The 132488-nt window shown below is 42.2% G+C and overlaps 2 protein-coding genes and 1 long non-coding RNA gene across 5 annotated transcripts; 2 read left to right on the top strand and 1 right to left on the bottom strand.

The window, feature by feature from the left end:
- The first annotated feature begins 10834 nt into the window (after window positions 1-10834).
- Max (MYC associated factor X) lies at window positions 10835-37374 on the top strand. Of its 3 annotated transcripts, none has more exons than XM_048798514.1 (6): window positions 11210-11232; window positions 19582-19689; window positions 34395-34518; window positions 34973-35057; window positions 35751-36046; window positions 36128-37374. In XM_048798514.1, exons 3-5 carry the CDS (start codon window positions 34480-34482, stop codon window positions 35936-35938), a joined length of 312 nt encoding a protein of 103 aa, XP_048654471.1. In that variant the 5' UTR covers window positions 11210-11232; window positions 19582-19689; window positions 34395-34479; the 3' UTR covers window positions 35939-36046; window positions 36128-37374. The 3 variants fall into 3 exon arrangements, with proteins under 3 accessions (XP_048654470.1, XP_048654471.1, XP_048654472.1); XM_048798515.1 differs by lacking the exon at window positions 11210-11232 and adding an exon at window positions 12134-12152; XM_048798513.1 differs by lacking the exons at window positions 11210-11232; window positions 34973-35057 and adding an exon at window positions 10835-11091.
- Window positions 37375-51503: 14129 nt separating this feature from the next.
- Window positions 51504-126524, bottom strand: Fntb (farnesyltransferase, CAAX box, beta). Its single transcript, XM_015490224.2, has 12 exons — window positions 126150-126524; window positions 101955-102019; window positions 90633-90705; window positions 88151-88242; window positions 79951-80097; window positions 79765-79848; window positions 75272-75358; window positions 68237-68366; window positions 65225-65357; window positions 56969-57080; window positions 55835-55949; window positions 51504-53022 (listed from the first exon to the last, which is right to left on the bottom strand). Exons 1-12 carry the CDS (start codon window positions 126291-126293, stop codon window positions 52891-52893), a joined length of 1314 nt encoding a protein of 437 aa, XP_015345710.1. The 5' UTR covers window positions 126294-126524; the 3' UTR covers window positions 51504-52890.
- LOC125615214 lies at window positions 103504-111070 on the top strand. Its single transcript, XR_007345742.1, has 4 exons — window positions 103504-103915; window positions 105480-105545; window positions 108913-109093; window positions 110674-111070. It is a non-coding gene; the product is annotated as an uncharacterized LOC125615214 (long non-coding RNA).
- Window positions 126525-132488: the final 5964 nt, after the last annotated feature.

Raw genomic sequence — 132488 nt, 5'->3', positions numbered from 1 at the left:
CAAAAAAAAAAAAAAAAGAAAAGAAAAGAAAATCAAGACCAGGAGCAAGAGTGCATGCCTATCAACTCATGAGCTGAGGCAGGAGGATCACAATTTCAAGACCAGCCTCAGCAACTTAGTAAGACCCTGTCTGTAAATAAAAAATAAAAAGGGCTGAGGATGTGGCTCAGTGCTTGAGTGCCCCTGAGTTCAATCCCTGGCACACACACACACACACACACAAAAGTGTGTGTGGGGGAGCTGGGTATGTAGCTTAGTGCTAAAGCACCACTGGGTTCAAATACTAGTAACAAACAAAACAACAAAAGAAAACCAAACCAGAATATTGCTGTACATATGATCACATTTCATTCCCATGTCTCCATTATCCAGGGAAAATTCTCTCCTTTGCAGGGTGGGAGGGTAATTTGTGGAGGGCAGCAGAACTGCAGTGGAATGAAGACCTTTGGACCCTTACCTGGAACTACATCCATGTGTCACTTATAGACAAAAGCACATGGTGAAAACGCACCCTTAGTCAATTTTGCCTTTGTGTGAACATCATGGAGGGCACTTCCACAAACCTAGATGGCCATAAGCCCTCTGTGTAGCCTCTTGATGGGATCCAGAGAATGGTAAACTCGAAATGTAACATGGCATGCTGTTTTATGGTAATTTCTTTTATATAACTACAAGGAGTATCCTCTAAAATAATAATAGAAAGTATAGTACAGTAAATTCATAAACCAGTAACAGTCATTTATTATCATTATCAAAGGTGTACATTATGTGCTGTACTTTTTAAAAATATATATATATGTATTTTTTAGTTGTAGGTGGACATGATATCTTTATTTTATTTTCATGTAATGCTGAGGATCGAACCCAGTGCCTCACGCATGCTAGGTGATCAATCTACCCCTGAGCCACAACCCCAGCCCCTGTGCTGTACTTTTACACTACTGGCAGCACAATAGTTTATTTACACCAGCATCACCACACATGTGAGCAATTGTGCTACTACACTGTGACAGCTGTGGTGTCGTTAGGTGATAGGAATTTTTCAGTTTCATTGTACTCTTATGGGACCATTATTGTACATGTGGCTCGTCATTGATGGGAACGTCACTACGTACAGGTGGCTGTGTTTCTATCCTACTGGGGTGGGATGTTCCAAGACATTAGCCCCTGAAGTCACTTTTCTCTCCCATCTCTTCTTTCCCATAAATGTTTAATGTTTAAGTCATTGGTTTAAATGACACCAAGAAAAAGGATAAAGTCGTTTGTTAACTAAAGATTTGGTGATGGATATTTGAATTCCACAAAACTTCAGAGGGCCCTCTTCCTTCCAGGATGCCATTTTTTTTTTGGTCACAGATTGGAGACAGAATATTTCTTAGGAGAAAGCAAATGCCCCAGGGCATATTCCTCCAAAATAAGAGGAACTTGGGAGACTGGGGGTGTAGCTTGGTGGTAGAGTGTGCGGCCCTGGGTTCAATCTTTAGCACCAAAAGAAAATAAACTAAAGGTTTATAAACAAAAATATTCTTGCTATAGTAAGCAAGAAGCTGGGCAATTTATCACAATTCTTAGCAATGACTTCTAAATCATCTCTTGGAACACATTTTGCCTTTTGGAAAGTGACAGAACAGGGATCCCAATTAATTTATTATTTTAAATAAAAGTTACTATCCATTCAACCTTAAATATCTCTGTTAAAGATCTGTCTTTTGGAGCTGGGGTAGTGGCTCAGTGGTAGAGCACTTGCCTAGCATGTGTGAGGCACTGGGTTCAATTCTCAGCACCACATACACATAAATAAAATAAAGGTCCATCAACAACTAAAAAATATTTTTTAAAAAAGAAGATCTCTGGGCTGGGGATGTGGCTCAACCGGTAGCGCGCTCGCCTGGCATGTGTGCGGCCCGGGTTCGATCCTCAGCACCACATACGAACAAAGATGTTGTGTCCGCTGAAAACTAAAAAATAAATATTAAAATTAAAAAAAAAATCTGTCTTTTGTGTTGTTTGTGTGTGTGTGTTTGTTCTTTTAACTATATGATGGGACATACTATAATATGTGCAATATTATTCCATTATAGTAAATGTCTTCTATATCACATAACGTCTATCACTGACAGTATATCACTGACAGTAGCCAAACCGATCAATGGACAATTTCAAACAACAAACTTTGCATGCATATCATGAAACTAACCCCAGTGTTAATGAACAAAACATACTCTACTGGTTCTTGCTTACCAAAGCTATGAACAAGTGTCTTTGGTTTTCTGACAAAGGAGTTAAATTAATCAAGGACTTGAAGTAAGGTATAGGCTAAACAGATTGGCCCTTGACATTAACCTCCTCCTCTTCACCATGACCTCTAGGTCCTCAGGATTGTTGGAACACATTTTGAAAATAATTCAAAGCTGAGCATTATAAGCAGGGGCTGCCCCGCCAAGCATTCTATATGGAGTAGAACCCAAACAAATAGCTTCTTCATTTTCTATCAACCCCCAGATAGTAAGTCAGATAGGAAGACTTTTCAGTCCCCTGACAAAGGTGTAACAATGTTCTTGACTTAGTCCCAGGTACTTCAAGGAGTGCATTAACATTTATCCATATAGCCTATAAAATAGGACAGAATTGGGGGCTGGGGTTGTGGCTCAGCGGTTTAGTGCTCGCTTAGCATGTGGGAGGCCCTGGGTTCGATCCTCAGCACCACATAAAAATAAATAAAATAAAGGTATTGTGTCCAACTACAAATAAAAAATAATTATTAAAAAATAGGATAGATTCATGGGGAAGTAAAGGCAAAGCTACCCGAAAAAAAAAATAGGATGGAATTGAAATAAATAGTTGCAAGGTTCAGTTTCATAGTATTTGTTGTCTTAGTCCATTCAGCTTACTGGAACAAGGATCTCATATATTGGATGACTTATAACAAGAGACATTTATTTCTCATAGCTCTGAGAAAGTCCATGATCAAGAGTCTGGTGAGGGCCCAGTCCTCACAGATGCTGCCATGTGTTGCATCCTCACATGTTAGAAGGGGCCACAGAGCATCCTGGGCCCTACTTCATAAAGGCACTAATCCCTTCCTGAGGGAAGAGCCTCTTCCCCTCCCCAAAGGCCCACATGCATTCAACACATGTATTCTCGAAGAACACAATCATTCAGACAGCACACTGTGTGCCCACCATGTGCCCAGCTACCGTGCTAAGAGTCAGGGATATGACTAGCAACAAAATAAACAAGGTCCCTGACTTCATAAAGTTCGTGGTCTAGTGGGCAGTAGCCAGTACAAACAAACACTGAATGAAAATAGTGACAATGCTATTCACAGGACAATGATGTTTAAAGTGCTCTCAGCAGGTCACTCCCAGACTCAGGAGACAAGCATCCAGCCAGGGGAACTTCAGGCATAAAGACCCTCACTGGAAGGAGGAGATGGGGGCTAGGGCAGCCTGGGAGTCGTGATGAGAGCAGGTCTGGGTGGGAGCTGAGTCAGAGAAGTGGGCGGAGACCAGATTGCACAGGGCCTCACCAGTTTGGTAAGGAGGTGGGAGTCAGTCAGGTCATTAAAGGCTAAGTGTAGAGGGATATGATCTTTATGAACAATCACTCTGGTTGTTTGAGTGTAGAACAGTTTAGAATGGGGACAAGTCTGCAAGGGGAAAATTATCTTTTTATTAGTTTAAAACCTTTTTATTAAATGCCTTCTGTGTGTCAGACTCTTGACTAAGGTGAGATGGTAGAAAAGGAAGAGAGAGTTAAAAACCTGAGTGACCTCTGTTCTGGAGGTAGAGCCAATAGGACTTGCTGATGGTGAGAAAGAGGGGGTCCCAGCTGAGAGGGAGAAGGAGAATTTAACACCCAGGTTTCTGGCTTTGGCAATTGGGTGAATGGTGGCACCATTTGTGGGGAGAGGGAATACTGGGGGAAGACAAGGGGAGGTGGAGGGGTGAGAGGTCTGGAGGTGAGAGTTTGCCCCCTTCTTCTTCATCACTACTATTCTTCTTCTTCAACTCTTTGTCCTTCTTCCTTCTCCTCTTCTTGTTCTTCTTGTTCTCCTCCTCCTCCTCCTTTCATTTTTGTTTTTTTGCAGTGCTGCAGGTTGAACCTAGGGCCTCATGCATGCTAGACAAGTGCTCTACATTTGAACCACATTCCCAGGCCTTTTAAAGTTTTATTTTGAAACAGAGTCTTGCTAATTTGCTCAGGTTGGCCTTGAACTTGCAATCTGACTGCCTCACCCTCCTGATTAGCTGGGATTACAAGCATGAATTTCCAAACCCAGTTCCTCAAGAGTTGTTTTAAAGAGATGAGCTTTAGATGCCAAAGTGACACCTAAGAGGAGATATCAAATGTGGTAGATGAATGAAGGACTTCAAGGTGGGGGGGTCTGAACTAGAAGGTTTTGACCTATAGATGACCATAAACATAAACAGCTAGGGAGAGAATCAGACTCCAGGGGTCTTCAGCAATCAGTCAAGTGAAGTCAGCAAATCAGGCAGTGAGATGGAGGAATTCCATTCAGTGCCAAGCCTTGAGTACTTGAGTAAAGCCACATGAGACACAGAGAGGCCTGGCCTCAGGCAGCTTACAGTCAATGTAGTAGGGGAGACAGACATGCAAACAGAAGTCAGAAAACAGACCAGGAGCACAGAGAACAAGTGCTATGGGAACAATCAATGGACATTTAATCCAGCCTTGCAGAATCCAGGAGGACTTCCTAGAGGAGGTAAAAGGTGAACCCCAAACAATGAGTAGAAACTGGAGATGAGTAGAAATAGTTTGGGAGAGAGAGCCTTCAGGGAGAAGGAGCCTAGTGTGGGAATCTCTAGAGGCGAAGGAAAACATGGTCCTTTGGGAGAAAGGCAAGAAATTCTGCACAGCTGGTATGCAGAGAACGAGTGAGCAGGAGATGAAAGCTGAGGCTGGAAAAGGAGCCAGATCACCCAGGGCCAAACTACGGAAGCTAGGTCTATCCTGAGGAAATCGGGATTGAAATGTTCAGTCAAGAAAGCAAAGATAGCCAACATGTTGGCCTATGTCTATAATCCCAGCGATTGGAGAGGCTGAGGCAGAAGGATCACAAGTTTGAGGCCAGCCTCAGCAACTTAGCAAGGCCCTAAGCCACTTAAGAAAATCCTGTTTCAAAATTTATTTATTTATTTATTTTTTAAAGAGAGAGAGAGAGAGAGAATTTTTAATATTTATTTTTTTTTAGTTTTCGGTGGACACAACATCTTTGTTTGTATGTGGTGCTGAGGATCGAACCCAGGCCGCACGCATGCCAGGCGAGCATGCTACCACTTGAGCCACATCCCCAGCCCAGTAGCTTCATTTTCAATAAGATTAAATTGGAGAAGGCTTGACCTGTGTGTCCCCCCTGACACTTGTCCAATTACCCTAACACCCCTGCCCAACCCCCCCCCACCCACCAGTCAAAGCAAAGCTGGGTTCAGACTCCCTACAAAAGAGGAGAACAGAAAAAGTCATCCCTTGCGCTCAGAGAGACAAACTGGGTTTCTCCTCCAAAGTCACCAAGCTGACCAAGGAGTTCAGAAATCCAGCTCCCAAATATACCACCTTGATGTGCTGGTGATTTCAACCTGAGGGCACTTAGGGAACAGCCAATTCAGGGAGGGGCTTCTCTGAACTCCCTGTATCTGCCTAAAGACAGATCCTCTAAACGGAGCTCAGTTGCCATCAATCCCTTCCCCCAACTTCGGTCAACCAAAAAGGATTAAACTCCTATCATAGGAAAAGGGACTGGAGGTTGACACCACTCCAGACAGACTCTGCCACAGGCTGACACCTGTTCTTCTGAGAGCCCCTTCCTCTTTCCCAGAAATTGTTTACTCTCCCCTAAATTGTCCATGTCCCCCTTTCCTTATGAAGAAGATTCATAAGCTAGATCTCACTGGGCACTGGGGTGCTTACTTTTCTATCTTGTGACACCCCTGGGTGACACCCTGTATACCTTTTCTCCTCTTGGCCTGCCTACTGTCAGTGTATTTTGTAGACTTAGTTGTCCAACCCTCAGAGAGTAGAGGGAAAGTTCTCCTGTCCTTATACTCTAAGGGTAAATAAAGGAAGGGGCAGATATTTTTGCCTGATTTATCATCCCCATATTTTTCCTTCCCTGCAGAGTGAACTGGACATTTCCTGTCTTCTCCGGAAGCATGAGAAATGGAGGAAAGAGATCTGTCTTTTGGTTTTCCAGATCCAAATACTCTGGATCCCTTGGCCTATGCTCTTGTCCCAGGTCTCTCTCTGCACAGCCCCTCCTTCCCAGTTCTGGTCACCACTCTGTCTCCTCTCCCCTATGGGGTTGGAGGTAGGAACAGAGTCCCAACGGAACTGGGCAATCCCTCCTAGTTTCTTTATACTCTGCCCATACTCTGGTCAACAACCTCTTCATTTTAAAAATTCATTTTAATTAACACATTATTTTGAAGGATTTGGGATTGAACCTTGGCTTTATGTATGCTAGGAAAGTGCTCTACCCCTGAGCAACATCCTCAGCCCCCAATCAATCTCTTTATGAAAAACTCTTCAAATTATCTAATTTGAGTGTGCCAGCTGGTTCCTTTGGAGACCCCAGTGGTTACCCACTCCCCAAGTGAGAGAGCTGGCACAGCTGACAAAGGAAGAGGACTTGCCCGTCTTCCTAAGGGTTATGGCTTGACAATTTTGCTGCATAGGGAAGATAACAGACTTATTGAGATAGTGGTTGTCTTTTAATAGCCTCTATTTTGGCAAGAATGATGCTGCACACTTAAATAAAAAAGTCATTAGAAAGTCCTTCCCAAAGAAATACCACTAACATTTTTGCTGAATATTTTTCTACATATTTCTCTACACACACATACTAATATAGATACGCTCAATTTTACATGAATGGCTCACATTCCAATGCTGTGTCAAAACCTGCTTTTCCTGCTGGGCACAGTGATGCTGGCCTGTAATCCAAGAGACTTGGGGGACTGAGGCAGGAGGATCACAAATTTGAGGCCAACTTCAGCAATTTAGCAAGGCCCTAACCAACTTAGTGAGATTTAAAATAATACATAAAAAGGGCTTGGGATATAGCGCACAGTTGTAATGCCCTCTAGGCTAAATCCCCAGTACCAAAACCCAAAAAATCTACTTTTCTTTATTCATCCATAAGCCTTGAACTTTGAGTTGACAGTGGAATAATCCACATAAGTGGGTCCAGAAATAAGCTGCATGTAACAATATAGTTAGAGACATTTAGTCTTGGATCACCATCAGAGAGATGGTGGGCAAAGACTCAGGAGGTAAAGGATCCTACCAGGCAAAGGGTAGAAGAGTCAAGAGCCAACCACAGAACCCCAGGAACTTAAACAGTAACACGTCAATGGGAACCCGAGTAGGTACAAAGAAGGGGCAACCAAAGAAGTAGGGGTGAGGTGTCACAAACCTGGTCATTTTTTTGCTATTACTCTGCATTAGCTGCTAAGATCACAGTCCTTCAAAACTTGTTAGGATTTGCTTTGTGGCTCACAACTAGGTCAGTTCTTAGAAATGTTCCTTGAGTGCTTGAAAATAAAACATATTATAATTGTTGGAAGTGTTTTTTTCTATTCAGTCAGACTTACTTATCCAGGCTGACAAGTCTTCACGAGATAAGAATTGGGAGAGACTAAAAGAGACACTGACTCTCCAAAGAGAGTACGGAAGAGCCAATTGGAAAGCAGGAAACACCCATGAACCTTTGATATGCAAAACAAGCATGTGTGAACAACTCTGCCCAGTTCTCAGCCCTCACCCTTGGCCTGTGCCCTTGACCTTGCAAAAAGTAACAGGAGAGCAACGCAGGAGTGGCTCAATAGGGTAACTGCCCTGGGTCCACCTCTAATGCAGCCCCTAACTATTGTCCCTCTATAAATATTAACACCCACACCCAAGAGTTGCTATCTCTCCCTCTGGAGATGGTCAGCATTATGTTTATTCCTTGTTTTACCACAAGAGCTTCTTACTCTCAAGATGGCCAGCATTCTCTCTTGAATGTGAATTATTATTTTACTCTAAGAGTCTTTCCCTTGAGATGGCCCACATTCTCCCTTGAATGTGTAACTATTTTCCTAAATAAATCTGTCTCTGACTGGTAAGTGTTGAATCTTTGTGTATACCAAAGAATCCACTTGTCCTGAGCCCAGGTCCCCCTCTTCTGGAACTCCTGGTTACATTCATATTTTATCAATTACTAGAAAGAATGTTAACGTCTCCAGTCTTTCCACCCAGGAAGCCTTTACTCCCTCACTTCAGCATACCAGACTTCCTTCCCACAATGGAAGGTTCATGGTGAGTAAAATCTGGCCTGGTCTCTGCAGACACAGCACTTGCCCTTGTGGAGCTAACAGCCTGATGAACACCTCCTCTCCCCACCTTTGACCTGGCACTTTTCCCCAACCTGTGAGCTCTTAAAGCGTTTGTTGCCTATACATACTATTTGACACATTGTCTGTCTTCACTGCATTGTGTTTACATCTTGTCAAGTTTTAGATTCTGCATGAGCATAGATTATTTTTCTTGTGTAACAACTTTATTGAAATATAATAATTATTGATGTACCATAAAATCTATTCTTTTAATTCAGTGAAAGACTATCCCATTTATTTTTTATTTTTTAGTTGAACATGGACACAATACTTATTTATTTATTTTATGTGGTGCTGAGGACCGAAACCAATGCCTCATGTGTGCAAGGCAAGAAGCACTCTACCACTGAGCTACAACCCCAGCCCTAAGACTATCTTATTTATTTTGGCATCCTCTATAGTTTGTACTTTTCAGTCTTGGGTGCACAGTGAAATCACCTGAAATGGTTTATAAACTAATGCTGATTGGTTCTCACTCCCAGACTGATTGATTAATTGATCTGGGTTGTGGCCTGGGCAAGGGAACACAACTCCATCCCCATCCTCAGTGGGTATTGAACCCAGTGCCTCCCATATGCTAGGCAAATGGTCTACTATTGAACCATGTTCCCAGTCCCCCTTCAAAAATTGTTTAGGGCTGGGGATACAGCTCAGTTGGTAGAGTGCTTGCCTTGCATGCCCAAGGCCCTGGGTTCAATCCCTAGCACAAACACAAAATAAACAAACAAACAAAGACAAAAACTTTTGCCTAAAGTTTGAAGGCAGGCTGCCCTCATATTTGAGAGATTCTCCTGCCTCAGCCTCCTGAGTAATTGGAACTACAGGGTATGCCACCATGCTGGGCAGTGTGGGAATTTTTTAAGCCTCCAGGTAAATTTAACTAGGGATTTGTGCTTTGCACATAGCAGCTATCCAACCAGTGTTTGTTGTAATCATTAGTTAGTCCTGACTTACCCAAAATATGTCATCCCTGTCTCCCTTCTAGCCCAACACCTCTCTCATTACACAATGGTCTTCTTATGACCATCTCCCCAACACTAGCAGACAAAACATTTATTTAGAAAAGATAAATTCATTTGCAAAGACTGCAGACATCAGTAGAGTTGGATCACTAAGCAATAAACAAAACATATTTAAAGGAAAAAAGGAAAGTCTACCACATTTACATTTGTCTCCTTGGCAAGAACTATCTACAGACACAGGGATATATGTCACAAAGGCTTATATGCTAAAACCTCAAATTTCCAATTCAAAAGTGAGAGATAAAATGGTTTTCATTCAGGGAGCAGTAATTCATGGGAAAAAAAAAACTAATTTCATTCATTTTGGAGACCAGATGCAAGAGTAGTTGGTTAGTTTACCTTTGTTATTTTTTTCCTCCCATTACTGGTGATTGAACCCAGAAGCGCTCTAACACTGAACTTCATCCCAAGCGCCCCCGCCACCTTATTTATTTATTTTTTGAAACAAAGTCTCACCAAGTTGCCCAGGCTGGCCTTGAACTTTGTGATCCCCCTGCCTCAGCCTCTTGAGTCGCTTGGATTGCAGGCATGTGCCCATATTGCTGGGCAGTTTATCTGACTTTGGAAAGTGTCTTTGTTATTGTTTTCCCTTCCTGTGGGACTTGATGCACACTCCCAAAAATGGCGGCAGGGCAGTCTCACTTTTTAGTCCACAGCTGTGAGTTTCATGAAAATAGGGGCAATTTCCAGTCTTACATATGATGCCATTCCTATGCTGCCCCATGTTAGTTGCTCAGTAAATACTGGTGGGATGGATGGAATTGCACCTCATGCCATAGTAAATAAATATGATTTTAACTGGATAGGGAGCTGCGCAAGTTTCTCGTTTTGATCTTTTTTGCAACCCTTAATTACGGTTCTCTGAACTGGGGCACTCCCTAAACGGCACGGGCTACAGCAAACTCCGAAAGGGCTTTTATTTCCACGTACACGAGGTCCTGGTAATCTAAGAGCCTCACGTGAGTAACCGAGTAGCTAGGATGGTCACTCGCGGACATATGAAAGCAGACCCACCGCGAGGTCGGTCCTCTACCACGTCCTGCAGCGCCACTTAACACCTCCTATTGACACTCCACAACCAGATGCCGATGGTCCGCTTGGGCATCCCGAGCCGCGCCCCCTAGTCAGCAGCAGCACGGTTCTCTCCCAGGCGGGTTACGCCCCAGGGCGCAAAGCGGAGCGACCCAAGCATCAAAAAGTCAAAGTAAGACCAGTCGCGCCAAGGAGAGACAGCGTTATTTAGGGAGCCGGCTTCTCCCCAAGAGCCTCCACCCAGTCCCCTGGGCCCAGCGCCCAGAACACAGACGGCGGCCGGCTCCAGGAGCCCAGCTCCCTCCACGTGTCCTGTCTTCCCGGCAGCCTCTCTGCTGCCTCGGGAGGAAAACCTCCTGACAACTCGCGGTCTGCGGACTACGTCTCCCAGCAGGCACCGCGCCACTTCCCTCCGCCCCCTCCTGGACGCGCAGGCGCTCTGGGCTTCGTCAACAAGCCGGGCAGGCGGTGACTGGGTGCGGTCCCTTATGGGACTTGTAGTTTTTCTGGCGCTCACCGGGCCGCCAGTCAGAGGGACGAGGACTACAAGTCTCGGCTGCCCAGGCGCGGCGAGCTCGGTCACGTGGCGGGGGGCAGATCGGGCGTGCGTGCCGCCGTTGATCCGGTGCTGCAGTGAGGAGGTGGTTCTCGCCCGTGTTGTGTGTGTGTGTGTGTGTGTGTGTGTGTGTGTGAGTGAGAGAGCGAGTGAGTGAGTGAGAGTGTGTGTGGGGGCATTNGCTCCCCTCCGGGCTCCTGGCCGGAGCGGCCTCCTGGGATTGGAGGTGGGGAGCAGACACGCGGTCTCCGGGACCCCCACCTCCTTCTGTGGAGAAGGGTTTTGCGGCCTCCCCCACTACCCAACCCCGCTCAGGATCCGGGGACAGGGAATGCGGTGTTCCCGGGATCCCATTGTCCGGATCCTGGAGAAGGGGACGGCATTCAGGACCTGCCCCTTGGGTCTGCGACCCCCTCCTACCGTGACCTGCGGATTCTGGGGGTGAGGGCGGACGGTGAGGGGGTGGGGCAGTGCTCAGATGCCGGAGCTGGGTCCGAGGGAGGAGACAGTCTTCCGACCCCTCTGGCCCTGGTCGGATCCCGGAAGGAGGGGCTGCGCTCGGGACCCTCCTAACCTGCTACCGGATCACGCTGGGGGGTTGGGGTGAGGGGGAAGAGAGGGAGGGAGGGGTGTCGGGCTGACTCCCCACCCGCCGCTTCCTCCGCCGCCGGCATTTTCTTTCTTATTATTGAATGCGAAGTGTAAAAATAACTTCTATATTTTCTATTTTTTTTCTCTCTTATTCCAGGAAGAGCAACCGAGGTTTCAATCTGCGGTACGTCTCCTACTCTCCATTTCATTTTCATTTCCGTGCAATTTTAGTCCTTTTTGGGGTCAGAGAGAGAAAGGGGTTGTTTTATTACTTTTCATGTTGTAGTAAACTCTCCTGTTAGCTGCTAAGGTGAGGTGGGGCCTTCTGGGGTTGGGGAGAGGGGTTTGCAAATTCCATGATTCTAGATTCTCAGGTGGTAAATTCTAGTGAGTTGGGTGAGAGGAGCTGTGTGCAAGGAAATGAATTGTTCTGTAGTTTTCAGGTGAGAGATCCAGCTACCACTATATAAGCAAGAAATGAAAAAATAAAGCATTCTGAAGAGAATGGTAGCATTGTTTCACGGCAAAGTGTCCAGAAGATTCATTTAAGAACAAGTAGGTTTTTAAACTCTGTTTGCATAGTTGTGTGAAGCTGAAGCCACATGCAGTAATCTCCTTTAACCAAAAGTCATGTGACTGCTCTAGACCCAAGGAATTTAGCACAGCATGGTATTCTTATGCAAAAATTGTAAATGTAGAGGAGCCTAAGGTCAAATGCTGAAAGTTCCTGTACAGACAGCTTCTTGTGTTCTGACTTTATATATGAGTTGAAGGAGAAATATAAAGAAAAACAAATGTTGAAATGGGGCATTGCAGAGACACCTTTGCAGAAGTGTGATGGATGTAACCATAGAGTGCTAAAATAATTTCTTAGGGTTTTGATATTAATGTTCTCAGTCGATGGGTTTTGTGGATTTATATAGATACTTATCTCATGTCTTTGGAGTCTGAGACAGTAATGTGGGTATAGATAGGAGGAAAAACAGACCCAGTAAAAAGAGAAAAAGGAGAAACAAGTATATCACAGTGTCTAATACTTGAAGTTGGGACCAGTAAGAGTTGGGGGGAGGTCAAGAATTCATCTGCCTGTGGGGACCAGGTAATGAGATTGTCAAGAATTAGATAGGAGGAGTGAGGACTGGGGTACTGGAAAGCATATGTCACTTCTAAAAAGGCAGCCACTACTCAAATCCAGTGGGTTGGTAAGTGGGAGTGAGGACTCAGTGTTGCCAAGATCTTTCTATTCTATTTTTAAAAGAAAAACTAGAAATCCAGATTTTGTTATTTTTCTGATTTTTATTCCTTTTTTTTTTTTTGCACCATGCTGTGGATTGAACCCAGAGCCCTGTTCAAGCTAGACAAACGCTGTACTGGAATTATATTCTCAGTCCCCATTTTTCTTATGTTTAAAATGGTGTACGAAACAGCAGTTTCTCCAAACTGTTAAGAGTTTGCAGGATGCCACTTTCATAATATCTGATGGAAAAATTTAATAATCTCAGGGTAAAGGCAAGTTCTCTTAGTTGTACCTACTCTTCATTAGAGCGACCAAAAGGATTATGTAGGTTGTCAAAGAAGATAGGCATGAAGACAAATTTCATTTGTTCAGAGCTGATATTTCCATAAAAATCTGGTGAAGCAGTTGTTGTGAGGATAATAATTAACTAAAAATAATTTGTTTTATTTTTTGTTGAAATATTGTCACATCCTTAAATTTATAAATATATTTGAGTATATTTTAACATTGAATTGCCTTTTTTTTTTTTTCCAGTTACTATTATTTTATCCTTAATAATGTGTACTTGGAGTTTTGTGTTTGGGACTCACTCGTTTAAAAAAAAATTTTTTTTTTTTTTCATGTCCTCAGTTGTAATATCTGCCCCAGGGTTTGATCAGGGTTGGAGGGTAGGATTGGTAAGGCTTCCTTTGCAGAATCATTCATTGAATTGGGATTATATTGGCTTTCAAATGAGAAAAAAGTTTTCTTTGTGAAATTTTGGCTCACAGTTCTTGAAAGCTTTCTGCTTTTCAAAATATTCTTCCACATGAGTATTGATGTAAATTCATTTACTGAATAATTAAAAAGTTTCCACTCTCCTAGAATTCTAATCTCCTTGTTTTGTATAGATGTTTTTAGTTTGCTGGATGGGGCAAGGATTTTTTTTTCTTTGACTTTGAGAGATAGACAAGGGAAGTAGGTTTGACCCTTTGCTTTGTTTTGTTTTTTGGTGATAGGAATTGAGCCCAGTGGCTCAAGACCCTTTGTTTTTAATTTGACATACCTACTTGTTGACTTAAGTATTGTCTGGCACAAGGTAATCAAAATAGGATGGGAAAAAAAGCAGATGAGTTTTAGACAGTTTCACAGTTATATCAAACTGTTGTGAATGGGTAGATTAAAAAAGGATTCCATTTTCCCCCTCTGATTAGATCTGTTTACTGTTTTGAAATTTAGTATAGATCATAAACATATGTTTTTTTAATTTTGGAGAAAACTTAAGTTTTGCCTTGGGAAAAAAACGTTCAGAAAAAGATGTAGACTATGAACAATCACTGAGGACAATAGTTGATCTTTTTAAAAGTTACTTGGAAAATGTTTTATTGGCCTGATAGAAAAAGAGACATTCATATTTCAAAATGTCACTACAATTTGTAGGCCTTACTATAAGAAATATGCAGGATACTCAGCACGAACAGAATTAGGAAGTGAGGCTAACTGTAACAGAAAGTGAAACTGATTTGACGAATGTTTTTGTTGCCTTAGTATAAACGCAAAATAGCTTCTCCAGTTACCAGTAAGCTTTTGTTAAAGGAAGTAACCCAGGACAATATTACTAAATTCAGTACATCACAGAATCCCATTGATGTTATGTTATTTTTATTATTTTTTTGAAAGGAAACTTTTACACTTAAAGATAAATTTTTGGAACAGGTATATTTTATACAAGAGGTTCCCTTTGCTTTATTTGGGAAATTTCTGTGGGAAAAGGTGGAAGCATATAAGAAATGTAGCATTAGTCTGTTGATCAGGAAACCAAGGCCTTTTCCAATGTATTGTAACTGAACGTGTTGCGTTTACAGTGTATCTGTTAGGGGTTTAAAAACAGATCTATGCAATTCTACTTCTGGACCTTTCTGGTGTGAAGTATTTTTAATAGCTCAGTGCTCTTTGTTTCTTGAGGAATTGTAGTATATTCAGAAGGGAATGAGTTTGGTCATTCCTCTGAGATCTCAGGAAGGTATTGTCTTCTCATAAGAAAGATGTTCTTATGTTTGAGTCTTTTTTCTTCTTCCTTGAGATGCCAATAGTGGTATAAGAGTTGACCAGTGAATCCAATTTGGTTTTCAATTAAAATTGTCTCACCAATTGTCTCCTTTTAAGTGGCTCTAATATAATGTTATCTTTGGATAATAGTGTTCCCCAGTTCTTTGAGGCACATTTGTTTTCACCAAACCTTGAAAACAAATATATTCATTAGACGACCGAAATATATAACTAGGTAGTAAACTTCAAGCAGGAGAGGTGTTGGGAAATTGCAATTAATGTCTTCATGTTAGGGACCTTAGTGAGTTCATATCATCCCAGTTGCCCATTATTTCATGTTGCAATTTTCATGTTGATTCAAATATATATTTTAAGTTGCTTTGAAATTCAGTTTTATTTATTCTGTTTCTTATCAGAAATAAAGAATAGATTTTTTTCCAGATGAGAATTTGGGACCTTTTCCTTTTTCAGTGTCCTAATTATTAAATAAGAATAGCTTGATTATAGTCATAAGCAGTGCTATCTTCCCTCTAAAATGAACTGAGATTCATATATATGTGTATATGTATGCATATAAACACACATGTACGTATACATACTGGGCCTGAACCCAAGGGTTTTACCAGTCTTTTTAATTTTTATTTTAAGTTGTTGAGGCTCTCACTAAGTTGCTGAGGCTGGCCTTGAACTTATGATCCCCCTGCCTCAGTCTTCCAAGAGTCACTGGGATTACAGGTGTGCACCACAACTCTGGCTATATTCTTAAATTCCTTAAATGCAGTTAATGCTTACTGGGCAACACAGGTTCCCTATATTGCTGAGAATTTTCTATATTGGAATCTATATTTTCCATATTGGAATCCTTGTAAAAAGGACTAGGAGTAAGGTAACTTGCAAGAAATGGCATTATTCTTAGAACCTTGTTCATGCTTGAATAATGAAGCATTTATGTCCTCATGCTGGTTGCTTAGAATTGCGGACTGATGTCATGCCTCTAAAGAGGATGCATTTTCTGTGCAATAAGTTGAAAATTATTATTTCAATTTATTGAGAAAATTATTTCAATTTTGAAAGATTTCCCTCAATTCTGAACAGAACTCCTTGGCTTTGATAAACCTCCTGCCAGTTTTAACAATTCATTGGCCAATAAAATAATGTCTTTATTTAACACTTAAAATACATCTACTTGTTAGTATCAGGGATGGACACATTGTAGGTGAAGATTTTTATTCTGGCTACCAGTACAGAAGTTTAGTTTAGTGGAAATAAAAACTGAGAGGCTAAGTAAAATTTTGGCAGAGATGCCAAAGCTGGAAGCAATTTGGTGCTATAGTTCCTGTTGAGCATCTGCGGGCCACTCTTTGGTATTGCTTAGCCCCTTAGTATTTGTTAGGCTGTCCTGAAGGAAAGGCTTTCTGGCAGAAACTAGCAGTCCATTGTGCTTGAAGAGCCAGCAGCATCCAGCCATTGCTCCTGGAGAATGTATTGGGGTGATATTTGGGGGCCTGCTGAATAACCCAAGAAGTCTTCTGTTACCTAACTCAAGTTGTACCTAATTAATTGGCAAGGGTACTTTCAGTACCACAGTTTTCAATATCATGACGTCTTTCTTAGGACAGCAGGCGAGAAAGCTTGCTCATCTGAGCTGAGTCTAACTTGTTCAAGACGCAATTGTTTGGTCTTTAAAAAGAAAAGAAAAATGCTTTTGAGTTTGTGGGAGGATCTCTGATGCCATACACTGAGAGTGTTCACCCATTTTCCTTCTCAACTCTGAAATCTTGTTCCTTTGGGAAGGGATTGCCAGTGATAAACTCTAGGTTTGGGCCCTCTGGATGTGGGGGTGGAATGGGGTAATCAGGCTGGATGGATTTGTGGTTTGGAAATATTTCCCGAAGAGAATTTTCAACCTCATGTTAGGTTTTTAGTTTTACATGTGCTCTTTTAAGCCACTGGTGATATAATTCAGAGTTGCCTGGAATTAGGCATGTTAGTTTTGCATGTTTTTTAACTTGCTCGTGCAAATGAGGCTTGAAGAAGAGAAAAAAATATATACTTGCCATTGTGTCAAGAGCTTTAAAATTGATTCTGGTTAGGCCTAGCTGCTCAGGGATGGACATGGCAGCAGGGATTGGTCTAAGGTTCCACTCATCTGCTAGTTAAATTGGGCTTGGAACCACCACAGAAATTCCATCCCCTACTTTGAGAACAACAGTCCCCAGCCCTGCTCTCTACCAGGCAGTGGACTGCTGCCTTTTCCTTGTTGAGCCAACTTCTCAAACTTGGCTGGCGCCCCAGATGAGAAGCCAAGATTTCTGCTGATGGTCCACAGCCAAGTTCACTTACAGTCCTCTAACCAAAAGACTTGTCCATTTGAGTCCTTTCAGGGCTCAGTGAATGGGAAGAGAGTAGTGCATTGTGGGGATGATTTCAATGTTAGGTTTTACCTCTCTCCATGCCTCTAGTGCAGGCTCAGTAAAACCAAGTCCAACTTGATTCTAGCTGTTTGTGATTTACAGTGCTCTCCCAGAAAGAAAACAGATGATTAGAATTTTATTTGTATCAACAGGAGGGATTGTGGGTAATTCTGCTGTCACTGCTTCTGTGCACAGCTCTTAAGCTGGGAGGAGGGCCAGGACTCAGGGTGATTTAGTAGACTGAGTATCTTGGGCTGCTGCTGGAGACCAAAGCTGGGCGATTAATTTGCATGTAAATAGACCATCTTGGAGAGTACACAGCAAACACTGAAGAGGCAGATACTTGGCAAATGTCAGCCCTTCTAAGCACCTCAGGTATAGGCCCAGCCCAGTTTACCTTTGTATAGATGACTAGAGGGAACAAAAAGTTGGACAAAGACTGAGTACTTAAATATGTTTAATTCCTTCAAGGTATTTCATACTGCTGTTAGAAAATATCTATAATTTTCTTGCTTTAATGTTGTGTCATGATGCAGAGTACCTATCTCTGGACTGGGGATGTGGTTCAGTGGTAGAGCACTTGCCTAGCATGTGTAAGGCCTTGGATTCGATACCCAGCACCAAAATTAAAAAAAAAAAAAATTACCAGAGCACCTCTGATTGAAGTCCTCTAGCCCCAGGTCATCTGGTGTTCTGAGTTTGATAATCCTCTTAGATTCCCCATGCTATTCTATACATCTCTGTGGTCCAGGAGGTACTCTCACTTTATAGTGAATTCTGACTTAAGATGGGACAGCTTTAGAAGTGCTTCTAGCTTCTGTCCTCGAAGAGTGGCATGCTCTGAAGGACCATGACCATGAAGGGAGCCACATGTCCATTCAGTAGAGCTATTGGTGAGGTGTATGCTTAAGAGACCAGGAAGTAATTAATATGACCACAACTGTTCCTGGCCTCTCCTCTGGTTCGACTCAAATCTTTAGGATTAGATAATATGAGAATTGCAAATTCTTTCATCCTTGCAGCTCTAGTCTTTATAGTAGATTTTTGTCTATACATCTTGTCTAGTACAAAAATTCATTGGAGGCATTATTATTGTGCTAAGCCAAGTTATTTACTCTTGGTTTTTGTTTTTTTTTTTTTTAATTCCTCGTCCTCTCTGAGTGGATTAAAGCCACCTCATTTTCCCATATGTAGACTTGCTGTGTAGGCTAGTTCCTTGCAACCTGGCATATTCAAGGTAAATCTCAGAGCATATTCTCCATAATTATCAGAGTGTAAGTGTGGTACAGTTCTTGCTTTGGATTAAGTTAAGCACTTGTGTTCCATTTGGAGGGGATGTCCTTTTAACAGTGACCTCACGGTGCTCAAGCTGAAGCTCCCTCCTAGTGCTCACCAGCACTATCTTTACTGGAATCCTTTGCTGTTCCTGATTCATTGGCTGTCTTCGCTGTCATCTTTGTGATTTTAAGGAGGAGCAGGACAGGTTAAAGACTTTGGTTTGAGTATTTCGAAAATGCCTAATTAGCCTGACCTGCCACAGTGCCTGAAGGAATTTATTCAGAGCTTGTGGGTGTCAGAAGGCCTGTCTTGTGAGAACTACATTTCTGGCTCAGCCTGTGTGAATGGAAGCCCTTGGAGGGATAGCACCTTGGATGTGCTTTAGGAAACGGGATTCCAAATGTGGTTGGCATCTCTATCAGCTCTGTTATTATGACCTTAGATTTTATGCAACTGGGTTTTTCTGGAGGTTTTAGTTTCTCTTGTATGATTTGATGAGAGGGTTAAACTAGTGCCTTTTAGCAACTGGAGATCCGGGCAGATCCTTCAGTGGTGGGTTTCACATGGAAAGGAGCACTGCACCAGTGACTCCACTTCTCCCTGGGGCACCCCCTCCGCCGGAATCTCTTACAATGGGGGGTAATCACATCTTTTGAAGGGACCCACTGGAGATTTCCCTAGTCTCCTCCCAGCCACCAACTGGTAGCTGTTGTGTCACATAAGTAAGTTGGGACACTGGTGTTGCAGGAGAGTCACACTTTGTCCCCATGAATAACTTTGATTTTACTTATGCATGAGCTGGATGCATCGAACTACTTTGGATGTTCCTGTCACAAGCCTTGCTCACCCCTTTCTCCCCCTTTAGCAGAGCCTAATTCTGGAGACTCCTAACTGCCCACTTGGACCAATCTTCCCAGTCCACTCACCAGAGACAGCGCTGACAGCATATACTTCCAGGCTGTACCCCACTCACCTTGTACCAAGCCAAAGGAGTGGTGTCCTAATGTTCTTTCTCCCATTCTTCTAGGCTGACAAACGGGCTCATCATAATGCACTGGAACGAAAACGCAGGGACCACATCAAAGACAGCTTTCACAGTTTGCGGGACTCAGTCCCGTCACTCCAAGGAGAGAAGGTGAGTTTATTGAGAAAGCCAGCTGGCCACCCCTAGCTTATAACTTATGGAAGTTAGTAGGACACTCCTGTCTGTAAAGAAATACAGTAAGAGATATTCAGATGGCATGGTTTCTTTTCTTTTTTGACTCTTTGGCATATCCTCACACGCCTTACTTACTCTAGTTTATCCTTAACAAAAAAAAAAAAAAAAGTAAAAATATATCATAAAATAATATATTATATATATATATCAGATACAATGGAGCTGTTGTAGGAGTGGTTTTTCAAACTCAGTATTACATGTAATAAATTAATTCAGGAAATTATTATAACTATACATTCTAGCAAAGAGCTTAACCTATAGTTAGTTTGGGAACACACTAAAGTTCCAAGGTATTGAGTCCCCAGATCTCTGTGAGAATTTCTTTTGTAAGTTTCTACATCAGTATCTAGTGTAAGAGAACATTTCCAGGCATGTCTGTGAATCCATCTGGGCATGGGTGACTTAGCAGCCCAGATAGCTTTTGTTTCCAAAGTGTGTAAAGAATGATTTAAGCTTTGGAACAAAAAACTTGAGTAAGATGTTCATAAGAAATAGAAGGAAAAAAATAGCCATTCTCTTTCCCCCAGCCCCACTGATGGCCTCCAGAAACTAGCATTTTTCCTAAAGGGTAGGAACCAGCTGTTTCTGCATTCAAAAAACAGAAGCTTTGAGCAAAAGTCTTAGGGTTTAGGTCACTCCTTGGAATTTGGAGGAAACATCTGTTTGCATAGTTAATTCCATTCTTAATGCTAGTGTAGCTGCCTGGTTTCTGCAGTCTTTCAGTGGAATAAGTGGCAAATTGGGAAGAAGACCTATGGTTGTGCCTGCAGGGGGTAGGGGGTGTCTGTGATACAGTGTTTAAAGAAACAGCTATTTTGGGCTGGAGATGGAGCTCAGTTGTAGGGCACCTGCTTAGCAAGTGTAAGGTCCTGGGTTTGATCCCTAGCACCACAAAAGAAAAAGAAACATCTTTTGTTATGAACAGTCTTTGCTCTTGGGTGTACTTTGAGTAGCTCTCCTGATTAGCTCTGTGTTGGGGGTCCTGGGTTTGTTTGGTTAACTAATATTAAATTGGCAACCATTGAATCATTTTATACTATGGTAACATGTGTTTTATACTTTATCTAAGGTGTGGCTTTCATGCAGCTGAAGCGTGGGGTGGGTCTGACCTTTATGAAAAACACAAAGCAGGCCATGTGAATACCTAGTATTGCAAAACCAGAATTTGCCATGGGTTAAACCTACTTAGTATGGGCTTGATTTGATGGCCCCAAACAAAGGTACTTAACCTGGAGTAACAACATTCCTGGGTATAGCACTAAGTACCACAGGAAGTTTTTATGACTAGAGAGACTCACCCTTTTAGTCGAAGTACACACGTGCAAAAGCTTATCTCTTGTGCATGTCTCAGCTGTTGACAGTGCTTATTCTTTACCGTGTTACCAATTAATGTAGTTTCTGTGACCTACATGGACAAGAGCTGCCTTCTACATCTTGCTTGAAGTAGTGGTGTGAAATCAGTGCTTCCCAAGGGGTGGGCTGTGGACCACTCACATCAAAATCACTACCGAGTCAGCTTCCTGGAGGTAGACCTGGAAACCTGCTTTTATAACAAGCAGCCTAGTGATTCTCAGGCATTTTTAAGTTTGAAAAACACTTTGAAAGAAGCCAGAACTATACCTCTTCCTTATCTAACCCTATTTTACATTGCTAAAACATTCTTTCTTAAGTCCTTATAATCTCATTATCCTAAATCCTGTTTCCTTTCTTCAAGAAAGTTGAAGGTTTAGCCAGGCACAATGCTGCACACCTGTAATCCCAGCAATTTGGGAGGCTGAGGCAAGAGGATTGCACATTTGATGTCAAGCCTGGGTGACTTAGTGAGATCCTGTCTCAAAAAGGGCTGGGGATGTAGCTCAGTGGTAGAGCACCCCTGGCTTCAATCCCCACTACTGGGAGCAGGGTGGCAGTTGATATTTGACTTAGGTAGCCTTAAAAACAGACTAGTTTGTCATTTGTTGTGCTCTTTGACTTATTTCTCACTCCATTCATCATATATTTATTGAGAATCAACTATATTCCAGCCAGTGTTCTAGATGCTGGGAATACAGCAGTGAACAAAACAGAAGTAAGCCTTATTCTGATAAGGAAATGATAGAAAATGAACGAATAATAATTATTGACAGATCAGAGCTATGAAGGAAAATTAAACCAGGAAGGAATTGTTGTGATTTTAATTTAGGCAAACAAGGAATGTCTCACTGGCAAGGTGGCATTTGAGTGAAGATTTGAAGGAAGTGAAGGAAAAAACTACATCCATCTAGTGATGAACCTTCCAGGCAGAGAGAGGGGGCCAGCCAGTGAAGTAGCAGCCCTGAGGCAGGAACCAGGGAACGTTCCTTGGCCAACTGAGGAAACTTAGAGGCCAGGAAGGCTAAAGGATTGAGTGAAAGGATGGTCGCAGGAGATCTTGTTAGCTCACACTTTTTATAAGTAAGAGAGGAGCAGTCTAGAGGAACCAGATTTGTTAATCAGCAGAGCCCCAATTTGAGAATTTACTAGATGCCATTCTAATTCCAGAATCCTCTTGTCTTGTGTGCTCTTCACTTTGGCTGAACCCAGCCCATTCCGGTATGATGAGCATGACCTTCATTGTTCTCTTAGTCTGTCAGCAGTTTCACAGGTGCAGTGAGTCTAAGGGAACTGGTCTCTCAGACTTGACTTCTCACTAAATGTTGTAATTTTTTTTTTTAAAAAAATGTGGTATTTGAACCAAAGGAAATTGACTAACTTTTTATTGGGATTGCAGCAATTAAGGTTGTGACATTAATGTAAATAGTTATGAAATGATTATTTTACTCTGTGAGTTTTGGGGTGCTTAGCTCAGTTGTTTTTGTTTTTGTTTTTTTGTACTCAGGGTTAAAGTTAGGTGCTCTACCACTGAGCTACATTCCCAGCCCTTTGTATTTTGTGCCCAGTTGTTTTTGTTTGTTTATTTGTCCAGGCTGGCCTTGAGCTTGCCATCCTGCCTCAGCCTCCCAAATTGCTGGATGACAGGGGTGTGCCACCATGCCCTCCTTAGCTCAGATTCTTGAAGTTTGGAAAGCTTTGATTTGGGCTTTTCATGTTCTGGTCTCTCTTGATTTGAGCATCTCCAAATGACTTTTTAGTTACCATTTGGATTGTCATATATCATATACATTCTAAGCCTTTTTTTTTGTTGTTGTTAATAGAGAAGTTTGGATTGCATTGGATTCTAACCAAAAATAGAGGATACAAAAAGGAGGCAGATATAGTGGCAGAAAACTGTAATTCCAGCAACTCAGGAGGCTGAGGCAGGAAGATCAAAAGTTTTGAGACTTGGGGCTGAAGATGTGGCTCAAGTGGTAGCTCACTCGCCTGGCATGTGTGAGGCACTGGGTTTGATCCTCAGTACCACATAAAAAAAATAAAGATGTTATGTCCACCTAAAACTAAAAAATATTTTTTAAAAAAGTATTTTAAAAAAAGTTTTGAGACTAGCTTCAGTAACTTAGCAAATCTCTGCCTCAAAATTTTATAAAAGCACCAAGGATGTAACTTAAGGGTAAAGTGTCGCTGGGTTTTGTGTCCAGTACCACACATACACACAAAAGAAGAAAAATTTAAAAAAAAGAATGAACTTCAAATGTGAGACCCAAACTGCATTTATCCTTTGCTAAAATATCCTATGTTTCTGTTATAAAATGAAGATTATGAAGAACATTCACCTTTTGCTTAAGTAAAAAATCAGTGAGGGGCTGGGGTTGTGACTCAGAGGAAGAGCTCTCACCTAGCATGTGTGAGGCACTGGGTTTGATCCTCAGCACCTCATAAAAATAAAGGTATTGTGTCGACCTACAACTAAAAAAATCAGTGAGACTGGGGATATAGCTCAGTTGGTAGAGCACTCACCTAGGCTTTCTCCCCACGATTGTGGAAAAAAATTATTAACTATCATCTATCTGTATTACAATGTAAAATTAAATCCACAAACAGTTCTGTGAGGTATTATATCATCACCCAACAATCCCTACTCCTGCTTCTCCTGCCAGTGTTGCTATCAGAGGTGAGGAAACAGCTCAAGATCCCCATCCCAATCTGTAGTTGGACAAGGACTAGAATTTGGAACTGTCTAATTTCATCTTTCTGCCACACTGTAGGGTTACAATTTAAGGATATATTTTTAAAGATCTTGTTTAAATCTTGTCATTATTTTGGGACTTCTCTCCAGCAAGAGACATTAATCTTGGCAGTGTGTCATGCCATGGCTGTTACAGAAATATTACTCTGAGGTGACATTTGTAGATAACACTGAAATGCAGGCTTGAGAGTCATTGCAAGTTTGAATTATTTCAAAGTCCACATTATTGCACTCAGCACCACCACCCCCACCATAGATCATTACAGTTGGCAATTTATTTGGGTTTTGCCATCAATTCCAGGGTTAACAAGTGGACCCTTGAGCTCTTGTTTTGAGTCATTGGGTCTCTTAAATTTTTTCAGTTGGACATGGAGCTCACCAGGAAAGATGGGATGGAATTAGCCAGTCAGGCTGTGAGGGTTGATCTTAGACTGTGGCACCATCTTTAGAGAGATGGTACTTTTCTTGAATGGAAATTATTCTTTGTTTTAGGGTCCTTAGTTGGGTATTAGGGAATGTTATGTAGTGGTTTACTGACACTGAGCTCACCATGTTTGTGCAGAGGCAAGATCTTGGTGGACAGCCTGTCAGGTTGCCTTTACATGGGAGTATAATTCTGTTCTCTGCACCATGAGTTAGCTCCAGAACCTGAGCCAAAACGATTCAGTCATGACTCCATTGCTATTTGTAGCTCTATAGCAGTTTATAGTAGTTTCTCATTTGTAAGTCTCTTACTAAATGCCTGTGTGTTGCTGTTTCAGGCAGTTGTGCTTGCATTTCTCCCTCCTGGTGAGAGCTATGAAGAAAAGAGATAACATAACCTCAAATGAAAATAAAAACATTTTTCTAGTCAGCATTCAGTTTGGAATTTCTGGAGTTTGGTGAAACTGAGGCACCACCCATTAGCTCCCATCACAGGTTGTGGCACATAGTAGGTTCTCAGTCTATAGTTATAGAGAGAGCCGGAGAAAACAGCAGCTTGCTCAGTCCTTTAAAGAAAATAACAACAACCAACACTGTGTGCTCAGCTGTGTGACTGAGATCTTGTGAGTGCTATAGGGGCTCAAAGGCCTAATAGAGGGTGTCTACTTTTGAGGGTCTTGCTCCCTTGCTGAGAAAGAGAATTTTACCTAACAATTACCAATGATAAACATCAACTGGGAAGTTTAAAAGACTGAGTGATTCTGTTTCCTTCCTTTTAAAATCTGATTTTCTTCACAGGTAGATGTTAAAACCAAATAGTCCTTATGACAAGAATGTGATGATTCTTTTTTGGGAGGAAGGCAGGGGTGCTGAGATTGAACCCAAGACTTTGTGCATGCTAGGAAAGCACTCTACCACTTAGCTACAGATCTAGCCCTTTTTATTTTTCTTATATGAGAATGGGATCTTGCTAAATGCCCAGGTGGCCTTGAACTTTGTGATCCTCCTGCCGTAGTCTACTGATTAGCTGGGATTACAGACAGATTCCTCCATGCCTGGTTTAAATTCTTGAGGCCAAAGACTTTCTCCCACTTAACCCAGTGTGGGATTATTTGTTTTGTTTGCTGTCTTATAGTCCTGGTGATTGAACCTAGGGCCTCTCATGTACCAAGCAAGCTTTTCACCTCTGAGCTATCTCCAGTTTTGTGGGGGTTTTTTGTTTTGTTTTTGTTTTTGTTTTTGTTTTGTTTTGTTTTTTTTTTTTTTTGTATTTTTAGATAGGGTCTTGCCAAGTTGCTGAGGCTGGTCTTAAGCTTGAGATCCTGCCTCAGCCTCCCAAGTAGCTGGGATTATAAGCATGTGCTACCATGTCCAGCCTGGTGTAATTTATGTAGATTTGTGTGATTATTTGATGACTGTCTACCCACATTGCATCATAGGAAGTACATTAAGGCAGGGAATATATCTCCTTTTGGTCATTTTCTTAGCTTAATGACTGTCATAGAACAGGGAGCACAATGAGTTCTATTAAACTGGGGGGAGGAAGCTCCCTATCTATTCTGGCCACACAATTTTGGGAGATGGCTCCTTCCAGTGGATGCCTTTAAGGCAGGCAGTTCATTCAGCAACACTTGTGTGTATATCATATCTAGGCTGCTAGAATGGATGTCTTTTAAATAACATGTAAACCATAATCCTACCCGTTTCACGTATTATTCATGAAGATTGTTATCTGACCAGACTCCAAGTTAGCATCTCCTTAAATTTTCTACTGCATAAATTGTGCCCATAGTTGCTCATAGCTTCATAAAGCTCCAGGTTCAACCATTGTAACTGTATTCATTTAATCCTTTTTTTTCTTTTTTTGTGGTGCTGGGGATTGAACCTGGGGCCTTGTGCATACGAGGCAAGCACTCTACTAACTGAGCTATATCCCAGCTCATTCATTTAATTCTTTTTTTTTTTTTAAGAGAATTTTTTTTTTTTTTAATATTTATTTTTTAGTTTTCGGACACAACATCTTTGTATGTGGTGCTGAGGATCGAACTCGGCCCGCACGCATGCCAGGCAAGCGCGATACTGCTTGAGCCACACCCCCGGCCCTTCATTTAATTCTTTAAAAATTGAATTTGTGTCTTGCTGCAGATCTCCAAGAGCCTTTCATTGCCTGTTCAAGAGAGGACAGCATTATGTTCTCTGAGGCACCAACTTGCCTGCCTGCTTCTCCTCCTTCCTTCCATTATTCTCCAGTTATTGTGGACAGTGTCCACCTCCTCTGTTTGCCTAGGAATGTCATTCTCTGCTTCTCTGAGGTCTTTCCTCCAAGTCCAACTCCATCTAGCCTTGTGGCCCACATGATGTCTGGGTCTCATGTTGAAGAGACTTACTCAGAGGCCTCCCTGTCCAGGCACTTTATCCTGCCAGCCTCTCCCTCCCTGCCCTTAGAACTATGGCCCTTTAACTCCAGTGGCCCTTTATGGGCGTCTTGTGTCTTCTTATTTCTGTGGTTATCTTATCACCTAACTAAATGTGATGCTCTGGAGAGCAGAAACCTCTTTAATCACTCCAGGAATCTCTGCAGAGCAAAGTGCACAGAGGTCTGACTCCCCTGAGGAGGACTAGACAGCAAGGAGATACTACCTGCCATTTTTTGCATTTGATATTTAGAAGGATGGGGATTGATTACTAGGCCTTCTTTTTAGCATTTCTTTTCTTTTTTTCCCCGTGATGAAATTGAAAACCTTCTGAAAAATGGGAAGAAGGAAAAAAACTTTCTTCATCTACCACAAGTGCAACCTTTCCTTTGACCTAAGGTCCTATGACAATATGACAATCACTGCTTGGTAGAATTTTTTTTCTTTCTTTTTTTTTAATGGTGCTGGGGATCAAACCCAGGGCTTTGTGCATGCGAGACGAGCACTCTATCAACTGAGCTATATCCCCAGCCCCAGCTAGAAATTTACTGAGTAACAAATACTTTTTAAGTAATTTAAATGCAGTTAAACTTTCTAAAAGACATGCTAGAAAAGTGTAAATGAAACTTATTTTAGTATATTTTATTTGACCCTAATATTTAAAAATAAGTACAACTTTAACACGTACAATCATTAGAGATAATTTATACTATTTTATTGCACTAAGTTTTTTTGTTTTGTTTTTGCTGTACTGTCAGTTGAATCCAGAATCTGATGCATGTTAGGCAAGTGCTCTACCACTGAGCTACATTCCTAACCCCTTATAAATTTTGAGACAGGGTCAGGTCTTGCTAAAGTTGCCTAGACTGGCCTCAAGCCTCGAACTTGTGATGTTCCTGCCTCAGCCTCCCAAGGAACTGGGGTGACAAGTGTATACCACCACCACACCTGTCTTAAAAAATCTTGTGTGCATTATGTATTTCTGGCACATCTCAATTTAGAATAGTCACATTTCAAATGTTTCTTAGCCAGGTAGCTAGTATGTATCTTTGGGTAGTGCAATTTTAAGATACATTCTTTCCAACTTCAATATAAAATTGGGCACTGCCTTAAAGTGGATATCAAAGAAACATGCTTCCCCCCCCCCCAAAAAAAAAAGACTAATTAATATTAAGTCCATGAAATTATTAATGGCATCTAAGAAGCATGGAAATACACTATTAATTCCTGTACTCCTTTCTGGTCTCTTTATATGCACACTTTTAAAAAAAATTTTTTTTTCCTTTAGTTGTCAATGGACCTCTATTTATTTGTATGCAGTGCTGAGAATCAAACCCAGAGCCTTACACATACTAGGCAAGCACTCTACCACTGAGCCACCACCCCAGCCCTGGTATGCCTACTTTCCATGGATTAAATTGTTAGAAAACTTTTGCTTTTAAATAATAGCATGCTTTTTCCCCCAGATGATGCAGCATTCATATTTAGTCATTAGGCATGTGCCTAATGTTGGTTAATTTGGGGTTGTGTCCAGTTTTAAAATTTTATAAATACTGTGGTGATGAGAACATTCTGGTGAATGGCCATTTTCACAGACAAGAGTCCCAGCATGGGTATGAGCATCTGGTTTTTGCTGTGTGTTGGCAAGATGGTTTCAGGAGGTTTGTTTTCATGTCTTCGTTTCTTCTTTCATTTCTTATTTTTTCAAACAAATTCTAAAGACAGTAGTATTCTGAGACTCCCAATTTCACCATCATTGGAATTTTTTTAAGAGGATGACTAGTATAGTAGTAATATGTAATAATATAGTAATATAGTAGTAATATAGTATTTTGTTTATTACCTGTGAGAGTGAATGCTCTTTATTTACTTTCTGTTTCCTTTTTGGGAAATTATGCTTCACAGCCAAAGTTTGATGGAAAAGTGCCACACCTTGGTTTCAAGCCATCAAAAGCATGAGAAAAAAAGAATGTTTTGTGTTAACTTTTAAACAAATATCTGACTCCTGGCTTTAATTAAGCCCCATGCAGGGCATGATAGCACTGCCTTTTCCTGATGATCAACAAATAGTCCTGCAGCTGGTCCAGCAGAGGTCCTAGAAGCAGGGTGCCTTCAAGAGACCTCACAACCAGATTGGAGTTCAAAGCCAGCCTCAGCAACTCAGTGAGACTGTCTCTAAATAACATGCAAAAACAACAACAACAACGATGTCACAGCCGTTCAGCCTTCCTTGTTAGCATTGGCCATTTTTTAATTAACTAGTTTATTGGACACCCAAATATTATGCAGGTTTGTTAATTTTTATTTTCAAAAGATCAAAAAAAAAGATTTTTATCTCAAAAGGTGGCTTATTCAAATGGAAATATATACCAGCTATCCCTAGCCCTTAATGCATGTAAAAGCTTGTATAGTTTTCACAGTAAATGGCTTTATTTTCCTTAAAATACCTAGTTCAAAATAAAGCAAGTAAATTGGTGCATCAGACCAACTTACAGTAGTTCTTTTTATTCCTTCTGATGTGGCAGTTTGCTTCTTGGGAGAAGAAGATAGCTGAAGCATCCACCCAGCGTAATATGTTTTGTTGTTGTTGTTTGTTATTTTTTAATTTTTTAACTACACGACAGCAGTGGAAAGCATTACAATTCTTATTACACATATAGGGCACAATTTTTTATATCTTTGTATATAAAGTATGTTCACGCCAATTTATGCCATGTGATCTGTTTTTGATATGAATGGGGAAAGGACCATTGTTTCTCAGGTCAGCGCTGGGACCTCGGGAGGGCAGTCGTGTTCCTAATGTTAATGATCTAGTACTACTGCTCTCTGCCTACCTGCTTTCTAGAACAACTTGGCTTTTCCCACAATCCAAGTTACTGTAATAAGATTCACAGTACCAGAAATGTGTGAAACGACTGAGAACCACTGCTTTAAAAAGGACCTTGGACCTTGGACCTGATCCTAAGCATCAGTGACAATGGCTTCTAGAATCAGGGTCTTATAAGGTTCTAATTAGAGCCATGGTTGTGGCTCAGTGGTAGAGCACTTGTCTGGCATGCATAACACACTGGGTTTGATCTCTGGTACCACATAAAAATAAATAAAATAAAAGGATTGTGTACATCTACAACTAAAAAAAAATTTTCTTTAAAAAAAGAAAAGGTTCTAATCTTTTGGGGTCCCATCCTTTTGTGAAATATGTAAGTTAATTCTTGCCATGATTTGAGGAGTGCGTGGTATCTGTTGGAAGCAGAATTCTGTGAAAGTGGTACCTCTGGAGGGTAGGCTGACCTTCCTCTTTGTGTACATGCTGCCTAGCAGACAACTGTAGCGTGAACAGTAGAAGGGACAGAGATCTGCAGGGCCTTGCTGCCACACCCAGGGTCTTCTCCTTCATCCATTTTGTTTTTACCTTCTGGCTGCCAAGAGACAAGGAAGCCAGCAGCACTGCGGGGAGCTGACACGTCCTCCTACTGGGCCAGGTTCACTTAGTCCTCTCAGGCTATCTTGCATCTTGGGCTTTTCCTGTTTGTTTCTTTTCTTTGGGAGCCTATTTGGTTCTTACTATCTTAAAAAGGAAAAAAGAAAAACAGTCTTCCTTTAGTGTCGCTATTTTTATAAGCTGCTATTTTTCACTTCTTTTTTTTTTTTTCAGCCAAATCTTAAAGATAAGCTTCACGTTCAGCTCACTCCTGCACCTGGGTGGACAGTTTACAGTTGGGCTTCAACTCTCACTCCTGCTAGGAAACCACCTTCACTAGGGTTTTCATTGACATCCCTGTAAGCAAATGAGTGACTCGTTTGAGGTCCTTTTCCTCCTCATTCTCCTGTGACAACACTGTTCCTGCAATTCTGTTGATCTTTTTTAAAGTGGATTTACATCTGCCTCTGTTTTCAAAATGTGGGTGTTTGGAGGCCTGGGTTCAAATTCTGATTCTACTTCCTATTAGTTACACATATGAAACATTGGTTAAGTTACCAACTCTGTGCCTCAGTTTCCCTTTTTATAAAGTGGTTGAAATAATATACAAAGGTTGTGTGAGGATGCCTGGCACTTAATAAGTGCTTGGTAAGAGTTATCTGCTGCCATTATTATTGTCCTCATCATTACTTCTGTTGCTGTATGCAGGCGTAGATTTGGAACAAGATCTGACAGAGTTGCCTGGCATCCTTTGTGTGGCTTCCAGTAAGAGAGAGGCCTGACTCACATTGCTGTATAGAAGGCCCAGCTACCTATTGTCTAAATGGTAGACGTGGCTGTGTCTAAACTATTCAGGAGAGCCATTTCTGCTCAGAAAGGTAGAACCAGAAATTAGTTCCCTCTCATTGCAAAAACTAGAAGGGAAAAAAGATCATGCTGTCCTCACTCACTACCCAAAGGCATCGTGTTGACTTGCCAGGTCCTGTCTGGTCAGCATACTCACGTGAATGTTGTCAGTTGACTAAAGTGACTGAGAGGCTTCTCAGGAAACAGAAACTAAAAACTCAGGGCTGTTCCATAGTCCATGCCATAAATCCCAGGGTTTCTTGGTGACTTCATGTTTACTATGTACCTATTATAAACTCATAAAGGCAAGGAAGAGCCTGCTCACATCTTGGTGCTATGGCTTGTCACATGATTTTGTGTGATTTGGAAAAGTGTGAGCGGAGGGGATTTTAGGTGAATCTAGCATTTTTTAACTTCAGCCCCCCGGATTAGATGCAAAATGGGGGACATTTTGTATTTTGTGATTTTTATGAGACTAACATGCTGCCTGCTGCACTAAGAAGGTGCTGGCTGTTTTGTGCTTCTAAATTTTTTTGTTGGATCTCAGTTCTTTCTGAGTATCCTAGGAAAGATAAAATAAGATTAATTCTGAATTATTCTTTTAGGGGTTAAGGGCACCCTGAATGAGACCCAGAGCAAGCACTTCTGTTTTAAGAAGGAGGTGGAAGAAGGGCTGAGTTTAAACCCAGATACTTCCAAGACACTGTGTTTTGACCACTTAGGAATTTTAATCTTCTTCACAAAACTGTCCTGAGGTGGAAACTGCCATCATCATGGATATTTTTCCTTATTCTGGCTTATTAAGCTGGGCTCACCATTCACTTTTTACTTCTTGGTACTAATTTCCTGGTTTCATGTATAAATATCTGAGGGTGCAACTGGGAATACAGACTGCCACTCAGTAGACGTCATCACTTATATTTGCCAGTGCGCTCTCATTTTAAAAATCATGTTTTTTTCCCCCTGGTCCCAGATGCACATGGGTGTTAAGAGATAATGTTGTCTTCTGGGAACTGTTAGTTGAGAAAATAGCTTTGAAATAGGCAAATTTAACCAGGCATGATGGTGCAATCCTGTCCCAACTACTTGGAAGGTTGAGGCAAGAGAATCACAAATTTGAGTCTAGCTATAGCAATTTAGCAAGACCCTATCTTAAAATAAAAAGAAGAAAAAGAAAAGGGCCAGAAATGTGGCTCAGTGATAGAGTGCCTGGGTTTGTTCAATTCCTCATGCTGGGAAAAAAAATTTTAATTTTTCATTTTAAGTGTCTTGCTAAGTTGCTTAGGGTCTCAGCCTCCCAAGCCACTAGGATTACAGGCATGAATCACATCCCCTTCCCCCCAAGAAATTTTTGTTTTTAAGAGAGATTGGGGTATAGATATGCATAGCAATATCATTAGTGATGGAGAGGGAAGAATTTGCAGGGCCAGGTGGGATCTTGTAGGAATTCTGTTTGGATCAGGAATAGCCATAGAGAAGAATGTTTCTACAGGTACAGAGCTCAGTAGTGACAGTGTAGAGCTTGTCTCTGCCTCTTGAATCCCCAAACTGCCATCACTCATACCCTCTTACTCAAGTTTTAGTTCCATCTTTAGTATCCAAGAGGCAGAGTATTTTAATTAGTGCCTCCTAATTATTGCCCTTTTCCCCCTCTATTTTTTCACTTAATAACTAGGCCCTAGTATGGCCCCTTTGCAGATACAGTATCTGAAGTGTCTGTTGTTATGTCCTCTCATTCTTTCTACATAAGCTAACCATTCAGCTAAGGAGACAGATCTGGCTTCTCCCTTACCCCCTGCCCTTGACTGTGCTACTCTCCCTGCTTAGCACCACCTTTCCCCACAAATCCAATGTTGGTCTAACAAAGTGTAAAGTGTTCACTATTTCACCTGGGAATGTGTGTGTGAGAGAGAAATGTAGCACCGAGACAAGACCCTGGCACACAGTAGGGAATCACCCCCGCCAGAAGCCACCTTTCCCATGGCCTTTGTAATCTGTACTAGTCAGGTTACACTTGTCAGCACTGCATGTGATTTGTCTGTGTGTAGATAATATCTCCTCAGCTAGATAGTAAGTAAGCTTCTGGGCAAAGAAGCCATGACTAATACATTTTGTTTCCCCATAGTGTCTGCCTAGTACCTTGCACATAATTCATATCAGATAAAAATGATTGATTGAATCCAAATGATTTCCTCTTGAGGAAATTGCCTTAAGGACACTATAAGAGGAAAGCCTAGAAATTCTGGTACTTTCAAGGACTGGCAAATAAACTGAGGCTTTGCATACCACTCTTGATACCCACTTCATTGTGACGTGTATAATTTGAGATTGTTAGGATTCAAAACAAGTAAATTTAGTTTGTTAGCCTGAGAGTGGAGGTTTTCTTTTCTTTTCCCCACGGCTGTATTCTGGTTGTTTGGGACCACTGGTTTGTAATACAGACTTGTGGAGAACTGCCTTCCTGTAATAAGAAGCTTTCCTGCTGCTCAGAAACCTCTGTGGCATGAATGATATATCTCAGCTACTAGTCCACCCTGCCTTGGGCTTCTCTTGGCTTTGTTCCATTCTACCAGTTTGACTGTTGGTTGCCTGGTCATAAGTAACTCTGGCTGTGTTTGCAGTTAAGAGAAAATCCCCCAGACACAGTGACCTGACATCTATTTTATTGGTTATTAGCATGTTCCTCTGATAGGGCAGTGCCATCCGTGGCTCTTATAGAGATGTGGTTGCTTTCTGAAGTGGCTCAATCTCGTGCCCTTCCTGTGTTGACATCAGGCACTAACAGTTTTCATGCAAGTCTCTTCAGCCAGGAAGGCTCAGTGACCCAACAGTGGTGTTCACTTAGAACTAGTTAACAATGGTTTGAGGATTTGACTGAGGTCTAAGACCTTGATGCAAACCACTGTAGCTACTCTTACCCCTAGCCAGCTCCAGCCAAGATCTTGCTCTTTTCATTCTGGACCACTGACCAGACCTTAGCAGAGTATGAGTGATTCAAGCTTTCATTTAAGTAGGATTTTGATGTTTTCAGACAAAGCTAAGCTGAAGACTTTAATGCAACCGTAAGAACCAGAGGGGATGGGAGGAGTGAGGGTTCAGGAGTCAGACACCCCCAGCTCTGAGCTCAGACTCCATTGCTGTCTAACTGGTGGTTTGGAATAAGCCAGTGTACTCCTCTGAGCCTTGGGTTCCTGGCAGAGCTCCTTCTGAGACTGTGCTTGTGAGGTAAGCTCTGAAGCACTGGAAACTTTGGCACAAAGAAGGCCTTAAGTATCCATCACTCTTTCCTCGGCTTTTTCCCACCTTGCCCTCCTGTTTTCAGTTCCCCATGCTGGGCCATGGAAGGTCATGGGTCCCTCACTACCCAGACTCGGTCTTTATTTTGTCCCCTGTGCTTTTTCTCATATTGCAACAGGCATCCCGGGCCCAAATCCTAGACAAAGCCACAGAGTATATCCAGTATATGCGAAGGAAAAACCACACGCACCAGCAAGATATCGATGACCTCAAGCGGCAGAATGCTCTTCTGGAGCAGCAAGGTGAGCGGCTGAGCTTGTGGGGCATCTGGCCCTGCTGTGCTCCAGCCAGGTCGGGGCTTTCACACCTGGGCCTGCAGAGTCAGCCAGTCCCAGAGCGTGCCTCAGAAGCAGTCTCGGCTTTGTAGTTGAGTGTTAGAGGAAGGACCTGAGCCGGCAGTGAGGAGACAGTGGAGCTAGGGAGTTGGACATTGGAGGCTGTATCTTTTCTGGCCTGATCTCTCCCTTTCTCGGGACTCAGGTGCTCCGTCTGCAATAGGGACCACACCTGGCATTAGGTGTCTGATAAGAGCTTTGAGGTCCTTGGAATGGAATGTGCTTTGTAAGTACCAGAGACTCCAGGTGCTCAGGGACAGTGAGCCTTCCCCATTGTCAATGGTAGTCCAATCAGGGCAGCCTACGGGCCAGGCCCCTGCTATTCTCAAATGCTCACACCCGCCTTTTCCTACAACCACAGGGGAAAGCCAGAGCTGATCAAGTTCTTTGTTCCTGGGGAATTCACTTCTCTTCCTCCCTCATGGAAGATGCAAGTAAAAGGAAATGCAAGTAACCACCTGGGTTAGAACACCGCAAATAAAATAAATAAATAAAACGAATGGGTTTTATTCAAGCTGAGCTGAACCAAGGGATGGGCAGCGGGTGGCATCAGTGGGTTGGTTAAGGGGCCGAGCAACCTGCATGTAGGGGCTATCTGTCAAAAGGCCCAGGTATTTTGTGTGTATCGGTGACTTGCTTCCAAGTGTCCAGCTTGTCATTCCAAGTGGATCTTGTACATGAGAGCTAAACCAAAACTTTTCTTTGGCCAATACATCTTACATCATCTTTTCCTGCTATTGTGTGGCCTTCACACCCTTGTGGAGCCTGGCATTGCTGGGCTGGCTTCTTCTTTGTCATTGCACCACTGAATCCCACGGGGAGCTCATGCTGTGGTCTCTAGGCTGGGCTTCCATGGCAGGACGGTGACATCACAAGCCTTCTCTTCAGGGTTGGGTCGGGTGGCAGAGTAACTGGCCATATCTGCCAGGAACCCAGGTCCAGCTGGGAAAAGAGGGAAGGGAAATGAAGTGTGTGTGTGGAACAGCCACTCGAAGGGAGTTCTTCTGTCTGAGCCACCCTGAGCCTGGGCTGGCCAGCACACAAGCCCTTAGGAAGAACAGGCTGGACCCTGAGTCTGAGACTTGGTTGCTCCCTGAGTCTGCAGAAGTTGGTAATGTGCTCCCTCGGTTGCCTTTTAGTCCGTGCACTGGAGAAGGCGAGGTCGAGTGCCCAACTGCAGACCAACTACCCCTCCTCAGACAACAGCCTCTACACCAACGCCAAGGGCAGCACCATCTCTGCCTTCGATGGGGGCTCTGACTCCAGCTCAGAGTCAGAGCCTGAAGAGCCCCAAAGCAGGAAGAAACTCCGGATGGAGGCCAGCTAAGCCACACAGGGCAGGCCAGCAATAAAAACTGTCTGTCTCCTCCGTCGTCTCATCCTCCTCTCAGTTCATCATTAGAACCCTCAGAACCATTTAAAAGACTCTTAAGATGTGTCAAAAGAACAAATAAAAGATTTATTCAGGGAAGCAAGGAACATAGACTTGAAGGGAGAGAGTGTGGACTACCTCAAGNTTTTTTTTTTTTTTTTTTTTTTTTTTAATTTTTATTTTTACGTAGAAGCTCTTGGACAACAGCTCTCGTTCTCCTTCCCTATTTCCACTATTTTTTTTTTTTTTTAAATGTATTCCCTTCAGGGATTCCCTGTCCCCACCAGACGTTTTTAAACCAAAACACCCCAACTTGGCAGCTTTTTCTGTGGAGGAGAGACGGCCGGCCGGACCTCTGAGCACATGGTGTCCTGCCCACCCCACCAGCCCCTCCAGCCCTGCGGGGCACGTGCCTGGAGGACGCCTGCCCTGCCGGGCCTCTCCTCCCGGTCCCCCTCGCCTTTGTTTGATAGACTTTGTGAATCTGTGAACTGCTCTACTTTGAGAAGATGACCAGTTTGGAGTAATCAGAATTACCCCCTCTCCTTCATAAGGATTTTTTTTCCTAAAAAGTTATTTATCACTCGTTGAAAGACCTGACCTTGAAGAAGTTTGTGGTATAAAAGGAAAGTGGGGACAGATTTGCAGAGTTCTTGGCACGTTTCACTCCCGCTTCTCTCAGCCAGCTGTTTAAGCCTACAGTGCCAGCCTTACGGAGGGCCTAGTGACACTTGTGGTATGTATGGGAGATGGCAGCAGTGAAGCGGCAGCCACCAGAGAGTGGTAGGGGGTGGTTATTTGGGGGTGGGACAGGGAGGGATCATTGGGTGGGGTAGAGGTTTTGTATTGAGGGCCAGTGATGATGTTTTGATATTTATTTCCTGCTACTGAAATTTGAATCTGAGTGAATTGTCCCTATTTCTGATGATGTCGGTTATTGCAAAGCGACAGATTCATAAAGTAATGATCAACTCTTCCTTTCTTTTCGTGTGTATTTCTAAGAAATAGAGCCAACTGATTTTGTAATATAAATTCCAAGAGCAATTTACCTGGTACTAAACCCGCACCCCAGTGCGGCCCCTTTCCCCACCCTCACCCCACTTCCTCCTGTTCCGGAACCTCTCTCCATTGTGTGATCCAGCCCTGGTTCTGGCTGTGGTCAACAGATCCCAGTGAAGGGTTTTGTGTGTTTAGGCCTCATTTCTTTGTCTTTTTCCCACTCTGTTCCTGGCATTTGCTGATCTCTGGTGTATACTCTGTAGTCTCAGTCTGTGTTTGATTCCATTCCATGGAAATAAAAAGTATGTTGTACATACTGCCGATGAATTGTCTTGCAAGTTAAGGCTTCCCCCTTTACTATAAGACTATAAATAAAAACTTATTTTATCCTTTTTGGTGGTGTTGTCTTCTTGCTGCTGCAAAGGCCAAAACGGTTGCAGGAAGAATGTACTAGAAGATGTTGGGCCTGTGTGGAAGACTGAACAAGGAGCCGAGGTCTCTCACTGGGACTTGCAGAACTAGGAGTGCCATAGTTAGAGCTGGTCCCCCTTTGTGTGGAGGGTTCATTGAGCCTGTGAGAGTGAATAAATGGGCGTTGGTAATTCTTCATCGGAAAGAGATTTAGGGTTCCCACAGAGGCAGTTATCTGTGGCAACTTTTCTAGACCCATTTCTGACTGATCTTTTTGTTAATGACCTTGGGAGATTTGGTGGCCTGGAGCTGTGGTTTGGGTTCTCTTTGATAGTGCCCAGAGGTCGCTGGTTTTCATCAGAACCGTTTAGTTTCTAGAGAGTTCCAGTTATGAAGAGGAGGCAGCAGGACTGTCAAGAAGTGGAAGTTAAGGAGACTGTAATAGCATCAAGGTACCTCAGGCTGTGGACCCCATGTCAGCCTGGATTAGTTTAGACTTGGAAGGAAATGGATTTGTGGCTAGAATACAGCTTTGGTTTTTCTGTCTGGCTGACAGGAAACTGCTATTTCTAGATTGAGGGAGAAAGTGAAGTTCAGTAAAAAGGTCTTGGATTTATAATGGTAGAATGCCGAAGCTTCAATCCATTGGATCTTAGATCCATAGTATTTCTTTTTGGACAGTGGGAGTTGATGGATGGGTCATGTTTCTACAGGAGGCTGAATTAAAACTCGCCGCCCTACCCTGATTATATTAAGCAGAGATGCTGGGTCAAATCTATCAAAGACACTCCTTTCCAAGACACAGCAGAGACTGGAATGAGAAAAAATGGGACCGAGAAGTCAGGTGATTTTACAGGCCCTTCGTACCAGCACACTTGCTTCCTCCTTGCATGCCTGCTTGCTCAATATATCTGGCTTATTCATGGGTTGGTTAGGATGGGCATTAGAATGGCTGATGAAGCTGTGCTGGTCAGGAGGTGGCAGGCATGGGAAGCCAGGAACCCAGGAGGCAGGGAGCAAACCAGAAGGGGGTTGAGCTGGCAGAGGAATGGAGTGTCTCTAGAGCCAATTCCTGGTTCCAGGATGTGGTGGGACAAGAGGTTGAGTTTAGGCTTCCCTAGAATTCCATAAACCAGTTGGAAGAAAAGGGGCACAGTTGCTAGCTGGTTTTCCTGGGAAGATCTGAGCCACCTGATTGACATGCTGAAAGGACTCTGGCAAGTGATGAAGGGAGGGCGGTACCTCTGGGAGCCATTGCCTGGGCTGTGAGAGAGCTCAGGCTGGAGACTGCTCAGCTGAAGGGGACACATCAAAGTCACAGCCAAGTCCCTTCTGGCGTGTTTGTTCAGGAAGTGTATATAAGTATGCCCCCAGGACACTGAAGTCTGACCCTGGCTTGCTCCCTTATGGTGATGTTTATCTCTGCAGTTTGTTTTGTGATCACTCTCTGGACAGTCTCCTGCACAGAGCCAGATTACCTGTTGATTATCTTGGTCACTGCAACAGGTAGCTTCACTGGAAAAGCCACCACTTTCTCTTTTTCAGTGGTGAGCTTGGTATGTTCCTACCTTTGCAGTTGCCCCAAGTGCAAGGATATTTACAATGACCCAGTTTTTAAAGTTGCTGATACACTAATCCCATTGTAGAAAGCTACAAACAACTTTAGTGAAGAATTAAGTTAGGCTCACAGCCGTCATCTTAGCTGGGGCAGATTTTTTAAACAAGGCTGAATAGATAATAGAAGATACAGCCCCTGAACTAGGACTAAAGAAAACAAAATGCCATTTCTACTTATTTATTTATTTTGGTCTGGGGATTGAACCCAGAGGTCCTTTGTTGCTGAGCTACATCCCCGACCTTTTTATTTTTTGAGTCAGGGTATGGCTGAATTACTAGGACCTGGCTAAGTTGCCCATGCTGACCTTGAACTTGCAGTCTTCCCACAAATTGGGATTACAGGTGTGTGCCTCACGTCGGATTCCATGTGTGTGTTTTATGCCTGCCTGGGTTCAAAATCCTCTCTTTCCCTCAGTAGCCTTGTCACTTCTCTCAGCCTCATCTATAAAATGAGGGTGATGATAGTACTAGCTTCATTAGGTGGATTAAGTGAGATAATGCTGATAAACATGGTTGACCTTAGGACTAAGTGAACACTGAAGTGCCAGCTGTCATTATCTACACAAAACACCTGTCCAAGGCCCGCTGCAAGATGGAGAACTCCAGCTCCTAGATGCCTGCCCCAGAGTGAGGGTTGACTTCTTGGGTCTCCCAGGTGCTTCCGGCTCCTATCCTTTCCTTAACAAGGATAGCAAGGTGACCCAGGCCCAAACTGAGAGACCTCAAAACAGGAGGCCCCAGTGGGTATGTGTCAGATTCTCTCCCCCCACCAGGCAGTGCATCTCTGACCTTTGGACATATTAGAGGCTTGGAGAGATTGCTCAGAAACCCCAGAGTGGTGTTGCTCAAAGTGCGTGTTTTGTTAAAAAGACTCATGGGCTCCAGCCCCTCTGACCTGAAGCATTTTGGCCCAACAGCTGAAGTCAGTCTAAGTTCTCCTAAGTGGTCCTCATATTACTCAGGTTTGACTCCTAAAGTATAACAACAAGAAACTAAAGAAGCCCTTGGGACAGGTGAGATACAGGTGAGCGGAACTGCCAACATAGGTCTGAGGAAGGCTGTGCATGGTGGAAGATGGGGGAAGTAACTCCTGTCTGTACCACCCTGCTTCAGTGAGGTTCTAATGCTCTGCAGGGGCCAGCTTTAAATCCCCAGGCAGCACACTTGTTACCATACCAGGCTCCAGCTGGCCTCTAGTCCCAGGAAAACCAGAGCAAGGCTACCTCTCAGGCTTCTTGGACTCAGTTCTCAATAGCTTCTGGGAATGTAAAACTAGAGCCTTCTCTTTGCTCAAAACAGATTCCTAAGGTTGAGGAGGAGTCTCAGGGAAAAAGCTTGCCAGCCTGTACCCTGGTACATTGTGAGTGTCAAAAGAATTTCCTTTGGTGTCTGAGATTTCCCAAGGCAAAGGCTAATAAATAACATCCCTAGATTTCCCTAGGGTAGGGATAAAGAAAAAGTATTTTTTAGCTAATCCCCAAAGGTAGAAAATCAAATGGATAAGCCAGGTCCAACTGCAGGTTCGACTGGAGTGAACACTATAGACAGTGAATTGTGCTTAGGTTCTGGGGGCCCTCCTGGCCACCATCTCAATATGGGGCACACCGGTGAGGAAAGGGCCTGAGGAACTTCAGAGTTAGTGCAGGAGTGGCTGTGCCCAGAGGCCGTGAGCCTGTCTGTCTGGATTGGCCTGTTGATTACCTCTGGGGTGACATTGCCCTGGTTTCCTGAGCCATAACTTGAGGACAATTGTAGCACCAAGTGCGCTTGAGAGACTTAAAGGCTTAAGTATGAAAAGCCCTTAACTCTGCCTGGGACTTAGTAAGTACTCAGTGTTGGCAATTCTTAGTCCTGTTTGCCATCATGAATCCTGGGCTGTGCAGGTTTTATTGAAATACAGAGTGAATAAATGCCATCCTGCTCTGAAGTGATAAGGTCTCAGTATGTTAAAATCTTTAAAAGAAAGGGGAGATATATGTTGGGTGCCAAAGGGCAATGACAAATGTGCTGTGCTTGCTTTCTGAAGGAACTTCAGCAAAACCACAAATCTGTTACCTTTTGAAACAAATGGACTTGGGAAATGATATATACCCTGGCCGGCTGGGTCAGAGCCATTAACCATTAACACTGTGCCTTCCTGCCATCCTTAGGCTGGCTTCAGTTTTGCTTTGTGGTGCCTAGTAGTGTGGGTGCTACACCTGGCGGAGGCTGAGTTATGTAAATCACTTCAGTTCACCAGGTAGCCAAGGGTGGGGACAGTGTTAAGTCCCTGGACTCAAATCTACCTCCCTGAGAAGGTTTAGGGGATATTTATGGTAAGAAGAAGAAAATAAAAAAGGTGGTCTGAGGTGTGGGGCAAGGTAATTGAAGTAAGGAAATGTGAAGTAATTCGTGTCTGCACCTACCTAAGCAAACTTGATGACGCTGCATAGAGACATGTTCAGAAAATGGCGGTGTTAGCAGGACTTTAGGGTGGAGTTTCTGGCCCTCTGACCACAAAAGTTGGCCTGTAGGATAATTTTGCAGGTTCAGGTGAGAGGCTTGGTGGCTTCAACCAGTTTCAGCCAGATCAGGCTTTCTCCTAATCCCTAAAAAAGAGCAGCTTAAAACAATTGTTACCAAGGTGACCACACCTCAGAAGTGTTGTCAAGAGTAAAGCTGGCTGTGGGTTCCCCTCCGGTGTCCTCTGGGTGAATTTCAAAAGAAAGGATGTACTCTTTTTTGGTTAAGATGGCTCAAGCCTCTTACAGAGAGGAGAAACAAATGTTAATTTCCTTATAGGGACTTGTAATGGGGTGAGATGGGGACAGACAAGTCTGCTGACTGGATTCAGGGGCATGTCTTCCCACTGCATCCACATACCCAGCATGACGGGTGTGTCTAGCAGAACACCAAACAGGTGGCCCTGGACAGTCCACAACCAGCCTAGCAGGTCCCCTTCTGTGCCCTGTACTAGGTAGGTGCCAGCTGCCCCAGCAGGCCTGCTGTGACTGCCAGGCCCCAATCAGGATTGTTTTCCTCTGATATTCATCACAGGGGTGGGGCCCTTGTCCACCTACAGCCTTCTCTGGGCAAAAATATCCAGCACAATCTCTACTATTATTTTTTTCCAGTGAATTAAAGGCCAGAGAAAGAAAAAAGAAAATCAAGAAAGCTGTGCCAGAATCTTCCATTTCATGCTGAAAGTAGTGAGGGATTAAGCCTCCTTCAAAGCCAGTGGTGCAGGCCTGTGGGGAAAGGATAGCCTTCGCCCACATGCTGGCTCCTCCGAACCTAGGAACATGGAATGAGCCACGCAAAGTCTGGTTCAATAAATAGCCAAGTGATTGCAGCGCCTCCGTCCACACCCCTGGTCACTCCTCCCTAGCTCATGACACACTCTAGAGTCATTGTCTCTACCTACTGGTGTTATCGACAGCTTGGGGGCCATGGGGGCAGAACTAGGGCTAAAGGACAGTAGCAAGCACTCTTGGGCCAAAAGGCCACAGCAAGGCTGGCCAGTTGAGAAAGGAATGTCACCTCCATAGTGAACACCTGCCACAAGGCTAAAGGGAGACTTTTGGGGAAGAGGGTCTCTGGTTCCAACAACTTGACTATGTTTCCCATCCAAGAAATGAGTCCAGGGCCTCGTGTGGAAGCAGAGCAGTGGTGAGCAGGCCTGTCCAGCTGGCAGCTCCCATAAGGGTCGGGGCTAGTCTGCACTTGCTGTGGCCCCCTAACCCAGGGCCTGGCCTATAGCAGTACTCCACAAATACGCTGATGTGGACTGTGTCCCAAAGGGCATGTTCATTTTTGTGCCCTTGGTGGGTCAGTTCTGCGGTTGTCTCTGGGTGAGTTCAACCCAGAGATGGCCCCAACCACCAAGGAGATTTAGGCAATTTATAAGCCTGGACCCTGCCTTCAAATGCACTTTTCCAGATTCTGGGCTCTAGAGGAGTTTAGAAGGGGACCTCTGAGGTTGGGCACTGTGGCAGGGCCAGGGAAGGGCTAGCTCAGCGCTTCTTGGGCTCTTGGACTCTCTCCTTCCTCTTCCTCATGAGAGCCCAGCTTTGGGTGGGAGGCAGGATGCAGCCATCCAGAGTCTGCTGGCAGCTGTTAGTGAAGGGAAGATGGCTCACATCCCATTCCACCATATTCATGGGCCCCCTTAGGATCAGGCATATGACAGCTTCTTCTCTAGAGATGGAAGGGAGCACAGTGCTCTGGGCATCACCCTCATGGGGTAATGCTTGTAGGGCCCTCGCCTCCACCTTGTGTGATAGGCAGCATGCTCTGGGAGCAGTGCCCCTGCAGCCTTCCCACTCCAGAGAGCTGATCTTTGCGCTCTACTCTGGGTCTTGTAGTCTCCAGCCCACCCTTTGTCACACCAGCCCAGATCATCACAGATACAGAGGTAGCAACAAAGTATCACACTCAAGATCACCAACATTCAGGATAGTGCACTTATTATTATGGAAATAATTTTTAATGTGATCAAAGGTTGAGGGTCTAGCATACTGAACCCAAACGTATGTATTATTGAGTGCCAATTATCCAAGGCAGTATTTCTTGAGAGAAAAAGTAAAAATGAATTTATAATTATTATTAAAAGTTAAGAAAGTGTGTGTCAAAGGCATTCAGGAGCAAATTGAAAGGGCTCCCAATGGCCAAAGCAGGAATAATTGAGCAGCAAAGTTAATGATGTAGTATTGGGATAAAAGTAAAACTACTCAATTTGTAGTTGGTTGAATTCACAGGTGCAAAATCTATAGATACAGAGGGCCAACTGAATAACTGAAGAGAGGGGCTGGGGTTGTGGCTCGGGTAGAGCGCTCCCCTCTCATGTGTGACGTTTATTCCTTAGCACCACATAAAAATAAATAAGTGAAATAAAGGTATTGTGTCCAACTACAACTGAAAAATAAATGTTTTTTTAAAAAAAGAGAATAAACAAATCTCCCGTAGAGAATTCCAAATAATTTATCGACTCTGCCGTCAGGGTGCAGCGCCTAACTCCCCGCTCCTTAAATGTGAGCTATACATAGTAACTTCCTTCCAGAAGTACTCTATGGAAAGGAGTGGAGTAAACTTTGGAGACACCTGACAGATGTTCAAGGTCAGCAGCATTGATGATAAGCCGTGTTGATCTCATATATTCTTGACTTGATGTGGTGAGAACGGCACCTTCCCTCTTCTCTACCTCTAAAACACCAAACCCCATCATGAGAAAACATCACAAATCCCAGGGTAGGGACATTCTGCAAAGTTCCTGATCCATACTCTTCAAAACTGTCAAGGCCATCAAACACAAGGAAGTCACAGCCAAGAAGAGCTTAAGGAGACATGATCACATTTACAACATATCCTAAATGGGATCCTGGGACAGGATAATGACCTTAGGTAAAAACTAAGGGGATTTAAATGAAGTGTGGAATTCAATTAATGTGTCTATGCTGGCTCATTTGTTGTGCAAATGCCCAGGTAAAATGAAGATGTTTACCAAGGAGAAACTGGTGGATGGGTATATGGGAACTTCTTATGCTATTTTTATGTCAGTCTAAAACTAAACTAAAAAGTTATTTGGGGGCTTGGGGGTGTAGCTCAGTGGTAGAGCTCTTGCCTAGCATGTGAGTAATCTGGCTTTGATCCCCAGCCCTGCGCAAAGGAAAAAAAAATAGTTTATTTTTTTATGATTGCACTTTTTTTGTATATATGGTGCTGGGGATTGAACCTAGGGCCTCATGTATGCCAGGTAAGCACTCTACCACTGAGCTATAACCCAGGAGTACTCTACCATTGAGCTCTACCTATAGGCCTTTTTTATATTTCATTTTGAGACAGGGTCTTGCTAAGTTCAAGACTGGCCTTGAACTTGTAATCCTCCTGCCTCAGCTTCCTGAACCTCTGGGATTATAGGCATATGCCATTATACCCGGCTCCATTTTTAAAAATGCATCATTCTTATTATTTTGTAAGAGCTGTGATTCTTCAGGGGGAAGACAAGAGCAAGGGAAAGTTTCTATTAAGCTGGGCTAGTGACTGTCCTTGCCCTGCCAGGCCATGTTCTTGGGTGTGCCAGAGAAGCAGGAGGGAGGAACATCAGGCCACCTGGCCCCACTTTTTCTGAACCTCCTGCTCTGCTGGTGAAAAGCTGCAGCAAAGCTGGTTATTGCAGGGCAGTGAAGAGGATGTCTAGGAGACAGTTCGACATGCCGGGGCCAGGTTGGAGAAGGCTGGCTGTCAAGGGGTCAGCCCCCAGGAGAGACTGACTCACTACAGCCTCACTGTGAGTCACACATCATAATCTGCATTGGGGTGCCATGCACTTGGTACAGAGAATGTCACTGTATGCCACCGACTAGACAGTACGGAACCTGTTAGAAGGGATGAAATCAGTCTACCCCTGCTCTTTGCCATCACCATTCCCATCCTGGTGAAAAATGGAGGCCAGCGCTCAGAGCCTGAGTTACCCAGCCCTGGAGGGAACCAAGCATGTTGACTCCTGCCCGGGTGCCCAACAACCCTCTTTACCCCTTTAGAGGCTGGGTGGTGCAGAGCATGACTTTGGGGAAGCAGATCTGGGCCCAGGTACAGACGCTACTTGATGGCATGGGGACCCCGGTGATTCACGTAGTTCTCCAACCTGTTTCTCCAGTTGTAAAATGTGGGTCAAACACCTGCCTCACCCACCTTCTGAGCATGAGTCAAGGATCAAATGAGTGGCAGCAGGCCAAGTGGCATTCTTAGGTGTTATTTTTGGGGAGGTGTGTTCAGGGTGCTCCACGTTTTTTCAGGTAACAGGTAATGATCTTCATGGCCTTGGGGCTAATGTGAGGTGAAGATTGTATATATGAGGTGCTTTCAGTTGCAAGTACAGGTGTGCCTCAACTTATGGTAGGGTTACATCCCCATAAACCCATCGTAAGTTGAAAAATATTAAGTGGAAGATACATTTACTACACCTGAACTTTCACATATTGCTTTTGTGCATATTGTGAAGTTGGAAAATTGTAAGTTGAGAACCAACTGTAATAGTAAATCCAACTCAAATTGTCTCACGGAGGGCTGGGGATGTGGCTCAAGCGGTAGCGCGCTTGCCTGGCATGCGTGCGGCCCGGGTTCGATCCTCAGCACCACATACAAACAAAGATGTTGTGTCCGCCGAAAACTAAAAAATAAATATTAAAATTCTCTCTCTCTCTCTCTCTTTAAAAAAAAAAAGAAAAAAAATTATTCATTAAATTGTCTCACGGAACTGAACATCCAGAGGCAGGTGGGGTTGTGGGATCAGTCTCATGGACATCTGTATGGCTTCTTTTAGGTAGGAAAATGGTTATAGGAATCTCAGGCCACACATTCTAACATCCCTTCTGGAAGAGGACAGCTTTTCCCCTGTCATCAGATGTCTAGGACCTCTCTTTCTTTGGACTATTTTAGGTCACGACCTTGGCTGTGAACCAGTCACTGAGGCTAGGACAAACCGTACTGGCTGGCTCACCCCCGAGTTACTACCAAACCTGAACAAATTACTGAAGCAAAGGAACAGATGAAAATGATTGGCTTAGGGGAGGATGCCAACAATGTCAGGTTTCTGTCACAGTAATAATCCACTGTGGTAGAGAGCGATGGTGATTTGCTTCTCCAGCATCCATTTCCCCTTCAGTTACATCCCTATTTGCATCTGAGGCTTCATTGCTTTCTCTTTCTTCAGACTGTGTGTTTCTAATGATGCCGCATTCCCCCTGGTGTAGGCCCATTAGTGCATTATATTCTGGTCACTGGATTGCTTCTCAGAAAGGCCCTTGGTTTGCTCTAAGCCAGGGAAACTCAGTTGTCCCCACTGGGAAGGAAGGCTGGGGATGGTCTGCTGAACTGGATGCCAGAAGAGTGTAAGGTCTAGAGCCATTGCTGCTGCTCTCTAAAACACCACAAGGAGAGAGCCCAAGGCTGGAGCTTATGTGGAGACCTCCAGGGAAGGGCGGAAACTTCCTAAGTCTCCCCGACTGCCAGCCTCACTCAAGGACCTTCAATTTCGGAGTCAACACATTTCCTCTGCTGTAAACCAGTTGGGCCTGGTTTTCTGTCAGTTCCAATGGTGACTTAAATCACATTATTCTCCTTCCTCATCCAAGGCAAGAAATGCCACTGAGCAGTGTTTATGGGTGACCAGAATGTTTGGCCCAAGCTTTACCTACCAAGTACATTTGTCATTTGGCTCTAATTTTACACAGAAAGAATCCCAGCCATGCTGAGTGACTGTGGCTGAGATTTAGTCTTACAGCCCTTGAGCTCAACCTAGCCACCACCTGTTTTCATAAATGCAGTCTGACTGGAACATAGTCACACTTGTATGGCTTTGTTCAGTGGCACAATGGCAGAGTAGAGAAGATCTAACAGACTATCACCAGAGGGGGTCTGAGGCGGTCCCAGAGAAGGGGACCTCAACTCAGGACAATGAGGTCATTGACAAACATCATAAAAAAGACTCTTAAGATGTGTCAAAAGAACAAATAAAAGATTTATTCAGGGAAGCAAGGAACATAGACTTGAAGGGAGAGAGTGTGGACTACCTCAAGACTGAGATGCATTTGGGGGGTCTCGGGTTCTTTTAAAGGAAACTTGATGCACACCTATAATCCCAGCAACTCAGGAGGCTGAGGCAAAAGATTCCCAAGTTCAAGAACAGCCTGAGCAACTTAGCAAGACCCTGTCTCAGAGTAAAATTAGAAAGGGCTGGGGATGTGGCTCAGTGGTAGAGCACCCCTGGGTTTGATCCCCAGTATCACAATAAAGGAAAGAGAATCTAGTTTAAGAAGAAAAGGTATGAGAAACTTCAGCACAAGGCCTTCAGGCTCAAATTACAGTCTCCTTTTTCTTCCCTTTTCCCTTTACTACTTGTCTTGCTTTCATCTCAAGACCACGTGGCCCACAAAGGCTAAAATTGCAGTATCACCTGGCTCTTTACCAAAAATAGTTTGTCACCCCAGGGGGAGATGGTAGAAGAATAAATTATTGGCAAAGTACTCCCCCTGCCCCGTCACAAATCCCTGGGTCCCCACATGGCAGCTGCACAGGCAGACAGCCTCCATCACAGGCCTGTGTGTCCCACTAACAGTAGGCCTTGCTGTCAGCTTTGGGGAAGCAAATAGTCACACAACCAAACCTACCCCAGAATGGGCTAAATGAGAGACGGCCTTATGGGATGCGGTGAATGTGGTGCCTGTTTTTTCCTAGGCCTGTAGACATAAGCGCGTCCATTTCCCACCTGGAGCCTTTACCCCTTACCTTTTATATATATATGTTTATTTTTTAGTTTTAGGTGGACACAATATCTTTATTTTATTTTTATGTGGTGCTGAGAATTGAACCCAGTGCCTCACTCATGCTTAGGTGAGCGCGCTACTACTTGAGCCACATCCCCAGCCCCTACCCCTTACTCTTTACTGGATGCTGAAGTTTCTAGTGAGCTCCTGCTACCTATCCCACAACCTAAGGAGGCGGGGCCAACATAAACATGGTAGGAGTAAAAGACAAGTCTTCAGTTTTCATAATGGAATATCACATCATTATCTATGTCTGACATCCAAGATCAATGGATTCCAGCTCTAGCCATGACCTCATTCATTGCAGTGATGCAGATTGGACCCAGGACCTTATGCACACTATGCAAGGGCTCTATCACAGTTTCACTCCAGCCACCTCCATTTTTCATTCCTGGCTATCAAGCTAATGCCATAAGTGTAATACATATGGTTAATATCAGTGAAATAGCCTAAGAAGCATGTAATCACCCTCTGAAGATTTTCAAAACTTCATGGTTTTTGCTAAGTTAAATCACCATGGAACAGCCCAGCAAGATCTGGGGCTAGCCCTTCCTGGAAGGCCTGTTGTGGCACTGTTCATTAACTGTGTGTTATGGCCTCTGCTTTTGTATGTCTTCCTGAGAAGGGGCTTCATAGGATCACTGCAAAATTGTCCACAAAACTGCTATGGAAAGGATGATCCTTGGGTTCTCGGTGTGTCCTAATTAAGAGTCTACATGATAAATATTTATGTTTTAGTCAGCTTTTTCTCTGTTGTGACTAAAAGACCAGAACAATTGTAGAGGAGGAAAGTTTATTTGAGGACTCACAGTTTCAGAGGTCTCAGTCCATAGACAGCTGGGCTTGAGGAAGAGTGTGTGGAGGGAAGCAGCTCAGGTAATGACCAGGAAACAGACACCACTTGCTAGATACAAAATATATACCCCAAAGGCTCGCTGCCAATGACCCACCTCCAGCCACACCCTACCCACCTCCAGCCAGCACTCAGTTAATCCCATCATAGGAACGATTCGCTGATTGTATTAAGGTTTCGGTGGCCAGGTCATTTCTCCTCTAACCCCTCTTGCACTGTCGCATACATGAGCTTTTGGGAGACACCTCACATCCAGACCACAACAGCCTCATAGGATCTATCACTGGGAAAAAGATGGTCTCTCCCAGCAGATGGTGTGTTTGCTTTTGTTGATGGCAACTCTAGTGACCTTCTCCAGTCTTATTTGCCTTAACCCCAAGGAGCTCTGGTTAAATAAAGCTCAGTTCCAAAAGTCATTTTATCCCTAATCCTCTGGGTTCCTGGACCAGTGTGACACCTTCTCCTACAGTTTCTGGTCACTAACTCCCTCATGGCATGGCAATTTGGTAACTTGCCATGGGCTTTATGGCACCCCTGGTGGTGGAGGAGTTCAGAAGCCAACATGGCTATTCTGTGCTTCTAAGGACTCAAAGACAAGAATAGGCTCCATCTTAAGAAACCTAAGAGCAGCCGACTAAGGACTGCTAGGAAGGAAGGTAGGATTTTGAAGTGAAAGCTACCCCTAAAGAAACTTGCTTCTTGGTTAATTCCATGATTGGGGTTGGCACTTTTCTGGCTCAAGGCATCTATAGTCCTTTCTGGAAGCAGCTTTGGGAGCCTTGCATGGCTACCAGGTTGGTGCTGGGGCTCACATTAGCCCGAAGATATTAAAAAGAAAGGAGACCCAGACCCCTGACCAGTGACTCGAAACTGGGCCTAAATCTGTGCAGTTTTCCTGGGATCTGGGATGAACTAGAAAAGTCATGAGATAAAAAATCCAACTTTCAGTAGACGAGACTCACCCTGGTGATGGAGAAAGGTGGGGAGGCCCTGAGATCCCATGGGTGAAGGCAGGGCAGCTAAGTCTCCTTGTGAAAAGAAGAGCAGAGAATGAGGGATAGAACAAGGGAGAGCTGCAATCTTTCAGGTTGATTTTGTGTTGTCCCCCTTCACGGAGCTCTTGGCTAGAATCTAACCAGTGGCTTGCAACTCAGAAACGTCATGAAGAAAGGACAGTTTAGGAAAGTTGCTACCATCATTTTAACTCAGGGGAGTTCATGCTGGCTTTCTGTTTCCAAGAGGATCTGGCAGGATTCTCAGCTCCTAGGGCACTCTAGGTGGGAATGAGGGGGAAGTTGGGGCCTTTGGATACAGAGACCTGTGGTATTTTTGTATTTATTGATGGAGAAAATATATATGCATGAGGGGTAGCCCACCTTGAATGCTGTTAGTGTCCTCTACTAGAGATCCACAGGATACTCCTGAGGATTTATCTCTAGGACCTGCCCAGAAGGCTGAGTAAAGAAGCCCTTCAGAAAAGGGACTCTCATGGAAATGTCAGTGTAGACTCCAAGAGTACTTGGCCCTCTCTTCTCTCCCTGGCTGGACTTTACCTACCCTCTGGGCCAGCTCCTGGTATAAAGCATGCTCAGGCTGAAGCAGCCCCTTCGGTCTTAACAAAACCAATCATTACTATAGTTAATCTCACAATACCCTGAGGGTTCTGAGGTACAGAGTGACATGCTTGTTATAGTAATGCCTAAGGATGCATTTTAATATGTTGTTTTGGAGGCCAAACCTTTGTTAGCAGGGCTAAAGTAACACAGGGAGCAGAAATTACACCCCAGAATGCAGACCTGGGTTGTGCAAGGGGCAGGCCACAGAGTATCGGCTTTCTTAGACTTGCTTGGGAGAGAATTTTCTCCAGATGAGGGAAAGGCAGGTGACCACAGGATTCCAACCTGTCCTTGTGCCAACCCCTTTCTCTGGCCAGGACATTCACCCACCTAGGGAAAGCCAGCATAACTCCCCTGAGTTAAAAATGATGGTAGCAACTTTCCTAAACTGTCCTTTCTACCAATGCAGAATGCCCCCTCTGGGGCTCCGTAGCACAGTCCCTGCTCATAGTCAGATTAGGACAGACAGGCAGAGACCAAAGTAAACTGAACTGCCCAGAGAGCTTATAAAGCAGTCGTACTCCTTGTTGGAGCCCCTGCTTCCTCCACCAGAGGTGGCGGCGTGTGAGAGCAGAACTCAGCTCCTACTCATTTTTAACTGCCGACACAAATGGTCTGGGATCTTGCTCAGGAAGAATGTGGCACTCACATGAGCAACCTTCATTACTTCCTATCGGACATTCTGAAGAAATTTTCTTGGCACAGATCACAAGTAAGAGACATCATAGAAAATGTTATTTTTATTATTTCAAGAGGATAATATGTAGCCCAATACACCAAAGCAATAGGGAAGGGAATTAGAGGCAGCAAATGGCAGTTTTTGAGAAGAGCCTCATGTTGCATCTCCACGCTCCTGTCTGCCTGCCGCCCACAGTGCCCAGTGAAGGCTGAGGCTGGGACAGTGGTGCGGAGCTTGCTGTGACCATAGCAGTGGACGGATGACCAGACTTAGCGCCCCACTGACCATAAAGGGCTTGATGCAGAAGGCACCAGAGCACTGTGGGCCAACACCCAGAGAGCCCTACCCTGCCACTTGCCATTCACACAGCTCCTGCCTAGCAGCGGCCGGCTGTCTAGCACTTAGTTTTATCTCTGTGAGCCTCTAGTGGGCAGGACGGGAATGAATCCTGAGTCATAAATTAAGGTGAAAGACTTAGTAGTGTTAATACTCTGGGTGAGAATAGACAACACTGTCTTGGAAGAGGGTGGGCTGGGAGTCTGGTGGGAGAAAGATGGAAACATAGAGCGGCCCCAAGCTGTGGGCACTGCCCTGGGGACCGTAGGGGGTTTTCACCGTACATGATGGGGAAGGGGCAGGGGCTGGGTACTGGGGCCTGCTTCCTCTGAGGCAGAACTGAACTAGAGGTTCATTTTCTACTCATAATTGGTTTTCCGGGTCTAAGACACCACACCTGGGGCTGAAGCAAGTCTTGCCTGTGCACCAAGCGCAGCCTTGGAGAGATGTGTGGCGGCTCAGTTGGCCAGGGTTGAGGGGGACGGACTCTCAATTTAAGGAGACCCTTCTCCCCCTGCTCCTGGTTCTTGTCCCTTGCAAATAACCAGGTGGGAAATGAGAAGCAGAAGCACCTCCTGTTGCAGCCCCGCCATTGTCTTTTCCCATGAACTCATTTTGGTGGGACCCAAAGCCCCACCTTGGTATGGAGCAGACTGATTCCATCATGGAAGGGTGCCCCATCTGGTGATTTGATGGTGGAGTGCAGGTGGGAGGCGCAGCAGTGGCTGTGGATGTGGGGACACCCATAGACACCATTCATTTTGATGTGGCCCTCCAGGCTGGCGGGCTGGTGGGGAGGGGCTGCATCTTCCCAGCACGCACTGTTCCCCAACCTCACTGCAACGGCTGACAGATTTTTGGTTTGACAGGTGTGAAGAGAATTTTAAAAACCATGCCACTAGGTACCTCCAAACCTAGCCATTGTGTACTTCAAACCAGGAGCGGTTGGTTTTGTTTTGACAAGAAAAGACAAAGAGAACCACAGCTCCATGGTGCTCACTGCTGTGTAGCAGGGAATCGGCCATGTATCGAATGTATCAACCTCGTCTGACCAGGGAGGTGGGTGAGCACAGAGCGTCCGGGACCCAGATCCTCTAATCAGTTGCAGGCTCTGCTGTTGCCTCACCCTCAGGTTCCTCAAAGCCTGGAACTGGCTTCTGCAGAAAGTACGTGGTGGCCTGGATCACCTTGTCTGGTCCAATGTTGTAGACAGGGTGAGTGGGCTGCTGCAAAGAGAACAGATGCCAACTCGTCACTCTGGCGATCCTTGGAAACATGCCCATCCTTTGCCCCCTGAAATGGACTACTAAGAATTTAAGGAATCATCAGAGACCACAGAAAGATCTCTCTCTAGGCCCAAAGGTTCAAAAACAGGGTATTTACTACTAAAAACTCGTTATAGAACATGAAGACATAGGAAAATGTTAAGCAGCCTATTTTTTTTTTTTTCTTTTTTGCAGCACTGGGGACTGAACCAGGGCTTTCATGCTAGGTAAGCACTCTACCACTAAGCTACATTCCCAGGCCTTTTAATTTTTTGAGACAGGGTCTAACTAGGTTGCTGAGGCTGATTTCAAACTTATGATCCTCCTGCCTTGGCCTCCTGAGAAGCTGGGATTTTAGATGTGTGCCACTGTGCCCAGCATATACAGCCATTGAACTACATCCTTTCAGATATTTAATGATATAGACAAATACTTACACAGGTTGAACATCTCTTATATGAATGTATGGTACCAGAGTGTTTCATATTTTAGAGTTTTTAGATTTTGGAATAATCACATAGACTTTAGCAGTTCAGCATTGCTAACCAAAGAGCCCAAAATACAAGTTTTTCTGTTGTTGTGGGGTTGGGGTGGAAACAGGACCCAAGGCCTTGCACATGCTAAGCACAGGATCTACCACTGAGCTACATCTTCAGCCCCATGCTGACATGACACTCAAAAAGTTTCAGATTTTGGGGCAGTTTGCATTTTTTTTTTTTTTTTAGTTGCAGATGAACACAATACCTTTATTTATTTATTTCTATGTGGTGCTGAGGATCGAACCCAGTGCCTCACACGTGCTAGGCAAGCGCTCTACCACTGAGCCACAGCTCCATCCCACATTTTACATTTTGAATGTTCAGATTAGGGGTGCTTAATTTTAAAGATGTTTAAGTGAGAAAAACAGTAGGTACACACTATCTAAAACTTCCTTTTTAAAATTTGTTTACAGATACATATGAATAAAGACAAAAATTGAAAATACACCAAAACGGTTTTTGCAGTACTAGGGCAAATTGAATCCAAGGTCTTTCACATACTAGGCAAGCACTCAACCACTAAGCTATATCCCCAGCCTGTTTGTTTTGAGACAGGGACTAAGCTGCCCACGCTGGCCTCAAACTCGCCATCTTCCTACTTCAGCCTCCCGAGCCGCTGGGATTATAGGCATGTGCCACCACTAGCTGATTGTTTTTAATTGTTTTATTTATACTTATATATATATTCCAATTATTAAAACAATGAACATTTATAATCACTTGATTACATTTACATTTATAATCAAGGAAAAGGACCACAAATGTATTATGTAGTAAGGGGGTCAGATCATATTTAAATTGATTTACATTGTTCCACTCTATCAACAGAAATCCAAAGGAACTTCAATTTTGAGACAGAATTCTGGGACAATATTCAGGAATGTCCCACACTGGAAGAATAAAGAAGGGGACATAAGGGCAGCAAAAATTTAAAACTTTTTAAGTTGTACATGGACCCAATACCTTTATTTATTTTTATGTTGTGCTGAGGATTGAACCCAGTACCTCACACGTGCTAGGCAAGTATCCGACTACTGAGCTACAAACCCAGCCCTAAAACTTTTAAATATAATACTATGAGCAATTTCACACCAAAACATAAAAATTCAGATAAACTGATCAATTTAAAAAAATTTTTTTTTGATATGCCTAGGACCTTGCTAAATTTCGGAGGCTGTCCTTGAACTTGTGATTCTCCTGTCTCAGTCTCCCACTCTGCTGGGATTACAGGTATGCACCATTATACCTGGCTGAATAATTTTTTTGAAGACAGTATCTCACTAAATCGACCAAGTTGACTTCAAACTCAGGATCTTCCTACCTCATCTTCCCAAGAGGCTAGTATTACAGGCATGTGCCATCACAACAAAAGAAAGTTAATTAAAAAAAATTTTTTTTTCAGTGCTGGGGTAGAAACCAAGGCTTTGCTTGCACATGCTAGGCAAGCAACTGTACCATCACATTATGTCCCAGCCTGGGACTGAATTTTTTTTTTTTTTTAACCAAGAATTGAACTCAGGGGTGCTTAACCACTGAGCCACATCCCTAGCCCTTTTTTGCATTTTATTTAGAGACAAGGTCTTGCTGAGTTGCTTAGGGCCTTGCTAAATTGCTGAGGCTGGCGTTGAACTCACAATCCTCCTGCCTCAGCCTCCTGAGTTGCTGGGATTCCAGGTGTGCACCACCTAGACCAGCAGGGCTGATTTGTTTTGAGGGAAGCAGACAAACTTGAATTGAACAAATACATGGCAAACTGTGGTCAGTGCCACAAGGGAACGAAGGGGGCGCTACAGCAGCACATCTTGGGTAATGTCATTCTTTGAATCAGAGTTGGAATCTAAGCTGAGACCTCTGAGAGAGGCAGCCATACACTGGGGGTCATGCCCTGCTGATACTACAGGTCAATTTAGATTCACAGGCTGCATTGGTACCAAGTAACTGTGCCTTCCTAGAGAGGGCACTGATGGTAGGTGGTGATCTGGATCCTCAACTCTGGAATAAAGGCACAAAAGCTGTCACAGATCAGACTACCACTGGAACTCGGGTGTACCTAGAGGTGCAATTCCTCCAAGGTCACAACCTCACTGGTGGACTGCAATGTAAGGAGGGAGGGGACTGCAAGCTCCCAAGCCTGTCCTCACAGGGAACAAACCCAATTCTGCAGGAGTTGCTCTGAAGTCCCCTGTCCTGGGAACTCTGTGGAGAAGGGTGTTAAGCATCCCATCCTGACTTACCAGCACATTTTCAGGCACACCCAGGACCACATCGTGCAACATGGCTCCGCTACCAAAGTGCTGGGCAATGGATAAGCCACTCAAGCAGTAGCAGGTGTGGTAGAAGTCACGGGACCTGCAAGGACAGGCAGCACTGAGTGGTCACTCCTCTGTGGAAGATAACCACGTGAGTCCAGAGGCCCAGGACTCCATCACACATCCCACATGTTGTGCACATGGCTGAAGAAGTGTGGCTTTTCCTCGGTGGTAAATTTAAAAGCCTTATCCTCCAGCCCTACCAACCATAAGACTGTAATTTTATATTATTTTTTTGCTTTGCTTTCCTTTTTTTTTTTTTTTTTTTGGTGATGCTAGGGATTGAATCTAGGGCCTCAGGCAGGCTAGGCAAGTGTTCAATCACTGAGCTGTACACCAAGCCAAGGGGGCTGTAACTTTAGGGTTGTCCTTTCTAACTGCCTCTAGAAAGGGTTCTTCAGGAGTAGTGCTAGAGGTAAGTTAATATATTTCTCTAGAAAAATGTCTAGAAATTAGTTAAATTATTCCAGATAAATTGCTGGGCCTGGATTTTTCCAGGATGCCAATAGTAGCAGGGTATGTGTTAGTGTGTCTGTGTGTGCACGCACATGCATACCCACATTTAGCTAGAATATAATGGAACAACATCTTAGATTTGAATTTAATCTACTCTGTAAGATTGTCTCTATAATGCTCAAGGGTTTTAAAATTCTGGGTCCCCCCCACCGCCTGACCCCTGTGCTGAGGATTGAACGCAGGGCTTTCTGCTTATTAGGCAAGTGCTCTGCCACTAAGCTATGCCCTACCCCTACCTGTATCCTTTGTATTTAAGCCAATTTGGTTCAACCAAAAAAAAAAAAAGGGAGGGGGGGAAGGAAAGCTACTCACCCAGCATTCACCTCTCTGGGGGAGGAGGGAGACACATGTGAGGGAAACAAGAAGGGCAGTGGGAAGAACGGGATCAATAGCATTTATGCTCCCAACTGGGGTGCTTTTACCACTCAGTGCTAGCACTAAGCAGTCAGATGGAGAGGGACACCCTGGCTCTCAAAGGCCTGAGGTGTACAATCCCCTCCCACCTTGTTCTCCTTCCCTCCCTCCCAGAGAGAAGGCACTCACTTGCCAGGTTTATCCAGAAGCCCCCCAGCAGGACACTGGCAGCACATGAGAATGTACTCCTGCAGGGCCTGCTGATGGAACATCCAGTGGCTCATGCTGAGGGCAGGATCACCTGTGGAAGGGCAAAGGGTCAGTGAGGGCCTGGCAGGGTTGGCCAAGTATCAGTGAATACTTGTAATTTTTTTTTTTTCGATGTAAGCAGCAAAGAGGCGTTTATTGAAAACTAGCTCGGTCTTCCGCGCGCACACAGCAACTGGTGATGCTGAGAGGCCCCGAGCCCAGGGTTTGTAGCAGTTTTATACACTCTTTGGGGAAGGCAGGGACTTCACTTACATCATAGCATCTCTTAGCAAATCATCACACACCTCGGGAAAATCAAATAACAACTCTAAAACATGATTAGCGTATCAGGTGGCAGAAAAGAATCTGGAAAGGATTACTGGTTAGTTCAGGGGGTTGACGCACTTAAGAATGATTGGTTTAAATCGTGAGGGTGTTGCAAGGGGGGTACATGCCAAGCTGCAGGGCTTCTAGTTTAGATATTGGTCACCACACGTAGGTGGGGGCCATCTGGAATTTCAGATATTTCGATATCTTGGCCTATCTTAGGTGATCACCATCTGCGGCTTTTCTGAGAACTGTTTCCACAGAGCTTTTCTGTGGTATTTTCCTGACTTTAGGACTGCAGTAGGTCAGAGGTTAAGTTTCAGAGCAAAATGAGGTCCCAAGTAGAATGAGGTTGCTTAGATCTTTCATTCTTCCATTTCTTTTTGAGAACCTTGGAAGCCAATCATGGGTTACTCTGAGTGAGTTCATAGGATTCAGTTTTATTATCTCTGTCTAGGGGCTGATATTGGGCCTGTAACACCATTAACTGGACTGTATTGATTCGTTCCTTTACAAAGGCTGCAAACTTATTTATAATACAGGGTCCTACTATGAGGGCTGAATACCTGTAATTTTTTTAAAAAAAATATTTATTATGAAGTTTTAAGTGGACACAATATTTTATTTTACATTTATGTGGTGCTGAGGATCGAACCCAGTGCCTCATGCATGCTAGGCAAGCACTCTACCACTGAACCCCAGCCCCAGCCCTATTTGTAATTTTTTACCCAGTGGGAACAGTCAGGGTTTCCCTCCTCTTCCACCCATTCTTAATACGCAGGTTATCTTCATGTCATGCGTCAAAGAACAGCTGTTTGAAGAGCATTTCACTTGTCTTGAAGTATTCACCGTAAACTCAGAGGAGGATCCTAAGCCACATCTCCAGCAGGCAGTGCACCAGTTGCTCAGCTTACCTTTCCAGGATGACCTATTACTGCTCCCAAACTGTCCATCACGGTTTTCTCTGGGCTCCTGAAGACATCTACTCTAACTTATCTCTGAAACTTGTTAACCAGATTCTAAGTAGCTAGGGGAACTCTCCACAGGGTTAACAAATTCTGTTTCTTCTACTTTTCTAAGCCTGACCTTAATCTATCTTAAGGGGAAATTCTCCAACTTTTCTTCCCTTTTCTGAGACATAATCTTGCTATACTGCCGGCTGCCCTAGAATTCCTGGGTTCAAGTGATCCTCCCTCCTCAGCATAGCATGACACAGGTGCATGACACTGCACTAACTTCTCTCTTGGCTCAAAAACTTTTCCTAAGAAGAATTAGTAATAATTGCCCTCATGCATCATAGGACACCCCAAGGGCAAACTGGCCATTCTAGGATTACTAGTAAATAATTAGGCTTCTTCACTCAAGTTCAGCTAGTAAGTCAGAGAATTCATTGGGCCAGGGAGTTATCAAGTGGGGAGGAGGGATGACTTTCCATTGCACAGATTGATTTTTTTTTAAAATACAGATATAAAATGTACAGAAAGTCTTTTTCTGTTTTCTTTCTACATTTTTATCGGTGCATTATAGTTGTACACATGAGGGTACTGCTGTTACAAATTGTTACATGTATATAATATAACAATATAATCTGAACACTATCAGTCCCCAAGATATCTCCCTCTCTTTCTCCTTCATTGTCTTTGGTAGGTTTTATATTTCAATACCTGGGCTACAAAGATGTATCAATAATCTGTAAAATGCAACTGAAAATTAATCTTCCTTTCTTCTTGTTTCTATATATTCTTCTCTAGTTCTAATTATTTTAACTTTGTATCTTATGTTTTTCACTTCACACTAAAGACATAAACTTCTATTCTGCTATGTAATCTTCATAACCATCATTATGAATAGCCATGCAGTATCTCATTAATGGAATGTATAAGGTAACTGAGTCATTAAAGAAAAGAGGGCCAAAAAATCCCATGGATATGTGCATATAAAGTTCTATTTATAAAGTTCACAGTAAATATGGTATACAGTGCCTATGTAAGCAAAATATTTAATTACAAAATAATTCAAACAGAAAATAACAATTCAATTTTTGATTTCTTCTCTCTCTCTCTTTGTGTGTGTGGTACAGGGGATCAAACCCAGGACCTTGCACATGCCAGGCAAGCACTGCCAGTGAGCTACACCCCTGGCCCAATTTTTTTGTTTTCTTAAAAGAGACACATATTTGTAGTCTCAGCTACTCAGAAGGCTGGGGCAGGAGGATTGCTTAAGCCCAGGAGTTCAGGGCCAGTGAGGGCAACATAACCAGACCCTCTCTCTTAAAAAAAAAAAAAAAAAAAAAGGGAGACAGAGGGGGAAGGCCTGGGAAGCAACTGCTGTTTCTCAGGTTGAGCACGTGATGAGGGGCAGTGGTTGCCTGACATTGGAGTTGTGACAAAAGCTATTCTCCTTTAACACCTGACATAAGCATTAGGCCCAATGAGACGCTCACATTGTGAAAGGCACACAGGGTGTCCCATGGAGGGCTCACCCTGACCTGTGCTCACTGGTGCGCTCATTACTTCAATTCCCTTCCTCTTTTTCCCCAGTCATGAGCACAGCTGAGTCTTCACATACATATATGGTGGGACTTCCTGTCTTCCTTTACTCACTTCCAAGGTTGCTTCCCAGTTCTTTGTAAGTATAAGAAATGCCACACTACATATATTTGTGAATATTCTCAATGTGTAGGATTATTTTCTTCAAATACATTGCCCTGAGCAGAACTTTAAAGGGGATAAACATTTTTAAAGCTCTTAATAAATCCCAATAAATTGTTTTAAGAACTTATATAGCTGCCAGAAAAATCTAAAATTTTACTGCACTACCTCCAGCACTGCTCACTTTAAAAAAAAAAAAAAAAGTTCTGGGCTAGGATTGTGGCTCGAGACCCTGGGTTCTATCCTCAGCACCACATAAAAACGAATGGGTAAAATGAAGGTATTGTGTCCAGCTACAACTAAAAAGTAAATATTAAAAAAAAAAAAAAGTTCTTAGCAATTAAAATGGTAAAAAGGAATAGTATCTGATCATTTATTTGATTAGCATGCCTTGATTACTAATCAGTGTGTAATTTTCCCATAACTTTACTAGTTTCATTTTCTTTTGAGAGGGTCTATTTGTCCTTTGTCTTCTAAAATCCAATATTCCATCTTATTAATCTAGCTTTTTATCAAACTTACCCTTTGTCTGTAACATACACTGTTCCTCTTTCTCCCTTTTTGCTCTTTTGTTTTGGTTATGCAAGTTTAAAACACATAGTACATTGTTATACTGTTATTTTTTCTTTGTGATTTCTTCTATAAAGAAGCAAATTTAATGGGTATGGGGTTTTTTGGGGGGGATGTGGAAAGTGTTCTAAAACTGCGATGATTCTACAAACATTAATAACCATTGAATTATAACCTGCCAATGGGTAAACCATATGGGATGTTTATTTCCATAAAAAACTGTTACTTTTTTGTGGGGGAGATTTTGTACTGGGGATTGAACTCAGGGGCTCTCAACCACTGGGCCACGTCCCCAGCCCTATTTTGTATTTTATTTAAAGACAGGCTCTCACTGAGTTGCTTAGGGCCTCACTAAGTTGTTGAGGCTGACTTTGAACTTTCAATCCTCCTGCCTCAGCCTCTCAAACCACTGGGATTGCAGGCATGAGCCACACACCCGGCAAAGCTTTACTTTAAAAAGCATACTCATTTTAAATATTATACTAACTTCATTAAACATTCTGTACAAAATATATCCTTATTTCATATCCTGCAACAAATTAAAGACTATTATTATAAGGCAAGTGATAATTTATGGCTAAAATTGGAATCTAAAAAGAAAATGCTATGTTTATTATTTGTTTCAGTGATTTCTACATTATTAAGTTTTAAAGCTTAAAGTCCATAGCTCCACAAGGAGCTTCCAGAGATACTGAATCTCACATAATTATGGCAAGAAGAAGGGAGATAATGATTACAAGGTGATAACTCTGCAAGGAATCAGCCTTTTACATCCTTTATACCTCGTCCTTAAATTATAGATTTCCACTATAATATCATTTTGCATTTCAGCTTCCTTTTATCTATGAAATTGAGTCTTTCCAAACCAAGACTGACAGATGCAGTCACATGTAGCTCAGTTTTGCAGATGGACAAGAAATATCCTAGGGTACATCCCAAAGAACATACCAAGTTAGCAACCATCAATCCAGTAGAAGCTTGCAGGCTGCTGATTTCTTACTGTTCCACAAAAACAGCTCTGCATTGGTCATCATTGGATATTTTTAAGCTAATAATAATTCTTCTCAAATATTACCTTTGACAGATGGAAAGAAGTGATCAGTGTGGGATATTGATGGTCACTTTCTTTCTTTCTTTTTAGAAAGAGAGAGAATTTTTTTTTAATATTTATTTTTTTTTAGTTCTTGGCGGACATAACATCTTTGTTTGTATGTGGTGCTGAGGATCAAACCCAGGCCGCACGCATGCCAGGTGAGCGCGCTACCGCTTGAGCCACATCCCCAGCCCTGATGTCACTTTCTGGGTTAGGGAATGGCATAGACTTGTGCTGCACTTTAAGCCTTTTTTTTTTTTTTTTTTTTTTTTTTAAGGTAGCAATATAATCATAGTATGTATAATCATAGCTACTTTTTTGTTTGTTTTTGCAGTGCTGGGGATTGCCTAGCTTCATGCATGCTATGCTAGGTAACTACAAGGCCCTGAGTTCAATCCATAGCACTGCCTAAAAAGAAAAAAAGTATTTGTGGCTGGGGTTGTAGCTCAGTGGAAGCAAGCATACAATAAGTTTGGTCACCAGCACAAAAAATATAAGTAGCAATGCATATGGAGAAAAAAAAACAGCAAAAATTTATAAAAGTATAGTATAGAAGCATACAGAATTTACAAAGTAATCTACCTCCCACTGTTAGAATTTTGTATATGCTCCCAGGAAGAGCTGAGGGTGCACCAGCCAGGTTCTTTATACTTTATGTTGCATCCTGCTGAGCTCTCCATCTCAGCCCAATGTATGGACCACTACATGCAGCTGCTATTTGGAGCAATCACAACTGTTAACCTTTTTATGGGCATTTCCAATTTGCTAGCAAAACTCCACTTCGATATATATCCTTGCTAACACCTCTGCAGGTGAATTCCTGACAGACCACTTGCTGGGATCAAAGGGATAAAATGCCCCTGAAATTTAAACAAATGTCTCCAAACTTCCTCCAAAAATTAATGCAATTATTTACATCCCCACTCAAGAGCACAAATATGCCTATCTCCCCACACTGTCCCCAACACAGGTCATCAAATTTTTAAATCTCTGCCAATATGATCTGCATTTCTTTAACTGTAAATGATCTAAACAGCTTTTGGTTGAATTCATGGCCATCTGCAATGTTACAAGCCAACTGGTCTGGAATCAGACAACCACCGATGATGAACCATTGTAGGTGGCAGTCAGGTTATTTTAAGAAAGTAACTTAACCTCATGTACTTTATTTTCACATCTGCAAAATGGGAATGTCAAAAGTATCTATTTCATAGGGCTGTTCTGAGGATCAAATGAGAACACATAGTGAAACAGTAAGGCTCTGGCATATGATAAGTGCTTCAGAAATCTCAGCTGCTACTAATACAGCAGCTGTAATAGAAAAAGGGGTAATAACAGTGCCTCCTTTCCTAGGGCCTATGTGTTCTGATCCTTTAACTGATTTTCAATTGGGTTGCTCATTGATTTGTATGACATTTTTCAAATTAACACTTGATCATTTGTCACAATTATTTTTCTCATCCTACTACTTATTTGTTTTGGGGTTTTTGTTTGTTTGGTACCAGGAGTGAACCCAGGGGCACTTAACCACTGAGCAACACCTCTAACCCTTTTTAATATTTTACTTAAAGACAGGGTCTTGTTGAGTTGCTTAGTTCCTCTATAAGTTACTGAGGCTGACTTTGAACTCTGCAATCCTCCTGGTTCAACCTCCCAAGCTGCTGGGATTATAGGCGTGTGTCACCATGCCCAGACTCCTACCTGTTTTGTTTATAGAATTTCCCTTCTTTTCTAGAATAATGTTTGTTGTTTTCATCTGTTTTTTGTTATTGTTATTGTTGCTGCAGTACCGAGGAATGAACCCAGGGCCTCATGCTATCTCCCTACCCTATTTTTAAAAAATCTGTATTTGAGGCAGGGTCTTGCTAAGTTGCCCAAGCTGTCCTTGAACTTGCCATACTCCTGCCTCAGCCTCCTGAGGAGCTGGGATTACAGGTGTGTGCTAACCACACCTAGCAGTTTTTGTTGTTTTGCTATACACAAGAAATACCTATCAACTATAGAAAAAATAGGAAATGTAACCAAAAAATAAAGAAAATAATCATCATTGTAATTTCACATCCCAGAGTCTATTAATTTTTTATCAGTTTCTGAGGAAGAGAAGAATCATAGGCCCACCTTGAGCCTTCTCCCAGGCTATGGAACAACCTGGAAGCATTAAGATTCCCAGACAGCCTTTTCCACAAGCAAATCTTTAATGTGACTAAATCCTCCAGAACTTGAGCTTCAATGAACATAGTGCCAGCCAGAGCCCCAAGGAGGCTTCTGCAGGGAGTGCCTGTTACAGCTCTGTAGATTTCCCTGGCATTACAGATTTATGACATCTTATCACTGCCAAGGATAGGTCTGTAAAAGACTGATAACCTCCCCAGGTGCTTGGACTCACCAGTTCCAAATAAAGAGATAACCAACACCCCAAGTTATTTCTATTTTGGAAACCTGGACTCGGAGAGAATTCCTGACATCCCTTCTAGTGATCAAGCCAGAGATTGTGCAAGCTCTACAGTCAAGAGGAATTATTTGCCTTAATACCCTGAGATTTAAAGCCAATGGCCCCAGGCTGGGAAGACAGGACTCTGTTGAGTTAAATTAAGTCTCAAAAGTGACCACAACTCCAATGAAATAAGAAACTAAAGAACGGAGTTCAAAAAAGACAAAAAGGAAAAAAAAGCACAGGAAGGGTAAAAGAAAAGAATCTCATCTTTTACACTTGAGCAATTAATTACCCAACTGAGTCCAAAGAAAAGCTTCCCCCTGGGTGCAGGGATCTCCCTGCAGGAACAGATTAGCACCCAGCGAGGTGACCATGACTTCCCCTCTCCCTCTGGCATACTCAAGAGACAGACACCCTGTTCTCTCAGAAAGTAAATGAGCCAGAGAAGACTGGAGGCAGCAGACTGCTTGAAGTTTCAAGAGAAAAGGACGGAATGTTCCTAGAGTTTCTGCTTTCGATCTACATTGGTTTCACATCATTTCCATTTGAGACCCTACAGAAAGGAATGCAGATTTCGCCACTCCAATGGTGCGTGTGGAACAAGCTCACATTTAGGATGGCTCAATGGATTCTAAATAAAACATTTCCCAAGGCGACAACTGTGCAGTTAGCCACACATGGCAGGTCTTTCCCCCACGGGTTCTGGATCTTACCCCTTCATCCAGCTGTCCTTCCTGTCACTGCTGTGGCCACATGCACAGTGTGAGTCTGTATGCTTTGACAGGACCAAATGCAGCTGTGTTGGAAGCTGCAGTTTCACACTCAGCTGAGGTGGCAGTCACCCTGGGGCAGGAGTGGGCTGTTTCCTGCTGATAACAGCATAGCACTGGCCCCTCACAGCAGCTCAATGTGAGCCCATCCTGCCTCTGCCAGATGAATGATATCAAACCACTGGAATTAAATCCTATTCAGCACCCCCATGCCCCAGGGCAGGAGGTTCCCCACCAAGCACCCAAAATCCAGGAAAGTTCATTCCAACCCTCCAAATAAGCGCTCTGGCTTCCTGACTTGGTTAGTGCAAAGTAAAATATCCAGCCCCACCTATCAGCACCTGGGCTCACCTTGCGCATGCAGGGCGCGGTGGAGTAGGGGTAGGAGCCCGGCCTGCCAGAAGGAGTAGCAGCCATCCACCAGCTTGTTGCAGCGGCCCTGAAATCCACCTTCAAATCGCATCTGCCGGCTTGTTACCCATTGCTGAGAATGAGATGGATGAGAGGGGCAGCGATAAGTCAAAAGAGACACAAAATCCACCAAGACAGGATCTCCAGGGACCAATATGTGAGAAGAAGGGCTTCCCAGCATGTGGTTTCTTGATTCTCAAGTTTGCGGGCTCTGGCTTTCTTCCCTTCCTTCTTCTCACTGCCACCACCATTTAAACCTTTCCAGGCAAACAGCACTGACCTCTGCTTAGTGCCAATAGACAACCATCTTCTCTGGATTCCAAAATGGCACTGATGCTGGGAGAATAAAGGGGCCACATTGGTTTCCAAGGAGATAGGAAATCTAAGGCAAGACCAGGAGGCCTGCTCTCATCACTTCTCTGCTTAGGGAAGTTCATTCAAAGTGGGCAAATGGAATTCTGTGTTACATTTCATTAGAGGATCTCAAACTGTCCCTGCCTTTTCTTGGACCTAAGGACATTCACCCAAGTCTTTTAGCAAGTTACCATCCAGACTAGAAGCAAAAGACATCTGTCTTCATTATCAAATGATGACTGCCCAGTCCATGTTCCAACCTGGTTGGCTGATGTTAAGAAAATCTTAGTACTCCAATGCTGCAGATTGACACTGGATGTCACTTAGTGGTAACACATGATACGGCTATTCTCTCTTATCTCCAAGTTTTCTAAACACACTTGACCACTAAGATCAGGACAGCAATGGGTGTGGCTCATAGAGAATGAGAAAATCAACTGGCCGAGCAGACAGGACATTTCCTTTCCTCCCTAGCACTCAAAGTAGGTCCAGCCACCAGCTATGGGCCACAGGGTGCCTTAGTGAACTGGAAGGTCCAGAGTGGGGTTCATCCCTTTTACCTGAAGTCTTCCTAGATTTGAGTTCCTGAAAGCAGATAGGAGGGGCTCTGGAGAAGGCATAGAGCTCTTCCTCAGTACTTAGAGTTTAGATTATATCCTTGTTCATAGTAACACTTGCCTACAGAGAGCTACAATCCCAAATTTTTAAAGACAAAAAGCTACGCTGCGGGTTCAGGTAGGGACATCCCCAGGCCATCTTAAATGAACCAATGCTTTAGAGACAATGCCATTTAATGAGAGTAGGCTAAGTGCTACTCAAGAAGAGAGAAAGCAGGCAGCACCATGCAAGGAGTCCATTCTCCATTTTTTTGTGGTACCGGGGATTGAACTCAGGGGCACTCAACCACTGAGCCACATCCCCATCCCTATTGTGTATTTCATCTAGAGACAGGCTCTTACTGAGTTGCTTAGTGCCTTGTTTTTGCTGAGGCTGGCTTTGAACTCACCATCTTCCTGCCTCAAACTCCCTAGCTGCTGGGATTACAGGCATGCGCCACCATGCCCGGCCCATTCTCCATTTTTACATACCCCACAGCTTAATTGTTTACAAACCAGACTGATTTTTTTCCAGCCCATAGGTTGACTGTATTCCACTTGGCTACATGGATTCATAAAACCTTTCAGGTACCAGTCCTAGTTCTTCCAAAGCAAATAGAGGAAAGGAAGTAAGATGGATACCAATATTTATGGGGCACCTACTATATGCCAACTGTTTACATTTGTTCTCTCCTTTAATCTGCAAAGAATAAGGATTATTATTTCTCCCCTTCAGAAGGGGAGGAAAAAAAAAAGAAGCTAAATAGATTAGACAATTTGTCCAAGGTCACTTACCCAGGAAATAGTAGAGGCAGGGTTTAAATCTAGAATATTGTCATTTCAACTTGGTCATTCACTAATCATATTCCTTACTCTGCCTGGGATATGAAACTTTTATGTTTCATCCCTTATTGGTGATCAGATTTTAAAACGTGTCATAAATTCCAAGTCCTGTGCACGATGTTGGCTTTTTTAGAAAATCTTCAAGATGTCTAGAACTTTTTGTTCTTTTCTTTAAATACCTTTAGTTTATTTATTTATTTTTATGTGGTGCTGAGGATCAAACCCAGGGCCTCACTCATGCTAGGCGAGTGCTCTACCACTGAGCCACAACCCCAGCCCCGTCTAGAACTTTCTAAAGAAGAGTATGCTGTGGGAGATGGGAATTCCTGAGAATGAGGGCAAAACATTGTTGATTATTTCACTACAGAATTTAACACTGATTGTATAGAAAGGTCATGATAGGTCCCACAAAGGGAGATGTCAGTTGCAGCTGGTCTGCTTTAAGGTCATGTTCAGGGGAGTGCATGCACCCAAAAAGACAAGAGGGAAAAAAAGCTCCTTGGCAGTTGTGAGTGCATGGGTATGTTAGTGCACTAGGTTTCCACTGAACACTTCACACAACCTAGAGACTCCCTGAAACTGACTGTTTTCCAGTCTTTCTGCATACTAGTCAGGAGCTTGGAGTCCAGATGTATGTTCTTGGGCCTTATGCTCAAGGAAATTGTCCAGCTCTGCCTAAAGAACTCATTTAAATGCAGGTATTAAATGTTTACATAGGTAATAAAAGCTTAGCTTCAAAATGTTTCAAAGCTCTTTTTGTCTTTTTTTCTCTTAGGACATTTTTTTCCTAAGGCACATGGTAATCTCTAATAAGAGGCAAAAGCTATACTTCTCTTGCAAGTTTGAGGAAGGTACTCTGGCTTATTCCACATATCTGCAGCGCTCAGACAACCCAGAGTTGGCCTAGCACCATATGTAGGAAACTGAAAGCAGAGAGAAAGGTGGAAAAAAGGGAGCCCAGACTAAGCGCAGTTACTCCCTGTCAGCTGTCTCAGATGTGCTGAGAGAGAGCTCCACTGAAAGCTTCACCGCAGGACCTGAAGTTGTGAGCTCAAGGCTAGAACCCTTAGTCCCTCCCATAGCCAAGACTTCCCGGACGTCTAGGAGCAGTCACTTTGCCAGGACCTGAAGACTGAGGAGAAGATGGCTTAACACTTACTAATAAGCTCTTCAAGTTCAAGGTGCGTTCTTTCTTGAGGATTACCAGCGCGGCCAGGCCACAGAAAGTATAGCCACCGTGGGCTTCCATCCCTGGCACCCCGCCAATGCCACCTTCCCAGTTCTGACACCTAAGGAGAGGTTGGAAAAGCGGACTGAGTGGTTAGTGGGTGGATATAAGTGTCCCCCCCACCCTCCACATTCCAGATGGCAGAGAATGACACTACTCAAACCAAGACATAAGCCATAAGCTGCCACCACAATGAATGGAAAGATGCTGACTTACTAATTTTTGGAGATGCCTTTTCCAAAAACAATACCACCAACAACAAAACAACCAAGAAACCCCCCAAAACACCTGATAATTTAGAAATAGGCTGTTGTATAAGAAAAATAGTATCTCGGATTATTTCTCTTTGGGAAAAAAGGTATAAAATCCTATATGCAGCATGATAACCATAAAGTTATGAAATTGAAAAATAAATGCTGATTCTGGTTATCTCAGTACAAAGGTGATAATTTTTTAAAATTTTTTCTATTTTCAAAAAATTTCTATAATTAACATACATATCTTCAAAATTAAACTTTATTTATAAAAATTATAACTTCCTATATATTTATATTATTCATTTGTTATTACAATTATTATTTGGCATTAGACTATATATTATGGGTATATTTTCTAGACATAAAAACATACATAATCTTTGGCCCAGCCATACAGGGCCATTTCCAGGATTTAATCCAACAAAATAAGTAAGAAAGTATCCAAAGACCGGACTGAAAGGTCAGTCATATTCTCATTTATAAAAAGCAATATGATGGGCACAACTTAAAAGTCCAAAAGTCATGGACTAGTTATATAAATTATGATGTATCTATACAACAGAAATTCAATAGTCATTTAAAATGACACTACAGAATATTTTTAAATGTTCCATTTATTATATGAAAGATATTGTAAAATGACAATGAAGAATAGAATTTCATTTTTAGAATTCTGGAAGAATATACACCCAAAAAAGTAGTTATCTCTTGGTGGTGGATAACAAGTAATTCAAAGTCTCTTTTTTTTTTTTTTGGTCTAGGGATGTGGCTCAGGGGTAGGGCACTTCATGCAAAAAGCCCTGGGTTTGATCCCAGCACACATACACATACACCAAAAAAAACTTCTTCTTTTTGCTCACCTATAATAAACATGTTTTATCTGTGAAGTGAAAACATTTTATTTTAAGTACATTTTCATATGATACTTTAGAACTTTATTTTCAAGAATCTCTAGGTAGGGCTGGGGCTGTAGTTTAGTGGTAGAGTGCTTGCCTTGCATATGTAAGGCACTGGGTTCAATCCTCAGCACCACATGAAAATAAATAAAGATACTGTGTGTTCATCTACAACTAAATAAATATTTATTTAAAAAAAAAAAAAAAGAATCTCTAGGTATTTACCAAGAGTCACCCTCCCTATCGATATCACCTCACAGACTGCTGTAGCATGGCTGCATAAGAAAGTGGGCCTTAATCCAAGAGCTGACAGAACTTCCAGGCAGGAGAAAAAGGAAGCAGTAATGCTTTCCTGTCTTCCAGGTTCCTCCCCCTAGAGGCCTGACATCTTGGAACCCACAGGCTTTCTATAGAGAGGACCCAGGCGGAGGGAGTCAGATTAGAGTCTAAAAACTAACTCCATGCCCTGGATGGATCCCTCGGCTTCCTCTGTCCCCCGTCCTCTATTGCCATCCCAACATCCACCCCATAAGTTTTCTTTCCATTACAGCTGGCTACTTGGAGTAGAAAAAGAGCTCAAGGTTGAAAGAATATGCAAGGGATCTCAAAATTTTTCTTTTTACTTAACTAGGCTTTAACTGAAAAGGTAATACTTATTTAAAAAGCTCAAACTTTTTTAAAAGTATGAGAGAATAAATAATGAAAAGGTCTCCTGCCCAGTCTGGCCTCCTACTCCCTGAACCTGAGCCTCTATTTCTCCACAGAGAGACAGACAGATGGACACATACACACACACTACAAATACATGCTCCACTCTTCCTCCCTTTGTGTTTATACAGATGGGATTATAGAATATGTGCTCTTCTGCACCTTGCTTTTCTCCTTGGTACAAGTCTATGGCGTGTCTTCAAGCTAAACATAATGGGTTGAATATAAGAGTTCAGTAAAATCAAAGTAAAGGAATTTAAACAGGGACAAAACACAAGGGTAAAGAGAATAGGAGAGGATATGAACGCAGGCAGGGAATAACAAAAATCTTGAAAGCTAGAACAGGAATAAGAGTAACTAACTTAGCCAAATAGAGGAACCTTCCCTAGTCAGAGTGAGGGTAGGGGTGGTGATGGGGAAGATAGAGGTAATTTTGATCACCTCTAAGAGTAAGATGTGTTTGAGCCAAGTTGATTGGTTGCAAATTTATATTAAGAATCACTTAGATCAGGCTGGGGTTGTGGCTCAGCGGTAAAGCGCTCGCCTAGCATGTGCGAGGCCCTGGATTCGATCCTCAGCACCACATAAAAATAAATAAATAAAGATACTGTATCCAACTAAAAACTAAATATTAAAAAAAAAAGAATTTTAAAAAAAGAATCACTTAGATCTTGAGGTTCCTTCAAACCTAGAAGATGAGAGGTTTTAGAGTTTGTTCCAGGGGACCTGAATTCTAGGATTTCCAACAGAGATGAGAGCTGGAGGGAGGCACCATACTAATAGGGGATTAGGCGAGGGCCTAGCTCTGAGCCCCACCACTCACCTCCTTTCCCTCCAAGTAATCCACAAAGTTGACGGCCACTTTCATGTCACAAGTAGGAATCTGGAAGGTCCCTCTCTAGGGAAACTGATAAGCTTAAGAAAAAAATCCTATAGATATGTTTATATGAGAATTCCCTCAACAAATGGCTGGGGAATTAGTCTATGCTTGTACATGTAGCCCCCCAGTAGTTTGTGGATACTGGATTCTTAAATACAGAGAGCTGTTGAGTACCAAACATCTATTTAGTCTCTGATATGAAAAAGAGAGAAGCCAGATGCAGTGGCACAGGCCTGTAATTCCAACAACTTGAGAAGCTGAGGCAGGAGGATCTAGAGTTCAAGGCCAGCCTCAGCAACTTAGCAAGACCCTGTCTCAAAATAAAAAGGGCTAGGGTACTAGCTCAGCAGTAGAGCACCCCAGGGTTCAATTCCCAGTACTGGGGAAAAAAAAAAAAAAGTATGATATGAAGAATACTGCAAATGATAAAAAAAAATCCCTAAACAGAACAGGAGAACTGAGCTTTGGAAAATTAAAAAATAAGATTACAGAAATAAATAGTAAACAGAATAATGAGAGAGGAATACTAAGGGAATCTTTCAGAAAGTTCTAGAAAACAGATTAAGGAATGAAAAACAGGCAAAAAAAAAAACCACTTTTTTTAAAATTAGGTCAATCCTATTGATTAGATGTTATAAAAAGGAACAAACAGAGAAAATGGAGAACAAATTATCAAAGAAATACTATAATGAAGCTTCTTGTACTGAAGTATGAATGCTTCCTAATCTACAAGGCCTGTTGAGTGCCCAGTACAATGAGTGAAAACAGATTCCCATCAAGTTTCATCACCATGAAGTCTCTAAAGAGCTAGAATAAAGACTCCCCCAAAGTCTCTAGGAGGGCAGGTGGGATGGGGAAAGAGAAAAAGAGAAGAAAAATAAAAGCCCACAGCAGGCATCACAATGGCTCTGGCAGTAGCATGGCCCAGAGGTGACCACCAAGGTTAAATCCACTTGATTATTTTGTATTCCAGCTTTATATAAAATTCAATATCCCACCATCTGACATATAAAGAAACTATAACATGAAGAAGTTAACTAACCTGTCTAAGGCAGACAGTCAGTAATAACTGACAAAACTAGGATTCAGCCCAGTCAGTCAGATTTCCACATCCAAGAAGAGCCTGACAATCCACCCTCCTGAAGACAGCAGGACACGCCCTGCACAAAACACAAAGCACAGCTTTCCAAGGGCCCAGCTGACTGAACAGGTGTGCAGAGTTTGGTGGGGATTTGAAACTTGGAGCAGACAATAGCAGAGCCAAGCCCTCACTCCCACCACAATCTTTATCCTCTGGTTTGCCCTGAGGATGGCTGTAACAGTCCAGAGGTAGCAGCAGCAGCTCAGGCCACAGCTCAGGGGTGCAGCTAAAACTCTTATAGAAAGCCTACCATCTTGCTGGGTGTGGGTGGCACATGCCTATAATCCCAGCAGCTTGGGAGCATGAGGCAGGAGGATCGAGAGTTCAAAGCCAGCCTCAGCAATGGCAAGGTGCTAAGCAACTCAGTGAGACCCTGTCTCTAAATAAAATACAAAATAGGGCTGGGGATGCAGCTCAGTGGTCAAGTGCCCCTGAGCTTAATCCCTAGTACCAAAAAAAAAAAAAAAAGAAAAAAAAGCCAACCATCTTTCTGGCAGGAAGAGACAGGCTGCCAGAAAGTAAGGAAAGTTCTAGAAAGAGGAATGGAAAGCCCAGATTTCACCTTTTAACTTAGTTCAAGTTTCTATCCAACCCCTGAATCATACTGCATTGGACAGACTGAAAGCAGCTTTGGACAGATCTGAGCCATTAACCACCACAGGATCCTGGTTTGCAGTTTTGAGTCTGACCAATTTGACTGTCTGCTAGAACAAAAACACCAATATCCTCAGAGTGATTAACAATCAAACAGAATCCACCTACAATATAATTACCATGTTCAGGATATAATCCCAAATCTATTTAACCTAGGAAGAGTTGGGAAAATGTAATGAGCTAACTTCAAGATATCCACATGTTGAAATGACCAGACAAGGATTTTATATATATATAATATATAATTATATATTTGCCACATTAAAGAAAAAAATACATGCATAATGAAAGAAAAATGGGTAATCTCCATTGATAAACAGAAAATATAAAACCCCAGAAGTGCCTATTCTCATTCTCTGAACTACAGCCAGTTTACTATAGAGTACTACAAAATCCTCAAGAAATGTTGGTTATTAAAGTTATCTGTCTTATTAATGACAGATAATTAATTAATGACAACATTGGAAGCCAGAAGATAATGGAGCAATGCTTACAAATTCAGAAGGAATACAGTTTATACCAATGCCAACTTAGATCTCTCTAACCAAATAAACTTTATCAAGGAGGTCTGAGAGTAAAATAAAGACATATGCAAGTTCTAAAAATATATCTTCCAAGTACCCATGTTTGGCATATGTGCTTCATTCAAATTAATTAAGTAAACCAAAAAACAAAAAAAAGCCTCTGAAAGATAAGGGCTTCAACAAAGCAGAGATGTGAAGAGGATTCCATGCTGAAAGGAAGCTTCTGGATGCTCACTGTGCAGCAAGCTGAGAGCAATCTGTCCAGCCTGAAGCAGGAAGGCAGAGGGCTGCAGGAGGGATGACCCAGAACACACACACACAAACACATACATGTACACACACACAAAATAGGTTACCTGAGGTGTATGATTGTATGGAGAATAACTTTATAGCTCTGGCAGAAATTTGGAGATGAATTCATGATATACACATTCATGAGATATATATTAACTTCAGGAAAATGGAAGTTATACAAAAAAAAAATATGATCATAGTATATCATCTGATTTTACTGTAAGTTATATTTACATTATAATAACTACTATTTTGATAAACATTTAATTAAGAAAATAAGCTTAGCTATCATTCCATAATAGTACATATGTATCCATCATGCTTTTTTAAAAAATTATGAGGTACCTGAAGAATACAGAAAAGTACAGAGAATGCACAGGTATGTAATACCTAACTTAGATCTAGCCATGGACACTTTAGGCATTTATTATTTATTTATTTATTTTAAAGAAATGAACCACGGCCAATACCATTGATACTGATGTAGATGTCCCTCTTTTCCTTTGCTAGCCTGGCAGTCACCATCCCCACCATCCTGAATCTGGTGTTTTTCTTTCCCATGTGTTGGGTTTTTTTTTTTTTTTAACTTGTTGATGGATCTTTATTTTGTTTGTTTGTTTGTTCATTCATTCATTCATTCATTCATTAGCAGTGCTTAGAATCAAACCCAGTGCCTCAGGCAAGCGCTCTACCACTGAGCTACTGCTCCAGCCTCCATGCACGTTTTTGTTTTTTTTAATATTTATTTTTTAGAAGTAGTTGGACACAATAACTTTTATTTATTTATTTTTATGCGGTGCTGAGGATCAAACCCAGGGCCTTGCACATGCTAGGTGAACGCTTTACCACTGAGCCACAACCCCGCCCTCCATGCATGTTTTTATATTATTACTACAAATGACTCTTCCCATAAATAATAGAGATTAGTTTTGCATGTTTTCAAATTTTAAGAACATATGCTGATCTGTAGGAGTTTTGTGATTTTTGTGCAGTGCTGGGGATGAAACCCAGGGCCTTGCACTTGCTAAGCAAGTGCTATACCACTGAGCTACATCCCTACCCTTGTAGCTTTTCTTTAACATCCATTTTTTAAAAACTCAACACTGTTTTTGAGATTTATCCACACTGACACGTTACTCTGTTTCACTCATTTTGGTTACTATGTTATATTCCAATGTGGCTAATCCGTAACTTATTCAACTTGTGCTTAAGAACATCAAACCTGGTTCTAGCCTTTTGTTCTTATAAAACAAGACCTTGTCTCTACTCTGTTTCACTCATGTGCCTGAGAGTTTCGGTGGAAGTGGAACTACTGGGTCATACGCAGGGGCATTTTGAGATATTGCTCTCCAAACTGCTTAAATCAATTTAGATTCCCACCAATACTACTTAGAAAAGGTTTTCCCTTTAGCCAATCTAAATTATAATACATTAGTGAATGTCTGGAAAAAAGAAACAGTGTTAAGTATTTTTGAAATGCACAATCATACAAACCAATACCTCTCTTGTAATTTTATATTCCCTTCCAGGCCTTTATTATGTTCTTCATTTTTCTGAAGTACAGTCTTGACCTGCCTTCTAAGAGGCCAGGAAATATCCTGGCTGCTCTCACCTTGCTATCCATTCAGCAGTGCCCTCAAAGAGGTCTGGAGTGATGATGTTGGTCAGAGAGGCCACTGAGGCGGCACAGTACACACTTCTGGAAAGACAGAAGCAGAGGGGAACATGTTATGTGTTAAGGAAGAGCCTAAATAAGACTTAAGTGAACTTCTTGGGTGGACTGCTTGCTTCGCCTAGTAAGCTGTAATCACCTCCTGTCCTCATTCCTGGCCCACGGTCAGTCTTCCTGGGTCTCCAACTGAGACGTGTGACATTCTATTTGGATAGAGTTGCTCACGGCATGGCTTCAGTGAAAGAACATGACATTCTATTCTCCCTACCTCCACATGGCCAAATCTACATCAGAGGAAATAACAGCCATATCAATTCATGTCCAAAGTGGACTTAGCATTTCTTTCAGAGACTTACAATGGTTCCACCCTGTGGTAGCTTTCAGGTGCTTCTGATTTGCTGCTCATTCATTCAGATGTCAGCACCATTTCAGATCTGGGATTCCTATCTGGATGTGGCACGGGTGCATGAAAGGTTAACTACACATTTTCTGTAACAGACACTCCAGAGCATGCCATCGACCTCTTAATGGCTGCTTAGACCAAACAAGAGAGACAGGAATAGGTGAGCCCCTTCAGACACATTATTTAAACTTCTAGGGGGAAGAAAAAAGGTTTGATTTCCAGCATCTCACCAGTACACACAGATACACACCCTTTGACAAGAAAGAAGGAATATGACTATTATTACTATTATTTTGGTGCTGGGGGTGGAGCCCAGGGCTTCATGCATGCTAGGCACATGCTCTACCACTAAGCTACACCCCAGTCCATGCATACATATTTTTTAACATTATCCTACTTGATCTGGTATAATTCTTGCCATTCTATCCTTTTGCCCTAATTCTTCTCGGGACACATTCTATTTCAGCTTGTCCCTCTTTCATGGAACAAGGCCAAGGATTGCTTTTTCTTCCCCTCCATGGTCTTTTCAAATATCCAACATGTAAAGACAAAAACTATGTGTTCTAATTCTGCTCACAAGTCTTTTTAGGGCCCCTCAGGAACACAGAAGAGAAGAAAAAGAAGGGCTTCATTTCTGTCTCATTCAGTACAGACATGACATGAAGTCAATCATATTGCAGTATTCTGAGAAAATCATTGCAGAAGCTGCAAGCATTACTGTACTACCAGTGTCATTCCCAACCTGGATCCTACTGGCTACAGCTACAGCAAAAGCTCAGCTAGAAGAGCAGACATCAGGAGCCTTCAAGAGTCATGGTGCTAATACCGAATGTTGTCATTTACCATAAGCTAACTCTGATCTAATTTCCTTCAGGCCTTGAGCTTAAAGAAGCTTGAAGTTTTTACTCTTGAATCCTAATGCAACCTCAGAGCAGCCTCAGATGGAGTTTGACTCTCTTCAATGGATGAGCCAAGAAGTGCTGTCAAAGCCACTAGTCCTAGATCTTACATTGAGATGGGGAGGGGACAAGGTACAACTTTTCCAGGTAGTTTCTTCCTCTCTCCTGGTTCAACCATCACAGCTGTCAAATGTATTTGTTCCTTTCTACTCTTATTGGTGTCACCCAAATCCCAGTCATTAGCTTCTACCTGGATTGGTCTCCTGTCCAGTCTGTTTCCTTCCAGCCCTGAAAGGATCATACTTTTACTAAAACACTATAATCCATTCACCGCAACTAGAGAACTTCTAACAAAATACAAATCAGATCACATCACTCCCAACCTAAATCCTGTCAGAATAAACTGCAGACTCTGTGAGGAGCGTCCAGGCCTCCTCAATCTGTTCCAGCCAGTCCCTCCAGCTCCGTGGGTCCTCACACTTCAGCAACACTTACCTTCTCTTCCCTTGAGCACATCCATGTTCTGTCACTGAAACCTGCAAATGCTGGGTCCCTGTCTTCTGTCTACCTCATGGAATGTTCCAGATTATATAATCTAAGGAGGTCAAGAATATATAGCATCTTCTTTCTTAACCACAATATGATATTTTACAGTATCCAGGAGCTGAAACACTTAAAAAAGCTCACCTCAGAAACTTAGGATTAGGACCGGAAAGATCAAGAGACCACCTGTCTAATCTAGCATGGGAGCAAGCTGGTCCCTGGAAGCCAAACTGTCCCCAGCCACAGCTACTTCTCTCCAGGTCAAATTCACTCAACAAACACTCCTGACTGCTGGCTGATGCTTTCAGGCAAAGATCCATTAATATCACACCAAGTAAGAAACTGGAAGTGGGTCCTAGAAACCAGGCAAGGCAAGGAAACCCAATGAGGTCTATGAGGCTTTATCCACCATGCGTATCTTTCGTCCGCTGTACAAGCGAAAAGCAGGGCCTCAGATGATGGAGTGTGTCCAAAAGAGAGAGGAAGAGGAGGAACATGGCTCTGATGCCCTTCAGTGGAACAAATCTATTTTATTGGAGAAGTTGCCCAGCATTTGTCTAGCAGATATAAAAACACAGAAAGACTGGTGCTGGAACAAATAAGTTGGAGAATAATCATGTCTGAAAAAGATAGGTGATTAAAACACACAGCTTTTGCTATGGTGTGTTTGCTGTTGCCTAATCTCAATAAGTTTTTTTTTGTTTTTGTTTTTTTTGTAGTTGTAGATGGACAGAATGCCTTTATTTTATTTGTTAAAATTTTTTTACGTGGTGCTGAGGATCGAACCCAGTGCTTCAAGCATGCTAGGCAAGTGCTCTGCCACTGAGCTACAGCCCCAGCCCTCAATATGTTTTTTTTTTTTTTTAATATTTATTTTTTTTTAGTTTTTCGGCGGACACAACATCTTTGTTTTTGTATGTGGTGCTGAGGATCGAACCCGGGCCGCACGCATGCCAGGCGAGCGCACTACCGCTTGAGCCACATCCCCAGCCCCTCAATATGTTTTTGAAAGCTAAGTTTCAGGGCTGTGCATATTTAGATGTAATATCTATAGGACAGGGATGAAAAAACAGTGACCGTGAGGGCAGCAAAAATCTTTAAATCTTTTCCTTCAGAATTAACACAGTACTCTTTTACCTCAACAGTTACATTGACTTCACTGGCACATACAGATAACTCGTCTCATTTTTTGGTTTGAACAAACCAAAAAATCTTTTACTCAAAAGAAAAATCTTTTACTAAACAAATCTATTTTATTGCAGTGTGGTTACCTACTTTTATCTGCAATGTGTTTTATGCTCAACAATAGTCTTTTTTTTTTTTTAATCCCTATGCTTTCAAACAAATGGTTAAGTCAGATACTTAAGTCAGAATTGTATGTGGGTATCTTACTAAGGTATTAAATCCAGGGGTTTAATCTCAGTGAGGCCAACAGCCTTGATAAATTGCTGAGGCTGGCTTTAAACTCACGATCCTCTTGTCTCAGCCTCCCAAACTGCTAGGATTACAGGCATGTACCACCATGCCTGGCTCAAGTAAGAATATTTATTAACATGTGTAGAAGCAAATCCAAGCAATAATAAGCAATAAGATGGCTTTGATATAGAAACCTCACACACACAAAATTGCATTTCTCAGACTAAATAAGAAGAAAATGGTATAAAATCTCAATAAGCTATTATGAGCCACTCACTTTAAGAAATGACTCAGGGGCTGGGGAAGTGGCTCAAGTGGTAGCACGCTCGCCTGGCATGCGTGTGGCCCGGGTTCGATCCTCAGCACCACATACCAACAAAGATGTTGTGTCCGCCAAAAAACTAAAAGTAAATATTAAAATTCTAAAAAAAAAATAAAATACAAAAAAAAAAAAAAGAAATGACTCATTCACCAAATTTTCTATACGCCTCATAAGTAATCTGCCAAGTAAGGAAACACTTGCTAGGTATAGCAGACATACTTTTTGAGTAAAATAGTAAGTATGCGCCAACAGGTACCAGTCAGTTGATATGACATCTCTGCACTGCACTCTATGGGCTTGTAAGACTCTCTACACCTCCTGAAGTAACTCACACACCATAGGAGGATCTCAGATATTCAGCATTCTCAGCATCTGATCAAATTCAATCAAAGTGTTCACTGAGTCCTTACCAGGCTTATCTTTTTCTGTTTTTGGTACTGAGGATTGAACTCAGGGTCTTGTGCATGCTAGGCAAATGCTCTACCACTGAGCTACATGTCCAGTCTCTTACTGAGCTTTCTTCCAAGAGAAATGAATGATTATATTATACTGTACAGTTTTACATTATGGTGCATCATTTTATATCAAGCAAATGTATTTTCAATTTTTAAAACAAAAGCATTGGTTTTGTTTCTAGCTTATGTTTTGACATTTACATAAAAGAAACAAGAGAGAACGACACCTGAGGACATCTGTATCATTTGCAATGATTGTGACACTGTGTCACTCAAATGTCATTCTGTGCATCACTTGGTGGCATGAAGCAGCAGCTTTGCCAGGCTGTTCCTTGAACATAGCATCTCTAATGACAGATAAGCTCTACAAGCTCTTGATACAGCTGCCCACTCACCTCACGTCCACCTCACCTCCAACGTGCATGAGAAAGGAGCCATCAGGTTGTTTCAGTGAGTACAAATACTGAAGAAGCTTCTCTCTGAGAAATGGCAGGGAAAGAGGCAGAAGAGGCAATCAATGGTCAGTGCGGTGTAGCAGGTGGGGAGCCCTTCTGGGTCTCCACCACTACTGGCTGTTGTACCTGTTAATGACGTCATAGGCCTCCTCGGTGCCAATGATGCACAGGGCATTGACGGCTGCATACGTGGGTGCAAGGTGTGGGTACTGACCAGGACCCCCTCCAAAGCCACCTTCTGGGCTTTGACATAGCTCCAGGAACTGACACACACTAGGTACATGGACAAAGGGAAAAACAAAGTCAGAGAGCATTAATTTCAAAATGCCAAATTCCCACCAAAACCTGTGCCTTTTCAATCATTCCTCCTCCCTTAAAATGAAAAAACCCTACCACCCACCTGCTGAGTATAACTTGTGAAAGGGCTTAATTTTCTATCCAGCTATCATCTGTTTTGTATTCCCTCTTGAGTTTTGTATTTAAGCATTGGCCTAGTCATGAGGCAAAGAAAATAAGGGCTAAGAAGAAACAACCTTTCATAGGCTTGAGGGTAAGAGTCTCATGTGTTCCCTGACCACACCTTTCCCAGCAACTTGCCACCCTGCATCTATGGTTCCAGCCTCCTCCTGCCTTTGGGACCTCACAGCCTTGGAATTTTGCCTAAAACATGGAGCTCAAATGCTCCTCTCCATGCTGGCTGTCCTGGTTCAGACCCATGTCCTAGGCCAACCATGAACACCTGGAAAGACCTTTCCACTCCCACTGCCACCTCCGCCCTGGTGGGCTCCTGCCTTCTGTTCCCACCAGCAGGAAAAAAACAAGATCCTGGTGGAGTCTGTCTTCCTGGGGTGGGAGGTCCACATGCTCGCCAGCCATGGCAAACTCAAAAGGAGCACGGTTGAGTCACATCACAAGAAAGCATCACAGTCTGCAGGCTCTGGGAGAAATTGTCACACTAATCCAAAGAGGCCCCTGGCCCCCTCACTGAGGGAAGCCATTTATGGAAGGTTTACCTCTGATTATGAAACCAGGCTCCCTGAAGTTCCATTCTTGCTTTAGGTGAAATCAAGAGAGCCCCTATGTGTCCAAGGTCCTCTGAGGGTCACCGGGAAGGAGTGCTCTAGAAAGGCCCTGATCATCCAGCTGCTTCCTGACTCAGCAGGCCTGCCTATCATGAAAAACCTCCATGGATGAGAACAAACAGCAAACCTGTCTCACACACACACAGCCTTCTCTTCTGGTCTCTTCATTTCATGATTTCTTATCCACTGATGCAAGAGAGACCACATAGGCTGATCTCCACGAAAACAGTGTATTACTGCATTCAAACATACATCATGGGGCTGGGGATATAGCTCAGCTGGTAGAGTGCTCGCCTCTCAAGCACAAGGCCCTGGTTCGATCCCCAGCACCACAAAAACAAAAACAAAACAAACATACATCATGTTTAATTACTTTTGATTTTCAACCTTCCACTATCCCAACAAGAGCAGTAACAGAAAGTGCTGCTGACTTAAAAGATACCAATTCACTTCTATTTATACCTAAAATTTTATTGTAGGAAACACAAGGGCTGAAACTGAAGGAAGAGAGAGAAGGAAGACACTGTACATTATTTATAATAGAAATTAATTTTCATATCCAGGTGTGTATCACAGATGCTGGTAATCCCAGCATCTCGAGAGGCTGAGGCAAGTGGATTGCAAATTAGAGACCAGCCTATACAATTTAGCAAGACCCTGTCTCAAAAATAAAATAAAATAAAATAAAAAGGTCTGGGGATACAGTTTAGAAGAAGAGCATGGATTCAATTTCTGTGCCACAAACACACAAAAAAGTTTTCATTAGTTAATTGCTTGTAACATATTTTCCAAATCATCTTTAATTTTTATGCCATTTTCCAGAAACAAATAGCTAATGAGCTCAAGTCCTAACAAAGGCTGGCTGCAATAGCCTACCAAAAGCTTTCTATACCACAAAAGTAAAAGGTTTTTAGCTAATATAAAATTTAGGCTAAACCAGGCATGGAGGTGCAAAAATGTATCCTAGCAACTCAGGAAGCATTTAGAGGCAGGAGCATTGCAAGTCTGAGACCAACTTTTCAACTTAGCAAAATGCTGTCTCAAAAACAAAGGATGGGAAGATAGCTCAGTGGTAGAGTGGACATGGATTTAATCCCCTGTATAGGGGGAGTGGGGTTAGGCTGAGGCTGGGAATGTAGCTCTGCAGTAGAATGCCAGGCATGTGTGAGGCCCTGGGTTTAATCCCCAGCACCACAAACAACATCCCAAAGTAACAAGCAAAACTTACCAACACATTTTTAAAAATAAGAAAGAAAATGATTCACTAACTTGTCCATTTCCTTCCCCAGCTCCTAAGATAAAATCATGCCAAATACAACACTCCTGACCTGGTAGCCTAAAGTCTGGAATGAGCTAGGATCTGAATGTACCAGACACCTTGATATCCTCCCTCCATGCCAATGGCCCTCAGCTGACACTCTGCATCTGACTATCTGGGGTTGTGCTACAGAACTGAAGGTGGGGCTTCTCTTGAGTCTCACTTCCGTATTACAGAACATTCTGATCTCAAGACTTTCCAACTTGCACCTTAAGAACTGGCAAACTGACCATGAAGATACCAGCTGTCGTTAGCAGACTTCTTAGCAATTTTGAAAACTAAGATGTTAATGATACTTCAATCTATCAAAAGGGAAAGAAAAGTTTATCTTAGGGAACAAATATTCAACAATCAATAAAATATTTCAGGCAGGAAACACTGCATAAATACCAGGCATGGCACAGTTTGTGAAAAACAAGTATTTGCAAAAGCATTTATTTAGATACACTACAGATAATGTGTATCTTAGATGGAGATCTATTTTCTTTAATGTCAGCAAGACTTTTCATTCTAGCTTACGTGATAACTACCAACAGAGTAGGCAACTATCTTCTAAATGAGGGATTTTTTTTTTCTTTTTTAGTTGTAGATGGACACAATACCTTTATTTTATTTGTTTATTTTTATGTGGTTCCGGGGATTTAACCCAGTGCTTCATGCGTGCTAGGCAAGCACTCTACCATCAAGCCACAACCCAGGCCCTAGATGAGGGATTTTCAAACCCAAAATAAATATAAAAGAATCATTGAGAGCTAATAAAGAATATAAACGCCCAAGCCAAGCACAGTGGCTCATACCTGTAATCCCAGCAACTCAGGAAGCTGAGGCAAGAGGATCACAAGTTTGAGGCCAGCTTGGGGAACTTAGTGAAACCCTGTCTCAAAGTTAAAAAAAAAAAAAAAGTGCTGGAAATGTAACTCAACGGTAGAGAGACCCTAGGTTCAATCCTTAATACAAGGAGGCAGGGATATAATAATAATTGTTGTTGTTGTTGTTGTTATTACAGAGGTTTAGACTTGCTGAGGCAGAGAAGAGCCTGGCCCTCTGCCTTGTTTCCATATTCCTAGGTGATTCAAATTACCCACCAGATTTTAAGCACCACAAGTTTCTGCTGTGCAATTAGAGTCAGTTGGGGGATATTTTTAAAATATCCAGCTCCCAGGCCACACCTAATAACAATTAAAGCAGAATCATGGAAGATGGATCCAGGTGGCTATATATATATATATATATATATATATATATATTTTTTTTTTTTTTTTTAACTCCCTATGTGACTCCAATGTTCACCCCAAGTACTAGTGCTTCTCCAACTTGAGTGTGCACAGAAATTACCTGGGGATCTGGTTACACTGTAGCACTAGTTCAAAACTATCTGAGCTTCTGTATTTCTAATAAGCTCCCAGGTGATGGCAATGCTGCTGGTGTGGGAACTACATTTTGGATGGCACTGAGATAGATCTGCACTGTCTTGCAGGTAGCTCCTAGTCCCTTGCAGGTAGCTCCTAGTCACTTGAAGCTATTTAATTTATTTTTATTTTTATTTTTTGAGAATCCAGCTGTCTTTTATTAGATCAATCATTTAAAAGATTTGCAAAATGCAAAACAATGCCATTCTTCTAATTTTTCTTTTTTTAGAAAATAGTTATTTCCATAAATTATTTTTCTTTTTTTTTTTAAAGGAAAGATTTTCTCTACTTTTTCTTAGAGAGAGAGAGAGAGAGAATTTTTTAATATTTATTTTTTAGTTTTCGGCAGACACAACATCTTTGTTTGTATGTGGTGCTCAGGATCGAACCTGGGCTGCACGCATGCCAGGCGAGCGCGCTACCACTTGAGCCACACCCCCAGCCCCTCCATAAATTATTTTTATTGGTTCTTTTTAGTTACACATAACAGTAGAATCTATTTTGACATAATTATACAACATGGAATGTATCTTATTCTAATTCAGACCCCAGTACCTTTTATTCTACTTCCCATTCCCTGAGGCTATTTAAATTTTTACTTGAATTAATTAAAATTTTAAAATTAGCTCACACAAGTCACATTTCAAGTGCTCAATAGCCACATTTGACTAATGGTTGCCACAGTGGAGCACACAAGAAATTTACAGGACATTCTCATGGAAAAGTCTCTGGGACACCACTGCTCTATCCTTCACCATTAAAAGAAGATATAAAACCTACAAGAGGATCAAGTTCAAAGCAAGAGGATCTGCCTGATAAGGAGTTTATGGGACTTCAGGTAATGGTTAAGGTCTAATAGAAAGTGGTTGACTCTGGACAAGTCTGTCACCTATAGGGACGAAGGATTAAAAAAGTATGTACAATAAATAAGCAAATGATACAAAATGAGCAGGGAAACAAATCAGAAGCCAATAAGAATAAAAACAAATGAAACACATACAAGTAGCAAGTGATATAATCAGGAAAGGCAGGATGAAGGGTGTGCAAAGCATATAAATGCAAGGATCACAGCAAGAAGCAGACCAGAGATCAGGGTCCCATGAGCTGTAAACAATAATGACAAGCAATGCTTCTTGGGGCTGGAGGTGAGGCTCAGTGGAGGTGAGGCCCTGGGTTCCGTCTCCAGTGCTCCCCCCAGATAACCTATAAGCTGAAGAGTTCTAAAATATTTAAAGTCTTAGCTCTTATCAAAGTTAAAAACCTAACTTTAACAGTACAATCAATGGTCTTCCTGTGATCTTGATTTTGTTTCATTACAGAAGCTTTTAATAACAAAGCACAGGATTCTCATTAAAGGATGCTTTCTTCATTGCTAAATCATTAAGCAAAGCAAATGTCTGATCTCAAAATATCAATTTATTTTTGCAAACATACATATAAACATGCATATAAATATACATATTACCTCTTAAGAGAGGCATGTTAAATTCTCACCTATGAATAGATTATCCTTGAAACATCTGAAACCAGCAGTAATAAAAGCCTGGCCTTGCTGGCTTTGGTCAGCAGTCACAGCAGCTGACAAAAGTGATTTTGTCCACTAGAGGGAACTCAGCTTGTCATATTATTCCCTAAACAAACAAAAGTACAAGAGAAAATAGGAAAGCGAGAGAAAGCTTTGTGTGTGTGTGTAGGGAAGTGTGTGTCCAGTGCCAGCTGGGGCAGGGAAGAGGGCAGGCAACTAATAAACTCCAGAGCCCAACTCTCCATTTCTGGGTCATCTTAATATCTGAATGAGGGGAAACAGACACTGTTTCAAAGCATTCTTTTTCCTGTGAAAAATAAATAAACAGACAATGTCTTGGGGCTGGGGTTGTAGCTCAGTGGTAGAGCACTTGCCTAGCACATGTGAAGCACTGGGTTCGATCCTCAGCATCACATACAAATAAATACATAAAAGAAAGGTATCATGTCCATCTACAACTTAAAAAAAAAAAAAAAAAAGACAATGTCTTATTGTAGGTAGTCTTAAAAACATTTTATAGAAGTCATTAAGATTAATCTGAGGGGCTGGGGATGTGGCTCAAGCGGTAGTGTGCTCGCCTGGCATGCGTGTGGCCTGGGTTCGATCCTCAGCACCACATACAAACAAAGATGTTGTGTCCGCCAAATAAATAAATAATTAAATATTTTTTTAAAAAAAAGATTAATCTGAATCTTACTAAAAATAGTTTATTTCTTTGTATGTTGGAGTTAGAATTAATTGCCTGCTAAGAACAAAACAAAATGCAATACAATTACTGGAAAGCCTATCATTCTTTAAAAGTTCAATAGCTCTAGGCTCAGAAGAACCACAGTAGAGCTTTTAAGGCAGCTGTGAAGCAGGAACGCTAGGCCACTAACTACTGAGTGTTCTTGAAATCAGGATAAATCAGCTCGTTATTTTTAAAATATTCTTTTAATGACAAAACAAAGTTTCACTGTAGAAATTTTACAAAATGAAAATAAGCTTAGAAAAGAACATTTAAAAACCATCCTTGGGCTGGGGATGTGGCTCAAGCGGTAGCGCGCTCACTTGGCATGCATGAGCCCGGGTTCGATCCTCAGCACCACATACAAACAAAGATGTTGTGTCCACCGAAAACTAAAAAATAAATATTAAAAATTCTCTCTCTCTCTTTCTCTTTAAAAAAAAAAACAAAACCATCCTTAACCTTGCTATTCAGAATTAACTATTGTCACATGTGCATGCATCCTTCTGGTTTTTCTATGCATATAATCAATCATCTATGTTTTTAATCTATAAAAGTTGAATGTCTTTATCTGTTTTCACATCGCATCTCTTTATAAACATTTTATATGCAAATAAACTTTACGTATATAAAATTTTGAATGGCTGTTTAATATTTCACTGTATGTATTGTACTATAATTTACTTAAGCTATGCCTCCTCCACCCATGTGTACATTCAGAGAATCCTCCCATTTCAGCAGAGGACTGAGATTGAACTCAGGGCCCCCACACATGCCAGGTGAGCCTTCACCATTGAAATAAGTCCCAGACCCTTCCATTTATTTTTTCTCCTCTCATGTGCAACTTTCCCATTCTCCTAGTGTACATCCTGACTGTGTAGGTGTGGGGAAAAAGCTTTCCAAACAACCTCCAACCCCCAACTGGTATTTCAAAAACACATGGGCCTTTGACAATTAAATTCCTGTTACTGCAGAAACTGCATCCAACTCTACTTCCAGTGCTGAAAGCAAGTAGGCTTGCTGCAGCATCCTGATGATAATAACAGTACACATTTTCCCTCAGCCTCAGAAAGCACTGTACGTATCACAAGGGTTAATGGCCTAATGCTTTATTATCTTCCCCATCCACATTCATCACAAGACACCCTGCCCAGGAAAGCAAGAATGAGAGGTTATTGTTAAGAGAGAATGAATAAGACAATGTGAGTTCTGTTCTTCTGACCTGACAATGTGACCGAGGCAGGGGTACTATGACCAGGGAGGGCTCTGGTGAGCCTCCATGAGCCCTGGCACAGATGCCACCTTGGGCACAGAAAAACAAACCTGGTGCAGGAGACTCCAATCCCAGGTTCCTCACCCCTGAGAGCTCTGGAAGGAGCAGAGGAACACAAACCAAGAACACATGCCTGCTCTCGGTGGACCTCCAAGGTCCACTCCTGACCGCCCTTTCCTGCCCAAGTATCCCTAAGACTGGAGTAAAGATCAGGGTTTTTCTTCTTTAAGATATAAATTGTCGGGCTGGGGTTGTAGCTCAGTGGTAGAGTGCTCGCCTCACATGTGGAGGGCACTGGGTTCGATCCTCAGCACCACATAAAAAAATAAAATAAAGGCATTGTGTCCATCTACAACTAAAAAAATTTTTTTTTAAAAAAAGATATAAATTGTCATAAGCTTCTGAGAATGAGGTGCCATTCCATGAATGCCATCTGCGCAAGCAGCTTGGAGAGAATCTCAGTTGCTTAGATCTCTAGTCATCAATCAGAGGTTTGAGAAAACGGAGTTATGGCATGAGTATCCCAAGCAGTAACCATCCAGTCCCATCAAGAGCTAACCTGCCCCTCCAGGCACAGGGAAGAGGCACTTCCATGGAGGTGTTATGGAAGGCGAGGGGATTCTGCTCACAGAACTGGCACATGCTTCCAACAGCAGCTAGGCAAACAACAACAACTTTCTGATGAAATAATTTCTCCCAGAGCTGATGATGAAGACTTTTTCTCAAAGACTAGAGCCAAGAGTCAAAAGAAAAGGGCACAGAAGAAACCAGAATCCTTCTCTTGGGAGTTCAAAGTCTTGTTCTACCCACCAGCTTCTGAAGTGGAGGAGTTTCAGGAAGTTGCTGGAGGTCAAAAGAAGGGCAAGGGTTTCTTTGTAGCTTTTTTTTCATTCACAACAAATAAAACAGAAACAGAATCAAAACAAAAAAGAACCCCCAAATTCAAGATGCAATTCCAGAGAACACTCCAGGTTCCCCAGAGCCATACTCACTCTGTAGCCACTATCTGGGGGATGGGTTCATCTAGGAGTTCCAAGCTGTGCAGGATCCAGTAGCAGAGCCATGGGCGGCTGGCATCCAGACACTGAGAGGGACAGAGAAAAAAACACACCCCTATTCAGAATGATTCCAAGACACTGCGGACAAGGCTACATCTGTCTTACTCCCCATAGCCTGGTGACCTCGAGGAGGGCCTTGCTTGAACAACAATCAGTGAATGAAGATGCTCTGCTTTGTGGCCTTAGCCAGGAACTGAAATGACCATCTGTGAGAAGAGGACAATGGAATAAAAAAAACTGGACTTAAACCCAGTGGGTCCCTCCCTTGCAGGCATTAAGGATGATGGGCATTCACGCTGACACATCCTTGCCATAAATAATCAAGGCAGGCATTAAGGAAGACTGAGCAGGACTTCCACATACCAGCAGGTTAAGGGCTGCTCTTTCCCCAGTATAGACCCACAGAGGTTTTCTGAATTAACTGACCCATGAATTTAACAAGTATGTGGTTAAGTATGCACTCATGCCAAGCACTGCACAGACACTGGGGGCATGATAATGAATGGAATTTGGTTTCAATTCTTGAGATGGTTGGGATAAAAATGTATGTGGTTATCTGCCAAGGAAGAGCGCATGAGACAATCACATAAGCACAGTTTACCTCATGTCTTTCTGGAACAAGATGGAACATGTGGACATACCCCCTGACAAACGCTATAATGGGCAGAACAGCCTTGAGGCAGCACATGGAGGAAACTACTTCTGCCTGGGAGCTAGCCAAGGTTTCCAAAAGCAACATGGAGACAGATCTTGATCCTAATGCAAGTCATACATGGCTACTGAGATTCAAGGCTTGGCAGGACAGGTAGTAACAGTGTCCCTGTTTTAGATTAAAAGTACATAAGGAGGTCCAGAGAGACTACTTTTTCCCAGAGTATAAAAACAGTAAATGTCGCAGCTTAAACAAGAACCTAGGTTTTTAGGCTCTCAATTTGGTGGCCTTTCCATTGGACAAAGCTGCCCTCTTAAAATACGTGTGATGGTCCGAGCTGTGCCTGGCCAGCCATGTGGTGGGCAGTTTGGTGGGCCACTGTAGTCACTCCTAAGGATATGGCCTATGTTTGAATCCTAGCTCTTTGTCTTATAGCTATTAACAATTTATTTTATCTTTCTATGCCTGTTTGCTTATCTGTAAAATATAAAGACCGACCTACCTCATGCTTCTCATTTAACCTCATGGTTACAGGAATAACCACTGAGGCTTTGAATTAAGGAATGAAAACTGAAAGCCCACAGTCCAAATCTACCCTGTGGATATGCTTTGTTGGTTTGTTTAACTGGAATTGGTTGTGACGTTTAACTGATGGGAAAAATACATAATAATTTGAATTTCTGGCTTTATTTTGAGGTAAAAAAAAAAAAAAAACACGATCTGGCAACCTTGAGTCTTCATTTCCCAATGACATCAACTAGAGGAACCGGGTAGATAGAGGGGGCCTCCAGTTCATGCCTGCCTCCACTCGGGACAATTCTCTTACTCATGCTGCCTGCTTGGGCCTGATGGGCATTCACGTTGACACATCCTTGCCATAAATAAAAAAAATCAAATGTATGGCTGGGGTTGTGGCCCAGTGGTAGAGCACTTGCCCAGCACACATGAGGCCCTGGGTTTGACCCTCAGCACTGCATAAAAATAAATAAACAAAATAAAGGCATCATGTCCATCTACAGCTAACAATAAATAAAATAAAAAATAATCAGGGGCTGGGGTTGTGGCTTATGGTAGAGCACTTGCCTAGCATGTGTGAGGCACTGAGTTTGATTCTCATCACCACATACAAATAAATAAAGGTCCATCAACAACTAATAAAATATTTTAAAAATAATAATAATCAAATGTAGAACCCCCCTAAAAAAGTAGATCTGCTGGGTGTAAAGTGAGGCAAGGAGACTGGAGCCCTCCTGTTCATATTCAACTGTTGCCTGTCACTCAGCCCCACTCCCAGCCATAGACTGAGTCTCCTCTATGAACCCAAGGCCTCTGCAAATATGCTCTAAGAGCCACTCAAAGTTTGGGCCTATAGTGTACTGGTCCTCTGGTCAATTCAGGAACTAGATCAGCTTACAGAGTAAAGGTTAGGGGTGACTAGGTAACTAACTGACTTTTAGTAGTTGCCCAGGGGATCAGGAGAAAGCATGTGAACTGCTTAGCTGTACTGAATGGTGGACAAAAGCCACATCCTGTCTAGGGTGATCTACTAGCTCTGAGAGCAGATAAGATGTTAGGAGATCTGGTTCTACCCTTTGGAAATGGGGTCTCAGCTCTATGACAGTGCCCAGGTTCCTGTCAGAACCATGTGATACTGAGTAAATCTCCAACAGGTCAAACCAGATGGCCTTTTGCATTCAAATAGTAAAAAAGGAGGGAAACTTGGTAAAGAATTTGGTATAAAGAGTCTGCAGACAATGTGTTTACCTCGTAGGCATCAGTCAGTTGCCGAAGGCCTCTTTTCAGATAATGGAAGTGCTTCTCTCTCTGCAAAATAAGCCTGGAAAGACAAAGAGCACATAAGCCTAGCTAGGAGACCAAGATTCTACCACACACACGCACATGCAGCTTCAGGACACGCCCCACAGTCATTCAAAAGGTGCCCAGCACTGCTGCAGCTTCAAAGGGTGACTATCCCGGAAACAGAGGCCTGCATCTCAGTGTCTCTGAAGTCCCTGAATACCAGGCTGGCAGATGTTCTTGAGCAAGATCATCTGAAAGAAGTGACCCTGGGCTAACTGAAAAGCTGCAGTGAGCCCCCACAGCCAGGTAGTGACGATCCACCCAGAAGGCTCCTCAGGATCTAACTAAAAACAGGTTAACTTGTGATCCTCCATGTTTAATTCCGCCCCCCCCCCACCCTGGTAGTGGGGATTGAACCCAGGGGTGCTCTACCACTGAGCCACAACTCCAGCCCTGGAATATTTGAATTTTTTTGACTATTTTTCAGAAAGGAAGGAACTGACATATAGAAAACCCTGCTATGAATATGCTGAGAATGAGCCAGGAGTTCCAGCTCTGAATTCTGTGCTTGCCCTCACCTGCCTTGGGTTTCTTAGCCTCTCCTTGCTAATGTCTCTCAGGCCTTCCTGGTTCCTCTTGTCCATCAGACCTGTCCTGGCCTTGGTTTCTTACCTGCTCACCCTGAGCCAGCTCAGACGGTGAACTGTTTCAGNATATATATATATATATATATATATATATATATATATAGCCACCTGGATCCATCTTCCATGATTCTGCTTTAATTGTTATTAGGTGTGGCCTGGGAGCTGGATATTTTAAAAATATCCCCCAACTGACTCTAATTGCACAGCAGAAACTTGTGGTGCTTAAAATCTGGTGGGTAATTTGAATCACCTAGGAATATGGAAACAAGGCAGAGGGCCAGGCTCTTCTCTGCCTCAGCAAGTCTAAACCTCTGTAATAACAACAACAACAACAACAATTATTATTATATCCCTGCCTCCTTGTATTAAGGATTGAACCCAGGGGTGCTCTACCACTGATGTACATCCCCAACCCTTTTTATTTTGGACAGGGCCTCACTAAATTGCTGAGACTGGCCTCAGACTTGTGATCCTCCTGCCTCAGTCTCCCAAGTCGCTGAAATTACAGGTTTTCTCCACTGGGCTCAGCTCTATTCAGTCATTTAAACCTGAGTCTTGATGCTTCCCTGACTTGCTCAGCTGCTGTCATTTCTTCTGGAATCACTTCTCCAAGATGTATACTTTGTACCCTGCCTGCTCCTCAGTTATCCATCCATTATTCCCTCCCCGAAATTCCACCTCCCACATGCTGACCCACAGCCCTGGCCAGAGGAGGTGTTTGTATTCTGTAGTCAGTCACGTCCTTGGCACTGACGTCAGCATTACTGGCTTTGAGAAGGAATGTGCCGCCCATGGCCACCTGCACAGGCAAAGACAGAGGCAGCACTTCTAGTTTGGTGTTGCAAAAGGGGCCTATGTGATTATGGAAGGAAGAAAAAGGAAAAGAATGTTGAGACAGTCACTGTGCTTGCTGACTGCAGAAACAAAAGGAAGGACAGCCACAGCCCCTCTTCTAGGTAGGCAACTCGACCGTTTCTACAACTCCCACCGTTCATGCTCAGAATAAGGCCATGAATGTAGTCTCTACCCATGAAAGTCTCCCGATTCAGTGATGGAAATGATGTAAGTACAGAAATTACTAAAAAACAAGGTGGGGAGGGCTGGAGATGTGGCTCAAGCGGTAGCGTGCTCGCCTGGCATGCGTGCAGGCCTGGGTTCGATCCTCAGCACCACATACAAACAAAGATGTTGTGTCCGCCGAAAACTAAAAAATAAATAATAAAATTCTCTCTCTCTAAAAAAAAAAAAAAAAAAACCCAAGGGGGGAAATGATAGGTTTCACAAAGGAAAAACAAAAAAATACTACTTTGGTTCAAAGGGGAGGAAGGCATGTCACTAAGAAAAGAGTGATCAGCAAAGTCTATGCAGAAGAGGCAGAATTTGAAGTAGACAGCCCTGGTGGAGGGAGAAATTTTCATTGAAGTTGAAGTAGTCACGAGCAGGTAATTCGACTGTGCTGCACCGTGCCAGGCGCAAAGGGCACAAAAGGAGGGACAGGTGGGGAGATCGGGCCTAAATGTGGGAGGAAATGGGAGAACAAGCACCAGACCCTTTTTATAGGGCTCTGGGAAGAAATTCCTCTTAGCTGAGGAATTTCCACTCAACTTAGTAGGCAAAAAGGAAGCCCAGAAGAGCTTTTAAAAAGCCATAACTGTGCTTTAGAGAAAGTATCCAAGGGCATTGAACACTGTGTTTGCAAGCTAAGCCAAGTGGAAGGTCAGAAGCTGGGCAGAGCTGACCCAGAAAGTGCTCAGGGCCTAGGCCAGCCTGGGGACTTCTGGACACATGGAGTGTACTCAGATGAGGGCTGCTGGATGCACACATGCTATGGTTTGGACATGGTCTGTACCCTCCGAAATTCAGGTTGACATATGATTCTTAATGGTGTTGCAGGGGGCAGACTCTATAAGCAGCGATTGTCATTAAAAGGGATTAGAGCCTTTTGCAGGGGGAAGGGTCTGTTCTCAAGAGCTGCTGTAAATGAGGCTGATAGTCATGTATTGTTTCTTCCCCACGTGCCCTGCTTGCCTTTGGGCTTTCCACCCTGAGATGAAGCAGTACGAGGTCCTTCTCAGAAGCCAACTAGTTGCAGCTGCTTCATGTTCTTGTGTTTCCTGGCCTCCAGAACCATTTGCCAAAATAAGCCTCGTTTCCTTATAAATTTCCCAGTCTCAGGCATTCTGTTATAGCAACAGAAAAATGGACTAAGGCAACATGTGAGACTCAGAAGAGGGATCATGATTACATAAACAGAATGAGAATGCTTATCTGCAAGCTGTGACAGGTGAAGTCACAGAAGGTGGGAGAAGAGAAAGAAAAAGACAACAGACAACAGTATGGCCGGTGGCCTTTAAGGGCATTCAGGGGAGTGGTGACAGCAAACTGCAAAGGAAGAGGCCAGACTGTTTCTCTTTTGGAAAGTCCAGTGGCCAGGCCTCAGTGAGCACCCACTCACTTCAGGCAGAGGCAGAGTGTCTGGTGCTGGGGTCCAGGCTGACTGCTCTGTAAAGCTATGGTCCAGGTGCGCTCAGGCGAGTGAATGACACATCCAGAGAACAGGGATCAGGGGAGTATGGTGGGCTGTGACAGCTCACAGGAAGGGAGGGAGGGTCAGAGAGACTTTCCCAAAGGGAAGAGTATTGAGGCTAAGGCTGGAAGGCCATGAGTTAAAGAGGACACCACGTGTGTCTGTTAGTTTAGATCCAAAGCTGGAGCAAAAGTACAAGGCGGAGAGCAGACAAATCAGACTGGAGAGGAACAGAGGTGTCAAATCATGTGGACTTATAAGTGCATTAAGGAATCTGGTCTCAAACCTAAGAACAGATGGCAGTCACTGTGCTTCATCATGGGTGACCTTGAAAACAAGCCAAGGAAAGACAACTGTCAAAAATACCATAGGATTCACTATGTGAAATGTCCAGAATGAGAAACCCCTAGACAGAAAGTATACCAAGGGGTTGCCCAGGGCTGAGGGAGATGGAGGAGCTGGCAGTGATACAGGATTTCTTGGGGGGTTGAGGGGGGACAGTAATGAAAATGATCTAAAATTAACTGTGGTTGATGGTTGTACATTCTGATTATATTACAAAGCCACTGAATTCTACATTTGAAACAGATGTAATTCATATATGATATATGAATTACATCTCATTGAAGTTGTTACTAAAAAACAAAGGCAGTTAATGTCTTTTTAAAGGGAGTTACTGAAGTATTTGGGGCAGCAGGAGATGTGAGTCTGGCAATATGGAAGGATTTTACATCCTTGCAGAGAAGGCGTTTCAGAGTATGGAGGCAGGCAAACCTAGGGCTTTAAAGTGGGGAAGAGGAGACTCAAGAAACTCATGTGAGATAGCCTCTATTTTCTCAGGATCATGGGAGAGTTGTGGAGTGGCCGCAGTGATGAACGTGTTAGGGAATCTACATAAGACAAATAAAAGAGTGCAAGACAGTTATGGAAAGGCATAATGGAAACTAAGTAGTATAAAATTTGGTGAAGAAGGTCAGCAGACACTGCCAGTGATTTTTTTTTCCTTGATAATCTTGCTGGGACTATTTAGCAAAAGGAGCTAGTGGCATGCTACAGGAAGGACTAGCAAGATTGGAAGAGCATGAAAGCTGATGAGGGAGACACGGAAAGAGGTAAGTGAACTGCTGAAACAGTTCACCGTCTGAGCTGGCTCAGGGTGAGCAGGTAAGAAACCAAGGCCAGGACAGGTCTGATGGACAAGAGGAACCAGGAAGGCCTGAGAGACATTAGCAAGGAGAGGCTAAGAAACCCAAGGCAGGTGAGGGCAAGCACAGAATTCAGAGCTGGAACTCCTGGCTCATTCTCAGCATATTCATAGCAGGGTTTTCTATATGTCAGTTCCTTCCTTTCTGAAAAATAGTCAAAAAAATTCAAATATTCCAGGGCTGGAGTTGTGGCTCAGTGGTAGAGTGCTCGCCTAGCACATGTGAGGCCCTGGGTTCGATCCTCAGCACCACATAAAAATAAATAAATAAAATAAAGGTATAGTGTCCAACTATAACTAAAAAATAAATATTAAAAAAAAAGAATTCAAATATTCCAAATACCTTGAGATGCAGAGACCCAAGAAAGAGACAGTAGAACACTCTATACCATAAGAGAACATCAATGACCTCGTCTAGAAATGTCAGGCAAGAGAACACTGACTTTCTTATAACAAAAAAGTCTGAGATCCTAAGCATAATGCTGGGGAGAGGGATGGGGTGACGGGTTGTATTTTACTGGAATTATACTGTAACTTCATAAGTGAAGAGAGACCACGTCTGTCTTCAGCACCTACAGCAGGCCTCAGCACCCGTGTGTCATTTGAACAGGAGAAATAAAGGAATACAGTAAGGTCAGTTTCTCACTAGACACAAAAGACTGTTCTCCCTGCATCTATGTCCCTTCAATTAAAAAAAAAAAAACAGACCTCAAAGGAGAAGTTGGAATTCAAGCACACAAGGAGAAGGGTGGTCAGACGGAGAACACAATGTCTACTCTGGCTCAGGGCTCTGCTCTATCGCTTCTCTCAGTGTTCACATGCACCTTGAGGCAGAGGACCTCTCAGCCCAAGGTTGCCTTCCCTAATGGACTACATGGGGTTTTTTTGGCCTTTTTGTTTTGTTTTGTTTGGTGTGTGTGTGTTGCTGTGGATCAAACCCAGGGCCTCATGCATGCCAGACAGACACTCCACCACTGAGTCACATCTCCAGCCCTGGACTGGGTGTTTTTAGGTAGCTGAATTAAACAATTAAATGAATGCATATATTTAAAAAGAGCAGCCAGGCAAGGTGGCACATGCCTGTAATTCCACTGATTCAGGAGGCTGAGGCAGGTGAATTGAAAGTTCGAGGCTAGCCCAGCAACTCAGGGAGATCCTGTCTCAATATAAAAAATAAAAAGGGCTGTTGATATAGCTCAGTGGTAGAGCCCTTGACTAGCATGAGCAAGATCATGGGTTCAACCCCCAGCATTGTCAAAAACAAGGAAAAAAATTTAAAAAACTATCAAAACAAGAAAAAAAGAAGTTAAAAGCCAGGTGCACACCTGTAGTACCAGCTACTCAGGAGACTAAGGCAGGAGGATCACTTGAGCCCAGGAGTTCAAGACCAGCATGAGCAGCACAGCAAGATCTCATCTCAAAAGGAAAACAAACAGGGCTGGAGTTGTGGCTCAGTGATAGCGTGCTCATCTAGCATGCACGAGGTACTGGGTTCGATCCTCAGCACCACATAAATGTAAAATAAAGATATTGTGGGGCTGGCGCTGTGGCTCAGTGGTAGAGCACTTGCTAGTATGTGTGGGGCATTGGGTTCAATTCTCAGCACAACATAAAAAATAAATAAAGGCATTGTGTCAATCTAAAACTAATAAAAGGAATCCTCCATCATCTTTTATTTTGCCCTGGGTTGGTCCCTAGGGACAAGATGTGAGCCTGCGTAAAGATGAGCCTTCATCGAAGGTTTTCTGTGGTAAGGTTTTCTGTAGTAAGGTTCACCCTCACCTTGAACCTTACCCCAGAAAACCAGGCCCCAGGAGTCCTGCTGGGGAGGGACTGCTGAGCTCCTCCAGCTGATTTCATCCAAAGACAAACTCCAGCTACAACCAGTGGAAGAAAAATGCCTTTTAGTAATCACTTCCACAATGGAAATTCTCTTTCATTCTCTTCCATTTAATCATAAACGTATCACACACACACACACACACACATCAATATGTTCAGGTTTATGATTCTTTTAAATTGAAGGGACATATATCCATCCTGTTTCTTTTGGTCACTCAGAAACTATACTCATAAGCTGAATTATGTTCCCCCAAAATTCATGTGGAAGCCCTAAATCCCATGTGTTTGGAAACAGCACCATTTTAGAGATATTTAAGATTAAATGAGGTCATACAGGTGGGGTCCTAATCCAATAAGATGGGTGTCCTTATAAGAAGAGAAAAAGACACCATGGAGGTGAGGTACAGAGAAAAGGCCATCTGCAAGCCCCAAGACAGACCCCAGGAGAAACCCATCCTGCTGGCATCTAGATGTTGGACTCCTCACCTCCAGAACTCTAAGAAGATAAGTTTCTGGGTTTCAGAATACTCAGTGTTGGGGGCTGGGGATGTGGCTCAAGCGGTAGCGCGCTCGCCTGGCATGCGTGCGGCCCGGGTTCAATCCTCAGCACCACATACAAACAAAGATGTTGTGTCCGCCAAGAACTAAAAAATAAAAATATTTAAAAAAAAGAATACACAGTTGTGGCAGCCCAAGCAACTAATACCCTTATCACTCCTTTATTCTCAGTTCACTCAATCCAAAATTGGAAGTTAAGGAAAAGCTGAATAATGCAGGCCCAAAGCCAATGAAAGCCAATGAGATGGAGCAGAACAAACCAGGCTCCGCACGCATTCGCGCATGGAGGATGCAGGGAGGATTCAGAGTACATCCTTGGGGAAGAGTGCAGGATGAGGACACTGGGGAGGAACCATCAAAAAGGTAAATATATTGAGGTGGTGGAACGAACTCATAAGACACATCCTGGGAGGTGATGTAAACTATATTTCTTACTAGGGGGAGCCCACTGGGCTTCAAGACACTGCCTCTTTTGAGCTCTGTTCTCTGCAGTCTCAGAATGGTTACAGATGCTGTTACCTGTGTGGAACAACCCTATTCAACCTACAGGTCTCAGCTTAAATATCACTTTCTGAGGGGGGCTGTCCCTGACTTTCAACTTAAGTTAGATCCTGGCTGTAACTCTCGGAGCATGCTGCTGGTAATATGTATCTGTGTTCATCTGCTAATGTCCACCTCCGCCATCAGACTGAGCACCCAGCAGAGGCAGGATCAGGGCCGGCCTTGCTCATGCCTGCTTCCTAAGCCCAGCAGAGTATCTGTCCTTTGGAGACCCTCCAGATGCTATTGCAGAATGAATGAAAAAAAAAAAAAGAAAGACTTCAAGTGAACCCAGCAGAACAGAATTAGAATAAAAACATTTCCTAAACCTGGATCACTCCTGGGCATTGTGTGGTTAGCTGTGACAGAAGAGAGGACAAGGGATTCAGTTCATTTTTAGAGCCTGGGAACTTTGTAAACCCACTAAAAGCAGAGGCCTCTGGTTAAAAAGTAATCATTGAGCACATAATAAACAACTCCAGGGAAGGTGAGCTTATTTATAAGGTCCTTGCAAGAAACAAGGACTACATCTACTAACTGCCTGGGATTTGGGAAGTTCTAAAATAGCACATGCAGGAGTGGGACAAGACGTGAAGGTCAGGCAGGCACCTGTGTGAGAAGGGCTTGGAGAGCTTTCACTCAGAGCCACTGGCTTCAAAGCCACTGCAACACTTAACTTTCAAGGCCCTGTCTGCACAGGGACATTGTTGGTTTTTCTCACTTCTGAGGAGCACCAGGCCACTTGTGTCCAAGAAAAAGTAATTTTTAAAATTATATGTGTGTGTGTGTGTGTGTCCCCAGTTTGTGTATTTCAGAAAGTTAATTAAATAAATTGAAAGTTAATTAAATAAATGGAAAAAGGTAAGTTCACTAGTGTACAGAAGGAAAATACAGAGAAAACAAAAGAGAGCAGGATGCTGACAAACAAAATTATTAGAAATATGATCAAAAGGTCCTTGGGACTGGGATACGGCTCAGTGGTACAGCACTCGGCTAGCAGATACAGGGTCACTGGTTCTATCCCCAGCACCACAAAATAAATAAATAAAATCCTTGAGACTGATTATGTTACTCCAGGATAGAATGCACATCTCCCAACCACAGAGAGAGGAAAACCATTTTGGGACTGATTGTGGAATGCACCAACATTCCACTCCAGCCTTGAATTTCAGCCAAATCTGCTATTCAGCTTGCTTCCAGAAGACTGGATAGGCAAATGCCTGCTTCAACACCATTGTGTGCATCCTGTACCTGCATGTGACCAGTCCTGGCAATGTGCGTGATTCTGTCACATCTGATCAGCATCATGACCTCAGAAACAAACAAGCCACATCATCTGGATTTACTGTAAAATGTAAACATGCAGTTTACCTAACAGTGAAGGTTTATTCCTGCATTATACTGTCAGGCTTTTAAATCTTGATGACTAACATGTCAAATATTAAAATTGAGCTCTACTAGTGAACTACACCTCCAGCCCTAGATTTATTCTTACATCTTTTTTTTTTTTTTTTTAAAGAGAGAGAGAGACAATTTTAATATTTTTTTTTTTCAGTTTTTGGCGGACACAACATCTTTGTTTGTATGTGGTGCTGAGGATCGAACCCTGGCCGCACGCATGCCAGGCAAGCGCACTACCGCTTGAGCCACATCCCCAGCCCTATTCTTACATCTTTTTAATGTAAAAAGTGCGGTGCTGGGGATTGAGCCCTAGACCTCAAGCACTCCACACAAGCACTCTACAACCAAGCTGCATTATATCTTTTCATTTTTTTTGAAATTGGTTTAATTTTTTTGTTTTAATTAGTTATATATGTATTCTTATATCTTAAAGGTTCACTCAATGATGGTGATATTTGGATTCAGCCTTATGTTGATATGCTGATATTCAGCCAATATATGTATCTCGAATGTTAATTAGCATGCTAATTAGCATCCTATAAAACACTCATATTCATAGGCAACTATGATATATTGAGAAATTGTCATATTTCCGAAACAAATTCAGAGCTCTAATATCTTCTACTTCCACAAGAATTCAAGCCCCAAAAGGAACATTTTTGTTTTCTAGCTACACTTGACCCAAAATCTATGAATCAGGGGATTTTTCTCCTTTACTGTCCTCCATCACTCCCAAAATAACATCACTCCCAAAATAACATCTCCTTCCTCCCAGATCACTGCTGTTCAACCTCCCTGATTCCTTAGTAAGATGACAGAGTCCAAGGCCCTCTTCTGTGGGTGAGCAGAAAAATGAATGTCAGATAGTCAAAGGTCCCTCGTGGAAAACATAGAGGCCCAGACAGGAGACAATGACTCAGAGCCCAATCAGGTGAGTCATCTGGGGGCACAACTGCTGACCACAAAGGCCCTAGAGCAAAATTGTGCCCCTCACCATCACCAAGTCCCACCACTGCTGAGGAGGCTAAGCCAGCACAGGGTTGTGCACAGGGGCAGATGAGTACTGAGGAGCCAGCATATCCCACAGCTTACTCTCTCAAGCTGCTAAAATAAATGGTGTCATTTGCTAACCTCCAGCTGTGGTTAATGACAAGAGGAATAATTCATTTTACTGAGCTTTGGGTTAATGCAGAGATCTGGGGAAAGACTCTGTCTGGGGAAAGACTCCTCTAGTTAGCTAATGTTTTCCTCTGCCTTCCCCAGGGAAGGAAGATAAAGTGAACCTTCCCACCTGTTTTTCCCAATAAGCACCTGTCTTTTCCAGCTGTTTACTGTAGTGGCTAATAAGGAAAAAAAATTAAAGAAATAGTGGCAAAAAAGACACAATGGTAACAAGGCTGGAGTCATGATTAATGTTCCAGTAAGAAGTACCCAAAGATGCAGTCAGTTAGAAGGTGTCAAGAAGTCAGGAGACATGATAATGGAGGTGAGGCTGAACTTCAGACCCTGCAGCTCCGCCACCACAGTGAACCAGCCAGCACCTCGCCCCAGTGTCTGGAGAATGTCAAAGTGTTCTATCACTAAGAGAAAATGATGACCACACACAGTTTCAGACTTGTGATCACTTCTGCTGGATGGAAATATAATCCAGGAAACAATTTGTGGCTGAAAGAGAAATAGTAATAAAGGGATGAAATAACTTCATGTAATTCTAGTGTGAGACATTACAAAATACTGGGAAAAAAGAGAAAATAAAGGTTCAAATTTTTAAAATTCTTCTAATTCCCTTTTGGAATTTCTGACTCCACAAGGCATAGAAGACTTCAACTGCTAAGCTCCAAGAAAAACAAAAAGCATTGTATTTCTAGTTTGAACTTCATCCTTGGCATCTGCTGCACTGGGGCCAGAAGCTCAAACTTCTCAAAATAATAAGAAGTTAGAGTAGAGCTGGGGATATAGCTCAGTGTAGAGCATTTGCCTGGCATGTGTAAGGCCCTGGGTTCAATCCCCAGCACTGCAAAATAGTACGATAATAATAATTTACATCAGGAGCTGGGGTTGTGGCTCAGTGGTAGAGTGCTCACCTGACATGCATGAGACACTGGATTCAATTCTCAGCACCACATAAAAATAAAATAAAGATATTGTGTCCACCTAAGACTAAAAAATAAATATTTAAGAAATAATAATAATTTACACCAGAGGAATCTATTCTGTGCCACCCACAAACTCTGTATCTGCTTCAAAGTACAATAGGAAAAGGAGAAACTTGACAGTCCTCATCTAAGCAAAGCTACAGGCCACAACTATCAAAAACCTGAACTCCACTGCCCATCTTCAGAACTCAGAGGTCAGGCTTTGGGGGCATCCCTACCTAACACCTGGTGGCTCAGTCCAAGTGCAGCATCTCCTTAGCATCCTAGAAAGAGGCAGGAGTTGGGTCACAAGCACACCCAGATAGCCATGAGGTCAAGAAATACTAGCCTAGCAGCAGATGAGGAGGAAACACAAAGGGCTCCCACACGGAGGTGCTCTCCCAGACCCTCAAATTCCTACCCACAGCTTACCTTGGTACAAGGTGGTTGAACTTGTATGAACTGAAGACCTCTTGGATCTTTTCTTCTACTTTGGCCTGGAAAGGATGTAGGACATGAGAGAGAGAGGAAAAAAAAAAAAAAATACAGATGAGACTGTTACTGGAGTCCTCAGCCAAAACCCTGACCCAGGGGTCTTAACAGACTAGACCTGGTCACCCAATGCCTAGAGTTTAATTGACAGAGAGAGAAAGATATTGGTGAAGCAAGTAAGGAATTTATTCTCAGTTTGGCCAGAGTATTCTAGAAAACTCTCTTCCCCATTCAGACAACAGCTCTATGATTATATAGGGAAAGGGCAAAAGCAGGGAGCCAAGAGGTGTGCCTATGACTGCAGCTCTGGCCAGGCTGTGGGGTGCCAGGAGCTGAGAAGCACAATGTACACACGCTGCAGTTCTGGTTCTGCAGGTCCAACTTGCACCAGAGCTTGGGGGGCAGTTTCTGCTCCCAGCATGAGATGAAGCTGGGGAGGAAAAAGCAACTGAAAGAGAGCAGGTTAGACTGGATCTTTCCTGAAATCTCCCAATTGTAAAGACACCTCTATTACAAGACAACTATGAACTTGAGCTGTCCGCAAATGGCCGCAAATCCTATCAGCTGGAGTTGTTCATTGGTGGTTTGTTTTTGTTTTTGCCCCCCGTTGGGGTTTTGGATGGCACAGTGTTTGTAACTGGATTCAGAGGTTCTTCAGGATTGACAGGCTTAGGACAAGCAGAGAGACAGCCAATCCCCTGTGACATGCTGGCACCACATCAATTCCTCCAGTAATCTAATCCATTTTAGCCAAACTAATGGCAGTTTTGGTGTTGGGTTCCTGGCACCATTCACTCAGGAGCAGATGAAGAGAGGCACCTACCTTTTGCTTCTGCAGGAGACTAGAATATGCTACCCCAAAATATGCCTCAATGACACAAGGACTGTTTCAAACTGATTATTTTGAGGAATTGCAGATATAGAAGAACCTCTGAAAACAGTGTAGAGAATACCAATTTATATGGGAAATAAATGTCCACAAAAGAGGCCACCATTTGTAAAGGTGAGGTTTCTCCTGGGGTGCCAGAAGAGAAAAAATAATAAAATACAAGAAACTAATCAATGCAGAAGGCAGCCTACTTAAATCTGCATGACAAATCTTCCTCTTGCTTACTTTTCCTAGCTCCCCTACACTCTTCTTTTTTTTAGTGGAAAAAGCTCTATAAACGTGGAGACCCCTTCTCTGAGTTACTCATTTATCCATGGTTTTCTACCATATATACATGACATATACGTTAATAAACCTGTTTGTTTTCCTTTTGTTAATCCTCCCTCTGTTATAGGGAGTTCCAGCCAAGAACTCAGAAGGGTAGAGGACACGACTGTTTTCTTCCCCTACACTTCAAAAGTATGTTCTTGGTGTGCATGTGTATGTGGTACTGGGGATGGAACCCAGGGCCTTACACTCAGCTACATCCCCAGCCCTCCCTGAGAAACTTAAAAATAAGTGTCATTTATTTCTGAAACATCCAGTTGAGTCAGAGCTTCCAGTCCCTTTGACAAGTGCACAAAAACTATTTGTGATGATGAGGGAAGCCGTGATGTGAATCTTCTAGAATGGCAGCCAATTTAAAATGCACTTATGTTTGGTTTTATGATATGCTTTTGGTATTTACACTTGAAGATGAATTTGAGGGATGATCTGGTTATGAATTCATAATCTCAAGAAACAGACTAAAGCCACCCTGAGAACCTGACTGGGCAGGAATAGAAAGTTGTCCAAGATTATAAAGAATCTTTTTCCATTTCAGACACTCTCAGGGGACTAATATATAGCACCAGACTAAATGGAACACAGACGGTATTTGCAGGAAACTGAATGGGACAGGAAAATATACCAGAAGCATATGTCTGTAAGAACCTTATATGAAGATCTGCCTAGGATATACTGTCAAATCCAAGTGAGTTGATGAATTCTGAATGAAACAAAACCAACTGGGAGAAAATCTCACTTCCTTCACCCACACAAACCTATTCAAATCTGTATGACTTAATACTATTCAAGGGCTAATGGGCAAACCTATCTTCTCCTTAGCATTCTGACAAATCCCTTGGGAAAAACCTTCCAGACCAGAATTCCTTAAAGAGAAGTCCCTCTTCAGCTTCCACTTGGGCAACATGAGCAGCCATGCACTAGACAAGGAAAATAATATACCTGACAAAAAAAACTAATATACCTGACAAAAAATGTGGAAATGTGTCCTACTGCAATCTGGAAAATGCTAAAAATACTCCCAATGTAGTGTCATTTCTCTTTAGACTTCTTAATCACACTTCTTCAAAATGAACGACTTGCATTCCAATGCAGTAACTGACTCATGCTGAAAATTCAAGTTATGAATTTTAATAAACACCTGTGTATGAACAGGTCAAGCTGTATATAAAAATGAACAAATATTGTCTCTTAGCACTGATGTATTTTTGACAGCTTTATTGAGATATAATTAATATACCATTCAGTTCATTCATTTAAACTATATGACTCAATGACTTTTAGAAATTTTAGAACTGAGATGATGCTCAAAGAGTTTTGGATTTTGGAACATTTCAGATTTGGGATTTTCAGATTAGGGATGCTCAACCTGGAAAATCTATGCAAATATTTCAAAACCTGAAAAACTCTAAACTCTGAAATACTTCTAGTCCTAAGCATTTCAGGTAGTGGATATTCAACTGTATTATTTTGCAAGTAATATTCTGTTTTATGGATATAGCAGCACATTTCACTTATTAATTTATTAGTTGATAGGCATTTGGGCTCTTTCTGTTACTGGAGTCCTAGGCCAGAGGCCTGACTCTGGGAGTTCAAACAAATCAAGTCCTGCCACTCACCCCACAAAACAGATGTAAATAATTGTGAAAAGCAGGAAAGGAACTTTATAATCAATAGGTCATACTGGGAAGAAGAGTCAAATCAAACATCTCGGCTTTGTCATTGAGGGTTCTGACATGAGCTTCAGGGTTACACACAGGAAGTAATTGGGGCAGGAGCAAGAGGTATGCATAATTAAGTAGTCTTGGTCAAACTAGGGTCTGGTTATTATCTCAGTTCCGGTCCTGGGAAGTAGCTCCAGAGAAGTCTTATTGCTTGAGGGGGCAATCCTGTTCCCATACTGAGATGATTGTTCCCACTTGGGGGACAGCCTCAGTTCCTATCATGGGGTAATTGTTCTCACTTGGGAGTATGAGCTCATCAAGCAGTGATCTGCCTGAGAGGTCCTGCTGTTCCTGGAATCCAAGATAACTGCAAGTTTAGATCAATGACTAGAGACTTCAGAGCACTGAACCAGGGGGTCTGGAACAGGATATTGTAAAAGCTGGAGTTGTCTCAACAAGTCTTGAAAATACCTTAACTACTCTTATCTTGGTATCCTCATCTTGAAGGAGAATAAGGTAGATAAGGTAAATTTAGGGCAAATAAACCTTGTATTACCATTTTTTTGTTTTGTTTTGTTTTTTTGACAGATAACTCCATAAGTGATTAACTTATCTACACACAGAGGAGAGCAGGAATCTGGCCCAAAGCTTAAGGTAATAAAGGAGAAAGATACAATATAAAGGCAGATGTATAGTGAGGGAGCATGGGAAGAATGGAGGAAATTTGGATTGGGCAAAAGGGAGGAAGGGGAGAGGAGAGGGCATGGGGTTAGAAAAGATGGTGGTATGAGATGGTCATCATTACCCTAGGTACATGTACTACTGCATAAATGGTGCAAATCTACATCTTATACAACTAGAGAAATGAAAAGTCCATTTGTGTACAATGAATTGAAAGGCATTCTGTTATTATAGAACTAATTAGAACAAATAAAAAAATAAGATAAGTAAAGGCAGAGATGTCAATTTTTCCCGCATTTAACTGAATAAAATCCATTGAGCCCAACTGAAGAGTCAAGAGTCAGTGCTTGTTAGCAAAAGCAGCCCTAATTCCCTGTTACATTTCCATATTTTAGCTAATATGAAATATGCGTTATGAACTGTTGTGGCTCAGAACATGACATCCCAAAGTATGGCAATTTGGCAAGCAGAGTACTTTAAACTTTAGAACATTAGAAAGGCCTCAGAAGCAAGTTCTGCCCCACCTTCTATTGCCTTCCTATTTTCCTCCCTCCTTCCCCTCACACAAGTCACAGAAACCAGAATTCCCAAAGATTGTCATAAAAATTAAAATTCCTTTCCCTCAAAGCAAGCCATAAAAAGGTCATACTCTCTCCCTTTTCTTATCCTTGAAGACCCTCATTTTGGAGAGATCCTAGCCCATACCTAGGAGGAAAGAATATTACAGACAGGACAAGAAGAATGTGGACGGGCTTTGCAGTCTGTTACCATCAGATTATATCCAATCACATTTCTATATGGCTGCCCATTTTTTAACAATCCTAAGCATTCAGATACAGTTTTCCTGGGTCTTTGGGTCTTCATTTCTGAAGGCTCCTATATCACACAAAACTTAGATTAAACAAATTTGTCATGCCTTTCTCTTGCTAACCTGTCTTCTGGGCCAGGAACGTCAGCTGTGGGCCTTCTGATGAGAAAGTAAAGGAATTTTATGGTTGCTACCCCTACAGAACTTTCTGGTACAAGTTTTTGGGGGACATATTTTTCATTTTTCTTGGGCATATATCTAGGAGCAGAATTGCTGGATCTTGTGGTAATTCTACATTTAACTCCTGAGGAACTGGTGGGAATATAAAAAGGAAAAATATACCTTTTTATATTCCCACCAGCAGTATATAAAGCTTCCAGTTTCTTTGCAGCCTAACCCATAGTTGTTATTATCTGTGTTTTGATTTTGGTTTTGATTTGCAGTGTCCTGATGGCTAATTATGTTAAGGATCTTTACAAGGGCTTATTGAACATTTGTATATATATGCTTTAGAGAAATGTCTATTTAGATACTTTGCTCATTTTAAAAAATGGGTGCCTTGTTACTGAATTATAATAGTTCTTTATATATTCTAGATACAGATCTCCTATTAGATATATAATTAGAAAAAATTTTATGCCCATTTTTTGGATTGTTTTTAGGAACTAATATATATGATATACAATATTATGTTATACATGTGATATATATAAAATGTTGTTGCAATGCCCCTGGGGCCTCACATATGCTAGGCTAGCATCTATCACTAAGCCACATCCCAAGACCTTGAAACTGGTATATTTTTTGATAGAAAAAGATCACCTCAGAGCACATAGTATGTTTTGAGAACACAACCTTAAAAATAATATTTAGCAGAGCTGGGGGTAGCTTAGTGGCAGAGCATATGCTTAGCAGGCATGAGGCCTTGGGTTTTTAAAAAGGTACTTATCAGAGGATAAGAAATATCAAAGCAATTCCCAAAATATGGAAATCCTTTTTGCCTCTCCTCCCCCTCATATAGCCTGCAGGTATTATATAAAATCTGAGTAAATTTGTTAGTAGTAAGATCAGGCATTTTTTGAATGTTCTAATTCTCATAACAGAAGGAAAAGGGAAAAGATAATTGCGTATAAAAAGAAACAGAGTTAATGGGAAAGACCTGAGACTTCTATACTTAGAAAGTCCTGCTTGAAGGATGGACCCCAGGCTGATGTCAGGGAACCTACATTTTGAGAGGGTTCCTGCCATTCCTAGAACTGATAAGAAGGGGTTAGAGTGCCTAAACCTATAAACATCACATTTATGCTAAAGAGAACTTTCCTTCTGGGAGTCTGAATGATGACTAGGCAAAGGGTGCCTATGTGACCAGCCCCCAATAAAAAGTGTAGATACTAAATCTCTAATTATTAGTTTCTGAAGTAGACAACATTTTGCAAGTATTATCGCAATCAATACTAGAGGACTGAGAATACAGCTCGGAGGCAGAGCACATGCCTAGTATGTATAAGGCCCTGGGTTCAATCCCCAGTACTACAAAACAAATAAACAAACCTAGAAAATTTACACTGTCAGTTCTGGAGGAATTAAGAGCATCCTGTGTGACTTCCAAAAGGTGCCAGAATATGTTATCCCAAAATATTCCTCTTTGGCACCCAGATTATTTTGAGCTAATGGCCATTGAGAACCAGCAGATGTAGGAAAAGCCTGACAAACAGGGCACGCGTTTCCTTTTGTAAAAGAAATTTACACTTATTTTATAGAAAATATCTCCTTTTTTCTTAGCAGGAACAGGTAGACTCTTAACTCATCATTGGAGGAGCACTAACACAAATCTGTCTGCCAAACCTTACAAAATAACTCATTTCCATATTTTTTCTGGCTCTTTTTATAACTTTCCTCTCCCACAGAGAAGCCCAAACCACTTTTCCTTTGTTTATTGAAAGTATTTTCTATTTAGAGGCAGGTTCTCACTGAGTTGCTTAGGGCCTTGCTAAGTTGCTGAGACTGGCTTTGAACTTGCAATCTTCCTGTCTCAGCCTCCCAAGCCACTGGGGTTACAGACAGGTGTGCACAACTGTGTCTAGAATGTACCCCATGATGTTCTGCCTTACCTAAGGCCCAAAACAATAGAGCCAAATGACCAAAATTGGCTCTGAACTGTGAGCCAAAATTCATCTTTCCTTCTTTAAGTTGTTTCCTTTGGGTATTTTGTCACATAAATAAAAAGCTTGTCAGGGGCTAGAAGGAAATTCTCCTTCAAAGAATAGCCTGACAGCCCCCTGGGAGACATCCTGCCTGGGAGACATCCTGCAGCTACCTATCTCCCTGGAACATCCTGCGGTTATCAGGATCATCAGACATCCTGGAGCTGGCAGTTTTACCAACCACATCCAGCAACTGCTGATTAGAGAGCTTCCCCATCCCCAGCATATAAATACCCCTGTGTGGACAATAAAAGTTTGCAGCTTGATCAGAACTCCTGTCTTGCTGTCATCCTTCGTGTCTCTTGTCCCTTCATTCCTCCCCATCTAGGTTCGCTGCCCACGTTGATGTGTCCTGCCGGTGGGATATTTGGCGCCCAACGTTGTGTGCTCGAGCCTTTGACTGAGAAGGAACGCCGTCCTCCGGGAAGACTTGGCCAAGCGGAGCTTGAGATCGCCTCGGCAGACACGACCGAGAGACAGATCCAGGAGGAGAGTGGGGATGACTCACGGTGAGTGACCCACCATGGGACAAGCAGTTTCGTCACATGATTTGTTTTTGTCAGGCCTCAAGGAGCCCTCAAGACACGGGGGGCGCGTGTTAAGATAAAGGACTTAAAATTATTCTTTTCATACATAGGAGAATTGTGTCCATGGTTTCCCCTTGAAGGAACCATTGATGGTAAAAGATGGCTTAGAGTAGGAGAATGTTTAAAAGATTATTATGAATCCTTTGGCCCAGAAAAGGTGCCTGTTCCCACCTTTTCTTACTGGAACTTAATTAATGAAATTCTTAAAAGTTCACCCTTTGACAATGGTACCTTAAAACTTGTCAGGATTGGGGAAGAGGCTATGCAAAAGACCTCCCGTCCCTCTCGTCCCCCCTCGGCATGCCCTTCAGTTAGTATAGACATAGACCCTTCTCAGTCTCCCCAGGACCCTGGAAACCTTCCTGGTCCCCCTCAAAATCCCACCCTAATGAATAAGGCTCCAAGGGTTACCAACCGCCTTTATCCGGTTTTAAATCCCGGAGACACATTGACCCCTGGGGAGGAGGCTACCTTGGAGAAGGAAGCAGCTCGCTACCATTCGGAAGACCCGCCACCTCTCAGGACCCTGCCACAGCCTATAGGACTTACACATCTACCTCCCTCCTATATCCCTCCTGCCTTTTGTGCTCTGGCCCTTCAGGAGCCAACTGCCCCCTCAGATATTTTTTCCCCACTTCCCCTGCCTAACCTGGCTCCCTTGTGAGAGTCTCTCCAACATAGACGGGAATAGATCCAACTTTTAAAAGAATTAAGATCCCTTGACTCTGAGTTTCGCTCATTAGCCTTAGGCACGGAGTCAACTCGAGCTGGCCCAAGGCAGTCTAATACAAAGGCTAAGCCGAGCCTTTGGCCTGTTCTTGCCTTCCCAGTCACCCGTAGTCAGACAGATAAGCCCGCCCAGGCTGAGGACAAAGACTCAGAGGAGGATCAAGAGGAGGAAGCGGGGAAATGGCAAGAGGAAGATCAGGACTCAGAGGATGAAGAGTTCACCCCTAGGCAGGAAGGAACCCACAGTGTCTACAAAAAATTAAGCCTGCATTTTCTTGAAAAACTTAAAAAGGCTTGTGCTCACTATGGCCCCACTGCACCTTACACATTGGCTTTATTAGAAAGCCACAGCGCNTCTGGGCGGGGGGGTGCAGCCCATGCCATGGGTCTCGCCATAGGTGCCGCCTTTACCAAGGCCTTTCGCAATCCTGGCTCATGTACTTGCTTTACTTGTAAACAACCTAATCAGCAACTGCTGATTAGAGAGCTTCCCCATCCCCAGCATATAAATACCCCTGTGTGAACAATAAAAGTTTGCATGCTTGATCAGAATTCCTGTCTTGCTGTCATCCTTCGTGTCTCTTGTCTCTTCATTCCTCCCCGTCTAGGTTCGCTGCCCATGTTGTGATGTGTCCTGCCAGTCGGGACAAAGCTGACTCATACACCTAAGTTCTACCCACCCCTTTGGTTGCTGTGTGTATCTGTGTAACGTACATGTTAATAAACTTCTGATTGTTTTTATCTCATTAATTTTTCACTACTTTAATTTATAGAGCCCTAGCCAGACGGCCTAAGATGGTGGAGGATAAGGACTTTTTCCTGCCCCTTCACTCCACTGGGAGAGGACCCATGGAAGTTTGTGCCTGTTTCCTTTAGACTTCACCTAAGAGTCTCTTCCCTTTGTTGATTTTACTTTGTATCCTGTTGCTATAATACATCATAATGATAAGTAAAACTACATACTGAGTTCTCTAAGTTCTTGCAGTAAATCAGTGAACCTAGAAATGGCACTGGGGACCTCCAACACACTAGCAGAATGAGAAATTTAGCCTTTGGGACAGAATTAAGGGAAGAATTCATAACTGAATAACATCTATACACAAGATATATAATTCAATTCCTTTTAAATTTTTATTAAAATCCTCACTTTAAAATAGGGGCTGGGCTTGGTGGTGAACACCTGTAATCCCAGCAGCTCAGGAGGCTGAGACAGGTACATCATGAGGTCAAAGCCAGCCTCAGCAAAAGTGAGGCACTAAGCAACTCAGTGTGACCCTGTCTCTACATAAAAATACAAAATAGGGCTGGGGATGTGGATCATGTCAACTGCCCCTGAATTCAATCCCCAGTAATACCTTCCCGAAAATATAGTGGAACTTGGCTGGAAATGCACATCAGTGGTAGACAGTTTATCTGGAATGCATGAGGCCTTCAGTTCAACCTCAGCACTGCAAAAGGAAGAAAAGAAGAAAGGAAAAAATATCAGGAAACTGAGGCTACCTATTTTTTAAAAAGTTACCTGAGTCATGAAGAACTGTGAACATGTCACAACTCTCAAATCTTACTTCAGAAAAAAAAAGTAATAATCAACTTCAATACAGGGATGCTAAAATAATGCCCACTTTCCAGGGCCTCTCCTTTTATCTTGAAGCTTCATGCTCCCTTTCCATCCCATAAGAACTGAGAGAATAGTCAGTTTAATCTCTTCCTTCTACATAAAAACGCCCATAGGCAAGGCAGTTACCAGCCTCTACAATGCAAAGGTTGTTTAACAGCCCCATAGCAACACATAATTTTCTTTTGCATAAACAGCAAAAGGCCTACAGGCTCATTTCCCTCCGGCACAGGACACACAGTCCATAACCATGTTAATGAAAGTGATATGGCTCTCCTGAGAGAAGCCTAAAGCATCCGATATGCTTCAGAAACTCTGCTACATGAAAACATTCCAAGAAGGGCCAACAGGATCAGTCACTGAAGACTTAGTCACAGAGATTAGCTCTCTGATATTCAAAAATAGCCTGAAATAAAGGAACTTTGATTGGATCTGGTTCAAAACAATATAAGCTATTTAAAAATCTTGGGACAATTAGGAAAATTTCTAAATGAACTGAATATTAGGTGATATTATAAAATTATTTTTATTTTCTGAGGTATAATGTTAATATCCATATATAGAAGAATGATGTATTTAGAGAATGCTTTCACTTTCAAATATTCAGGGGAAAAAAAAAAAAAATATATATATATATATATATACACACACACACACATATACACACACATTTATATATGTATACATGTATGTATACACACATATAAACATAAACACCTGTATCAAAGGAAAAATTGTGTCTTGGCTAGGACATCCACGGGTTACCAACACCTTTGTCCTTGACAAGACTATTTCACAACTCTATAGATGGAGAAGTTAACTTGTAGAAAACTTAGTAATGCAAATAGCTTCCATGTATAGACACACAAATTTCAGCAGGTGAAATACACTTAATCATTGCCTTATAGATACTGCCTAGTTTTGCTCCATTTGCATTTTATCATTCCTTATCTGATTCTAAGTGGATGGTATTTTATAACAGTGTTATAACTGTTAATGACTGTTTTTGGTAAAAAGCACTGACTCTTCATTTGAGCCTGTAGATGTTCAAAAGGTAACTTAAAGCAGGACAAAAAGTTTGGCATCTCTGCCTTCATTTTGTATCCCTTTTATCATGTTAAACTTTGGGTCAGATTTTTGCTCAACTCTCAAGTAGTCATGTTCATCATTCAAGTGACCATCCCTCTTCAAGACTGAAGACACCAAGATAAGTAAGGTCATCAGCTGCCAGCTTTTACCACAGCCTGGTCTAAACCCACCAGAGTGGTACCTAGAGGACTGCAGGAATTGCCCTAAACCTTCTAGAAACAGCAGAGCATTTCAGGCAGATCACCCCATGGTGAGACTATCCTCCACAATGAGAGTTAATTACAGGAACTGAGGCTGCCCCCCTAAGCAGGAGCCATCATCTCAGGATGGGAACAGGATTGCCCCCTCAAGCAATAAGACTTCTTAGAGCCACCTTCAAAGACCAGAACTGAGATAATTATCAACCAGATCACAGTTTGACCAAGACTACTTACTTATGCATACCTCTTGCCCTGTCCCAATTCTTCCTCTGTTTAACCCTGAAACTCATGTTAGTACCCGCCAAGACAGGGCAGCTGGTCCCCTTGTCTTTTCAGTATAGCTACACAGTTCCTTTCCCACCTTTCACCATTACTTTTTTATTTGATTTCTTTGGGATGAGTAGCCATATCTGATTCATTGGAATTCCCAGAGCCAGCACCTTCATTTGAAAACTCTAGTATTACTCTGAATTCTCCAAATAGTTATAATACCTTACTGATTCCTTTATTAATTAATGGGTTAAATAAAAATCTTTAACATAGTTCATTTTACATCTGTATGAGTCATAATTTTATCCTCTTTAAAATGCAATTTTTAAGTTTGTATGGGGGGTTAGGTGGAGAATAAACAGGTGATGTCAATTCTTTTGTAAATTTGAAATATAAAAAAAGTTGGAGGAAGTTACTAAGAATTAAAACAAGGGCTGGGATTGTGGCTCAGCGGTAGAGCGCTCGCCTAGCACAGGCGGGACCCGGATTCAATTCTCAGCACCACATAAAAATAAAGGCATTGTGTTGTGTCCGTCTACACCTAAAAAATAAATATTAAAAAAAAAAGAATTAAAACAAAACACTTAGTACCCAGATGCCACCATGACTGCCTTATCTAGGTATAAGAAAGATTTTTGAGAAGTATAACAAATCTGAATACACACATATACAATGCATTTATATGTATCATGAACAAATAAATGCTTAAGTCTACTATAAAGTGTTTCAGGTAATTAAAGAATAAATACAATGAAATTAGGTGCAGTGGGGCATGTCCGTAATCCCAGTCACTCAGGAGACCAAGGTAGAAGGATCACAAGTTCAAGGCCAGCCTCAGTAACTTAGTGAGACCCTATCTCAAAATAAGAAAAAGAGGATGGGGATGTAGCTCAGTGGTAGAGCATCCCTGGATTCAATCTCAAGTACAAAAAAAATCAAATGAATTACCACTCTATATCCATTGGTAGAATAACAGACAACAACATTGAATGCTGGTCAGGATATAGGGCAATCCAAGCTCTCATACACTGCTGGGGAAGTGTAAAATGTACAACCATGATGGTAAAGGATAGTGGTTTCTTATGAAAGTAAAAATACGCCTACCCTGTGATCCAGCAATTCTGCCTGTAGGTTTTTACCCAAGAAAAATGAAAACACATGAAGATTTCTATAAATGTGTTCATAACAGCATTATTCATAACAGCCACATTTTAGAAACAGCTCTTGTCTAGTAATAGAATAGTTTTTGTTTGCTTGTTTGTTTGCAACACTGGAGTCTGAACCCAGAGGTGCTCTACCACAGAGCTACATCCCCAACCCTCTTCCTAAAATTTTTAAATTTTGAGACAGTCTCACTAAATATCCCAAGCTATCCTCAAATTGCAACCGTCTTGCCTCAGCCTTCCAAATTGCTAGGATTGCAGGCATGCGCCACCATGCCCAACAAGGATAGATTTTTTGGGGGTGGGGGAGGGTACTGGGGATTGAACCCAGAGGCACTTTACCACTGAGCCACATCCTCTACTTTATTTTGAGACAGCATCTCACTAAGTTGCTTAGGGCCTAACTAAGTTGCTGAGGCTGGTCTTGAACTTGTGATTTTCATATCTATGCCTCCCAAGTTGCTGTGATTAGAGGCATGTGCCACCATTCCTGGCAAAGATAGATTTTAAAACAAACAAAAAACCCTGTAATACATTTATAAAAATACCATTCAGGGCTGGGGTTGTGGCTCAGTGGAAGAGCACTTGCCTAGCATGTATGAGGCACTGGGTTCGATTCTCAGCACCACACACAAATATATGAATTAAATAAAAGTCCACTGATGATTAAAAAAATAAAAATACCATTCAGCCTTTTAAAAGGGACAATTACTGAAGCACAGAACAATGTGAATGAACCTTATAAACATGCTGTATGAAAGATGCCTTACACAAAAGAACACATACTGTATGACCTCATTTACTTAAACTTCTAGAAAAGGCAAAACAAACCTATTAAAAAAAATCAGACACTAGATGCCCAGAAGAGGATAGGAGTCTGCCAATTGAGAAGAAGCATGAAGAAATGTTCTGGAGTGATGGTGATGTTCCCTATCTTCATAAAGGTTTATATGTATACTTAGGATATTCAGATCTTATTGTTTCTGAACTTTATCTTGAAACAAAAAGAACTGTAGACAAATATCAAATTTTAATTAAGGACATGCATGTTGAAATATTTAGGGAACAATACATTGATATCTACAATTCATTAAGAAAATATGGATCCCAGTAGATTGGGAGGCTGAGGCAGAAAGATTGCAAGTTCAAAGCCAGCCTCAGCAAAAGCGTGGCACTAAGCAACTCAGTGAGACCCTGTCTGTAAATAAAATATAAAATAGGGCTGGGGATGTAGCTCAGTGGTCAAGTGCCCCTGAGTTCAATTCCCAGTACCAAAAAAAAAATAAAAAAATAAAAATAAAAAAGAAAGGATGGCTAGAGGTTGGAGGTGCAGCTCAGTGCAGGACATGTGTTTACTGTCCTTTAGGACCTCAGCACCAAAGAAAAATATAGGACATGGAAATGAACAAATGAATAATGCGTGATTTTTTAAAAAAATACAGCAGAATGTTAACAAAAGAATCTAGATGATGAGTAAACTGCTTATTCATTGTAAAATTCTTCCAACTGCTATATTGGAAATTTCACAATAAACTACTAGAAAAAATACAAAGAAATATTTTCAACACTTTCTCATCTTTCCTTTATGTTCTAGGTGTCTGGAATATATCCCTAACAAAAGAGAAAAAGATTCCTGCCTCTGAGGAGCTTGCTTTGTGCTCACCCACACTAGTTAAACAAAAGCACATTGAAGAGCAGAGAGAGAGAGGACCTCCCCACCAGAGCAGTGCTAGAAAACTAGTAACCCAGAGGCTGGGGAAAAGCTCAGTGGTAGAGCACTTGCCTAGCAGGAGCAAGGCTCAGTTTCCATCCCTAGCACCACAAAACAAACAACAAAAAAATAACATAGCCCAGGAGCAGATTCACTGAGAACTAGCTATACTTATTAGAAATGTAAGTTCTCAGGCATTCTCAGGTAGGCGCAGAATAAAATATCAGAACCTATAGGTATGGGGTCCACTCAACTATTTTTCGTTTGTTTGTTTGGGGTGCTGAGAATTGAACCAAATAGTGCTTTACCACTGAGTTATACCTCAGTCTTTTTTTACTTTTTATTTTGAGACAGGGTCTCACTAAGTTGTTTAGGGCCTTGCTAAGTTTCTGAAGCTGGCTTCAAATTTGTGATCTTCCAGTTACTGAGATTACAGGCATGAGCCACAGGGGCTCAGCCACTCAACTGTTTTTAAGGAGCCTTCCAGAGAATTCTGATGATGCTAATGTTTGATAGATCAAAGGTTTTTAGCAGTAGTAAAAGTCACTAAATTTTAATTCAGAAGTTGATGCATGGGATTTTACTTCAAATGGTTCCTTTTTCATTCATAATTACTTCTTCTTATTTTTTTTAAATACTCACCAAACATTTCTTCTCAACTAGCAAAGAATAAACAAAGATAAATAACTTTTTTTTTCCTTTTTTCTTAAAGGGCCCCCCACCCCCACCCCTGGTGGTTCTGAAGATCAAACCAAAGGTTTCCTGCATACCAGGCAAGCACTGCTTCCACTCAATGAATAGTTTTGATGTTTAAGAAATAAAACATTTATTTGAACAAATAACCTAATGTTTGGGAGATGCAGGGGATCAGAATATGGCATCCCAAAATAAGACTGTAGGAGAACAGAATACATCAGTCCAAAATAATCCTCTTTAGTATAGGATTATTTTGAGCTGATTATTTTAAGAAAGAGCAGACACAAGCTCTGAAAACAGAACAGAAGTTACCCTTTTGTAAGGGAAATTTACATCTTTAAAAGAGATCTCTATTTCTCTGCCCCACCCTATAAGAAAAGAAGAACTCTGGACTCATCAATGGGAATATTGCATAGTCATGTATAAAAATTTTTGTATTTCAATGGAAAATCATGCATTGTCTTTGAATTCTGAGTTGTGTGTAGGTTACTGATAGATATGCACACTGTCTTGTCCTACCATTTTCACTCATTTTTCCTCTCCTCGATGGAAAAGCCTGTTTTGCTCCTATTCGAAACTCAATTTCTTTACTCTATACAAATTTGCTTTCTGACTGTTTGAACCGGCCATAGTATCTGCCTGGTTCCTTCATACATGAGTAAAATAAAAATTTTAACACATGTTCATTCCTATCTGTATGAGTCATAATTTCACCTTTTCTGAAAATTATCTTTAACAGTAGATATGCATACTATTGAGATTTAAAAAAAAATGTTAAATGAAAAAAAAAAAAAAACAAGATGGGAGAGTATGATAATTTACATAAACTTTTTTTTTTTTTTAAATAATACACTTGTTTATGCATTCCCCAAAGGATGGAAAGTGAAGAAGTGGAAGAATTAACACATCCAACTCATGATAGAACTAGATGCTGTGGGCAGGAAGGCAAACTGAACTGTGGATATGGTTAAAGGAAACTCTGGCTGTTTTCTGTTTTGTTTCCTTTAAACAAACACCCAGAAGGAGGAAAAAAAGAAAAGTTAACAACAGTTAATTCTAGGTTACACAAAAATGGCTGTTAATTACATCATTATTTATTTTTGTTCATTAAAAATTTCTTAGAAGGGGGCTGGGGTTGTGGCTCAGAGGCAGAGCACTTGCCTGGCATGCATGAGGCACTGGATTCAATTCTCAGCACCACATAAAATAAAATAAAGTTATTGTGTCCACTATAACCAAAAAAATGAATATTTTTTAAAAAATTTCTTAGAGGAGGGGCTGGGGATATAGCTCAGTTGGTAGAGCACTAAGCATACACAAGGCCCCCAGCACCAAAAAAAAAAAAAAATCTTAGAGGAACAAAAGGATTTCCAAGTACTTAGTTCAGTGATGCTTCCTGACTCATACCACACAGAAAAGCAGGTCCCCACACACAAAAAAGCTGTGCCCTGGGGCTGGGATTGTGGCTCAGCCTTTGAGCACTAGCCTAGCTAGCTAGCACAGGCACACTCAGCACCACATAAAAATAAAGGCATTGTGTTGTGTCCATCTACATAAAAATAAATAAACATTAAAAAAAAAAAAAAGCTATGCCCCCAAAGTGCAGCGTGATAAGTCCACTGTTTAGATGTCATTTGTTTTTCCATCAAAACAATGGAAAATTGTAAAATTCTTCCAACTGCTATATTGGAAATTTCACAATAAACTACTAGAGAAAGTACAAAGAAATATTTTCAACACTTTCTCATCTTTCCTTTATGTTCTAGGTGTCTGGAATATATCCCTAACAAAAGAGAAAAAGATTCCTGCCTGACCTGATAGGTTCTCAGGTCAACCTATACAAACCAATTTAATGAATAACACCACAAATGTTAATACTAATAGTACATCTCTCACCTCCTCCAGCTATGAAGTAACTGATCACTTAGTATATAGCAAAAATGGGATACAAGAATTCAGAATTAAAGTTTATTAATTTGGAAGAAGTTTATACTGCTTGACAGGGCATGGGGTAGGTCATCCTGTGTACAGAGTGTTATTAGGTTTACTTAACTCTGTGTGTGTGTGTGTGTGTGTGTGTAAATACTATAATCACATATGTTTAAAGTACATAATGTAAGCTCAAATACATATTTATATATGTACACACATATATACAATATATTTGAATGTGTGTACTAGTTTTGAAGTTTGAATTAGACAGGCAGTCAGTATAGATAGGTAAATTGAGTCAGGTGGGATCAAGGAGGCCAATTTTGAGTGAGTTGCGAAAGTAGGAGACAGTCCCTTGAGAGATTGAAATGTTAATTCCTTCAGCGCCCTTCCTCCACCCTTATCAAGAAACTGCCCTGCTCCAACCTGTTGCTAAGGTAACCGGTCCCAGGAATTAGCCCTCCCTACTGGGAGCCATAAAGTTGTTAATTAAAGTGTCCTAGGCTGCTCCATCCTGCCCTTTCCCCTACAGCCCACCAGTTTCCCACCTTTTGGCTCTCCCACCGAGCATTCCTGGGCCTAGTCAGGTACACAGGAAGGAGAAAGATTAGGGAAGAGGTCGGGAAAGCAAAGGAAGCCTACGAGATATAAAAAGGGCAGAACACCTCTCTTGGGGGGATACCAGGATACTAGCTATGGCCCCCTTCTCCCTCCTGGGAGAAGTCTATGTTACCCCTTTTTAAATAAATCCTGCTTTATATGCTTGCCTCTGCGTGCTTCTCTAATGTTCAAACTTCAACTTGTGAGGAAGCAGAACTCGGTTGTGGTATCAGTTTGTGCATTTTAATAATGGACAGACTGTGTTAGATTCTAGAGGCCAGAGATTAAGTGTCTGCACTGATGTCCCTCGGATTTACCGTCATGGCAAAAAATAAATGAAAATGTAACCATCTGCCTACATTCTTGACAACTTTGCTTAAAAGATGTCTCATTTTTTTCCCCTGGAAATCCAATCAATAGGAGCATAGAATAATTTCTATTCACCAACAAGTGGTAAAAACCAATAAATGCATTTGGTACTTCCTCTCTCATAGTTTCTGTCTAGAGACAACAGGATGCACCAACTCTCCTGTTGTGGACCATCACTTCCCTTCCCCATACATCTCTACCTCTCTCCCAGGGGAGGACCAATCCAGAAAGCAGATCTGCTGCCTGAAATCCAGACTTTTGCTTAAACTGTGATAAAAGAATCATTAATATGATAAATACAAAGCAAGATTCTTCCTAAAAAATTTTATCCCTCAGAAAAAACGATTCACTTTATAATCAAATACTTACAAAAGTATTTCTTGCTGTAGGGAGCTCTTTCATTGTCCTTATTTTGAATAAAAAACACCACTTGAGGATGAAGCAGTAGCCTAAAACAACCTCAGACAAGGTCTAGTTTGGGCAGCCTTGGTTAATGGTATTAGTGAAAGAAGACAAATTATATACCAAATTTGCAATTATTCCAGTAAATTCGCACTTCCATGTGTAAGTTACCAATTTGAACTAGCCTTTCATTATCTTTTTTTTTAACTTTTTTTTTTTTTTTTTAGTTGTAGTTGGACACAATATCCTTATTTATTTTTATGTGGTGCTGAGGATAGAACCCAGTGCCTCACACATGCGAAGCAGGCGCTCTACCTATGAGATACTCAGCCTCGTTATCTTTCTTTCTTTTTTAACTACTGGGAATTGAATCCAGTGGCACTCTACCATTTTGCTCCCCAGCCCTTTTTTTTATTTTGAGGCGGGGTCTCAGTAAGTCACTGAGACCCCGCCTCAAATTTGTGATCTCCTGCCTCAGCCTTCCCAGCTTTCCCAGGATTTACAGGTGTGTGCCACCAAGCCCAGTTGTCAAAGAACATTTAAAAAAGTAACAAAATGATTAAGTTGTGATGCTCATAATATGCACCAACTGGTCACATTGTGAAAAACAATTCTAATGTTATACAAGTGGATACTTGTAACTTGGAATAAAATATTCAATGATAATTATCCTACTCATATTCAAAAAGGACATATCTCAAGGAACTGAATATGTGCTCTAGAAAACCATATTGGCTTACTCAAAAAAGTGGTTCCAGTGATGATTAAAATACTGAGGTCAAAGACGCATGTGAAAACTGGGCATAGTGGTGAAAGTCTGTAATCCCAGCTATACAGGAAGCCCAGGCAAGAGGATCACAAGTTTGAAATGAGCCTGGATAACCTAGCAAGAACCTTTCTCAAAAAATAAAAAGGAATGGGGTTGTAGCTCAGTGGTAGAGTGTCCCTGGGTTCAATCCCCAGTATTGAAAAATGAAAAGAAATAAAAAGTGGTAGGTGGGCTAGAGATGTTTAAAAAAAAAAAAAGATATAAAAAGTTTGAAGACATTTTATGAATAATAGAAGAGAAACCAATATTTCTAAACTAGTGTTACTTTATAAAGTATATGATTTTATCTATTTATTTATTTACAGTGCTGTGGATCAAGCCCAAGGGCCTCTAACATGGTGGGCAAGTGCTCTATCACTGACCTACATCCCTAGCAAGTACATGATTTTTAAATGGTATAGGTACATTTATTTGGTTATTTAGTGTTACAATGCTAGGGATGAAACCTAGGGTCTCTCACATGCTAAGTAAATGTTCTACAACTGAGCTACATCCCTAGCCCCAAGGTACGTAAATTTAAACATAATTCTATCAGTAGGCTTTTGATTTGTTCACTAACATGCCTTAAAGTCCAAGTATCTTCAACTTGACCAAAAAAACTTTTGGGGACTTTTACATAGGGAAATCTGATATCTAAGACTGCCTTATAGTTGGACAATATGGTATGTACTGAATTTTAATAAAAATAAAGTTGAAGTGCTGGGGTTATAGTTCAGCGGTAGAGCATTTGCCTAGCATGTCTGAAGCAGTGGGTTTGATCCTCAGTACCACATAAAAATAAACAAAATAAAGGAATTGTGTTCATCTACAACTAAAAAAATTTTTTTAAATAAAATAAAATTAAATTGATTCACATAGCTAGCCTAATGAGCACTTCACCAAGCCAAGCTCTAGTTTCTTCTATCAGAGGCATAAAAAAACTGGGAAGTTTAATCATATTGAGTAAATTGTTCCATCTCCATTTACTAATCTTGCAGAGACTATACCATGAGGCAAGTATACAGCAGGAATCCAGGATTCTCTCCTGGAACTTTCTGATCCTTGGCCACGATAGCCTACTGCCCACCACTTGAAACCAACCTGCTCTCAACACCCCTCCAGCGTGCCTCATTTCCTACCATATCTGACCTGCACTCTCCATTCTGGGTAGGCCATCATCCTTGTTGTGCCCCGTCAAGCCTAAGTCTTCCCCGCTACGGGGTCATTCTAATGGAATGGTTCCCCCAACTCCACCCTGTAGTGCCCAACCACAGTTCCACATTCTCCACAAAGTCATCCGGATCTTCTCAGGCCACAGAGCGCTCTTCCATTTCCCAGGCAATGCAGTAATAACCAGCACTCTGTAATTGATTCAGGCATCCTTTTTTTCCTGAGAGAAAAAAATTTTGAGAATAGGAACCAAGACTAATAACTCTTTTATTGTCCCCTCAGAGTTGATTGTCACTTGACTGAATGCTGTCTAATGACATTGTGTCATTTCAAGTGGAGGAAGGTTTGGCCCCTGTTCAAGGGCAAACTAAAAGAAAAACAGGAGTAGTGTCTATTGTAAACAATCATCTTGGCAAGACTGCTATCACAGAGACTACCAGCATTAACCTACTGGCCTGAATCAGTGTTTGCAATGGAGTGACTCCAGATGCACAATACAGAAGGTAAGCTCTAACAACACAACGCATCTTGTTTCTGTTTCTGGAGTCATGAAAGGCCCTCCCTGCATCATATCCACCACAAAACACTTGTCAAGGGAGAGACGGTCAAAAACTACCATTCCTCATTACCTCCATGACCGTCACTGTGAGCTAAGCTGTCATCACCTCACCCAGGATATTGCAATAGCCTCCTAACTGGTTTCCCCGCATCCACCCTCACCTCTCCACTATCTGCTCTGATCATGGATCATTGAGTCCTGGCAGGAAACAGATGGCACAAAGTAGGTGAATCCAGGAGAGTTTACATAGGAACTATTTAAAAAGGTGTGGGCAGATGTAGAGAACCCACAAAGGCGAATACAGCATCTGGAGCAGGGGAACTCCAGGGCACTTGAACCCTTCTAGACCTGAAGGTGTGAAGGAAAGGAGTGGAAAGGGAGACAGGGAGCTCTACAGAAAAGATATCTGAGAGATGTGACCTTCAGTCTAGAGAAACTCTAGCCCACACAACCCTGCAGGAGAGAAGAAATACACTGTATTCTTCTCCCTCTTTCTCACCTCCTAGCAATATTTCCATGTCCCAAAACAACCAGCAGCACTAGGCAAGGGAATCTGATGTACCCCAGGAGCTGCGTGGAAAAGCACCGAGTGAATCTAGGAGATAAATAAACACTATCTAGCCAAGTGGTTTCCCAGTTTTAAAATACTTATAAACAGCCAATCAGGTTCTGTGCGATCCCATCTCCTCTCTTGCTCTCTCCTGCCTCGGGACTTTTGCACTTGCTGCTCTCTCCTCAGAAGGTTCTTTTGCCAGATCCATGCATAATTTATTCCCTCATGTACTTCAGATCTCAGTTCAAATGTAACATCAGTTTTATCTTTCACCATTCCAAGAACACCTCTTGTTTTCCTCCTTATTGATCTCCACAGCATGTCTAATTATTTATTATTATTTTTTAAATAAACTAATTAATTAATTTTGTGGTGGTAAAGTTGGGGATTAGCCCAGGGCCTCGTGCATGCCAGGGAAGCACTCTACCACTAAATTACACCTCCGGACCTATATTTTTTCTTTAATTGACACCTCCCTGATCTGGAACAAGTTTCCTAAAAACATCAAATCAATCTCCTCTGTTCACTGACTTATGTCAAGTGCCTAGAACAGAGCCTAACACATAAAAGTCCATCAAATATTTGTTAAAAGAATGAATAGAGGGGCTGGAATTGTGGCTCAGTGGTAGAGCACTTGCCTGGCATGTGTGAAGCCCTGGGTTCGATCCTCAGCACCACATATGAATAAATAAATAGAATAAAAAAACCATTTACAACTAAAAAAATATTTTTTAAAAAATGAATGGAACAGAGGACCCCCAGCAAAGGGTTCTTCCAAATAAATAAGTCTCCTGATAATCAGAAAGGAAATGACAAGCATTTGTTTTTTTGTTTTTTTTTTTTAAACATTTATTTTTTTTTTAGTTGTAGTTGAACACAATTTATTTATTTTTATGTGGTCTGAGGATCGAACCCAGGCCCTTGCATGTGCTAGGCAAGTGCCCTACCACTGAGCCACAACCCCAGCCCAGCATTTGTTTTTTTTACAATGGCACAATACTGAGCAGTCAGTAAATCCCTGTGAATATATGGAGGCTTCGGTCAAAACCAAAAGAATAAGAGCATCCTCTGTAAACAACGGTAGAATACCCTAACAAGGTTGCTGTTTCTGATGAATGTATCATCATTAACTTACCAATCTGGTACTTCTCTAACCTCAGTATTCTCATCTGCAATGAATGATACAATGTACAGAGAACATTTATTACAGTGCTGGGACCAAATAAATGGTTGCTATCATGATTATTAAAACACTGAGAAAGCCACAGAATGAGATACCACATTTCTTTCTACTAACTGCAACTAATCATCTAAAACCTAAAATGTGAGCTAATTATGACATGGAAAAGAAATATAAGATGCTATACTACCTATCATATCTTTAGGCCCATGTCTGAAAGATGCTCTATAATAACATATCAGGACCTAGCATCCTTTCTCAGCCCTGGCCTTGGCCTAGTCTTTTGAAGATGAAGGACCTTATATCCATTTTTGCATTGCTCACTGTGTCTACTGTTTTCCTGCTTATTTTTGTTGGTGTTTTCCACGTAGGACTAAGCAGGTAGGAACTTCAGCAATTTACCAGGGGGGAATGGGGTGTAGCAGTATATAAAACAGAGAAAGAGCAGATCAGAAAAACTCCTTATCACGTCCCTGTTTTTAATTTGCTTCTCAACCCATTGAAGTCTCTACGTTGGCCTCTTAATTAACAGACCAACTTCTGATTTCCTTTTCTCCCCTAGCTTATCTTCTAGGTCAATTCAGTTAACTACATAAAGAATAACATCAGGGATGAGAAGGCAAAAAAGAAAAAGAAAAGATAATCTCATAGTCTAAAGTCAAATCAAAAGAAAACAGAATTGTCCTGAATCGACTCAACAATTCATCACTTAGGAACACTGCAAAGATCCTGTAGGTTTTTCCCTGATGGGAGATGTCTTTGTGCTCCTTTGCAAAAGACTTTTGTAGGATACACTGGTGAACTAACTAACCTGAGGAGCTACGTTTAAAAGGTAAGGGTTTCCTTTACTACTCATTAAATTCATAAAGCATGAAATATTCCCTCCGCTATTAAACATATAACCATGCATTCAAGCCCTTGTTTTGTTATAAATGTATAGTTATATATAAAGTCCTAATTACTGCTACTAATTTTGCCTACATAGAGGCACCCAGATTCAGGTATGAAAAACAAAGCAGTTCCGTTCAAGATTAATAAGCGTGGGGACTGATCTTACTAAGATATCTTATTTTAGTAAGCAGCAGGATGTTTATTTGTTAGTGCTAAAAAGAATCATCCTGACCACTCCTCCTAGTAACAGATGGTTAAACAGCTCTACAACAAATTTGGGAACAATTCCAGTTTGGGAATGAGAAAAAAAAATGAAACTGTAGTTCACTACAGTTTCCCACTTTTCAAAATTATAAGTTTCGATTCTATCTCTAGGCCTTAGTGAATGAAAAATAGTTCAAAATTCGTATTTTATTTTAGCACCTTCCAAACTGTTGTTTTCCTGCCTGTCTTCCCAACCAGGTTCCTGGTCAAAAACTATTTTATTTCTCTGTATTTCCAGCGTTTAATATTGTGTCCAACATGTACATAACTGGTGCCCAAATAGGCACCAAAATGCCCATCACGAGGCAGGCCCCAACCTGGCACGGCCATCAGAAACTAACAGATTATGGGATGGCCTGAACGCAGTCTGGCCGTTCGGTCCTCTCGGCGTCCGGAAATTGCAAGCAAGTGGAGGAAAGTGCACTGTCCCTGAACCTCCCGACGTCCCCACAGAATGAAGTGGACTGACTGATCCGCCCGAGCTGTTGAGGGCTCCAGGCACAGAACAGGTTCTCTCCGCTCTCTGAGGAAGAGAAGACCCGGGTCCATCTTCTCTCCCAACCTCAACTCTGACAAAGACCCCTACCCAATACGGCCCCACAAACGCTGCACTCGGAAGCCCCAGCCTGGGCGCCCAGAGCATGCCACAGAGAGCGCCGCGGTGCACTGTGGGAGGCGTAGTTTCGCGCTGAGTTCCGCACCCCGGCAGCCCGGCGGATGGGACTGCCGCTCCCAGAAGGCCCCGCGCGGGCGCCTCGCCCAGTCCTGCCACCTCACCTGTTCTATGGACGTGACTGTTTCCACCGAGTCGTCCTGCAACCGCTCCCGCGCGTGCTCGGGCCTCAGACTGTACAGCGGTTCTGACCAGACAGGGGAGGAAGATGGAGGGCAATAGTAGGTGAAGGAACTCGGAGAAGCCATGATCAGGAGAGCAGCGGGCGGTGTATAGGACTCCGCTTCGTCCAGCAACAACGCGCATTGAAACTCGAGCGGGCTAAGGCGCTACGGAGTGTGGGTAGAGTCAAAAAGATTTTGAACGCGAATCTCTCCTCCCACCTACACATCTTCAGGGAGTGAGTTACTAAGATGCTGCCGCCCCCCATTGGGCAGATAGGTTGCTGCAGGAACTCAGCTTCCTGGAGCGAAGGCTGTGTACATCTGAATTACAGATGGTGTAAGATGCCTTGGTTCGTTATGCAAATTTTAAAAAAACTTCAGCATTCTGCTTATTCTGTAATTCACTAGTGTACAGTTTGGGGTGCCAAAGAATCCAATGAATGTAACTTTAAAACCTTTTCTGACAGCTCTCTTGATTGCCGCAGTCACGCTATTACTAGTAGAATAATTGTGCACCTTTGGGTCTTTGACAGTTTCCCAAGAGAAGCCAATAGCTTCTTAGCAAATGAGCAGAATTTGCTATCCTCAGTACCCAGTGATGGAAGGAAGGGGCATTGTAATTTTCTCCTCCCCCCTTGGGAGTAACAGTGCAATTGTAAGAACTAAAATGTGATAGAACAAGCATAAATGAAACAATCAAAGAAATACTCATTCAGTCAACAAATGTTTATGGAGTATCCACTACATGTAAAGGATTGTTCAAGGAGCTGAGAAATACAAAAGTGAACAAAATGAACAAGGTCCCTGCCCTTGGGAACCTTACATTTTAAAGAAATAGAACTAAATGAGTGAACGCAAATATATGACCTATAAAAATGGTATGAAGAAAAATAAAAGAATCTATAAGAGAGACTAAGAGTGTAGGAGCCCAATTAATTAGATTGGGGGCTGGGACTATAGCTCAGTGGCAGAGTGCTTGCCTAGCATGCATGAGGCACTGGATTCTATGCTCAGCACCACATAAAAATAAAAACAAAATAAAGGCATACTATTCATCTACAACTACAAAAAAATTTTTTTAAATAAATAAATAAGATTGGATAGTCAGGCCAAGCCTCTGTGAGTACAGCATTTAAGCTGAGACCTGAAGAGATGATGAGGAGCCATTCAAAAGAACAAAATGAGAAAAGCCTGAAGAAGGAAGCATAAGTTTGAGGGTTCATCCCAGAAATATACCTGTATAGTATCCTTGTATTAATTCTGATAGTTAATCTGAAAATACCAAAACAAAAGAAGTTCTTATTGAGTGGGCTTAATCATCATATATGCTCCCATTAAAAGCAATGATAAAGTAGTGATCTTAGGAAATCAATGTTGCCTTTGAACAGCAAAAGAATCTTTTTCAGGGCCTATATGAAAAGGATTACAACATCCCAGCTATTCTACAGGATCACAAGTTAAAGACCAGCCTGGCCAACTTAGTGAGACCCTGTCCCAAAATAAGAAATAACAAGGGCTGCAGGTATAAATTAGTGGTCTGCTGCTCCTCAGTTCAAGTCCCAGTTCTGCAAAAGCAAAAAACAAATATATCAAAATATAACACCTAAGAGATCAAATTATTTGGAATAGGGGTTGTGGGAGAAGATTAGAAAGTTTCAAGGGCTGGGAGTGTTGCTCAGTGGTAGAATATGTGCTTAGTTTGTGCAAGGCCCTAGGTTTACTCCTCATGCTATGTATGTGTATGTATATATATTTATGTATTTGTGTATACATATGCACATATATAAATGTATGTATATATATTCAGAAACAGATGGTCCAGATAGACAAAAATTATTTCCTGCTCAGAGCACTTTACTGTCTTCCCACTTGACTCCAAGTCATATGTCTAGAATCCAGAGAATATAGGCCAATATAATATTTCACAACTGGTTGTCTCTGGTGATAAGTAAAAGTACTCGGAAGGATTCCAAAGATGAGGCTGGATGGCATAAAGACTTCATATGGGCAAACACTATCACAAACCCATCACAAGCCCATATCATCTGGTGGTACTTTTGCTGAGTTGAGACCTATGGCACCAAAATGTTACCATGTCTGAGAATAAGTGGGACTGTGGGTTAGGATCATGGATCTGGCTGTGCAGTGTGAAATGGTCTTATTATACTTCCCTTTGTATTGGCATCTTATTTTATCTTCCTTGGTTCTGCTTTGAAAAACAATTCCAGTAAGTTCTTCTTTGTAAAGATTTGCTTTGTTTAAGAGCTAGAAACTTGCCAGGGGGAATGGCAAGTGCCTCTAATCCCAGCTATTCAGGAGGCTGAGGCAGGAGAATGAGAAGTTCAAGGCCAGCCTGGGCAGTTTAGTGAGAATCTGTCTCAAAATAAAATTTAAAGGGGCTGGGGATATAGCTCAGCTGGTAGAGTGCTTGCCTAACATGCACAAAGCTCTGGGTTCAATCCCCAGTCCCACAAAAAAGAAAAAAGAAATAATAATAAAAGGTGTCTATTTTTAAAAAATAAATAAAATTTAAAAAGAGCCAGGGATATAGCTCAGTGATGGAGTGCTTGCCTGGCATACAAGAGGCCTTACACTCAATTCTCAGTATTGGGGGCGGGGGTAAGGAGGCCAAAAACTTAACATTTCGATCCTATAGATTGTACTATTGAAAGAATAGTTGGAATGATTTTTTTTTAACAAATTATTGCATCTGTTTCAGGTGCACCTAAAGCAATTTCCAATTATATTTTATAAATAGAATCCATTTCTGAAATGCAATTTCCTCTGTAGTGGAATCCAAAAGATGTCAACAGGAGCCTGGTAAGAGTCTCCTGCAGGATCGTGTTTATTCATTCAATAAATGCCTATTGAGTATTGGTCGTATGCTGAGCACTGAGCTAAGTGCTTAAGGAAACAGTGGCAAATAAACAAGACACAGTCTCTGACCTTATGAGTCTCGTGATTTTACCAAAACAGACATTAAACAATAATTGCAGAATTGCTTGTTTCATTACAGTTGGGGAAAATGGCAGGAGGCCGAAAGGAGCACATGTGTTGAAAGATTGCATAGCAGGGGAGATCTAAGGCAGTCCAGAAGAGCTGGAGAGACTCTGATAAGGAAATTAGTTAACTGGCCCAGGATGAGGGAACAATCCAGGGAGAGGAAACCCACTAACAATAAAAAATCAAGTGAAACCAATAAAGAAAAATATAAGGAGTTTGTACTCTGTGAAAGAATCAAGATCATTCAGCCTTGGATCAGCAATGGACTGCCAGTTGTCCTTTCTCTGGATTTAATAAAATCACTTATCCAAGAATCACAATATACATCAGTCTTGGGGGTGCTGCAGACAGTGATGTACTTAAGAGGGGAAATTCTTAGAATGATAATTAATACCAACTCCAGATTGAACTGCAGATGGTTTGAGTTTATTTTACTCAAATGCCTGACATTATTTTTCTAAATTTAACTGTGAATTGTAGGTATTTCCTTAAGAGTAATATAATGTGGACATTGCTATTTTGTACTTCCAAGATCAAGAAAACAAGAAAAAAAAATAGTGGTCCAAATGAACCAGTAGGGGTCGCTTCTGACACTAGTGCAGGAACAGAGAATAGGCTTCAAAACTGCTCTGCCTACATTACAGAATCCTGTGTCAAAATGAATTGTTTCTTTTAATATCTTGTGAAATTGTGTAATAATACATACCAGAACACTTGGAGAATGCAAAGAACTCATCTATTATCCTGCTAGGTAATTAATTTCCTCCCCCACATTTGCTTTCCTGTCGCCATTGTGGCCCTTCAACTCTGAGGTCCCTGTCCCTCTTCTTCCTCTGGATGGAATGACTGACCCAGCTCCTACCTGGGGCAGCCCCTCCTGCTTTCCTCACATCCCAGTCAAAAGCATAGCACAGCCAATCTCCCTTGCCTCTCTGAAAACCAAATTTTCTCTCTGATGGTGCCCATCCTCCCCAAACATGCTATTTCTCCATTCTTGGGAAGTTTTTTTTTTTTTTTTTTTTTTGTTCAAGGAGATGGGATCTTTGCCCAGAAAACTCCTGGGCTCAAGCCATCCTCCTGCCTCAGCCTTAGGAGTAGCTAGAACTATAGGCAAGTGACACCAAGCCCTGTGGAGGCTGGGGAGCAGAATGGGGGCATCCCCCCGCCCTTCAGCCTCCCCCTATTCACTGAGATAAATCCTCATCCCTTTTTTATTTTTCATTTTGAGACAGGGGCTCACTAAATTGCCGAGGCTGGTCTTTAGTTTGTGATCCTCCTGCCTCAGTTTCCCAAGTCACTGGGATTACAGGTGTGTGCCACCTTGCCTGGATTGGACAGGTATTTGTAACACTTGATTCCACTACTTCTTTAGGTATCTCCACATTACTACTTTACTTTCAGAGCAAAAGTTCTTGAGAGAGTTTCCCCTACTGTTGTTCCCAATTCCTTACCTCCAACTCTCTCTTGAACCCATTCTAATCTGGCTTCTTAATCAGTTCTTGTCAAGTCTCCACTAAATTCCATATTGCTAAATCCAAGCGTCAGTTCTCGGTCACCCATCTCAAGCCTTCCTGCTTGATTTCCCAGAAGCATTTGCACAATCGCTCACTCCCTCCTCAAAATACTTTCTGCTTGTTGCTTTGTACTGGGTTTCCTCTCATGTCTAGACTTTGGAGTGTCCTAGGATTCAGTCCTTGAACTTTTCTGGCTACCCTCACTGACCTGTGAGCTCAGGCAGTCTTAGTGTGTTAAATACCAACAGTAGGTTGAAAACTCCCTATTTATATCTTCTGTCTGGATCTCTATCCTGAACTCCAGCCTTCGTTTCATATGCCTCTTTGCATTTCCACTTAGATTATCTTATAGGCATCTCAAACTTAACATTATCTACAATAGAGCTACTGGCTTCCTTTCCAAACCTGTGCACTCAAGTCTGCCCCACTTGAGTTGCTGTAACTCCATCCTTCTAGTTACTCTTAAATGCCTTGGAGCCATTACTAATACCCCTTCTCTTACAACCCAAAAAATGCTATCCAAAATGTATCTGGCATCTGAGCACTGCCTACCAATTCCACTGCCAATGTCCTGGCCCAAGCCACCATCATCTGTTATTTGGATCCTTACACTAATCTCTATTTCCCCCCTGTTTTCACTCTTCTCCCCCAAGCCTTAATACCAGCTTTTTTGGGAGAAGTACTGGCAGATTGAACCAAGGGGCACTTCATCACTTAAGTTCCATTTCCAGCCCTTTTTATTTTTATTTTGAAACAGACTCTCACTAAATTGCTGAGGCTGGCCTCAAAATTGTGATCTTCTTGCCTCAGCATCCTGAGGCGTTGGGATTACATGTGTGAGCCACCCAGGTGTGATGCCTGGCTCGTAATGCAAACTTGATATACATTCAGTGATTGTGTCCCCCTGCAACACACAAATGTTGAAACCTAATCCCCAATGTGAAAGTATAAGAAGGAGAGCACTGGGTTGGGGCTGTAGCTCAGTGACAAAGTGCTTGCCTAGCATGCTTGAGGCACTGGGTTCAATCCTCAGCACCACATAAAAATTAACAAATAAAATAAAGGCATTTGGTCCAACTGCAAATTTTTTTAAATAAAAATAAATAAAATAAAGGCATCCTGTCTATCTACAACTACAAAAAAAATCCTTTTAAATAAATTAAAAAGAAAAGAAGGAGAACCTTTGGTAAATGATTAGGTTATGGGGGGCGTGGCTCATGAATGGGATTAGTGCCCTTATAAAAAGAGATCCCCAGAGAACCCCTCATCCTCTTCCTTCATGTGGGGACACAGAGAGAAGATACCCTCTATGAACCAGGAAGTAGACCTACATGAAATAAATGAGATACTGAATCTGCAGGCACCTTGATCTTGGATTTCCCGGTCTCCAGAATGACAAGAAATACATGTCTCTTGCTTATAAGCTACCTAGTTTATGGTATTCTGTTCTAGTAGCTGGAAAGGACTGAGACAAAACTGAACCTTGTTAAATGTAAGAAAAGTCACCCTTTCCCTCAAAACCTTCTTATCTCACTGAGTCAAAGTCAAAGTTAAAATAACAAGGTGCCCCACCACTTCCCTGGCCTCTTCTTTTTTTTTTTTTTTTTTTTTTTNTTTTTTTTTTTTTTTTTTTTTTTTTTTTTTTTTTTTTTTTTGATAAGGAGGGAGAGAGAGAGAGAGAGAATTTTTTAATATTTATTTTTTAGTTTTCGGCGGACACAACATCTTTGTATGTGGAGAGAGAGAGAATTTTTTAATATTT

This window comes from Marmota marmota, unplaced genomic scaffold, assembly GCF_001458135.2.
Source record: "Marmota marmota marmota unplaced genomic scaffold, marMar, whole genome shotgun sequence".
Taxonomy (NCBI): Eukaryota; Metazoa; Chordata; class Mammalia; order Rodentia; family Sciuridae; genus Marmota; species Marmota marmota.
This window is presented reverse-complemented; position numbering and strand designations above follow the sequence as displayed.

Excerpts from the sequence above, each read along its gene's own strand:
- Max (XM_048798513.1), top strand. The coding sequence starts at position 10,939 with ATGGGACTTGTAGTTTTTCTGGCGCTCACCGGGCCGCCAGTCAGAGGG. Across the intron at positions 11,092-19,581 it reads TCCGGTGCTGCAGTGAGGAG|GCTGACAAACGGGCTCATCA; the intron begins GTGGTTCTCGCC and ends CCATTCTTCTAG. Across the intron at positions 19,690-34,394 it reads CGTCACTCCAAGGAGAGAAG|GCATCCCGGGCCCAAATCCT; the intron begins GTGAGTTTATTG and ends ATATTGCAACAG.
- Fntb (XM_015490224.2), bottom strand. The coding sequence starts at position 126,293 with ATGGCTTCTCCGAGTTCCTTCACCTACTATTGCCCTCCATCTTCCTCC. Across the intron at positions 80,098-88,150 it reads CCCCAGATAGTGGCTACAGA|TGTGTGTCAGTTCCTGGAGC; the intron begins GTGAGTATGGCT and ends CCATGTACCTAG. Across the intron at positions 57,081-65,224 it reads CCGCGCCCTGCATGCGCAAG|GTGATCCTGCCCTCAGCATG; the intron begins GTGAGCCCAGGT and ends GCCCTTCCACAG.